General features: G+C 37.5%; 4 protein-coding genes across 6 annotated transcripts; 3 read left to right on the top strand and 1 right to left on the bottom strand.

The window, feature by feature from the left end:
* The first annotated feature begins 3,884 nt into the window (after positions 1–3,884).
* LOC127638992 (protein lifeguard 4-like) lies at positions 3,885–8,900 on the top strand. The gene is made up of 7 exons (XM_052120789.1): positions 3,885–4,085; positions 4,805–4,913; positions 5,003–5,108; positions 5,888–5,921; positions 6,024–6,141; positions 6,555–6,600; positions 6,916–8,900. The coding sequence occupies exons 1-7, from the start codon at positions 3,995–3,997 to the stop codon at positions 7,120–7,122; spliced, it is 711 nt and encodes a 236-aa protein (XP_051976749.1). The 5' UTR covers positions 3,885–3,994; the 3' UTR covers positions 7,123–8,900.
* Positions 8,901–18,666: 9,766 nt separating this feature from the next.
* Positions 18,667–35,691, bottom strand: LOC127639147 (wnt inhibitory factor 1-like). Its single transcript, XM_052121020.1, has 10 exons — positions 35,467–35,691; positions 35,174–35,313; positions 32,480–32,588; positions 31,442–31,582; positions 29,067–29,162; positions 24,626–24,721; positions 23,730–23,825; positions 21,365–21,460; positions 20,521–20,616; positions 18,667–20,123 (listed from the first exon to the last, which is right to left on the bottom strand). Exons 1-10 carry the CDS (start codon positions 35,606–35,608, stop codon positions 19,993–19,995), a joined length of 1,143 nt encoding a protein of 380 aa, XP_051976980.1. The 5' UTR covers positions 35,609–35,691; the 3' UTR covers positions 18,667–19,992.
* A 1,240-nt stretch (positions 35,692–36,931) lies between these two features.
* Positions 36,932–50,051, top strand: LOC127639273 (inner nuclear membrane protein Man1-like). The gene is made up of 13 exons (XM_052121196.1): positions 36,932–38,331; positions 41,022–41,062; positions 41,191–41,260; positions 43,788–43,864; positions 44,117–44,196; positions 44,364–44,509; positions 44,709–44,810; positions 44,934–45,036; positions 45,405–45,583; positions 47,299–47,380; positions 47,545–47,650; positions 47,807–47,885; positions 48,029–50,051. Exons 1-13 carry the CDS (start codon positions 36,945–36,947, stop codon positions 48,190–48,192), a joined length of 2,616 nt encoding a protein of 871 aa, XP_051977156.1. The 5' UTR covers positions 36,932–36,944; the 3' UTR covers positions 48,193–50,051.
* Positions 50,052–54,331: 4,280 nt separating this feature from the next.
* LOC127639006 (methionine-R-sulfoxide reductase B3, mitochondrial-like) lies at positions 54,332–72,287 on the top strand. Of its 3 annotated transcripts, none has more exons than XM_052120806.1 (7): positions 54,355–54,475; positions 60,096–60,249; positions 63,052–63,160; positions 64,020–64,097; positions 66,013–66,041; positions 70,924–71,021; positions 71,154–72,286. In XM_052120806.1, exons 2-7 carry the CDS (start codon positions 60,174–60,176, stop codon positions 71,325–71,327), a joined length of 564 nt encoding a protein of 187 aa, XP_051976766.1. In that variant the 5' UTR covers positions 54,355–54,475; positions 60,096–60,173; the 3' UTR covers positions 71,328–72,286. The 3 variants fall into 3 exon arrangements, with proteins under 3 accessions (XP_051976765.1, XP_051976766.1, XP_051976764.1); XM_052120804.1 differs by lacking the exon at positions 60,096–60,249 and adding an exon at positions 58,712–58,868 and having other exon boundaries at positions 54,363–54,475; positions 71,154–72,287; XM_052120805.1 differs by lacking the exon at positions 60,096–60,249 and having other exon boundaries at positions 54,332–54,475.
* Positions 72,288–102,660: the final 30,373 nt, after the last annotated feature.

The following is a 102,660-nucleotide window of genomic DNA, read 5'->3' as shown; positions in this document are numbered from 1 at the left end:
ATCCAAACATTATGTGGGTTGAAGTTGTCCTGCTGGAAAAATGCAGGGACGTCCCTGGAAAAGACGGTGCTGGATGGCAGTTTACTGTAGATATCACCTGAATGCTGCTCTGTGCTCTAAGCAGCAATGCCGTTCTATATTATTAATATAGACACCACGTGCAGCGAATTGTAACCCTTTTAGCAATGACTTCATTCAGAATATAACACGGTCTTAGGTGCCTTATTGCTTTAATTAAATGGTTGCAAGTAGTGATACAATATTTATCAAGAGTCATTTCATTAAGTAAATAAAAAAGCATATCAATATATAGTCCCTGACATGAGTACTGCGCAGTTATACAGTAGTGTGCATGAACAGGTGTTTCATCATGGCTCTATTGTGCATTTCAGCATGAAATTAATGCAGTTTTGTCCAATCAGCATCCAGGGCTGGAACTATTCAATTAATACAAATAAAAAAATACAAATAAGGAAATAATAGGCCATGAAGGCGTCGACAATGCGTCAATGCATACTAGATTATCTAAGTCACTGATTCCCTAAAAATGCCTCTCAAAATTTTATATTTCTAGGCAGAATAAACATCAGTAATAATGAGGCATTTGTCTTGTTATTGTTTTGTTTACCTCCTGCATCCCCCTGGGTGACTGATATGAAAAGAAGCAGAAGAGTTCCCAGGATTGCCATGGTAAAGCTGAAGATGAATACACAGGCAAGTTTATATGCCTGCGCTGACATAAGCCTACTGCAAAGTGTTACAGATTATCAGAGTAGAAAGTTACAGATTATGCGGCAGTGCCACCTGGTGATTGAGGTTATTGCCTTCAAAATGTCAGTGCCACACGAAGGTGGTTCAATACTTGATTGTTCAAATATAACAATATTTAAAAAAATCAGTGTTAAAAAAAAACAATCTGGTTACAATGATGAGTTAATATAGGACAAAACACACAGTCCACTGAAGTAAAAGTTTAGCCAGATGCAGGTCCCATGAAGTCTGCACACGAAGCAAATATTTTGTGCACATATTCTAAAACCGAGAAACGTTTGTACAATATCAAGGATGGGCAATCAAATAAATTAAGCCTTATATTATGATAAATTGTACCACTGTTATGCCCAGGGCCATAACCAACACAGGCAATGAGGGTGAAACACATTCAACAACAAAAAATGACTATAGGTTAATTGTTGCATTCAAGCGTATAACCAAACATGTCTACAGCCACATCCCTGAGGCTGGCACCACAAAGCCTTTAATGAAATGCTATGTGAACTCCATAAAGAGCCGTTCCCCTCAAGCTCCTGGGGGAGAGCAAGGTTTAGCAGTGCATTTTGTTAAGAATGCCCAAGAAAGATTGTGTGCACCTTATGCAGGAGCGTTGGCAGAATCCAAGACCCACAGGCATGTCATTACTAGAACATTTGCCCCAAGGTTGGGTTAAGCTAATAGGTAAATCCCGCACAAATAAAGACAACAATCATTTCTTTGTGGATAATACTGTAAGTAAAACGAAAGGAAAGTACTTCTGACCACGGCTGGGGTTATAAAACAAGTGGAATATAAAAAAAATAAAATTGCCTGAAAAGTAACATGTGATGGTTAAGTATGAGGTGGAGCTCTCCACAGGATGTTTAATGGACTTGTGTGAGCTGATTAGCACCACAAAGGAAGAAAGCAGGTGCACAACCCCCTTTGAGGCTGGAAAGCAGGATGACAGAAGAATAGATAGAGTGGATCTTCAATGGAAGCTCAATCTTGAGATTTAATTAAGAGTCTGTTTTATGTTTTGAATGAATGAATAACTTGAAGTGGGTCATGTGAAGAAGTACAACATTGTGCTGGAATTTGGAGGTCTGCAATTCATGTCTCTATTGCAGCCATTTACAAATGACGTTATGGTCCTCCAAACTCGTCCTCATGCCATCCCAGTTGTGTGTGACTTTATTTCTTCTGCTGAACACAAACAAACATTTTTAGAAGAAAGTTTCAGCTCTGTAGGTCTTCACAATGCATAAATGCGTACCTAAATATTGAGGCTCCAAAAAGCATATAAAGGCAGCATAAGACTCCAGTGGTGAAATCTATATATCTACATCTTCAGAAGATAAATAATAGGTGTGGGCGAGAAACTGATCAATTTTTAAGTCCTTTTATTACAATAAATTCTCCTCCCTGCCCAGTAGGTTGCATTATGCACAAAGCCAAATACAAACAAAGAAGAATGTGAACGTGAAAGGGGAGATTTACAGGAAAAAAGGACATAAATATGGATCTGTTTCTCATCCAAACTTATCATATCGATTCTGAAGACATGGATTGGAGTCTGGATTACTTTTATGCTGCCTTTATGTGCTTTTTGGAGCTTCAAATGTCACCATTCATTTGCATTGTGAGGACCTGCAGAGCTGAAATATTATTTTAGAAATCTTAATTTGTATTCTGCAGAAGAAAGAGTCGTATACATCTGAATCATAAAATATTTTTATTTTTATTAGGCCATGTAACAATCAGCAGTACCACGTTTGAGGTGCTTTCATTATGTTACCTGATCTCCCAATTTTCCTGACTGGCATAAGTCTCTACACTCATTTGTAGTGGCATTTAGTGTGTGCTAAATGTAAATCATATTATATGAAGTATGCAATATGCATCTAAATGCCGTGCATACTACATATGGAGTGCACATTAATTACAATTTGAAGGGAAGTCATACAGTATTAGAATTACATACTACACTCACTGAGCCCTTTATTAGGAACACCTGTACTTATTATTTATGCAATTATCTAATCAGCTAATCGTGTGGCGACAGTGCAATGCATAAAACCATACAGATATGGGTCAGAAGCTTCGGTTCATGTTCACATCAACCATCAGAATGGGGAGAAAAATTTGATCTCAGTGATTTCGACCGTGCCATGATTGTTGGTGCCAGATGATATGGTGCCAAAAACAAAAAACATCCAGTGAGTGGCAGTTCTGCAGATGGAAATGCCTGGTTGATGAGAGCAGTCAACAGAGAACTGGGTCAAACTGACAAAGTCTACTGTAGCTCAGATAACCACTCTGTACAATTATAGTGAGCAGAATAGCATATCAGAATGCACAACATGTTAAACCATGAGACAGATTGGCTACTACAACAGCAAAAGACTGTTGGTACTTTATTAGGACTATAGTGATCCTAATAAAGTGATCAATGTAATGTAGATTTGTAGTACATGTTATTTGGTCAGTACGTATATTACAATGCATATTACACAGTTCATCATTCAAAGCCTTGATTTGGATTTTAGGACTTTTTAGATTAAGGAACGGTGAAACTGGTTATATTTTGGACATGCCAAGATATCCACTCTATATTGCATGTCAAAATATAGCTGCATAAATGCAATTCAAAGGTTTGTGTTTCTCTTTGTTTCTCAGTTCTATTGCTTTTTAAGTATTATTTTATTTATTGAGTGTGTGATTGTGGATTTGGGTCCCACAATTTTGTTCCATTAAACTTACAAAGATTAAACAATTAAAGTTGCCAGTTTTTTTTTTAAAACAAAGCATAGTTAAATTAATAAAGCAAAATATTTCAAATAAATCAAAATAGCCTGCACATGGTTGGTTTTTACATTAGTAGCTATAAACCTGCAATTTCTAACATCCTGTTGACTAACATTTTTATCGTTACTTCCAATTAATTACCGTACTACTGAAGTAATTACAATTATATTCACTAACGTTAAAATATGTAGCCTACCCAAGGCCATAATGATATGAATTAAAGAGATCTTTTATATTTCTATGGTTTCTGCGGTAGTAACCTTGGAATTCATTGCATTTAACTATTCTCCACTAGGTGGCACTAAAACATCTTTAAGCTTCCAAGTGGTCATCACCAGAAGAAGAGGACAAGGAAAAGATTGCATAGCGTCAGAGATTCTGATCATATAATTTCGTTTTGTCAGTATACGACTCTCCTTTAAATCAGTCAAGCATGAATCAAGAGAAATATCCACGATCATCAATTGAGGATGATTTTAATTATGGCACGAATGTTGCAACGGCGAGCGTGCAAATCCGGATGGGTGAGTCGCTGTTTACGTGTATTTAAATAGCATTGGTGTCTACGTAATCAATAAAAGCATATCATTTTAATATATTAACATGGAATGAAAATTATTAACATTTGAGAAAATACCGTATTTGTAACTCGGCATAAAGAGTGTGATCTTAAATTCTTTCACTTATTATTTATGAATTTATTACACAGGCATATGGTGTAAATGGCAGCCAGTTGAATCAGTTGTCACGTGTCATTAAGCGCATTCAATTCTAGAAACGTCATAGCATCATTGTTTTTCTTACAAATTTCGCCTGTAGTTTAAAATCGAGGGTGGGGTATGATTGCTAGTCATTTTTATCATGTTTGGGAATGTAAATAAACCCTGTCAAACCTTCATTCAAAAAATAATCTTGCGATGTACCCATTATATATATATATATATATAATGGGTACATCGCAAGATTATTTTTATATAGTATATATATATATATATATATGTATGTATATGTGTATGTTTTATTTATTTGATTTAGTTAAATATTTCTCAATTCAATTTAATTAGGTCCTAGAATTTTATGAAATTGAAATGTGTACATCTTAATATAGGCAAAAAAGAAAATTTGAGTATGCTAAAGCATACTTGTTGCATCAATGCATACTTGTAGTACATAATGTACACATATATGTTGGTACATATTTGGTGGATTGAGGAGCTGACACTCAAGTCTTGTTTTTCCCTAGATTTCCTCCGCAAGGTGTACACCATCCTGTCCCTGCAGATTATCGTCACCACTGCTGTATCTGCTCTTTTCATGCTCTGTAACCCCATTAAAACCTTTGTGCATGAAAGGTAAGAGCAGACTACTCATGTTCATCTGCCCATTCATTGTGGAATATAATGTGAGCATATTAATGTTGTCCACTGTATTTATTTTTCAGTCCAATTCTGGTGCTTATATCTGCTATTGGGTCTCTTATCCTGCTCCTTGCATTGGCGGTGTACCGACACAAGCACCCTATCAATCTTTATTTGCTGTTTGGATTTGTGAGTGTGCCTTTAATAGGGTTGGAGATAACAGTTGCAATTACACTGTTGAATAGTCATGTTTATTACTTAAATTGTTTAAAGAGACTGGGACTATACGGAAATGGTCACCTTAAAGGAATAGTTCATTATTTGCTCTCATTCACGTCATTCCACATCAGTTTGCTGTTGTTGTTTTTTCTGAGGACCATAAAAAGAGAAATGTGTACTGCTTGCTCTTTTCCATACTATTACAATGGGTTGAGACTGGAGCTTTTGCACAAAAGCACCGTAAAATCCAACTGAAATTTAAGTCACTGGATATCTTGATTCACCCTAGCTCTCTTTGAGCATCCATGAGAGTTTGAGGAATTGTTCTTTTGAGTCGGATCTTGTCAATGAATCGGTTGATCTGGTTCACAATACTCAAGAATCAGATGTTGCCACTTCTCACTTACATTTTGGTTCGTTCTTTACACAAAGTTGTGAAATGGCTTTAGATTACTTGGAATATTGCATACAAGGTGTTTGGACTACTTATATGATGCGTTTGCATCCTTTTTTAAGCTTGAAAAATCAGTCCCCAGTCACAGTGATTGCATGGAAAAGAGTGACCAATGCATTATTCAAAATTTCTCTTTTTGTGTTCCATGTAAGAAAGAAAGTCTTATGGTGACTTACTCAAAAAGGTGAATAAATAATGACACATTTTTATGTTTGTAAGAACTGTTCCTCGAATTATTACTTATTACACTTAGAATGTATTCAATTATATTGTAACGTGTGTAATGTTGTTGCAGACACTGCTGGAGTCTCTGTCTGTAGCCACTGCAGGTAAGTCTATGCATTTTCTTGATTGATTAAAGAAGTCCAGTTTAGAATAGTAATGGACACATCCATAATGGATCACCTGATACCATATTTTTCGTCTTTCAGTGACATTCTATGAGTACGCCATTGTGCTCCAGGCCTTTGTGCTCACTTCTGCTGTGTTCCTGGGCCTCACTGCTTACACCTTCCAGTCCAAACGGGACTTCAGCAAACTCGGAGCCAGGTAATTCTCTCTCTGTGATCCGCTTAAGGCCTAGATCTGTCACATTCATCATGATAAGAGCAAGAATATTGTTTTAATCCATTTACTTTGAATCCGCGGAGAATGATGTTCTTGCAACTATGTGGCATAAACTCTCTCGAGAAACATTCATCTTACCAGTCATTAAAAAAAATTCAATGGGCTCCATGAGTGATAATGCTGATGCATGGTCCACTATTCAGCATGGGAGGAAAAAGTAATGTCTTTGTGAGGAATTGTGCAGAATTACTAGCAATCAAATGATTTGACTATTACTGAGGCTATTAGCCTACTTTCTAGACAGTTCTTGCTCAGCCCTTCATGTTCCTTTTTTAAATAATGCATACTCGTCTGCACATGCTGAAAAATTCTGTTTGACCCTCTTTATCTCGCAGTCTGTTTGCCGGCTTGTGGATCCTCATCATTGCAAGCTTTATGAGGGTGAGTAGATGATCTGAGGCCTGTCCATCATTTAAACATCCAATTAATTCGGAATTCAAGTTTTGTGTCTTTTAGTCCATGTATATTTATTTTAAAACCATCTATATGCTAGTGCACTTGTAAAAGTTGACACAATTAACCTTTAGTAGATACTTAACATTTCCTTTCTTGTATACAATAGAGTCTTGCTTTTCTGGTAAAAAAAAGGACCACAACTATTGATGTCTTATCTTGCCTTACATATATGTTTTCCTTTCAAATGCTCTCTAGAATGAAAATGTCCTTCCGCATGTAACTCTATAACTCTGTCCGTAGTTTTTCTTCTACAATGATACAATGGAGCTGGTTTTCGCTGGTGCTGGTGCCCTGCTTTTCTGTGGGTTTATTATTTTCGATACACACGTGCTGATGCACAAGCTGTCCCCAGAGGAACATGTCCTGGCATCCATCAATCTCTACCTGGACATAGTCAACCTGTTCCTGTACATTCTCCGCATCCTTGACTCCATGAAGAAGCACTGAATGGTTTGACGTTTTGAATTGTGGGTACTGTAATGCTAGGAGTGAAATTGAAACTACAAAACATTATTCTTTAATTTAACAGGCTCCATGTACGATATGAGAGTATATTTTGCCAAAATGCAAATGCTTGTTTTTAACTATTTAATTAAAAAATTTAAAATGAGAAAGATCCACGTTAAGTATTGCAGATCACTGCATTACATATTCTGCACCAGACAATGTAAAGTCTTGCAGAGTACACGCACTGGATGCCAAACATTAAAGTAATTTGTATTGTAGTTTTATTTTGTTTTATTTTTTGCAATGTGCACATGTGACCGTGTTAAAAAAATTGGAGTGTGTGCACCATTCCTCTATTTGGGCATATACAGTATTTGACTCCTCAGATTTATTTATTTTTTTGTTCCCCAGATACTGCTCCCACATTTTACCATAGCAGGAATTTACATTTAAATGACTATTTTAGTGTATTACAGATAGTTTCTCCCTTGTTTTAAAAACCATTGGCATAATGCTTTCAGCTCTCTTCAGATTGTTGAAGTGTACATTTGAATGTTATAACAAGTTATGATTGTACGAAATGCATTGATCTGTCAAAGTGTTGTGTTTATATTTACTGCAGTCTGTTTTGTTTTGTTGTAGTGTTTAAGTCTTGTTGTTATCCTTGGTGATTTGCTTTTCAGTTTAGTGCTACAGTAAATGAGTGATAATGGTTTGAAAATAAGTTGATATCAAGCCTCCACATTTTGTTTAATTTGGGTGTGTATATTCACGATTAATTTAAAGTAACTTATACCTTCTATAGGCTTCATTTTTAGGGATCGTGAGCAGACATACTAACTTACCAAAAATGCCTGAATTTACAAGAACATTCCATACAAATGACAATTAAACTATTACACAAATCAACACAAATTATATACATACATTTTACCTTTGGACAATATAAAAGCAAATTATTTTTATTTACAGGAATAATTGTTGTCTGTATCATGATTATCAAACAGCATGTAGTTGGTTTCAACATAAAACAACTATTTACCAGCCAAAACACCAGTCATCTCATTTAAATAAACTATGTGGAATCATTTTAAACACAATAACCAGGTTTTTGAGGGACCTATATATGCCTGTACCTTATTTATTAACAAACCCAAAGTGCCATATTTATCATAATAGAAATATTAATTCAAATCTATAATGAAGGGAAATATAATTGCAGTCCTTGGGCAAAATAGTGAATTATAAAAACTCAGCTGTTGATTTTTACCTCCTTTGATGTACTGAATGATCAATAAAAGATTTTAACCTGTATGTTTTGTCTTTATATTAACTCAAAACATGGCTATACTTTGATTATGGAATATAACGAATAATGTCCTAATGATGTGTAGGTTTATCTGGCTCTATAAAGTGCTTGTTTCCTGTTCTTGCATATAATACACAATAGAAAAATATCAAACAAAACTATCTTGATCACTTATAACATTTCAGAATTTAATATTTGCCCCAACTACCTCTGAGCACCTGATGCTTTTGCTGCCTGTCAAACGTGTCTGCATACTTTAAACCTTTTTCCTATTAATAGCAATTCGAGTTTTTAAGAAATTATCCGCATGCTGTTTGCTTGCCATGTCTGATCGTGGGTTGAAATTATATTTTCTCTTGTATGCCCACTTGACTGATTATCAGATGTTTTGCCTCCTTTGTGCTTCTTCCAAATTATTCTACGGACCACTATGTCAGTGGATAATAAACGTGTCAATTTCTGGTTTCAATGCTTTTTTTTTTTTATTTTGGAGTGAATATTGTGTAAAATATATCTTTAATGCATGTCGGCAATTTTGTGTACATTAATTGCATAATAATGTACAGTATATATTACCAATACAGCATAAATTGGCCACCCTGCTGTCTAGATATGATTATCAGCAAATGGCCAATGACACTAGTATATTCAGTAAATTACATGATTTGTGTAGATAACGACAGGATGCTGTGCTTCATCACTATACACCCCTTGTTGTCCAGTTGATGAAGCTGAGCTTGTATCACATCAAAAGTATTTAGCAAACACTTCACAGCAATAGATCACAATATCATCAGCATAAAAATGGATAGGAATTTGGAATATTTTCCCCCAAACAATTTATATATATAGAAAACAAAAGAGGACCCAGAACTGATCCTTGTGATACCCCTATACACACTCTAAAAGCATCAGAAAGTTTACCATCGACCTTAACAGCCTGGGTTCGGTCTGTAAGTTAGCTAGTAAACCAGCCTACTGCATTCTCAGAAAAGCCTGAATCACACAGACGCTGTATTAAATCGCAGTCCACTGTATCTGTAAACTTTAAAAGGTCAACTGTAAAAGCTTTAGATAAATCAATAAAAAGAGACAAACACTGTTGCTAATCACATAAAGGTTTAATAATGTCATTTGTGACCTTCATGGCAGCAGTAACTGCTACTGATTTTTTTTCGGAATCCTGACCGATACTCAGACAATACTGAATAATTGCATAAAAAATATTTTTCACTAACCAAAGATTCCAATACTTTGGCTAATACAGAGAGATTGGAAATGGGTCTGTAATTACTAAGGAGTGTTGAATCTCCTTTCAATAAGGGGATAACATAAGCAGCCTTCCAGGCCTTAGGAAGTACATGTTCGCAGCCAATGTTAGATTAAAATGTCAAAGGCTCTGCAATCAAATCAGCAGCTAATTTTGATAAGGCAGGTCTATCTGGACCAGCCGGTTTTTCTAAACAACAATCCAGATTAAATAAAATGTTAATTTAAACAATTTAAAATTTCAAGTAAGCCTACATCAGTGGTCCAGATCTGCTACAGAGCCTAAATTGACTTTGTGTGTGAATCATTAAGCATGTCTATGGGAGAATGAGAACTGAAGACTAGTGAGATGATTCAGAGTTTGTCCCAGTTTGTTTAAGAAGTCACATGATGAGCCATCCACACTACTGAATCTTCAAACAGGTCACTAGCCCCTCACCCATTCTGTTCTTAAAGACCCAGAGTGAGATGGTGAAATCCACTTAAAATTCCAAGGTGGCTGGTAGGTAGGTGGTTCTTGAAGGATGGGGGCACTCAGAAATTCTTGTGTGATGACAGCAAGGCTTTGATGTCAATGGTTTTTGTCTCTGGAGAAGTAGGCAGGGCTGTCTTGAGAGAATAGAGAAAGATCCTTCGCTCTGGAGACACTGATTCCCTTTACAGCTCAGACCAGAGCCGGATTATTCATAAGGGCACTTGGGCCAGTGCCCAGGGGCACCAACCATTCACAACCACTAGGGGGGCACCACATGACACAAGCTTTAAAAATATTTTTCGTAAATTGTTATATTATTAACTTGAAATTCTTGAAAGACCATACATAACTTGTTTATGAACACTAATTTAACAATAATAATAATAATAATAATAATAATAATAATAATAAATTATAAATAAATGAAGATTACATGACCACTATCACTCCCCTCCCCAATCTGTCACAGTTGAGTTGGTCCACAACAATTACGTGTAAATGTGTCATTTTTTAATGGCTACAGAAAATGAATCAAAATCCAAAATGGACAGACGGCAATTAAAAGATTAAAAATTAAAAGAAGATTAAAGAAAGAGAAGGGCGCTAGACGTTTAGCTACAATAAAAAATGTTCCAGGGATCGACAATGTTTTTGTTAGATCACTAGTTTTTTGGGAGAACACTGGAATTGCAGACACCAGCAGCGCTAAGTCTGACACCGCCGGCTCTGCTAGCGGGGGAGATGCAGCAGCTGCTAATGTTAGTCAGGGCGTCGGCGATGACCGGCAGGCGAATGAGGATATTCTCCTTGTCCTTGGGGGAGACAGGAGCGAGGAAGACTCGGGTGAGGAAGAGGACATTAATGAAGGTAAATATTAGGGGTGGGACGGTACATGTAAGTTATTCATATTGAACAGAAACGGTATGGGCGTCACGTCTCGGTGCACGAATTTACACGGAGAATACACGGTATAAAAATAAATAAAACTAAATAGCGATACATATCGCTCTATTTCGCATAATGAACAGTCTGATCAAGATTGCAATGCTGGAGTGTGTGTGTGTGTGTGTGTGTGTGTGTGTGTGTGTGTGTGTGTGTGTGTGTGTGTGTGTGTGTGTGTGTGTGTGTGTGTGAGCGTGTATTTATCACTTTGTGGGGACCAAATGTCCCCATAAGGATAGTAAAACCCGAAATGTTTGACCTTGTGGGGACATTTTGTCGGTCCCCATGAGGAAAACAGCTTATAAATCATACTAAATTATGTTTTTTGAAAATGTAAAAATGCAGAAAGTTTTCTGTGAGGGTTAGGTTTAGGGGTAGGGTTAGGTTTAGGTGATAGAATATAAAGTTTGTACAGTATAAAAACCATTATGTCTATGGAAAGTCCCCATAAAACATGGAAAACAAACTGTGTGTGTGTGTGTGTGTGTGTGTGTGTGTGTGTGTGTGTGTGTGTGTGTGTGTGTGTGTGTGTGTGTGTGTGCGCGCGATCGAACTGTGTGTGTGAGAGAGACACTGATCTATTATAGAATGTCATTATATAGATCAGTGGAGAGAGAGAGGCGCGGGCGCGATCGAACTGTGTGTGTGCCTGTGTGTGTGTGTGTGTGTGTGTGTGTGTGTGTGTGTGTGTGTGTGTGTGTGTGTGTGTGTGTGTGTGTTGTGTGCGCGCGCGCGATCGAACTGTGTGTGTGTGAGAGAGACACTGATCTATTATAGAATGTCATTATATAGATCAGTGGAGAGAGAGAGGCGCGGGCGCGATCGAACTGTGTGTGTGCCTGTGTGTGTGTGTGTGGTGTGAGAGATAGAGGGCCGTGGGCGCGATCAAACATAAAAACATACACCGTCATTTTGTTCATACAGGACATCATTCAAACTGCAAAGTGTTTACTTATATTCGTGTACACTCGCAATAAAACACAACAAAGTGCTTTTGTCACACTCTAAACTCTTGTCAAACTGTAACCTACAACTGTCACCCAACAAAACACACACACACACAAATCTGTTTATTTTTAAGTTACACATTCTACATTGATTAAAAATCAAATGTGTTTTAATGGTAGTATTAATAAATTGAGACATTTGAATATAGTGCTCACTGCTCATATGCCTACATGTATGTAGTTGGACAAGTTAGGAAATTACATTTGAGAAATCACCTTGATTATGTCTTGTCTGATTGGGGGGGGGGGCTTTTGAGGTATAGTGCTTGATAAGGCCCTGGCTCAGACTACACACAGTCGAATAGCCTGAGAGTTACAAGACAAGCCATTTGTGTAAATGCGATCATCTCACATGCATTTTTTGTTTCAAACTGGTTTTATAGAGGGTTTCAAAATGTTCTCATTTAATTACTGAAGTACTTATAAAGCTACAGTTTTTGGAGATCAGTCATTGTCTTCCTCTTTAAAGCTGACCAGTTGAATTCTACTAATTTTACCGTGGTAGCCATCCCATTTCTGGACACTTTCTCTCACTGAATAAATGAATAATGACTGACATAATTAGCGCATTGGTAAGCAAAAACCTTTATCTTATTTCTTTATAAAAAATTTGCATGATGCTGCATCACTGATGCTAGCTGTCAGTATAAATCCAAGACAAATGCCATTATGGCCAACACAACATAAAAAAGACTTGTTTTCCTAAGACCAATTCACAGTTTTTGCATGAATGTCAAGTCAAGTCATTTTTATTTGTATTGCGCCTTTCACAACACACATCGATCAATTTCGGTGAGGTTCATTGTGGTCCATCCTATGTCCAAGGTTCAGACAATGGCATATGAAGTATCTCATGTCTTATGGTTGGAGTTGGCATCAGTTCATCCTCTGAAGTCCATCGTAATAGACTGAAGTGATGTCTGGGTGGCACCGGCTGCATGTATTGTCCATTTTATTTTTTTCTGTAACTCTTCTTTTGCTTTCCTACTGTTTATTTATAGCATTTCACCATATTATAAATGGTGGCACAGCAGGTTTCCCTCTGATGTTACTTGGCGGGTTCAGTTTGATGGAGTGGGAGGTTTGGCTATCACTATAAAGGATTCAGAGGTGTTTTTGTTTAGCCTTTTTTTTTGATGTGTGCTGTTTGCTGTTTTGGTGTTAACAATAAAAGTCTTACCACCCACATATTTTAGACAAAATAAGAAAATATTGAAAGGGGACTTGATTTTATCCACTGGGAATTGATTGGATTGTGAAAAGATGTAGGTGTTTGAGGTGATGGCTTGAAAAACACAAGGGCTTGATGATGTCATTCGAAAACGAAAGTCATCGCATAGGTCGGAGAAAGTTATTACTTTTGGTATTTTTATGAAGATTAAGATGAATAACATTTTATTTATTTGGAATGATGTGCATTATTTAATCATCTAAAAAAAAAAAAAAGCCCACAAACCTGTATTAAGAAAACATGATCACGGGAAGTCGGCATGTTGTTTCCGAATATTCCAGAACCCAGTGGCGGTCTGTGAGGAAACGTTTTTGGGGAGGCAAATATATAAAACAATATTGGTTGATTAAACCAATACAAGATTACAAGAGGATTTATGCAGATTAACAGGTATGTATATTAAGCAACCGTATTTATGTTTAATTGTTGATTTTATGTTTATTTTTAATACAATATAGAGGAGGTTCTGCCTCTTTTGCCTCATCTGACAGACCGCCACTGCCGCTTTACAACTCGCTTTTGCTGCCCCTCTATGAACATTTCCCCCTGAGCTCACATGTGCCCTTTCAAAAACACTTCCCACTTTGGCAACTGGGGGCAGTGCTTAAATTTTCGATAAGTAAAGACCAACTTTTGCTCAAGAAAAGTCAACCTACTATTTCCTAATTTACTGTAAGTTCAAGCTGATGAAGATTTTTAAATCCAGAAAGCCAAGCTTCAATAAAGTCAGTCACCATTAAAGTGCACCTCGTCTCACTTTGAAAAATAAGGTACATGGCAGAATATTGTTAGTGTCCTGTATTTTTTTTATCTCTTTTCTATAAATCCAGTTCATTGAGCTTCTTTGCCTTTTCCCTGTTTTTTAAAACCCAGAACATTTGTGACAGAGCAATTTGTGTTTACCACCCATTAAACTTGCGCCCATCCCCTTTAACCACACTGCAGTGTTCTCGTTCTTCTCTACCTGTAAGCCTACTGTATTTTCCAGTGGGGTGATTATGTATGAGGAGCAGAGCAGATCTAAAGCTCTTGGCTCAGACAGCCCATTCTCCTGCTCACCCTTTGTTGTGCTGCTTTCATTGCTTCTCTTTTGCTGGGACAATGAAGAGAACCTTTCGCCACAGTGGGCATAATGTGCTTGTTGCTTTTGTTAGTTCTGTCTTTCTTCTTCGCACCACAGGGGAATTTTACTGGCTGGCACAGATACACTCACACTACCCCACTGAATGTCTTCTCCTGCCTCTGCCAGCCCAGGGCCCTCAAAATTTCCTTCATGCTTTGATTAGGCTATATGCATAGATGCATAGACTGTCATTTGGCAGTCAACTTCACTCATGTGAAGCTCTATGATATCTATTCCAGGTATGTCAATCACTCATTAAACTAGATTTTGATATATTCTGAAGAAAATGTGAGTGGTGATTACCTGTGAAAAAGTCACCGCTCTGTGCAGTTGGTACCGAGTTCTGATTTTACATGTTTACTTGTGGTTGCCAGGATGTTCTGGGTAGTTTCTAAGTTGTTACTAGGTGGTTGTTTTCTGGCCAAAGTCAAAAGAGGCCAGCTCCCAGTCTAAATTATATTCTGGTCCATAACTGTATATGGATCAGATCCCTCTATTGGTGTAAGCCTATAGGAGTTTTCCATTCATTTTATGGTCCTTCAGGTGCAAAACACAAGTCTGATTGCTTAGAAAAGTTGTAGCACAACACTCCTCAACAAACTGCAAGATTTGACTGATCATTCATGTCCATAGCCCAAACGGTGGAGGTGCAGTTACATGCAAAATTTTAATATTTATGGTTGGGTGTTTATTCACATCACAAGCCCTAATGATGAGCAGTAGTAACAGATGCTTTCCTTAGAAAACAACACTGAATATTTGTGGTTGGTATCATAGTATTTGCGAGGACAACATACTGTATGTTCCTTTTTATTTGCCCTCCATGAGGCCTTGCTTGCGCTCCAGCATGTTTATAGAGTGAATCGTTTAATGTGAAGATTCTCAGAAGAGCTATTATATTACCTGTAATTGAGCGACATTGCAATTTATTCTCAATACAGCAAATCCTTCTGATGTTCTCACTTCAGCACCCACAAGCAGATTTAAATGGAGCTTACCTGTTTCTACACAGACTGCACCTGCTTCATGCAAGTTACCAGATGTTGGAGGAAAACAAAACCTTCACGAAATGAAGTCTGTTGCCATGTTTTCAAAAATCAAAAGATTTTATTGGATAGGAACAAATCAAGAATTACAAGAGCCAGTTTTCATATGGATTGGGAGTATGCATTGGTCAACGTTGATATGGATAAAGCTTTAAGTCAGCATGAAAATTTTACTTCTGCAATGTCATTTTTCAAAGAAAAAGTGGATGGGATTTGATTGTATCCTCCAGGAATGGATTGGATTGTGAAAGGTTGTATATATACAGTATTCTATAACAGGTAGTTAGAGGTGTTGGCTTGAAAAATAAGGGCTCAGTCGGTGACATCATTATCATGGAAAACTTTTTCAGAGGTGGAGCAAGTTGTTGCATGTTGTATTTTGGTGAAGATTATCAAGACAGAACCTGCTTCATGCAAGTTACCAGATACCAGGATTCCACATAGTGTTTTTGTTATTGTTTTATTTCTCCCATGATAGGTGTCCAGACAGGGCAACTTTGTGTGGCTCCCATGGCCATGGGAGGGCGATCACAGTGGGATGTGTAATAAGCGCCCCACTGGGTGTTTATTTTCACCTCTCCTATCTGGCCACCACACCAGCTTCCTCTGGACTGGGATGGGAAGCACGGACAATTAAGCAGCACCCCCCATAGCCAAGCCAAGTTTAATTGGTGTAATGTGTGAATGATCCAGAGGCTTTCACATGGAAATCGAGACTCAGCTGAACCATCGTTCCTTTTTACTAGGCTGGATTGAGTCACACTTCGTTTTGAACTGTCAATGTTACACATTACATGTTATTAATATGAATTACTGTGAAATAACAATAATAATGTGCAAATCAGCTCCTCAAAATTATTACAGGGCAAGTACACTGCAAAAATCATTTTCTTCCTAACAAGATACTTGTACCTAAGAAATAAAATGACAAAAGAAATGAAGTCTTGTTATCAGGGAAGATAAAATTAAGTGTGATTTATGCTTGAAAGAAGACAATCATCATTTTATTTTTTCTTACCCATTGGCAAATAGTTTATTTCACTCAATACATTTTGTTCGATTTCTCTGAAAACAATATTAAAGGTCAATATGCATCTCAAGTAAATCTATATTGATTAAAGGATGTTTGTTTTTCAGATTATTTTGTATTATTATTATTATTGCAGCATAGGTATTTTCCAGATCTTATTTATGTAAATACACAGTAACATGAATACTAAACAATAAAGTTTTATGCTGACTCAAACTCAAACATGCTACTATCTTATCCTTTTTAACCCAACCTTGAAAACCAAAGGATAGCCATTTCCAAAGTTTGCTTTTTGAGAACATTGTTCAAATAAGGAATCAAAAGCAAGCCAGAATAGTGGTGATCCAACATCAGGCTTTATAGATTTGGTGACTAGATGTTAACATTCCAGTTGCATGACATGGTCTTTTACTGAAACCAGCATCTTACAATTTGTTACATTGATGGAGATGATTGAAATTAAACTAATGTCTGCCACAGCTTACAGAAGAGGAGGAGGGCGTGGCCGGGCCATGAGGACACACGCCCAGCCCTGAATTGTTCTAATCAGCCGGGAGGGGGATAAAAACAAGCCGGAGATGCCAGTTCGAGAGAGAGAGAGAGAGAGAGAGAGAGAGACATATGCGGCCGCTGTGTGTGTGTGTGTGTCTGTGTGTTTAAGTTGATTTATGTCATTAAAACTTTCGTTGTATTCTCAGCTGATTCCTGCCTCCTCCTTGTCCATCCTTACCCGTTACAGTGGTGCCGAAACCCGGGAAGGAGGAGGGATGCGCTGTTTTAGAGTCCTCGCTGCTGCTGTCCACCAGGGGAGGAGCTGTGGCCGTCCACCAGGGGACGGAGGAGTCGCTGCCAGCCGCCGGGTGTCGAAGGATCCACTGCCGTCCGCCAGGAGGGGAAGGAGCCGTTCCATCTGCCAGGGGTCGGAGGACTCGCTACAGTCCGCCAGGGGAGGAGGAGTGGCTGAGGACTAGGCAATGGCATGTCTGGGGACTGGTGAGCAAGTTGTTCTCTCACTATCCTCTCTCTCTCTCTCTCTCTCTCTCTACACCTCACACTTTCCCTCTCCCCTCTCCCTCTCTCTTCTCTCCCAGGGCTCCAGAGAATGCGGGGAAGACCTGCCGGCAGAAGGACGGCCAGAATGGCAACACCTCCCCTCCAAGAAGGGAGGGAAGGGGAGTATAAACACGCTGGAGGTTTCCTCTGCCTGAGTTGGGTGGTGGAGGAGTTTGACGAGGAGAAGGGTGTGGCCGGACCGTGAGGATGCACACCCGGTCCTGAATTGTTCTAATCTGCTGGGAGGGGGATAAAGACAAGCCGGAGGCACCAGTTCGAGAGAGAGAGAGAGAGAGAGAGAGAGAGAGAGAGAGACATGTGGCAGCTGTGTGTGAGTGTGTCTGTGCAGTTTAAGTTTATTTAAGTTGATTTATGTCATTAAAAGTTTTGTTGACTGCTCAGCCGGTTCCCGCCTTCTCCTCGCCCATCCTTTCTCGTTACACAGGGTTTACAAACGTTAACTAATGGCTTTCCATGACTGTTCCAATTGTTCTGGATATTGATCATTTTTTAAAGATTATTTTGTAGTGATTTCACTCACAAGGAGTAGTTTCCAACCAATGAAATATTTTAAAGGTGGGGATGACTCAAAACGTTCACTGTAGACATTTTCATGATTTTTCCATGTCTTTTTAAGATTTTATCAGGCATGGAATTCCCTGATATTTGCCAGGTTTTCCATGACCATTAGAACCCTGATCTTATAAGTTTGTAGTTTTGCCTTTTCATTAGTTTTTTCACTTCGTCATTTTTTGGTAGTGAATATGTATGCAGGCATATTGTTTTCTGGTGCAAAATATTGGTTTTCCACAAGAAACTTACTCTCTTGCCAACCTACTTCGAGTAAGACAAACCACAGTTTAGCCAACCCTGGATTCTACAGAAGCCACAAAAACGGCCTGTAAAACCTGGCATGCTCTATTTAAATTTGTAATCCTCCCTTAAATGTTCAGAACCCTGTGGAAAAAATGATGGAATTTCACCAGGCTAAAGAAAGATCACATTCTATAAGTACTTACTGATGTATATAGGCAGGGAGTCAAGTTGTGGTACTTTGCCAACAATATTTTTTATTATGGAAACTATTAAATGATTATACATTTTATTAAGTTTTAGTCCCATCCAACAAATAGTGGTTGTCTGGAGTTTGCTTTCATATTCAGTTTTTGAAAAGCCTTTAGCTTTCATAGATTGAAAACTTAATATGGACAAACTCAGTGAGGACACAATGGAACATTTTATTTGTATAACACATGGATAAAAAAATTATGATTTTGTTTGTGTGTGTGTGTCATGTGTATGATGTTACAAGCAGCTTATGTGCATTGTTATATCTACAGTATACAGTATATAATCTATATATATTTAAATTGTACAAAGCATGAACAGAATACATATTCAGGAAAGTTGTTATACAACTACTTGTTCCAGATATATCTCAAGTTACTAAATAATTGTGTTTTTACAATGTTAGTGACTATAGTATACACTGCATAATATTTATTTAATCAGTACTTTTCACTTGTTTTCCTATAAAAATATCAAAATATTTACCCCACTGACAAATTTATTTTTATTCTTTATGCTTAAAAGAATAAAAACTATTTGTCAACGTGATAAGAAAAATCTTTCAAGATATATACTCTCAAAACAATTATTATTATGTTTCATCTGTTTCCCTACAATGAAAGTGAATGGTGACTGAGGCTGTCATTCTGCTTAACATCTCCTTTTGTGTTCCACAGGGGGAAAAAAGTAAAAAAAGTAATTTTGGTTTGGAACAACATGAACAGAATTTTCATTTTTGGGTGAACTATTCTTTTAAGGATGCATACTTTTTTTTTTAGCTGGAAAAAAAGACAAAATGTCTGATTAAGGAAAACATTTTTGCTGAGTAGGAAATGACAACAGCATGTTTACAAAATAATCAGGTACATAAAATAAATCTTCAACACAAGCCAAACACAGCAATTACCATCCATAGCTGGATCCTCACACGAAAGTTCTTTTGCTGTAATGAAAAATTCACCCAGTGATTCACCCCCACATCTGAAGCTAAACCACAGGGCAACTCACAAACATCTCAGACGTTCACCACACTAGACAAACAACCCCGTGATTTACTCCCTACATAGCTGATGCAGGCCAGAAGCTCAATGAAGCACAACTGTGGGAGATATTATATCAAAGGAACTAGTATGGTAAAATAAGACACTGTGACTGTACTACAAAAACAAGTCTTGCTCTGAGAAAGCAGCAGTCCGGCTTGGGATGGTCCCGTTGGCACTGATGGGGATTGGAAGAGGAGGATAAAAGATCTGTTTCAAGAAAGGCGGTGTTGAAAGAGAGGGGATGGCCAGACACCATTGGTCAAAATGTGGAAGTTTAAACAGCATAGTTGGTGTCAGAGGGCTGACTGGATTCAGGGGCTTCCTTGGTGTCCTTTACTGCTGCAGGCTGTGACTTGTGCTTGGAACCTGAGACCCGCTGACTGTTGGAGGTTCCACCACGAAATCCTGGGGGAACAGTAGGGATTCAGAAGTGTGATACACAGTGCATGACAAGCGTTATAGTTGACAACTGATTCCTTATTGACAGTGAGGGCTGTCTGTTTTATTTTTATTAATCTTAGTTTGAATGGTGCAATTGTGGTATATTTAAAACATTTAAAAAACACTGAAAAAGTTCTTGGTCCTTGTCCGAAATCCGAAAGTGCAGATTATTGCTTTGATTGGCCTGTACTGATGATTGGCTGATTTATATGTGCATCTCAAATGAACACTTAATGCCACAGTTCTTTGAGTAGATGTAAACATTTCCCCTCACGCTTTATTATTACTCTTGCTCTAATCCATTTCCAGGTGACAATTAGCAAATGGGCTATGGGAAAGGGGTTCTGAGATCTTGTCTTACTCTTATTGCAATGACGTCCATGCCAACCGTCCCTGCACTGGCACCTGTTGGGCTCTACACAGGTCCCGTGTGCTCCACAGCTGGGCTCGCAGACAGCTGCACATGCACACATGTAAACACATACACATTCAGCCATACACAGAGACACGCTGTTTAGTCTTGGAATCTTATCATGTGCTGTAAAGCAAGCCTGGAGCCTCAGTGGAAATTTGAGGGCTCAATCAAGCACTGATAGTTCCTTTTTACAGTGTGTGTACTTTGCAAAAAGCAAAGTGGACAAAAGTGATGCTTATGGAACATACTGTATGCTTTTAATCATATTTGTCTACAGTTGTTTTGGCAAGTCTGGCGTATGTAGAGGGTGCCAAAAATGTATTTGGACCTTAAGCCGCACTAAAAAATGTCTGAATGTCATTGCAGTAGATAGAAAATTATCTGGAAACAAATTATGCAATTTTTTTTTCCGGAAACAAACTTCACCTTCCACTTTTGCTATGACTTTTAACCAGTTGGTCCCGAGGTAATTTAAAGTGGATGCTTGAAGTCTTTCCTTCAAGTTCACACAGTCCAAGTAGATTAACTGCAGGTGTAGTTTACCATATTACTGTAACTATGAATATGTTCCACAAAGAAAACATCCAAATACTTTCTGTCTTTATTTTGAACAATATATGTAGAAAAATCTTTTTGTGAGATGTTTTGATTAATATTTCCTTAAGAAGATGTCACTTGGTTTGGTATTTTGTTATGAAGATATTTCTTCATTTTTACTCTTGCTGAAGTGTCCACATACTGTATTTGGTGCCACTGTAACTATAGAGAGGAGAAACAGAGATAATCTCACCTTTGGAGCACAGATCACCATGGTAACCTTTACTGCACTTGCATTTGTTCCTCCCCATGCATTTGCCTCCATTTCTGCAAGACTGCCGACATTTACCTGCAGACGATGCAAAACATGCAAAACAGCCCACCAACTTAATATACTGCAAAAAGAGAATGCTCTTTCTTCTTTTAACCTTTATGCATGGACTGATAAATTGTAAATACCTGTAATGCATTATAAGGAGCCATTCACACAGGATGCGCTCTTGTGTTCAAAAACAGTGGAGCACAGTAGAATGGAATGGTGCCTCAAGACACAATCCTAAAAGTTTAACTTATTTTAACTACAGTGTTATTTGTTCCAGCAGCCAAAAGTGTCCGTCTAGCGCAAGTTTACATAAAAAGTAATGATAAAAAAATAAACTGTGCCCAACGGATCCAGGAATGCATTTTGTGTGAAATGTCCCAATGTCAGTTTGGATAAAGACGTCTGCCAAATGCATAAATGAAAATGTCTTAAGGGAATAATTCCTTTCCATTGGGCCTCATTCACGAAACATGAACAGTATGACTTGCTGTATTGTCTATAAAGTCATCCTTGGGGAAAAAATGTAAATATATATATATATATATTTTTTTTTGTTGTTGTTGTTGTTGTTAGTCAGCGCAAGAATAGATTTAAGGAAATTTTTACTATGAAATTTGATCTATTTGATGAATAATGCCCAATGATTCTACCTTGCATATGTGCGAATAATTTTCTCAAGTGAAGCATGTTTTGAATTGACTTCATTTGGAAGATTTAATATGTTTTAAAATGCATACATTTCGCTATATTTACGCCTTTCATCCACACTAGAACAGTGTTTTCTCCCACTGAAAACTGAGACTAAACACACTCCATAGCAACATTCTTTAGAAAATGAGAAAGTTAGGAATTAAAAAAAATAAATAAACAGAGGTTTGAAACAGATTAGTGTGGACAAGGTCTAAGTAAGACAAGTTGATAAGTACTTCTATTTTTTTCCCCCAATGGGTGTATGGAGCTTAAATGCAGGCAGAGGATATAAAAGCAGTCAAAGCTAACGGAAATCTAACGGCTTTGGAAAACAATGGCAGTGGTATGGGTGGGCTACAGATCCCGTTACCCCTGCATTTGTTATAAAGATCAAGTGAATTCACTGGGCTCTTTGTTCCTTGACAAATCAATGAAATCCATACCCATGAAATAGACAAAGAGGGGGACATCTAAATAACATGACCTTAATGGGACCCCGGAAGTTAATGTCACATCCGGTTTTGATAGTAATTATGAGTCTTCTTGTGAATTAGAGTGCAACAACTGGCTAAAGGCTGTTAATATGTTACTGAGATGTTACTTCAATGTTTTTCTGTTCTGTTTCTTTACAGATGGCATAAATTTGGGGTGGGACTGTCTGTTTGTCCGACCAATGTCAGATGAGGTGGAGTGCTCAGGAAACCTGTTTAAATCATTCTTGTGTCAAAATGCTTACCTTGAATGCACTGTAAGCCACTTTGTATAACAGCAGGTGCCATAATGCAATACAAGTTAATGCTGTGTATGAGAAAATATTTGGAAAAGAAGTAGACAGGCATATTTTATCTAATCTGAAACTTAACCTTCCGTTAAATTGTACAATGAAAGAAGAATAAGCCAGACAATAATTCCCTTTTTTAAAAAGAAACATGCACAATTAACCACCGCAGTGCTTTTGAGTTCATGTGAGCTTATGAGGTGGACATCAGTGATTATGGTAACACCTGCATTACATCCTGTTTGCTCATGTAGGTGCCGGCCCATTTAACACTGATGTGAGAACACGCTTCACTTTGGATGTTTGTTTGGAAAACTGCTCTGAGGCCAATTTGTGGCACTGAGCCTATTTCAACAAAAGAACAACTACCCAGCCTGTTGCTTTATAGAGATCGCCAGTTAATACTCTGTATTTACTACTTATTCAGTAGTTTTCTTCAGAAATGTTTTAAAGAGATTGCAGTCTATTCAGTTCTAGCCAATTCAATATTTTACAGCTGAGCATGACTGTATACAAGGGCTGTCGCTGGTGATGTAAAAGGTGGTAATGATTCTATGGGCCCAAATGTCCAGGGGGCCACACAACAAATTCTAAACTATATTTTTTAATTTGCAATGTACAGACAGGGGGCCCACGAATATAACAAATTTATAATCACTAAAGAAATGTCCATGACATTTTAAGATTTCATTAATTTCCATGACTTTTCCAAGTATTATTCCCCGATATTTGGAAGGTTTTCCAAGACTGTGGGAAACTTGTGGCTTGTTACTGGCAGATTTTGGAGTTGTTATTGCGGATATTGTCGCAACGTGACATTAAACTCACTCAGCTCACAGTGGCTGCCCTCAAAGCCAGCAGCACAAATGCATTTCCCAGGATGGAAACACGTTCCTCCGTTTAAACAGGTGGTGGTGCAGTTAGCTGTTAACACAACAGAGGCAAGAAATTGAATGCATCAAATATATAAAATATCGTGCTGGTTATATAAATAATACAGTAAGTAAATATTACAAGAAATAAGACATAATAGCATTGCACAACATGATTAATTTTTTTTCAGAGGAGCAAATTAAAATAATATCGTAGGTTCAATACAAGTTAAGCTCAAAAGTGAGCATTTGTGGCATAATGTTGAATACCAAAAAAATCTATTTTGACTCCTTTTTTTGTCCCTTCTTTTCTTTAAAAAAAAAAAAAGCAAAATTCGAAGTTACAGTGAGGCAGTTACAATGGAAGTGAATGGGGCCACATTTTGGAGGGTGTAATGGCAGAAATATGAAGCTTATAAAATTATAAAAGCACTTACATTAATTCTTCTGTTAAAACTTGTGTTATTTGAGCTGTGAAGTTGTTTGAATTGTCGTTTTTAAAGTAATTTTAGGGTTTGATGACATTGCATCGTCATGGCAACAAAGATGTAAAATTGGCTATAACTTTACACAGTAAAGGTTAGTAAGTGATTTTTATCACAATAAAATCATGTTTACAAGCATATTGTTTATGTCTTGAGGCTATACTTTTAACTTGTAAAAATTGGCCCCCATTCACATCCATTGTAAGTGCCTCACTCAAAAGGAAGGGCAAATCAAAATACATTTTTGTGGTAATAAATATTTTGCCACAAATGTTTGAGCTTAACTTGTATTGAACCCAGAATATTTCATTAATTCAGCAGTGATTTATGTGTTTAAGAACTGGGGCCTTGCGATACAAAAACCAACCTTTCTCACAGCTGGGTCCATGGTAGCCAGGAGGACATATACATACATCTGGACTCATACACAGACCACCATTCAGACATCTAGCGGAGCACAGCGCTAAAAGGTTGGAAAAATGCATTTCAGTCATCTTTACCTCTTATTTCTTTTCTTTCTGCAAGCATTTGATTTCATGTTATGCTATATCTAATTACCTTTGCATGCACTTTGATGTTTAGTAGCTCAGCTTAAATGATAAGCTGCAAATTATTACTAAAGATTCTGAAAACTAATATTTCACAACAACTTGGCACGATGGCAAGTTTCCAACACTTTTTAACCAATACATTTCCATGGCCTTTTCAGTCATTTGTGATTACTAGATAAGGATTTTAAAACTAATTTTAATTCATGCAAATTCAAAAAGGAATAATTTACACCAATTTAAATACCAGTTTATTGAAAAGAAACTAATTGATAATGATTCACTTGGTCTTGCAAGCAAGTTTTACATTACAAAAGAACAATAAATGAAATATTTTGCAGAGCATAAATAAAAAAACTGTAAATTCAATATTGAAATGTCCATGACTTTTTCATTACTTTTTAAATCAAATGCATTTTTAAACCCCCTGATATTTCAAAGTTTTCCATGACCATGAAAACTATATTAATGAAAGAAATGTACAAAACTTCAATGTAGTTCAACCTATACCTAGACTGGTGGGCAAACATTTGGAATGTTGTATAGGTTTTGCTGATTTGGAAGGAAATTGGTACTTTAATTCACCAAAGTGGCATTCAACTGATCACAAATATAATCATGACATTACTGATGTAAAAAACATCATCATCACTATTTGAAAAAAGTCATTTTTTATCAAATCTAGACAGCCGTCACTCCAACACCTTATCCTTGAGTAATCATGCTAAATTGCTAATTTGGTACTAGAAAATCTTTTGCCATTATATTAAACACAGCTGAAAGCTATTTAGTTCATTAAATTAAGCTTAACATTGTCTTTGTGTTTGTTTTTGATTTGCCACAGTATGCAATAGACTGGCATGTCTTAAGGTCAATATTAGGTAAAAATGGCAAAAAAGAAACAGCTTTCTCTAGAAACTCATCAGTCAATCATTAATTTGAGGTATGAAGGCTATACAATGTTCGACGTTGTCAAAAACTGAAGATTTCATACAAAGGTGTGCACTACAGTCTTCAAAGTCAAAGGACAACTGGCTCTAACAAGGACAGAAAGAGATGTGGAACTAAACAAGAGGATAAGAACATCAGAGTCTCTAGTTTGAGAAATAGATGCCTCACATGTCCTCCTCAGCTGACGGCTTCATTGAATTCTACCCGCTCAACACCAGTTTCATGTACAACAGTAAAGAGAAGACTCAGGGGTGCAGGACTTATGGGAAGATTTGCAAAGAAAAAGACACTTTTGCAACAGAAAAAGAAAAGATTAGCGTGGGCAAAGAAACAGACATTGGACAACAGATACTTGGAAAAGAGTGTTATGGATCTTAACTCCATTGAGCTTTTGTGGGATCAGCTACACTGTAAGGTGCGTAAGAAGTGCCCGACAAGACATCTATCACAAGTTCTACAGGAAGCGCGGGGTGAAATGTCATCTGAGTATCTGGACAAACTGACAGCTAGAATGCCAAAGATCTGCAAAACTGCCAATGCTGCAACACTGAAGTCAAATTATTATAGAAATGTTCACGTTATTAATGTCCTGACTATACATTTGTGATCAGCTGAATGTCACTTTGGTGAATAAAAGTACCAATTTCTTTCCATTAGAGCAAAATCTGTAAATTATTCCAAAGTTCTGCCAGCCAGTTTATACACTCACCTAAAGGATTATTAGGAACACCATACTAATACTGTGTTTGACCCCCTTTCGCCTTCAGAACTGCCTTACTTCTACGTGGCATTGATTCAACAAGGTGCTGAAAGCATTCTTTAGAAATGTTGGCCCATATTGATAGGATAGCATCTTGCAGTTGATGGAGATTTGTGGGATGCACATCCAGGGCACGAAGCTCCCGTTCCACCACATCCCAAAGATGCTCTATTGGGTTGAGATCTGGTGACTGTGGGGGCCATTTTAGTACAGTGAACTCATTGTCATGTTCAAGAAACCAATTTGAAATGATTCGAGCTTTGTGACATGGTGCATTATCCTGCTGGAAGTAGCCATCAGAGGATGGGTACATGGTGGCCATAAAGGGATGGACATGGTCAGAAACAATGCTCAGGTAGGCCGTGGCATTTAAACGATGCCCAATTGGCACTAAGGAAATTGGCAATAAGAAAACATCCCCCACACCATTACACCACCACCACCAGCCTGCACAGTGGTAACAAGGCATGATGGATCCATGTTCTCATTCTGTTTACGCCAAATTCTGACTCTACCATCTGAATGTCTCAACAGAAATCGAGACTCATCAGACCAGGCAACATTTTTCCAGTCTTCAACTGTCCAATTGTGGTGAGCTCTTGCAAATTGTAGCCTCTTTTTCCTATTTGTAGTGGAGATGAGTGGTACCCGGTGGGGTCTTCTGCTGTTGTAGCCCATCCGCCTCTTGTGCGTGTTGTGGCTTCACAAATGCTTTGCTGCATACCTCGGTTGTAACTAGTGGTTATTTCAGGCAAAGTTGCTCTTCTATCAGCTTGAATCAGTCGGCCCATTCTCCTCTGACCTCTAGCATCAACAAGGCATTTTCAGCCCACAGGACTGCCGCATACTGGATGTTTTTCCTTTTCACACCATTCTTTGTAAACCCTAGAAATGGTTGTGCGTGAAAATCCCAGTAACTGAGCAGATTGTGAAATACTCAGACCGCCCGTCTGGCACCAACAACCATGCCACGCTCAAAATTGCTTAAATCACCTTTCTTTCCCATTCTGACATTCAGTTTGGTGTTCAGGAGATTGTCTTGACCAGGACCACACCCCTAAATGCATTGAAGCAACTGCCATGTGAGTGGTTGATTAGATAATTGCATTAATGAGAAATTGAACAGGTGTTCCTAATAATCCTTTAGGTGAGTGTATATTTAAGTTCTACTTTTACCATAAAATAAAATTCATTTTTATGCTGTTGCTATTGTAGATGAAAGCACAGTTTGGGATTAAAGTTTTCTTGATATGCGAAGCACAAAATGTTGTGGTTTTGGCAGCAATGATGGCAAAAACATACCAGCCAAAAGCTGTGTAGGATAAAAGGTGTTTCGTGGAAGTGGTTTAAGTTCAAACACAGCAGAGCAACAATGAGGATATTGAAAACATTTTTAGCATCCAATGGAGGTCTTTTTTTGAAAACCACTCTTTAAAGTTGTAAATAGATGGAAAACACATGTTTGTGCCTCCCAACCTGCTGGGTAATTAATTTTTTTTTTTTTTCAGACAAGAAAACTTCCAGAATACAAACACTATTCCCTCTAAACTAGAACATAGCAGGCTTTACCACGCTTTGTAATTTGCACAAGGCATTTTGGGAAGTAATGACCTTAGGTTGGGTATAATCATCTTCATAATAAACTACATACACTCATTTGTTTCCAAAGGAAGCTTGTCTTTCAGAGAAACGTCTGTCATGCCTAACACACTTCCACTGAAAACCGCACTCTTTGTTTTTTAATGAATCTACTTGTAGTGGAGACTTTACTACAAGGTTCTACATGCTCACATCACTTGTTAATGGTTTTGCATTGTTGAGATCTTTTGAGATACTTTGGAAATGTATCAAGGGAGACCAAACTATCTGTAAAGTATATTCCAAATTCTGTAGGTTAGTACAAATTTTATACATGCAAATTAGTCACATTCACAATGCTATAAAGCCCCTAAACATTTTAAATAAATTGCACTGTCAGATGTTTAAAGGATCTTAACGCAGCTCCAAGGCATACAGAAAGTTTGCATGGGAACAGACAGAAATTAATTAAAGAGAGAAAGTATTCACAGATAACCTTGCCCCCGAAGCTTCGGTATAATTTAAGATTACAAGTGAATAACAACTTCAATTTACATTTACATTTACATTTATTCATTTGGCAGATGCTTTTATCCAAAGCGACTTACAAAAGAGGAAGAACATCAGCGAATCATCTTAGGGAGACAGTGGTACAAAAAGTGCCATATTACAAAGTTTCACTATCATCATATTTCTGTCTATACCAGGCACAAAACAATCATATTGCTTCAGACGACTTGGATTATAGCATACAAGTTGAATGGACTACATTTATGGTGCTTATATGGTGATTTTTTTTTGTAGCTTTCAGCCCCTGCTTAATATTTTTCAAAACTTTCAACTTTTGTTAACTGCAAGAATAACTGCAAACTGATTCAGAGCAACATGAGAATGGTAAATAATTACTGAATTTAAATTTTTGGATTAACTTTTTCCTTTTTTGTGTAGTGGTTATTTATAAATGTAGTTACCTTTCTCACAGTGCACGCCATAAAAACCATCCTGACACTCGCAGACTTGCCTCTCATTGCAGTAGCCTCCATTGCGACAACCACCAGGACACGTCGCTTCAGAGAGAGAGAGGGAAGAAAACAGATCGGACAAAGATGATGAGAACTCTTCATTTCTTTTTTCATCTTCACCAAACTTTCCAGAACTTCCTTCCTATACCACTTCAAGGACAAGTTGAAAAAATGCCAGTGAATTCAATAACAACATTTCCTTCAAAAGAACTTGCACCAGTAGATAAAAAAAGAGAAAAAATAAACTCAAAGGCATTGAGGTGAAACCACAATGTCAACAACTCAGTCAAACACAATACGGCTACATACAGCGTAGCAGATATGGAGTAACATGAGCGAGTGATTTTTCATTGTAATTCACATACTGTTTTTGAAAGACATGTAATTTTGTCTCATGCAAGGCTCATTCAGTGGAGGAAGTTCTCGGAGGAACTTTCAGAAATGATTGTCAATCTATATCAACAGTGGGACCAAGACAATTCACAGTTATTCACGGGGATACCCTGTAGTGACCTGTTCCGAATAGCAGCCCTCATTATAACAAAACAGACTTGTTATTAACTTGTCTATAAACTGAAAATATTGTCTGGGGTTGTATTGTCTAATATTGTCTTTTTTGACATGAACAAAGAAATATTACAGTTGGAATGAGCTTCCGACCTCCATACAATCTGCTGTATGAACTCAGCATTCAAGCGGCAGCTAAAAACACATCTGTTCCATGAGCAATTAAGCAATCCACACTAAATGAAATTACTATTTAACCATTAAAAATGCCTTGTATATCTCCTTCTTCTGCGCTAGCATCTTTAATACTCCAGCCACTATAAGAACTTGGCAGTGTGATGCTGCAGATATTGTTGACTTTTGTATGACAAATTGTTTGTAATGTTCCTCATTTGTAAATCGCTTTGGATAAAAGCATCTGCTAAATGACTAAGTGTAAATGTAGTAACACTGTGAACCTTACCCCTAACCCTAACAAAGCCCTAATAGAAGAACAGGGAGCCCTGCAACAGATGGCATGGCCCTCACAGAGCCCCCCTCTGAACATCGTGTCAGTCTTTAATTACTTTTTCTGTTTACTGAATTAAATCTATTTATGTCATAATTTTTTTAAGAAATCCTCACTTTGAAAGTTTTTCACAAGTGCCTAATACTTTTGCACGGTACTGTATACAACTTTATATTTTTAGAATGTTTTATTATATGTTGAAATGAACGTGAACAAAAATTAATAAATATTGTAAAAGTCTTTTTAAAAGTATTGTTTATTGTTAGTTCATGTTAATGCTAATGTATTAAACTAATTTTGACAAATGGAATGTTTAAAATTAGTAAACATCCGTCACCGATTCTTGAGTATTTTAAGGTGTAAGCAAATTTTGCAGTAATGACCATGTTACATTTATTTGTACAAAATTTGATTTTCTTACTTTCATTGAAGCACACAAGTTGCTCTTTGGAACATGCTTAAATCATGCTGGATAACATGAATCATGCCAGCTTGAGTGCATGCTGTTCTTAACATTTTTATGTTAATAATATAATTTGCATTGATGTTTTGGACTCTATTGTAGCAAGCACAACATTTTGTCCTACTTTTTTTAAAAACAGTCCCAAATTAGCCCATCTTAGAGGGTAAACTTGAATCTTCGTACCTATATTAGCTCCATCTTGTCATCATTTTATCCCGTGGGTAAATTTCAAGCAGCCAGACATGTTTTAAAAAACAACTTGTGATCACTAGTCATTAAACCTTCCTCCCTTTGGGGTGGCGTCACACAGATAGGCCATTTGATCTGTGAAGTCTACACGCCGAATGGAGAGGGGTGGTGAAGGGTGTGTAGCGGAATGCAACACCATGAGGTTAGTTTGTGAGAGAAGGGGTGTAGGGGGATCAGAGAAAAACATAACATGCTCATTCTAAAGGGCTGCAGCTGGCAGAATTCACATGACCTCATAAGCCAGCGATGGCTTTTGGCAGGGGCGGACTGGCCATTGGGAGAACCGGGATATGCTGAAGGGGGCCTTGATATGCATCTACCAACCCCCGCCACTGCCACTCCATGCTTAACAACATTTGGGCCAGTTTTAATTTCAAATCCAGGGCCGATTTCTCTTCCAAGTCCGCCCCTGGCTTTGGGGGTGAGGTTGAGAGTCACCCATACCATGGTCTATCATTCTCTCTCTCACACACGTTTTACCTACTCCGCATGGTTCAAAAGAGAGAGGGGGAAAAACATAATAATTTGTACTTCCCAATGAAACAACAATCACAAATGAAATCTCTTTAAGGTTGGACGTCAAAGATAGAAACTGACCTCTTTGGCAGGTCTTGAAGAAGATGGCGTTGTGTGGAGTCCTAAGTATGATGTTTCCACCAGCATCCATCACCAGGATGGTCACCTCAAATGCTGCGACACCATCCTGGTCACCCCGACATGGGAAGCTCACCTGGACCACTGAATATAGAAGACTGCTTTGGTAAAATTTCCTTGAGATAAGCAGCCCAGCTCTTATCTGTGTTAGACCAGATCTGTCTAGGGTTGCAATGACCCCAAAAATATGTGATTTTAAAGGAATAGTTCACACAAAAATGAAAATTCCCTGTATGACTTTCTTTCTTCCGTGGAACACAAAAGGAGAGAATGTTTTCCTAAGTAACCATTCATATTCATTACAACTTTTTTCCATACAAAAAAAGGTGAGTCATGACTGAGATTAAAATATTCTACACTCAAAAAAAAAAAAAAACTCTTTGGCTTCAATCATGGACATCAGTTTCACATGTTTAAAATTTGTTTTCTTGAATTAAAATTACCATGTAATCTCAACATAAATACTTCAAGCAATCTAACAGAATTGCATGCTAACATTAAAACATTAAAACATTAAACACTACAAGTCTCCCCCTTTACATTTATCTCACATTAAGACGCATTACACATCACAATTTTGTTCCACTATTGAGTGCCATGGGGGGAATAAGAAAACCCCTGCCCAGTATCAGTTAAACAAACTGTTGTTCAAAAACAAATAGATTATGCAAGCTATAACTCAATGTAACTATTTTAAGTTTACTTAGTAACATTTTTTTATTAATATGAACAAAGGAGGATTCAGTAAACAGACAACAGGGAAAGTTTTTTTTTTTCTCAAGAGTGCTTAACATCTCCCTTTGTGTTCCACGTAGGAAAGAAAGCCATATGGGTTAAGAACAACATGAGGGTGAGTGATAGATGATGACATTTTTTATTTTTATCTATAATTATGCATTACTTCTACAAAAGAACCATAGTGTTAAGGGGTGAAATTAAACCCATAACATTAGTGAATTAAATGTACAAATAAAAGCGCACCAGAGGCTTTGTGTGGCACTGAGCCTAAGAGAGGAATGTTGACAGTGGGGTCATCCATAATGTCCTTATCCATTGAACGCAAAGTCTGAAACTCATAGAAAAACTCTGCCTGAGGAAAAAAAGAGCAAATCAGTAAACTTCCACTACCATTCACTTTTATTAACTTTTTAAAATGTAAAAAGTTTGAAAAAATTAATTTGAGTGTAGACTCCCATGAGGTGGGATATTTGGGGCAATGACAGAAAGGAGAGGTTGCATGTGATTATGCAGCATATAGGATAGGAGCACATACATCTGTAAAGAGTAAAAGGTTTCCTGTTAGCCTTACATTTGCAAGGTGATCAGTTTCCTCTAAAAGAACTGCAGCTTCCTTTTCTAATGACCTCAGCCATTTGGGAATTACACACTTGTGAGGACAACCATGATGGCAAGGCCAAACACACAACAAAAAAACTGTCCGAAAAGGAGATGTAAGCCAGGGAGATGGCACTTTTTAACCTCCTTTTTTTTCTTTTTAGATTTCTGAGTGTAAAAGCAAGGCAGCGTTTGATGAAGGGAAAAGTACACAAGCTGTGTGGAGGGCTTAGCTAATCCTGCAGCTGAATGGTAATAACCAACACAGATAACTCTTGCCGCCAGCCTTTTATGCTGGAGACCTTTGTTCTAAAGCCTTGGCGGCTGTCTTTGAAGTGAGGACTAACAGGGCCCAGGACGGAGTGGGCCCTCTCTTTTTCCTCTGTATCCCTCCCCTTGCTCTTTTAATTTCTCTCTCTTGCTCCTCTTTCGTTTTGTCAACATGCCATTAATCGATTATGACCCCGGTGTACATAAATGCTCATAGATCGTTGCCCTGGTGTGCATAGATCATCTACAAGAAAAGATTCCTGTTCATTCCACACACACAAAAATATCTATATATATATACGTATATATATATGTTTTTTTAACATTATAAATGTACATTTAGATATTCATTAACAAGTATTGAATGTTGATTGTGAATTCAAGAGACTTTAATAGATTTATGGCCTCATTTACCTGCATTATCGTTCTGATTTCGATTAGCGGTGTAATATTTGTTAGCACTTTATTTTACACAGTAGAAGGGAAGTTTGCATGTTGGCACATCAGATTAGAACCAAAGACATAAGAACCCTTACATTACATGAACTGAACTAATGTTATCACAAAACATATTCAACTTTCATAATCAACACAATATATTCATATACATTTTTGTGAACTTATTTCTACATTTGATATGGCTTTTTTGGAACATGTTAGAGATGTAAAAAAACTTAATAATTTAATAATATAAAGAACTTTGACATTGCAACAACTTTTTACAAGTCAATCAGATATTCAAAAATATAATATAATATAATATAATATTTAAAGATATTAAGAAGGTGTGTGCCATGATTTTGTGAAAAGGGTAAATGGGAAAAACGGTTTGCCACTGTTTCTGCCAAAACCATAACGAATAATGAAGCGAATCAACAAGCAATAACAACGCAACAAAGTATCTCGTTTGGAAGGCTGCGTCCTCCGGAGGTCGCATATGTCTGCCGTCATCGAGGCAGTCAGTTAAATTTTTTATTTGTTTAAATTTTTTTTATTTTTTTATTATTGGGAATGCAAAAAAGGTTAACAATGTATAAATGTATGTGCATATACATAAAAGGCATTGACAATAGATAAAACAAATAAAAATAAGAAAAAGACCAAAATTACAAAATTCAACGAGACATGATGACGAATGCGGCCGACAAATGCGACCTGCGGAGGACGCAGCCTTCCAAACGAGCACAGCCAAAGTTCCAAATAGAACTTTCCCCTTTACAATAAAGCGCGGGTTCTGGCATGCGCTTATTTTCAGTGTACAGATGTTTAGCACATGCGTCAGGAAGCGCGTTCACGCGGTGGTCTCGAGCTGATCCGTGGTACGCAGCTTTACAACACCAAGCTGCAAAATACCACAAGAAATTAGAAATAACATTTGTCAAAAGAGAACAAACTGAACCGTGAGGGTTATTAGGTCAAGTTTTGACGCAAATTCGTTTTACACAATCAAAAGTCCGTTTTTTGATCAACTATCGGGCGACATTCGAGGAACATGTGCTGTTGCAGATCATTTGGAGTTGTTGAATAAATTCTAAATGTATTTTCCCGTATTTATTTCAACGTTATCTACCGGATTATGAAAAATGTTCACGATCATATATCGACCATGATAATCAAGATGTGATACCGATATTGGTTATTGTTACCCATTAAACACAGAAATTCCCCTTAACGTTAGTGTAGCCTATGGTGCAGTTGGGTTATTTTCTAACGTTCTAGAAACGTTATTTTTAGGGTTTAAGTGTTATATATTTATATGTTTATTTCATCAATTCATTATTTTTAATATTTTCATTTTTTTCCATAAACGTTGCAAAGAGATGATAGACAACAATGACTGACAGTGCTGTATCCTGCAGCATTTTTTTTTTAATTTTTAAGTTTCATTGAGACAGTGCAGTCTATCAGTATTTTAATTATTTTATTTTCATTAGAATGAGTTAATAACATGACATTATACAGGTAGTCAAAGCATTCATTGAAATATCCCTTGTTATCACCAGCAAATAGCAAGCAAGCTCTAGAACACAAAACTTGCATCTTGCAGAATTAAGTTGTACAGTAGCCTACCTGATCAGTGGCTTGCCAGGTGAAGTTCACGTGGTGGATATTGACAGGTATTGCTGGCATCCGCTGCTGTGCTTTCCTGAAGTCGTGTGTGAATGGGGCCATTTTCCCGTCTGAGACTATTATAATATCTTCCTCAAAACCTGTTGGATAAAACATTGAGCATTTACATTCCTCTCAAAGTTTCTAAAGAACTTTGATTGAAAATATTCTGAAATGTGATCGTTTAGAATGTGGCTCTAATAACGTTTCAGTGTCATTGATCCATTTGTGTATATGACACTAAATACTATTACCAATTAATATTCTTGCTTGATTGGCATCGATCCACATGTACATGTTTCCTTGCTCTGTGGTAGCTTCGATTATCAGACCCACTAAAAGTAAAATAATGCACGTTTTATGGTGCAATTGAACAGAAGGCGTCCTGAAAGCCATCCTTCGGTTTATCAGAGTAAAATGTCCGGCTAGCTGGGTCTCCTCTCTTGTTCAAATCCCGTGCACTAAATGTGTCTCAAGTGAGTCTGGAATTGACAGAATGATTCGTGCGGACTGGTCTGCGAGCTACTTGTACACAGCAGGATTTGCAGTTCCCATATCTCGCCACGAGGTGGCAGAATATAACAAAAAGGCGCCCTTTATTTATGATTTCAGATTCTATATTTTTAAATGTTAAAAATTAATAGCCTAATTGAATGCTTCCTTTCATCCGTTTGAATATATTTTTCTAAATAAATTGATTTTGATTGATATCCAAATGGTAAGACAACAATATAATTATTTGACTTAAGTGTAACATTTGTATTATCATTACATATTTGTTTAAAAATGATTTAATATGCACTCTCAATTATCATTCAGTGAAACTGATCATTAATTAACAAAAGCGAATGTCTAATACTATAAAGTGAACCTTGATTTACACATTTAGTTGGCAAAGTCTAAGACCATTTTTTAAAAATAAATAATAATTAATTAATTAATTTTCTGCTTAGCTGGTAATAAATAGTTGATTTTACACCGAAGGCTCCCTTTTTTTTATCATATTTATTTGCGTTTACTTATACATATAAAAATAAAGCATGAATGCAATTGTATAGAGGTTGAAAAATATAAAATATCAATGATAAAGTATCAAGGGTATAATATAAAATAAATACATTTGACATAAATGCAACTTTTGAGAAAAGACATAGAAGTTCATTTTTACTATTTCTACAAATATATAGTTCAGTTTTTGCATTTCTGAAATTTTTCAATTTCTTTCTTTTTTTAAATACATCTGAATTGATTGTTATATGATCTTTATGATTTTTTTGGTAAAATAATTACAAATATTAAACATTTTACAGCAAGATATGCATTAAACTTTAAGAAACACACAAACAAATAAATGAAAAGACAACAAGTGTCGGGGGGATGTAATAATTTATTAAACAAAATAAAGTTAAATAAGTTAATTTATAATTAAAATAAATACATGTAAAGCCTTGCTTCACTCAATAAAATCATAAAGTAGTTTTTTTTTTCTTCAGGTAAATTTGCATTTATGCATATGAAATTTGGTCAGAATTATAATAAGATTAGTTAAATAAACATCTTGAAGACTGAATACATTTATGTACATTACGCATGCAATGCCAATTTAGAATTTCTATACATAATAACTTGCTGGAGACGTTTCCCATTTCTTTGCTCTCAAGTTGGCCTTCTGTCCGCTTACTTGTACGTCACTTCCGCCGTTGCTCGCTGTGTGCGTTTTTTTCGTACAAAGATGGCGTCCGTGCAGTTAACGGATGAGGAGCTTTTCTCTGAATTAAAACGACTCGGATTCATCCCGGGCCCGGTGACGGAGAACACGCGGCCTGTGTACCTGAAGAAACTGAAAAAACTGCGGGAAGAGCAGCCACAGCAGCGGGGATCCAGGGGCGGGAAAGGGCGCAACAGCAGCGGTAGTATCAACAACAACAACGACGGCAGCAGCAAAAGTAACGCCGCGGCGCGAGCTCCGGGATCCAGCGCCAGGCCACCGGGCAGTGACGTCACGCGCCTGAGCGCCAGCCGGAGCGCCGGTGGTCGACCGACGCCAAGCGAAAAGCGCAGCGGCGCAGACAGAACAGGAAAGCTCGTGCTGGGCTTCAGCTCTGACGAGTCGGACGCGGAGGCGCCGCAGAAAAAAGCAGGCCTGAATCACAGCGGCGGCAGCAGGCGAGACCGAGGATACGCGTCGCAGACACCCAACAGGCCGGCGGAAACACCCGCTACTCGCAGGAGCGACCAACGGTTAATCAGTTATAACTCCCTCGGTTTATCCGTGGACAAGAAAGGCTTATCTAGGTCTCCATGGTGGGCAGACCGGGGTAAATCCAGCCTAGGGGCGGAGGAACGAGATCGCGGCGAAGACGAGGATTTGGAGGAAACGGAGAGAGACAGTCGGGCTGTAAACGGGAATAAGGCGTTTTATGGGTCGAATAGTAGCCAGTTAGTCCGGGATTACTCCGATACAGACGACGAGGAGGAGGAGGAAGAGGATCGAGACCGTCTTCGCGAGCGCCGCTTGACTTCCAGACACAGCCCGCCGAAACCAGCCTACTTATCCCCGTTCCGGAGCGTCTGGGGCTCGGAGAAGACAGCGCATGATACCCCAGACTTCAGTGGTCTAGACATGGTGGTGGAACGGAGGGAAGACGATGGCAAGGAACCAAGGGCGCTCAGTGGAGGCTTCCTGAGCCGCTATCAGCCTAAACGGCCCGGTTTGTTCACCGGTACCGACGGTGATGACAGTAATAAGAACCATCTCGACAACGGAGAGGGCGAGTCCGCTAGAAGCAGCACTCGGTTCAGTATCGGGCTTAGACCGCGGATCTCTTCCTACACCGGTCTGTCTGCCACTTACCGAGCGAACCACTCCAACCACACCGGTTTGAATCACTCATACAGCCATGCTTCATCCTTCCAGTCCAAACAGCACACCGAGACTGTGCCAGAGGACGAGCTCCTGCAGCAGTTTAAAAGAGAAGAGGGGGTGTCTGCCACCGGGGGCTTCAGCGCTCATTACCTGTCCATGATCCTCCTGACAGCCGCATGTCTGTTCTTCGTGGTGCTGGGCCTCATGTACCTGCGGATGCGGGGCTCCAGCACCTCAGAGGCTGATGCAGTCAGTAAGTATCTCTTGTAGAAGGTGTGCAGACACGCGCTCTTTTAAAACCTAGCGAGTTGCATACCTAAGCAACTTTTTTTGGGCATAATAATGGGCATCTCCCCTTACAGATAAGGGTTGTGCCTGTTCCATGGAGAAGTGAAGGTAACACCATGGTACGTTGACATATGTCATTGTACTGAATGATCAATATTCATTGAACATGAACATTAGGTCTCAGTCTCAATATATTTCCCCATTTGATTCTGTTCCAAATTATTTGTGTATTTTAGTTATAATGTAATTTTGTTTACAGATTAAATCAATTCTCTCTCAGCTAATGCTGTAAATTATATGGGGAACCTTCTAACTTTGATGCATTATGAAAATAGTCATTTAAAAGTACACTTGGTAATATTTTGCTCATTAGAAAAGACATGTCAATTTTAAACATATGTATATAATCACAAGCACTCATGTAAGCAACTTTATAAAAGTTGTATTTTACATGGAGAGGGTCCCCTCATAGGGGCTGCCATGTTGAGATCACATGACCAGCTGAATTCTACTAGATTAATATCAGTAACTGTCATGTTATTTTTTAGCATTTAAAACACCCTCTCATATAAGGCTACTTTGACATTTTTATACTGAATGAGCACTATTCATTTGAAATAATATTTCCATACTACTTAAAGATACCTCAAAAATGCCATGTTATTGCCATGGTACATCTCCAAAAAGCATGGTATTACTGTGGGATCACGCACAATAAACAAGTTTATACTATGCTACTTTTGGTTTTAATCACCATCGTATGGATACCCAAAATGTGTATTTATCTGTCTCTTAATCCAGTAGTCCATGAGTTCTCTTTGGAGTAAGTTTTCTTAGTACATGGTGAAGGTTGCAGACATAAAAAAACAGTGCAAATGACAGCCATCATGTTCATATTAAGGTACTTGTGCTGAGTTTTCAGTATCTAGTCAATGCAAACAAGACCATTGTTTATTTTATTGTGGCTGAGTGGTTGCGGTAGTCCTTACTTGTGTCAAAGCTACTTCCTTCATAAAATTGTGCACAGTGTTGTTCACAGTGTGGTTTTATCTCTAGTAAATGTGGTAAATGTTGCATAAAGTAAAAAAATATGACAATTCACACTAGGAAATGCCTTACAGCCCCTCATTTGTTTTGCAACTCCATTAGTTAGACAGGCCCAATCTGCATAGCCGTTATCATGCCAGACTATTTGCAAATTCTAGACAGGAAATGGACTGTACCACTGGTTCTTAATTGGATGCAGAGAGGTATTTTCATAAAAAATACAAGTGCACTTTGTGAAACGTAAGATGACTGAGGTAGTTGATTGAACCTTTTCTCTAAATGCTGCAACAAGAAGTCTGTGACAAGACAAAAACTGGCAGTCAGATTGCTCGGCACTCTGTCTCACCATTTTTGTGACTATATAAAGCCTTATTTCTCAGTTTTCAAGTTCTCAGCTGGGTGTTTTCTCACCAAAAGTGAGAACATGTGAGATTTTACTTAGCTACACTTCTAGATCCCTCATTAATACATCACTGCAGAAAAGCATCTTAATCTTTACATTTTCTGTATTGAGCTATTCCTGTAATTTGAAGATAACTGCGTCTGGTCCCGTAGTCTGTATATGTTTCATTGGGATGTTGAAATCACTTACAGTCATAATGTGATAGCCAACAATAATCTTTTCAAACATTTTCCCGAGACGAGAGAAAGTTGAATTTTGTTCTTGGATGTGTGTGCACTGCCACTCAGTTTAAATGGCTTGAGTACCATCAGAGTAAAGTGCTTTTGAGGCAGAGATGGCTCTTGAGAGGAAGCCGACTGATGAATTACTATGTATATTTGTGGCATGGCCAGTCTCTCAGGGAGGGAGCTTTGACTGGAGAGCTTGCTGCAGACATCTAGGTCACAGACAAGCTAAAGCAGCCTAATTGTTTGTCTCTTGGGGGACTCTGGAAGCTTGTGACCTACCAGAGTGACAGACTTTTCTATCCGGCTCAGTGCCCGACTCTCACACGGAGTGAGATTGTGAGATGCGTATCAATTCTTAAGTGTAAATTTGGTTCTATTTATGATATTAATCTTGTGGATATTCGATTGAATCAGGTGTATCTTTGATTAATCATGTGCATTTAAGATTACAGTTGTTTGACAGCTGTAGCACAGCCATCGAACCAGCAAATTGGCAAGGAAAACACATGCCAAATGTGTCTTTGCACATCTTTGGAACAACAAATTAAATCTGGTTCAGGCTTGGTCATGACACTTCAGTGCTGTTGTTTTATAGGAGTATATTGCTTCCTCGCTTTTCCGTTTTGAGGTTATTACATGACTTGCGACATCAGACAGCTTGCGTTTTATGTCCCAAAAAAATACAGCCTGTGATTGAGACACACAGGGCAGTCACTATGCTACATCTGGGCCTGGACCAGAGCGAGGAGAGAAATGCAATGTTCAGACAATGACTCGATTGAGACGCTGAAAAGCTCTCACACGCTGTCACTTTCTTAAGGGTATGACGATGAGCAGCCCTCTGTCATAGTCACTCCTTTTGTCTGCACCCAGCATGGTTAGGAAACTCCATACGACCATGATATTATAATGTTCTTAGTAGGTCTCTCCCTGTATCAGCCAGACTAAAACAGCTTTTTTTTATTTCTTTACTTTCAGTCAAGAAACACCCGTTCGGACCAGAGTTTGATGAAGCATATGTAAGTATCTGTCTGATCTGAGATTCACATTTATGTTTCCAATTAATTAAAGTTTAAATCAGACGGTAGAGCTGCTTGAGTCATCGAGCATACACTTACTTTATGTACTTTATGCATTGATTCAACAGGACATCAAAGATCGAGAACTCATTCTCAACCTTCTCCTGTCTCTACATGATCACCTGGCTAATGTTGCAGGTAAGTTAACAATTTAGGCATGTGCAAAATTACACATTTACAAAACTGTCTAGTGATCTGTGGTTTATTGGAAATAGAAGTCCACCATACACTGATCAGATGAGTCGCTTTGGGATATATGCATGTACACTTAGGCTATATAATAATTCAGCAAATGTTAGGCTAAATATTACATTTAAAATATTTTATTTTAGGTTAAATAATTGGCTAAATATCTGTAACCTGTCATTGCACAATTAACAGTCCTCATAAAAGCTGAAATGTATTAATAAGCCTATGCATAATAACAGGAACATCCTTTACAACAGGTAATTTCAAGTCTGACAGTAAAGGTCTTGAATTTGTTACAAAAGTGGTGCATTGACAGTTTTGTTAGTGCTTTTGTAGGGATGCATTAAGAGACTCCTCAAAGAGAGTTTCAGTGTGTTGATGCATAAGGATGACATGCTAAAATCCTCTCAAAGAAGTTTGCACATTCATACACTTTAAAGAAAAACATTTAAAATGTTCAATTTTCTAGTTTAACTTAGTCTAGTGTAGGGCTGCACAATATTGGAAAAAACTGACATTGCGATATTTAGTTTTTCTGCAATTGTATATTGCGATATGAAAAAATACAGGATGACTTCGCCAGATGACATGAATAGCTCTATTTGAGAAGAATTAATTATTCTAGATGATTGGGGTGATTTTGTAGGGAACTGCATCTTCATGGAAAAGAAACTGAAAATAACTTTTTGACTTATTTTGGGTAGATTATTTTATTATAATAATTAATACACTGTTTAATTCACCATGGTTCCATTGTATTCATGTAATACTCCTCTATCAATTCACCCTAAAGTCAATGATCTAACATGTTATGATATTAATAATGCATGTTGCTTACCCTAAAATAAAGGGGCTCATTTGTGAATGAAGTGTGGTGTCTAGAAGGGATTCGGGAGATTACATGAGGCTTTATCTCTGTACTGCAACCAGGTTAAAACAGAGCATTACACTAAGGAAGTTTCATTATCACAATAATTAATGTGAACAAAATAAGTAATTTAACATTTTATTAGATTACAAACCTTTTTTTTTATCTTTTTTAAGAAATGTAAACAATAAATATCTTTCAATTTAAACCCTTTGGGGAAGAAAGTGCAGCTATACACCAACCCTGAGTGGTTTACAAAAATTGGTACCATGTCTTTCACAAGGTGAAATGTTACTCAATCTGTGATTTATTTATTTATTAATTTTTTATTATTTTTTCTTCTTCTGCCGTTTGGAACCTTTCTCGTATGGTGTAAAACTGGCAAAGGCATCTGAAATAGTTTTTTGCTTTGGACGACATTTAGATCTGGCTTTGCACTCGACATACAAAGATTTGTGGCTCTAACTTAAATGATCAAACAAATTGGTCGTGTTTCCTCGTGTTGTGGCAACAATTACAAGACGATCTCGACAAAGTACCTGTTTTTGGCCAACATCATCCTGTCTGTAGACAAAATATTTCCATATAACTGACAATGCATTTAATTTTGCAACGAAATCCTCCATTTCTTTTGGCGCAAGCAGAGCCTGCACGTCAACAACGTGCAGCAATGAACGTTTTTATTTTTAAATTAGGCCCATAATAAACTCTGTGTATCTATGAACCCATAAATCGGAGTAAATTACGTAATATCAGACGGATATAATGCTACATTTCCTAATGGAAAAAATATATTGTAGACTATATGTTTGTCTTACTACATCGCACGTTCTGCGATGTGACTATTGCGGATGCGCACATCGTGATGTCGATGCTGAAAATATTGTGCAGCCCTAGTCTAGTGTGGAGATTTGACATATCCTTAATACACTCAAGGCTCTGGCACACTCACAGCAAAGAGCTTTCTTCATTCATTGCTTGGAGCCAAAAATAAGCTTGTGACAACTAAGTAATGACATACTGTTTGCGAACATTAAGACACTTGCCACGCTGCAGGGGGCTGTATGAGGATGGCTGAAGGTTGGATGAAATAAGGTGCTTTTTAAACTGCTCTGAGGATTCCCTTCATATAAAAAAAACACAGTTGTTTAAACCATTAACTGATAAGGCAGCTGCCTATGTTTTCCGATGCAGCCAAAGTTAATAGAAATCAGCCCTAAACAAACAAAAATGTAGCTCCATTCCTGGTGCCCTCCATATGTGTGTTGATTTTGTTGTTGTTGCTGCTGCTATTGAAATGCGCATGCAAATAACGTTACAATAAAAATGGTCAATACTAGACGATGTCACAACAGTGGTTACTTTGTGAGTGCGAATGCAACAGGGGAAAAGTCTTCTCAGGTGTCCCATTCCTCATAAGAGTTTTCATCTAGAAAATGATTAAGGGATAAGTATCAGGACATTAGATGGGAAAGGGCCTATTTTTACTTGCTAACCTCTGAATTAGCTTTGCTGTCATGTTGAGGGTAATCGTCATGTATGGTTTAGAATTGATACATTCAAAGCTCCCGTTTTTAATGTGTGCACTTTTTTTTTATGTCCATTCAGGAGAACATGATTGTAGGGACCATAACAATCCTTTAAACAGAAGTGTCTCCTTCAATGATGCCTCTGATTACCTCAAGGTTTGTTTTTCTTTTTTTTATCTTTTTTGAAGGGGTTGAAGCTCCATTTTTGTAAACATGAAATGACTGCCTTGCCTCATCCTTTCAAAGTGGCTTTTAAATTATTCACATGGGACAAAGTAGGTTCTTTCACTTCAATTAAACATGGACCCTTCGTCATGTTGAATTGCATAGGTTTTATGTTTAGGCGGTTGTTTAAGTTGCTGTGCCAGTTTGAGTGCACATTTTAATAACACTCCTTTCTTTTTCAAGCTCCAAAACAAAGATTATGAAAGCTGGATGGCAACATCTTTAGAATGGATTATGAAAACCAAAGACGTTTTTGGGATAAAGTATGTAATGCCTATTTGTAGACCTCATTTTATGCATGTGTGTAGAGGGAACACAGATTTCAAAATATAGTGTATTCCTGATTTACATGTAATGTTAATATCTTTTGTGTGTGTGTGTGTGTGTGTGTGTGTGGCTTTTGTTTTGGTGGTATACACTTTTTGTGTAGGTTCATTGGTGATGACCCTAAACAACCTGTAGAGGACGTATCAGAAATATTACGGATAGAGTCCATCCACCCCCGTATGTCCTTCTTCTGCCGCTTCAAACGGGCCTTCTTAATTGTGATCTTCAGAGTTCTCCTCATCCTTGCAGGTGCACATCATGGTTTTAAACAAGTAGAGCACAGACCTGAGATCAGTAACCATTTGGATGGTCAATTAAAAATTAATGTTGACAGGCCTGAGAAGGCAATTTCGTGTTAAGGCTACTATTTGTGTTAACAAGAACTTCTGAATATCTTGCCTTTACTAAAAGCAATATTTTTTCCCCCTGCAACTTTTTTTGTCTAAAGGCATTGGTGTAGTTTGGGGCTTGGTGTATTATATGAAATATAGATGGCGCAGAGAAGAAGAGGAAACAAGGCAGATGTATGACATGGTGGAGAGAATCATTGGTAAGGTCCTCCCATCACTTACAAACTGCATTTCACTTGCACTGTATTTTCAGCACAGAAATTTATCCATCTAGTGGTGAGACTACAGAGTATTTTAAATTCCTGTGTTTTGTGTTTTTCCAGATGTCATGAGGAGCCATAACGAGGCCTGTCAGGAGAATAAGGACCTACAGCCGTATCTGCCCATTCCTCATGTCCGTGACACTCTTGTCCAGCCTCAGGACAGGTATGCCTTTTGTGCAAATGATGGTGTGAATCGCTATTCTGAAATACATTTTTGAAAAATTGCAGCGCAAATTTAGAGATCAATTCTGACTCCATTTTGGTTTGAAAAATTAGGTTTTTCCAAGATTTTTCAAAAGCCTTAATTTTTGATTCACTCTAAAATACAGCATATTGCAAATATGTGTTCCATTTTCATTTCAAAATCCCAAACAAAAATGACAAATTAGAATTTTACATTAGAGGTTATTTTAATGTTTAAGTGATAGAACATAGAACTGTCCAAGTGTTCAGGTGACTCTTCCTCTAAATTGTTAATTAGTCATTACCAAACACAAAATGAGTCATGAATTATATGTGTGTGTCTTTCAGAAAGAAGATGAAAAAAGTGTGGGACAGAGCTGTCAAGTTCCTCTCAGCCAACGAGTCTCGCATCCGGACAGAAACACAGAGGATTGGAGGGGCAGACTCCACTGTGTGGAGGTGGCTTCAGCCCTCAATGTCACCTGATAAAATGTCCAGCATGCCCTCAAAAGTCTGGCAAGGCAAAGGTAATGCTTATTCATTGTATGTAACACCATATCTTAATGGATACTTGGGATGGGCAACTGGCGGCCCGCAGTGCTTTTGAATACAGCCTGTAGGACAAGACGAGATCGATTTTAGTTCATTGAAAAGGGATCATGTAAAGATCGCATTCAGGCTATTATGTTATTACAACCATTGGCCAGAAGAGGTCGCCTGTTCTTAGCAGACCTGCTGGCCTCTGTAGGATTCCAGCATGCACTTGTTCATCATTTATAAGGTAAATTGTGCAAAATTTTACCTCAGGTAATCTACGAGCTGGTGTGCACTAACGTTAATGTACGCACGTTAACGTTGTTTGCCTGGATACAAAATCTGTTGCATGTTCCTCATTCAGAATGTGGGCAATTACCACATACTTTTATTCACTTCATCATTTTGCAGTGAATTGGTAAACCAATCCATACAGATGAACAAATCAATAATCTTGTGTTTGTATCAAACTGTAATTTTTGCTTCCATTTCTCCCACTCTCCTGCACCTCACTGAACGCTTGTTCAGTTTTGTGTAAGCGCACAGAGAGAAAGTCAAGTAAGTTTGACGCATATTTACTGGACTTAAGATTCCACATGCGAATGGCATTGTACCTGGCTCTGTTAGCGAGCGATGTGATAAAACTATCACTCCTGTTTATAATCAGCAAAGCAAAGCTGTCAACATTGCAAGTGCGCAACGTCGAAGCAATCTAGTTTTCCCACCTTTCATATCGTTACACCCTCATATCATATTACAGCACCTTTGGCAAGAAAGGCAGACACAGCAAAAATGCTTTGTGTAAACTGCTACCAGAACTACTCAACCATGGAACTCAAAAGAAGATGTCAAGGAGAATGTATGAAAAAAAACTTGACAGTGAATGGTGACTGGAACTAACATTCTTCCTAACATCTCCATTTGTATTCTACAGAAGAGAGAAATTCATACAGGCTGGGGGGTGATTAATGACAGAAATTTCTGCCCTTTAACTACTTTAACAATCATTCTATCTGAATAAAATGAAAGGTAAGAATTGTGACTCCCCCCCACCCCCTTGAGATTTAGGTAAGATTGTTGTAAATGTTACCCCCAGAGCCCTTCAAATGCCCCCAGTAAACACACACACAGGACAACGCGGAAATGAATAGCCCATCTAGAATTATTCTTATGTCGTTTTATGCTATTTCTCCACGATGTGTGTAAGTATGGGTCCGGCGTTACGGGCTCGTAGATGCGCACACAACAGCACTGCTGCTGAAAAAAACCTGTATCCAGTATTGAAGATTATATTAGGATTTTGGTGATTATAATTTTTATTTTAACTATTATTTTGTTTTATGAGACACATTTTCTTGAACTTAAGTTTGAATTATATTGCTTGTCAATTGAACATGAATTTGTTCATTTGAACTGCATGATTTAGTTAATATGCAAGTTATAAAATAATAATTATGTTTATATTATTAAATAAAAATGTTAATTTAGGGAACAAAATCTATAAAAGTACATTGCATTTGTCGTGCATGGGTTACCCAGAATAATGAGGAAATTGTGTAAGGGGGTGAACGTGTGTGTATTTGTAATTATTTTGTAAAGGAGAAACAAATATTGACACTCACCACCTTCAAAGTTGCCCATCCCTGATCTATATGTTTAGAATTGCAGTTTGCACCTACAAGTACTTAAAGTAGCCTTTATTTCTCAGCATTTCCTTTGGACAGAAGAAATTCTCCACCAAATAGCTTAACGCCATGCTTGAAGATACGCAACATGTTTGACCCAGTAATGTAAGTTTCCCAAGAACGCTTGCATGTGAGATATGAATTGAAGTGTTATAGTTGTTATTGACATTACCTACCATACCTTGTTTAGAGACAAGCTTATGTAATCTTGTTTAAACAGACTGGCGACTACGTTTATTTACACTGCTTGGTACTCTTGTCTTGAACAGGGAAGTGGGGGAAAACTGGCACCTCGCCATTCAGGAAGCCATTTTGGAGAAGTGCAGTGATAACGATGGAATCGTTCACATAGCTGTCGACAAAAACTCAAGAGAGGTGGGCATCCTCTTAACTGATCCATTTGTATGGCGCACAGGCAATTTGCAATCTAGACATGCATTCCTAGATTTAAAAACACAGGTGTTGCATCTGGAAATATGGTTAACAACTGAGTTTTTAAATTATTTTCTATACATTTTTGTTATTGTCTAGGGCTGCGTTTATGTGAAGTGCCTTTCAGCAGAGCATTCTGGAAAAGCTTTCAAAGCGCTTCATGGCTCCTGGTTTGATGGTAAATGATTGTTGATTTTGTTGAACTTTACCCCATATTTCAACAAGACCAGAATAACAGTATGCACTTGCAGGATTTAATCAAAGTCACAACAATTGCATATTTCAGTAGGTAATCATCCAACCTGTCACACCTCTTCCTAGGTAAGCTGGTTACCGTGAAGTATCTGCGTTTGGATCGCTACCACCAGCGTTTCCCACAAGCCCTGGGCTGCAACACACCTCTGAAGCCCTCCAGCTCCAGCATGAACAGCATGTCACGCCTGAACCAGCGATCCAGCACGTCCAGCTCGCTTGGTTTGTCTTGAGGGACATGTTAACTGCCACCACCATCTTCTCTGCTCTCTCTTTTGCTGTATATGAAGCTCCTTTCTCCTGTGTTCTCCTTACCAGTGAGAAGTTAAGGAACTTTGACAGTTGGGCAACCTGATGATACCGATCAACTCCTGTCAGCTATATGCAAGCAATGGTGTTTAAACCTGTGAGCTGCTGTGTTTTTCTTAATTTCTTGTCCTTTTGTGTCAAGCAAAGCAAGGGAGATGGACACAATGGTGTGGACTTGGTCCTTAAAAACTTTGTTTAGGAGAGTTGGATACCACAATCCTCTTTCCTTCCCATAATGGGTGCAAGTGGACACAAATTTCTGTTTATTGTATTTTGTTTCTTTTTTTTCTTTTTTTTTTTAGGTATACCGTCTTCATGGATTTAACAAGGAAACAAAATGGCTTCCAACTCTATTCAGATTTAAATACATGAATGAGAGTGAACAAACAGTTGTCATTTTTGCCCTCCGCTTTTTTACACAACTAACTCCCCTCCTTTATTTTAAGGAGCTCTGTTGGGCTATACATAGCTGCATGTGCTGGTAAAAGTATGCCTATATTTAAGCTTTGAATTGTAACATATATTGTGGATGTTTATTTGTCTAAGGATGTTTTGGCAGATGTATTCCCTTTATTTTTTTTCTCTTTTTTTGCCGCCTCTTCCTTTTTTGTAGTTTTTAGTCAGAGAACGGCATGCACGCACTCCAGAAATGGGTGCTGTAAATATTTCATTGAATGGTGGTGGTTGGAATCATCTGTGTAAAATTCAAATCGTCATAAGCTCTCATTTGTTTCTTGCCAGCAGAGTAACTACACTGATGTTGCTGCATTCAGAGAGGTGTCATATGGAGTCATATTGGGGTCAACTTGGCTTTGCAAGAGAAATGAACAACAGTTCTGATCCCTTTCAATGCCATGTTTCTGAACACTAGTCTCAATTGTCACAGCCTGATTATATTAAAGTATAGAATTATTTACTGTTTTGTTTATATTTTGAATGTTATGCTTTCCCATTATAATTGGTGCAGATTGATATTAACATTTTTCCTCACCCATCTCCATTGGAAATTTTAATGCCACGCTGTTAATGTTTTTAATCTGTCCCTCACCTCTTCTAAAATTCCAAAGGAGACATTTTTGATAGAATTTGGTTGCAGATTTTCTTGTACACATTTGTGCTGCAGTTACAGCCTATTAACAAAGATCTGTTCTGATCCTAACTTGTATCGGGACACATTCATAAAGAGCATATCATGCTGCTTTAATGTCTGTTTACATATAACAGAAAGATTTGTCAGGTTTTGTTTAGATGCAGTTTGGGGTTGATATGAGGTAAATAAAATGTACTGGTTTATTAATGTTTATTCCTTGTGTAGTTTCATTTGCATAATCGGCATGAGTGTCTGCAAAATGTGTCATGGTAGCCAACGTTTCTTCAAAGATAATATTGTTACTGCAGTATTGTGACCACTGTAAAATCTTTGTATCATATGGAACTTCAAACAGTGTAAGAATTTTTTAGGATTTTTCATAGATGACTGGTGGCTAAAACCAAGTTACCACAGTTTTACTGTAAAAGCAATAACTATAGTAACTATTTAATTTTTCTGGAGACTGTGAGGACCATGGTGATTTTTAAGAGTACAGGATTAGTTGCGTGTTTGTCACCACCATATTCTTCTACATTACGAGACAGTAGACCTTTGCTTTAATCGTCAGTATGCTTTAGTTTTAAAAACTTGTTTATTTCAGTTCATTTAATAAACTAATGCTAATAAAATGAAATAAACTTCTAATAAACCAATAATTCTTTATATTTATTTTAGAAACTAATATTTAACATTTTCCACTGCAAATAAACTAATGTATTAATATGTATTATATATATTTTTGTTTATATGTTTAACAATTGATGCTAATAAAATGACAAACTTCTAATGAGCTAATATTTATTTATTCTAAACCAATGTTTAGTATATTATGCTAATAAAATAAAGATTTTATTTGATTTTCTAACTTTATGGAACAATATGTAATATTGACATCAAGCGTTTAAAATGGGTACTGCAGTCCAAATTCAAAATTTTGTAGAGTGTTGTCTCACCCCTCCTTCCCAGACGCCAAACTCACGCGGGTTGCCAGGTTGAGGACACGCAACAGGAACGAGCAAACTGACAATGGCAAGCGACGAGCCTTACAGTGTAACTGGATCAGCTAATACATGTTTGCAGTGATTTTATTTTTGCAAATTATGAACCAGATCATTTGGATTTTTTATAACTCTGTCAATGTTAGCTAGAGGTATTAATGTATGAAGGCATTTCAACCCCATTAATCCACGCACATTATTGACGCTGGCACGCGCAATTGATTAAAGCCACTTGTGGAAAAAGGAAGAACTTGCGTGCATTATTGCAACAGTAGTTCATTGCTGCATGAGGAAACTGGAATCTCATCTGCTGCTTTGCTCATTCAAACACTTTTATTTTTTTCAGTCGTGAGGTCTTTGCTCTTTTGATTGTAAACTAAAATGTCATCGGTTACTTACCCTTTTCTGGAAGTCTGTTTTTTTTTTTATTATTGTTTTTTCTTTCTTTTATGAACATCAAATGAAAGGCAGTCATACCTGAAAGATTTACAAACAAAGATTGAGATTACAATTCAATTTACACATCACATTCTCCACAACATACAAAAAAAGAAGAAAACAAGTAAAATAAACAAAAATAAAAATAAAGTAGGCGAGTAGGAGATTTTTACATTACAAAACCAATCCTTCAACAAAAAATACAAATATTTTGCTTTAGGACTTTTCATCCCACTCAATGTCTCTAAATACATTGCAAATTCCTCTTTAAATGCAAGTAATCAGGGATGAATTTTGAAAAAATTACATTTGTGTAATTTTGTACATTTTATCATTAATTAATAAACCTAATGTAACAATTTCCCACGAAATTATCAGTCCCGCAGGTATTTTTGTTGTTGCATCCAGCTAATTGAGAAAATCGTAATAAACTGAAGTGCTAGGGGTACTTCAGTTTATTACTTTTTTTTTAAGAGTAGTGTCATCAGCAAACTGACTGACAATAAATGTATTCCCTTCTAAATTAGCGCCAGATATGTTGCTCGATTCCGGAAGTCTGTTGTGATTGGATGCCTGTTATAAGAGGATTCATAACAAGCTCAATTTCACTTTTAGACATGGCTTCACCAACGGTCCCGCTGCATGCGAGTCACTGTTTGAGCAAGCAAAAGCAGCAGATGAGATTAGATCGAGTAGGAGACTTGGGGGAATTGTCTTGCGTGTGCTGCCACGCATGTCCTCACGTGTGAAATCTTGTTTTGCGTGCAGGAGATGTATGTCATGCAATGAACTACTGTGCGCAAGTGTCAATAACGCGCGCGAGTTCTTCCTTTTTCCTCGCGTTGCTTTAATCTATCGCGCGTGCGATCGTCAATAATGAGCGCGGATTAATGGCGTTGAAATGCCTTCATATTAATGGCTTCCATGGCTGCAGAGCGCTGTGTATGCCCGCTAACTTGTTTCAAATCTGGCAACCCTAATGGTAATGGCGGGATTACACAGGCCAAAACGCAAACATAAATTCTGGCCCGGAACGGACATTTCAAAGTAGAATATTCTGGCTGTAGCATTGTCTTCGTAAAAGACAGTATTTCAACTTAGTTTGTTTCTTAAATCTCTGATAACATATTATGATTATATGCTTTAGTACGTATTGCACCTTAAATTCAGTTTATATTGTATAAACTAAAATGTAACACTTTTGTTAATAAATCCACACAACTTTTAAAAACGCATGTTATTCCTTTTAGCTTACATTATAAACTAATATTTATCATTTTTTATTAATAAAAAGATGAACTGGGGCCTGGATAGCTCAGCAAGTAAAGACGCTGACTACCACATGTGGAGTCATGAGTTCGAATCCAGGGCGTGCTGAGTGACTCCAGTCAGGCTTCCTAAACAACCAATTGGCCTGGTTGCGAGGGTGGGTAGAGTCACGTTGGGGTAACCTCTTCATGGTCACTATAATGTGGTTTTCGCACTCGGTGGGGTGCGTGGTGAGTTGTGGTGGATGCCACAGGTAATAGCTGAAGCCTCCATGCCCTAGGTCTCCGCTGTAACGCACTCAACAAGCCACGTGATTAATGCATAGATTGACTTTCTCAGATGTGGAGGCAACTGAGATTCATCCTCTGCCACCTGGATTGAGGCGAGTCACTACACCACCACAAGGACTTAGAGTGTATTGGGCATGCCAAATTGGGGAGAAAAAAAATAAAAAGACCTCATGTACAATTTTTTTCCCAATATTACGTAAACTCAGCAAAAAAAGAAAAGTCCTTTTTCAGGACACTGTATTTTAAAGATAATTTTGTAAAAATCTAACTATCTTTACATATCTTTATTGTAAATGGTTTAAACAATGTTTTCCATGCATGTTTAATGAACTATAAACAATTAATGAACATGCATCTGTGGAACGGTTGTTAAGACACTAACAGCTTACAGACGGTAGGCAATTAAGGTCACATTTATAAAAACTTAGGACACTAAAGAGACCTTTCTACTGACTCTGAAAAACATCTAAAGAAAGATGCCCAGGGTCCCTGCTCATCTGGGTGACTGTGCCTTAGGCATGCTGTATGGAGGCATGAGGACTGCAGATGTGGCCAGGGCAATAAATTGCAATATCTGTACTGTGAGGCGCCTAAGACAGCGCGACAGGGAGACAAGAAGGACAACTGATCGTCCTCGGAATGTGTAACAACACTTGCACAGTATCAGTACATCCGAATATCACACGAGAAATCAGCCTGGGATATTACATAGCAATGCTCGGTTCTCCCAATGGCCAGTCCGCCCCTGATTGACCCCAAAGTGTGTCGGCCCACTGGGAAAATACCCAGTATGCAAGATTACTAGTTCAGCCCTGCCTTCAAGTCAGGTACAGGATGGCAACAACAACTGCCCGAGTTACACCAGCAACACACAATCCCTCCATCAGAACTCAGACTGTACGCAATAGGCTGAGAGAGGCTGGACTGAGGGCTTGTAGGCCTGTTGTGAGGCAGGTCCTTACCAGACAGGAGGAGGTGGAGGGTCCGTCATGGTGTGGGGCGGTGTGTCACAGCATCATCGGACTGAGCTTGCTGTCATTGCAGGCAATCTCAACGCTGTGCGTTACAGGGAGGACATCCTCTTCCATCAAGTGGTACCCTACCTGCAGGCTTATCCTGACATGACCCTCCAGCATGACAATACCCCCAGCCACAACTGCTCGTTTTGTGCATGATTCCCTGCAAGACAGGAATGTCAGTGTTCTGCCATGGCCAGCGAAGAGCCCGGATCTCAATCCCATTGAGCACGTCTGGGAAATGTTGGATCGAAAGGTGAGGACTATGGCTATTCCCCCCCAGAAATGTCCATGAACATGCAAGTGCCTTGGTGGAAGAGTGGGGTAACGTCTCACAGCAAGAACAGGCAAATCTGGTGCAGTGCATGAGGAGATGCATTGCAGTACTTTATGCAGCTGGTGGCCACACCAGATTCTGACTGTGAGATGGTGACTTCCGGCAACGTGACCATTAGCAACCGGATGTGGGCGTGTCCAGCGACGCTACAAAGTTGAGACATGTTTAACTTTATGCAAATTAAGAATGACTTTCGGGAGCGACAGCCAATACGAGAGAAGATGGTAGAGCTCATGTGATCCTAATATTTTAATAATAATATTAATTGTAAAGAAACAGTGCTGTTTTGGCTCTCCATACACACCACTAGCGAACTAACCGGCAGCCACTGGCGACATGCAGCGACAATGTAGCTGGCAGTGTGATCGCAGCTTTAGTTGTTGAATCTTTTTATGTTCATACAAATATTTTTAAGTTTGCTGCAAATAAAAGCAGTTGAAAGTGAGAGGACGTTTCTTTTTTTGCTGAGTTTATTCTAGTTTATTATCAATATTTAATAATAAAAATCAATATTTATAAATTTGATACAAAATTAACTGTCACCAAACTGCTTCGAGTTGTGTAACTGTGCGCGCAATTTACGCATTGCTCATATTAGGAGCGTGTCTGACCGACCGACCTGTGAGAGGAATTTCCCACAATGCACTTGTCATTACCTAAGAAGTACACAGACGTGGAGCTGTTTGACAAATGCGCTTCTTTCACAGCGGCCCCCGTTCAATCTCTGCCCTGCTGTTCTGCTCGGTCCTAACGCCATTCCTTCTGTCTGGTACGTTTAACTATTTAATATATGTTTTTATTATTATTATTAAGCACTTTCAAGCGACTTTACTGTAAGCTTGAGCAGCAGGTAATAGATACAGGTCTCTATGAACGCGTGTTAAACACGTAACAACACCACCACCGTTGGATTTCTATCATTTTGAAATTGACGCAGTTGCAATATGTGACCGTGTATCTGTGTTTATATGCGCTTGTTTCAGATGTTTATTCATGTAATGCTTGTGTTATGACAAAGTATTATGTAAATAGCCGCAGGGGAATGTTTTTGTAGTCATCTATCAGAGGCATATTGTATCAGTTACACTTGAAATACTCTGTGTCCTCACACACTTGTCGTCATAGCAGGGTGGCATTATTACGTAACGTTTTGTTTATGGAAACCGCAGGCATTAATATTTCACGTCATGTTTATTTAATGACCCTTTAACTTATTGACACCTGTCGAAATTAACTTCAACATACCCTGCCTATCAGAATGGCCAGTAATGTATACTGAATGGAGAAAAAAATAAATATATATATATATAATATTATTATTATTATTTTTTAACTGTTGTGGATTGTGTGTGTGTGTGTGTGTGTGTGTGTGTGAGAGAGAGTGTGTAATGATGTTTGCAGGGGTGTCTAGTGTTTATTCAGTTATTCGGTTACAAACTTATGGTCTCTGTCTACACCAGGTCATAGAAATGACCTATTCACACACGCTAAATGTTGTCCACTGTGTCAATAACAAAACATCTTATCATTTGTGGAAATGTGGGTGCTGAAAAACAATACGCATAGATCATATGCCATAATTTCCAAATGCTTGAGATATGTATGCTCCCCAATTGCAGTCACAATTGCTGTTCACAATGGCCCTTCAACTACCATCAAATCCAAATATTATAGGTTTCTCAAAATGTTGAAATATTAACTTATTTACTACGCTTTCAAAACATTTAGGCTTCATCAGACCCTTGTCACCAAATATAGTTGCACTTGCAACTCTATACTAAGTATCCAGCATGCTGTATTTATAAACTGCATTGATGTTTATAGAGAGCTTGGTATTTTCTGTGCATAGAGACTTCAAATAGATTTATGTCGTAGAACATATAACTAAAGATTAAGTCAGTTCAAATCATAGTGATCAGCAACTGGTTTTTTTTGTGATTTATTATGCAGTATAGACAACATTTCTGATGGGCTAAATAAGAGACTTGCTGCTTTAGCAGAACATGATACATCAATTAATAAATGCATTTTCTATCCAAACACAAGCATTAACACTGAAGATAAAAAGATTAGAGAATCATTCTTTCTGTAATGCTGAAGATGTAAACTTAAAGCTGTTGTTATATATATATATTACAGACCTGCTATTATCACACTCTGCAGTGCTGAAATTTAGCATACTCTATTTTTAGTCCTCTCTTGAAGTCTATGAGTGGTATTTTTAAAATATGGCCTAGCTTGTCTCAGTATCTGTGCGTGTGTTGAAATTACTCCTGCCATTAAGCCCGACCTAATTGAAGTGATTTAGTTTTGTTTCAAACATGGTTACTTTAAGGCTTTTACAGTGGAAGTGAATGAGGCCAGTCCATAACTTTCAAAAGTATGGGCACAGACACAAACATTATACATGTATATGGTAACCTCATTTTAGCATGATAAAATATGGGATTTACCAACGATATGCCATTTACCATATTGTTGGATTTAGGCTATCTGTGTTACATCATCATGAAAACAAAGTTGAAATGTTTGATGTAATTTTACACAAAAGATTAGTAAGTGATTTTACTCTGAAATCATATTAACACTTATGTTTATGTCTTGTGTCGGTACTTTTTAAACCGTGTGCATTTTAGCATTTATGGACTGACCCAATTCACTTTCGTTGTAAAGACCTTACTGTAATCAAAATGTTTTCTTTTTTTTTGTAGTAATCAATAGTATACCACAAATGCTGTCGGTTGATCTTACCTTGTATTGAACCTGTAATGTGCTAATGTAGGCTATTAATCCTGTCTTACAGTTAATAAAGGCCTCTAACAATTTTTCTTCATCTAAATCAGAGTACAGAATTGAACCCAGAACATTCCTTTAAAGGGATAGTTCACCCAAAAATGAAAATTCTCTCATCATTTACTCACCCTCCTGGCATCACAGATGTGTTTGACATTCGTTCTTCTGCAGATCTCAGAACGAGTTTTAGAAGAATATCTCATAAAATCTTAGCTCATAAATTCTCCTCCTTTCCCAGTAGGTGACGATATGCACAACAAATGCGAATCACATTTTATGTCAGTTAGGATCACTACTTTAAGAATGTGAAATGATAGAACAATAATAGAGAGAATTATTTATTTCAGCTTTTATTTCTTTTATCACATTCCCAGTGTGTCAGATGTTTACATACACTTTGTTAGTATTTGGTAGCATTGCCTTTAAATTGTTTAACTTCGGTCAGACAGAACTGGTGTAACGAGTAAGGTTTCTAGGCCTCCTTGCTTGCACATGCTTTTTCAGTTCTGCCCACACATTTTTAATCGGACTGAGGTCAGGGCTTTGTGATGGCCACTCCAATACCTTGACTTTGTTTTCCTTAAGCCATTTTGCCACAACTCTGGAGGTATGCTTGGGGTCGTTGTCCATTTAGAAGACTTATTTGCGACAAAGCTTTAACTTCCTGGCTGATGTCTTGAGATGTTGCTTCAATATGTCCACATAAATTTCCTTCCTTATGATGCCATCTATTTTGTGAAGTGTACCAGTCCCTGCTGCAGCAAAGCACCCCCACAACATGATGCTGCCACCCTCATGCTTCACAATAAGGATGGTTCTTCTGCTTGTAAGTGTCGCCCATTTTTTCCTCCAAACATCAATCATAATTATGGCCAAACAGTAACATTTTTGTTTCATCAGACCAAAGGACATTTCTCCAAAAAGTAAGACCTTTGTCCCCATGTGCGCTTGCAAACTGTTGTCTGGCTTTATGGCTGTTTGGAGCAGTGGCTTCTTCCTTGCTGAGCAGCCTTTCAGGTTATGTCGATACAGGACTCATTTTACTGTGGATGTAGATTCTTGTCTACCTGTTTCCTCCAGTATCTTCACAATGTCCTTTGCTGTTCTGGGACTGATTGCACTTTTCGCTAGGAGACAGAATGCATATCCTTCCCCAGGGTATGATGGGTGTGTGGTCCTATGGTGTTTATACTTGCATACTATTGTTTGTACAGATGAACGTGGTAACTTCAGGCATTTTGAAATTGCTCCCAAGGATGAACAAGACTTGTGGAGGCTGATTTCCTTTAATTTTACCAAGATATCAAGCAAAGAGGCACTGAGATTGAAGGTAGGCCTTAAAATAAATCCACGGGTACACCTCCTATTGATGCCAATTAGCCTATCAGAAGCTAATAGAGGCATTTTCTAGACTTTTCCAAGCTGCCTAAAGGCACAGTTAACTTGGTGTATGTAAACTTTTGACCCATTGGAATTATGATATATCATATATTATGAAACAATCAGTCTGTAAACAATTGTTGGAAAAATTACTCATGTCATGCATTAATAAGATGTCCTAAATGACTTGCCAAAACTAGTTTGCTAATATGAAATCTGTGAAGAGGTTACAAAATTAGTTTTAATAATTTCAACCTAAGTGTATGTATACTTCTGACTTCAGCTGTAAATATTTATCTGTTTCTCACCCACACCTATAATATTGCTTCTCCAGTGGTTAAATCTATGTCTTCAGTTGTATGGGTTACTTTTATGCTGAATTTATGTGATTTTGGAGCTGAGATATTATCCTAAATATGTATTGTGTGTTCAGTAGAACAAAGAAAGTCTCACATTACAACATTCTAAGTTGTATTTTTTTGTGTGTCTGTGTGCTTTTTTGCGGTAGATGGTGAAAACATCTCTTCCTATCACATGCATGACCACTAGATGGACCTCATTCCTTACAAACCATAGCTTCACCCTCTCACTCTGTTGCATTAAGTCTTTGACTGTTATTGCTCTTGTAGTTGAGCTATAAGTCTGCCTGACACACAGTAGCTATTTGAACATTCGTTGAACAGTTTTTAATGTATATTTCTCTAAGGCTTTTATCTTTATAGTTGATAATAGAGTGCTTGCAGAAGGATTAATTAGAACATCTTTAATCTGCTGTTAAATACCTGACTGCTGAGTGACACTGGCCCACACCTTCCCGCTCTCTTCCTCATAGCTCTATCCCACTGTGTGCTCAAGTTTGCCATAGGCCAGGATGGCTGTCCGTCTTCTCCGTTACATGGCACCGCTTGCATCCACAGCCCTGCTTCAATGCAGGCACTCCCCTAAGAACGCAGGGCCACTCCTAACTCTGACTCCGCCCACTGCTCTAGGTACTGTATTTTATCAGCTTGGGTTATGGGGCTGTGGTTCTGAATGTTCTTTAGGCAAATTAATTCTAATTAGACATAGATTGTTGTGCTGTGCATTGTTTCAGGGAATTGAACACCAAGACAGTTCATCCAGTGTTGAACAATTCCAGTAAGTCCTGGCTTTGGCAAAGTGTATTGGTATGAATTGGAGTGTAACTCGTCGTCCCAGTTTAGTTTTGTCTTTATGGCCCATAGATCAAGGATTGACGTTCTACAGCCAAAGAAACCGCTGATATGCTTTTTATTTGCATCATATCTATCTGCACTCTGCTATGCAAATTGTATTTGTGCTTCTTTTCTCTCCCATCATGGTCTAAATTCTTAAATTAATGATAAAGCTCATTACGATGCATGAGGTAAATCTTATAAAAAACATGGTCCGGTCACATTTCTCCTCAAATTTGAAATACATTTTTTTTTGATGCTGTTGTACCATTATTTTATCATCATTCTTAATAATAATAAAAATGAAGAAAAAAAAATATATAGGCTGTTTATTTTTTATTTATATATATATATATATTTAAATTTACACATAAATTAAAGTCAGTATAAGTACTTTACAGTTTAAATAATATAAGTTTTTTTCTTATTTTGTGCATTACATTAATTAGGATGGGGGGTGTTTAAGTGTCATGAATGTAATCTCGCAATGCAAAATACCTCAGTCGTCCCAAAAATATGCTTCACTTTTTTTAAACAAAATATGATTTCTTATTTTTATTACTTTTAATTTTAGGATGAAATGTTCTTGACAGGCTTCATGAGATTCACCCTTACATACATTTTTATTTAAAATTATATTGTTGTCAATGTCTTAAAGAAAAAGAACTTGAGGGTTGAACCTACAAGGTTATGCTGAGGTTATACCTTTTAATTGCTTATTAAACTTGTCAAATAATCAATCATCTGTATCATTAATCTCTTTATGAGTTTTGAAAATATCTCTGCCTGCAATGTCTCCATTTGAATTGGTGGGGGAGAGAGGGGTACTTTGTTTAAACACCATCTTTACAGATCCGGTTCACCTGTCTCTCTTTACACAGTGATATTAATCAGTCTTCCCCTGCATGAAAAGCGGTGGCCGTCTCGTGATTGGCCGCTCTAAGTGTCCATCTCTATGACTTACATCTGTGTTGTCTTCTCTCTCCTTCCTCTCCCTCCTATGTTTGTCTGTATTTTTTTTAGCTGGAGTGTTAGGAGGGTGTTTTAGCAGGTGACTTGGTCTCTCGCCGCTCTCTTCTTCCTGCAGCATCAGCGCCAGCTATGTCCGGATTCAATCTACTGCATCTGGTCACCCAAGGCCAACCTGTAAAACTCAAGGCCTGCGGGCTCCCCTCAGGTCACCTGGATGCTATGTGTGTGTTTGCAGTGTGCTCTGTGTTCTCCTCTTACACATGCTTTCCTACGTGTGGGCACACAAGCAAGAGTATTGGGCAAGGGGTGTGTGTGTTTGGTTTGATGGTCAGGTCACTTGTGGAGAAACTAAAGGCAGCCTATTGACCTTAACCTCTAGAACTAGATGGCTAATGTCTTTTTTTTTTTTTTTGCTTTTTGACTGGCCTAATATGGAAATAAAGGGCTTCTGTGCTGTGGTGATGTCTCAACATAAATGAAAGAATATTTTAGCCTGTGGAATCCTCATTTGTCCAAAGCTGTATGGAATCTGGCTGATATTCAACAGGTGAAAAGATAATACTTTTTAAACTAAACATTTTTTTCTAATTTACCATACACTACCTATCAAAAAATTTGGACACGCCTACTCATTCTATATTATTACATTTTGAACATAATAAATAATAGTAAAGTTATTGAGTTGTTTTTTTCTGCATTTGACGACCCCTTGCCCAGAAATGTCACATTTGCTTTGCTACTTTTTTCCGTATAGCTCTTCATTTGTTCATAGAATAACACTTAACTCACTGTTTTACCTTCTTTTAAGCCTGCATGCCCAGTCAAGCCTTAACATTTAATTAATTTCTACTGTTGCTTTTGTTTTTAAAGCATTTTCCATTTTAGGATATTAGGTACATAAGACATACATGCAACAACAAAGTAAATGTGTCTTTTGAGGGCAATTTGTTTTATCAATTTGTGAGCTATTAGTGATTGTAGAAAACCTTACATTTATACAGATAGATTCATAAAGATGAATCAAAGTAATATTGTAAAATTAAGAACTTTGTGTCAAAATGGTCAAACAAAACTAAATTTGAATTTCCTGAAGGAAACACCAGTGCCTGAAATCCAGCAAAATTTATCGGTTTATCTGTTTTAGTTTCCTAATGTGATTTGTTTTTCGGAAGTATGCAGTAATGGAAAGTGTTTTCGAAACTTTTCAGTGGAGGAAAACCGCATTCCAGTATGTATGAAAGGCGTAAACATAGCAAAATCAATGCATTTTCAAGTGAAAACATTATAATGTGGACATGGCCTTAGGGTGAGGAGATTAAGAAAAAACACTTGCCAGAATGTTTAAGGAATGTTAGTACAGTAATGCCTTTCAAGCACTGTAAAAGTATCTGTTTGCAATGAGCTTCTAACATTTATAGGTGAGAAGAACCATGAAAAATGCCTGAAAAATGATATTTTTGGTTTTAAGTGATGCAACCTAAAGGGGATATGCTAAAAAAAAATCTTGCCTCTAATTATGAAATAACTTACACTTGAGGTTATAGCAGAGGGATGTTGGAGGAATGTTTTGATTTGTAGAGTGACCTCTCAGTGCACCAAATCTAAATCATTCGCAGGGGGTGACACGGACCAAATTCCTGAATTTCTTCCTAAATGCCTCCTTAGAGGCTATTCTAGACAGAAATAAAACACTTTTTTCACCCCCCCCCCCCCCCTTTCCTTTCTCAAAGTATAAATAGGGTTCAAAACCATCCATGCACAAAAAAATAGGAATTCTCTCTCTCTCTCTCTCTCTCTCTGTCTCTCTCTCTGTTTCACTAATAAGATCCAGAAGATCCCTCTCACAGAGACCAGAGGAATATGGGAGAGTCCTGTAGAGAGGGGACCCCCTCCTCTGTGTACTCTCCTCCCCTCTTCTCTGTGTTTGTCAGAAGCAACTTTGTACTTGCTGGACAGAGAATGCCCATCAATGGAGCCCATTCAACAGAGAGACTTTAAATACCCCATTATTTCGTCCTCTCACATGGATTCAATCTTGTCGAGAGGAATTCTCCACATAGTCCAAGGAAAGTTAGACCCATTCTTACCAGAACACTTGCTGTAAAACTGCAAGTACATGAGCTGGAGCAACCCCACAAGTACACTGCAAAGTGTGAAAAACAATGATTATTAGCTTAGAGAAGGGAGGGAGAATGCACTCTTATGTTGGGAAATGGGTGTAATTTAAAATTGCATGTCCCAGTGACTAATGGTGTACAGATGTCTACATGCTTGTCTTCTTTTTAGCACCTTAGCAATGCCAAAATTGATATTTCTGACTAAACTGCTTGAAGTCTACATTTCATTGGATATTTGAGCAAGGATGTGACCACATTTCCCCCACAGCTGTGTCACTTGATGAAATTACCATTTTGATGTTTATTATGAATGGGATTCTAAATGCATTCTTATTACTTGTATTAAAATTATATAATCAGTTGGCTGGAAGTTGGGAAATGCAAGTTATCACTGTCAAAAAACATTTGCCTTGATCTGCCCTCAGTTTGACCTCTAGAGGTCAGCATGGTTGCAAAGCTAGGAAACAAGTGTACTAACCCCTGTAGCAGTAGAGATGGCCTTCTGCGCAACATCCAAATTGAGCACTCATCTAGAATGTCATAACTTAATATATATGTCACACAGGGAAAATCAAATTTTCCTCAGCGTAATACTTTGGCTGTAGCACATCACTGAATTGGAAGCGTATGAATTGCGAGCGTGTGTGTGTCACTGAAATGGAGATTTTCCCAAGCAAGAGTCAACTTATTAATTAAAGAGGACAGATGCTTGTCATTGTCCGAATCATTTACAACAAAAATGATCAAACTAAAGTGCTGACCCCTGCTTGGAAAGAGTCCCGTAGAAAATTACTAGACTAGAGTGATAATTGTTTCTTGTGGTTTGGCGCTTCAATGTTATTGTTATAAGGGACACTTACTTTTGTCCTACCTTAATTTCTGTCCTGTAGGAACATGCCGGAGCAAGAAGACATGGCCCAAAACGTTCCCAGTGGAGGAGCTGAGGAAGCGGTTGACCCCCATGCAGTACCTTGTTACTCAGGAGAAAGGTACAGAGAGGTGAGTTGCCCATCCTAACTCAAAACTACAACATTCACTACCAGTCAAAAGGTTGGACACACTTGATTGAATCTGTTTCTCATGATTTTAAAAACTTTAGATCTAAAAGGCTTATGCATTAATGCTTGTACACCAATATGAATTTTGTCTGCATATGTATTTCTATATGAAACTAAAATTAAATATATTTTTAAATGGATGAGTTGGATCAGAGTGTGAAGGAAAAGAAGCCAAGTATGGGAACTTCAATACTGTTTAAAAGCACCTCATGAAGTTGGTTGAGAAAATGGTGTACAGAGCTGTAATCTAGGCAAAGAAGGCTACTTTGAAGAAGCAAAATGCGAGATGAAAATATAGAACATAGTCAAAAAAAAAAAACAAGTAGGTGTGTCCAAACTTTCGACTGGTACTGTATAACACAGGAAATCTGGACAGATGAAATCAGGGACTTTACCCTTTGTCAATTTCAAGGGATGCACCTATACTGCAAAAGTCTGTTCTAGTGACTACCCAACACAGGACTGTTGCATAAACATCCTCTGCATAAATGCATGGCACTTTTTCATCTGAATGACCCGAGGCAATGAGATAAGGAGGAGGAGGAGGATGATGTTAGGAAAAATGAGCTTGTTTGCAGAGTGGAAGGGAAAACACTGACTCTTACCCTGTTTCCCTCCATCGCTCAGTGGTAACACACGTGGAGAAAGTATTTATTGGCCCATTGGCAGTAGGAATGTGAAAAATTCCCTTAGCCTGTCTGAGGAGAATAGAAGTGTATTTTGGGGCCTGAACTAACTGTATACCTTCCTGATCATTTTAATATATTACGTTTTGTTGTTGTTTTTGTTTTTATTGCTAGTGCTTTCACAGGAAAATATACAGATAACAAAGAGGAAGGAACGTACCACTGTGTTGTTTGCGGCACCCCACTTTTCACGTAAGTGTCCAGAGTGGCCCATCTTCAAATTTCCCACCTCATCTTTGTTATGGTTATTTAGAAAGTCACCTAAAAAAAAGTGAAGAGCTCTCTTTTAATAATGATTAGAATTCCAGTTTGTTTTGGTCATCTGTTCTTTGCAGTTAAATAGCATACTTCTGTTAGTAAGAGAGACATGCATAAAGGCTGTCTGATCCTTTTGCAGTTTTAACACTAAGACAACTAGTTTTTGCCAATATATCAGAGCATTCTCAGAACAGAAGGTACAGTAGCTCTGTATTTGTCCAGTCTAATTGGCACTACTTCTCACTAGGGCTGAAATGATTAGTTGACAATAAAAAAATTGTTGACCACATTTTTTGTTGTCGAATATTCATTTGATCTAATTTAATGTAACTTGAGATCACTTTAAACTCTAATGATGAGAGCAGCACTATAGCTCGCACCTGACTGAGGAGAGGATGAATTATACAGATCACAGTCCAGATGCACTCTAAACTTTCCAAACAGCTTCAGGTGATGTAGATCGCAAATTATGAGGGAATTATAATGCAAATATACAAAGTAAATACAGAAGCGCTGTCGTTGTAGAATAAGTGGAGCTGCCGCTCCGCTGAAGCAAAACTTGTGTGTCGAGTAATGTTTTCCTTTAAAGGAAACACCCCGCCGTTACATCTTAAATGCAGTTATATTTATTGTGTTACAGCTTTATTAAAGTTCAAATAATACGGAAGCAGATCATGTAAATAACTACAAACTCCGAAACTGGCATTTTTCTGTGCGGACAGCGCTTATTCTATGAGTTGTGCGAATGTCCTGATCTAAGGGGGAGAGATTGAAACTGCACCCGGCTGATGCACGCTCTGTCGCGGGGATGCTTGTCTCTCGAGTGTGCACACTTAATGCAGCTAGATTATAACATGATGGCTTATCCAAAGCGACTTACAAAAGAGGAAAACATAAGCAAATCATCTTAAGGAAACAGTGGTACGAAAAGTACCATAATACAAAGTTTCACTATCATCAGAATAGTATACATAACGGATTTAAGTGCAACAAGAATTGTAAATAATAATTTTTAAGTGACTGGTTAAGTGCTCTTGGAAAAGATGATAGAGAGTGAGTTAGCTTCATTGATTGAGTGGGAAGGTCATTCCACCAACGTGGTATGATGAAACTGAAAGTCCGGGAAAGTGTTTTGGTGCCACTTTGTTTTGGTATGACAAGGCGACGTTCCTTAGCCGCAGGCTTCTGGTGGGAACGTAGCTCTGTATAAATGTTTTTAGGTATGCTGGAGCAGAATATAAATTTTGCAGTGAATTTCTTTACTAAATTAAACTTAATAAAAAGTATTTTTTTTCCTTTAATTCAGTGAATGTCATGTAGATTTTTAAAAGATAATTTTTTCCTCTTAACTTGTTAGTAAGCATGTTTAATACAACATTTAAGTGGGGGCGCAAGCTGAATAATAGGTTAAGAGCTAATGATTAATCATTGCAATAATCGCTAAATAGCCGAATAATTGTTCTAATAATTGTTTGATTAATCGATTGTTAGTTGCAGCCCTACTTCTCACATGGCCCTGCAGTGGACTTGGTTAGATGTGTGTAGCCAGAAGTTAATTCTACCTGATGGGGTGTCTGAAGCGGGCCCAGACCAAGTCACCTTTTTCTCAGCTCACTGAAGAGCATCAAAGGCATCAGAATTTACAGTTAGTGTTGGCTCAGGTCTCAGTGATATTCCCAAAATAGACCAAGAATAACATAACATAATCTGTAATTGGAATGAATTCTGAGTTCGGAAAAGCTTTGTCATCCAAAAAAGCTATCCTTACATGTTTGTGCCTTCATTTGGAAATGTAATGTTTTCTTTTCTATTTTATATTGACTGTACACCGTTTTAAATGTTTTTATAGGTCTAATAAGAAGTTTGACTCTGGATCAGGTATGAATTCTCCCTCCCCTGTAACAACTGCAGTATATATGATTTTCTAATACTTAAGCTCTAGTCAGCATGAAATAAAAATGGACCCTAGTTACTTTCTTAACTCTTTCCCCGCCAGCGTTTTTAAAAAAAAGTTGCCAGCCACCGCCAGGTTTTTGATGATTTTCGCTAAACTTTAATGGCCCGCAGAATATTTTCTTCCATGAATATATGAAGATGCTATATATCACAATAAAGATCTGAGCCTCTGCTTTTAGGCAAAAAAAACCGATTTTATTTTATCTTCATTTGTTCTTTTTTATTACGACTTGAACAGAGGTAGGTTTTGTCAAAAACAACATTTCAGACAAAAAGCTGAGAAAAAGGCATGTTTATGTCTGATATTTTGAGCTTCTCAATACTCCACTTCTTCATGTTTGAGACGATCGCAGTCTGTTTCTTTGATCAAAGAGTTGCGTACTCTTTCAAAACATGCGCAGGGGTCTTCCTTACAGTATAACACCTAAAACACGGAAACCCGGAAAATTCCGTGTTTGGCGGGGAAAGAGTTAACATACTGTATATTCCTGGTCATTTCATGAACTATAAATGTGTTGTCATCGTAATCTTTCTTTAAAATGTACTTGCTCTACCTATGAAATTACCTTTTTTTAACATTTTGCTGATGTCACAGCCTCTTATATTTCATATTTTGTCATTGAAAATCTTGTTTCACATAGAAATGTCTCATTGTGGAAGTAAATGAGTTACGAACAGCATTTCATATTGTCTTTAATATTAGAGATACCAAAGTATTCATATATCATTTTACACATAAACCCAAAGGCTCAGCCAAAAATGGAAATTCTGCCATCATTCACTCACCCTTATGTTGGTCCATTTCCAAACCAGTATGACTAGGAGAAGGTAGACATAATGTCATCCTCGGTCACTATTCACTTCCCTTGCATCCTTTTTCCATACACTAAGTAAACGTTGACTGAGGCCTTGGAAAGAGATGCAAGGGAAGTGAATGGTGACTGATACTTACATTGCCTAACATTTCCTTTTGTGCGCCACAAAATAAATGAAGTAATTTGTGTTTGTAACACCATGAGAGTGTGTATTGTGCCAAATGATGACAAAATTATCAATTACTCTTATTCTTAAGATGCAAAACAGAATTTAAGCACAATTGTTTCTCAAAAAAAATAAAAAATAGGATAAAAGAAAAGAAAAAATGGATACTGAGTGCTCATTCCACTCTTCTCTTGTCCACCTCTCTTGTTCTCCAAAAAGGGAGTGTTTGAACTCATTAACCTCATTCATGGTTGATTGCAAGGCCAAATGTGTATCCAGTCAGCTGCCTAATGGGCTCTAGGTGTGGGACATGAAATCTCACATGCTCCTTAATATTTGAGTTACAGCACCTACATGAAACAACACACTGATTTAAGAAGCTTACAAAACATCCAGCCAGTTATTTTAATTAACGCTATCTGTTCCCGCAAGATTAATGACTTTGGATGTAAACATTCAAAATCCTTTGGAATTTTTTGACTCTTAATTTATCAAACACTGCCAATCCATCTTTCTTAGTAATTAGGGAATAACTCTGATGAATTTGTTCTTCTTACAGGGAAGAGGTATGTAGAGGTTTGTTTTTGTTTTGCAGAAAACTAATGCAAACTTTTGAAATGATGCAGTTTAAAATCTGTCCATTATGGTCTTGTTAATGGCTATGTTGCTTATTTTGACAGATTTTGATGCTCTAAAGTAACTTAAAGATGTATAGGTGTACTCAGTAAATTTCCCCTCATTAAAAGCTTGTTTCACCTAAAGAAGTGAATAGTAATTTAGAATTTATTATTTTAAATCATCCACACTTGCATGGAATTTGTGTAATGCTCCAGTCATATCAGTAGCTTATGGCAAGCTGATTTAACTTGTAATGCTCCCAGCGTTACTTGTTGTAATTACATTTGTACAAGTGATATTTAAATTAGAGAATTCTACAATATATTTTTACTAGTAAAAATTCCAATAGAGGGCTTTCTATTTGCATTATTACTAGTAAGAATGCGGTCGCAGAGCTCAACAATTGAATTACAGAGCTCTGCTATTGGATTTGTACTAGTATAAACTCCAGTTAAAGAGATCTTCAATTGATTTTTTTTACTAGTAAGAATTATAATTACAGAGCTCTCTAATTACATTATTACTAGTAAGAGTGCAATTGCAGGGCTCTACAATTATATTCCTACTAGTAAAACTCGTTTTCTTTAGATACAAAACAGAAGCGATTACACCCATTTCCGTTTCCAAATCCCACCTGAGGTACCCTACATTTCAAAATAAAGGCCATGTGTGGTTAAATATATACAAGCTTATATAGTGAGCATAATAATTGCATTCACATAGTGTCAGAATTACTGTAATATCAAGATGACGACATGTATATGCTTTGTTAGAGAAGGATAATATAAAATGTTCTATGTTAATTCACCTCTGTATACTCAAAAACATATTTAATAGCCAAGAAAACATATTTATTAGAAAAAGATGATTTAGTCTTTTATAAATAAAAGCTTATTTTAAAAGTAGTTTAAAGTTTTGTTTGTTTTCATCTTTTATTTGCATGTTGAGATCGCATTAAATTTTGGTTCACAGTTGTAATGGCAGCTTTCCTTTAAGTGCTGCCCCAACATAGCCCAAATGAAGTTTGCTGTTGCAATGGCTTGTTTCTCTTATGAGTTTAAAATGTTTTCTTTTTTAAGCTTGAAAAGACTCATCAGCTCAGACTTAATGAATGTTGAGTTGACGCAAAGTGTACACAATGCCATTATCATATATTGCACTTATGGTTTGTCGATTCATTACAGATCTGAGCTTCAAATCCCATACAGTACTTCTGAGTGTTACACATGCAGTTTTTTTTTTTGTTGGTATTTTGAATTGTTTTGCTCTCTGAACGACATAGATGTGTATGCATGAAATCTCCACAGAAAACAGCACAAAATGAGAAACATCTGGGGCCAATGTTGAAAAATCGGATTTTCGTTCAAGTCGACTGTTTTCTGTCTTCGCTGTTGGCATGGAAGCCAAACGTCCTGCATTGCATACAGGCAGTGCTGCAGCCTGGACTCATATAGACTCAATTTCCTGTTTTGTTAGAGTGCTGCTACACTGCTCCATTCACTGGGCTGCTCGCCCTGGCGATAAAACTCTATTAGATCAGCCCTGCAACGATCCGCCGGGATTCTCCTGGTCTGAGTCATAGGATTCCTATATTCCCCCTAGAGCTTCCTGTGTCTGATTGGAATTTCGTGGCTTTGTAGTTGTGGCCAAGCGTTAGGGAGGAGAGAGAGGGGGGCCGGTATAGAGGGCAGTGGGGGATGTTCAAGGGGAAAGTATAGAATGGGTGGGTGACTGATAGACAGTGTCTAACAGACTTCTGTTTTTTTAACACGTATAGTATCACAGCAGTGAGCCAGCTCCTGCTTCCTCAAGCCTGACCTGGTCTCATGGCGAAAGGTAAAATCATCTTGAGTTGTATGGTGATACTTATTTATCAAGAGAGAACATGCTGTTGGTTACTGAAATGACTTTGAATGCCAAATCTCCCACTGTGGGCCTTGAAAATCGACCTGTGGGATTCTCTGTTATTATTAAGAAAAATGTATCTTGATTAAAAGCCACAGTTTCAGGATTACTTATAGATGGCTATGTCTCTGCACATTAAGTTGAGATAGAAGAAATTATTTTAACTTAAAAATAAATAAATAAATACATTTTAAAATGTGTATCTTTCTGACAGACCTCAGAATAAGCAACACTCTTAAGTCACGCTTCATGACACATCAAGGTACTTATCTGTGTGCTCAGTATTGTTGTACAGAAATTTGGTAGGTCTGTTGTGAAAGCCCTAAAGAAATGTGTCTGCAGCATCTGTGTAGTAGTAAGTTCCCAAGGTTCCTCTTCTCCAGACGTTCCACCTTCTCAGAGAGTCTTGTGCAGGACCACCCATGAGCCACAACAGCCATTCTCTCCACTTGCAGTCCTGTTACTGGGCAGAAGCTTTCCAGATGAAAGAAATGTTATTCTGAGACAGCTCGTAACTCTGCTGATAACGCTGTCAATTGTTTGGTGAGGTTTGTTTCACTTCCTTACCTCATGAGACGATGGCCAGCCACAAAGTTGTGTAGATAAAAGATCGCTCTGTATCTGGATTTGCGAGAAACAAAATTCAGTTCAGTACAGTTGTGATGTGGATGTCTCATTTGGAGTCTAGCTACTTATTATTGAAAACTCATGAATTCTCTTGGCAAAGAAAATGTTACAATGCACAAACGTTTCTCAAAATCAACATGAAACCGTGTTCGCAACCCATTTTACATCTGTAATGAGACACATTTCTAAGTGAAATAGCATCTTCAACTAGAAAATAATTTGAAGTGGGACATATCTTGTAATATATGACCTAAATTATCATTTTATTTTGTCGACATTAAGCGGAAATTTCTTTGAGGACAACAGGAGCCAAACTTGACTACATTGTCTGATGCTCTTGTCATAAACATCTTCACAAACTGCTGCTTGATATTCAAGCAAAAATATTGCTGTTGCTTCACATTCTAGGCATATGCAGTATATTTTATAAAGGTTATTTCTTAGAATGTATTGTTGCTGAGAAATATAGAGAGGGAGGTGCCAAGAATTAGTGAGCGTGTATTCCATCCAGAATGAACTTCAGTTTCCTGGTAGACCAGGAAGAGTACCAAAACTAAAACTTGTAATGCAAGTGATGGAAATGCACATTATAATGAGTTTATAGGTTTGTAAGGTTCACCCGCATATTTGGTTGATGATTAACTTTACCCTCCATGTTTTATTAATTTTGCAGGATGGCCTTCCTTTTTTGATTTGATCAATAAGGACTCCATCACACAAACAGATGACTTTTCATATGGCATGCACAGAGTGGAGACAACCTGCAGTCAGGTACAAAATCTGGGGCAATCATCCTAAATGTGACCGTATGATAATATCCTAAATAATCCTGCAAACAATTTTTTCAATGGTTTTATAAGATTTAAAATCACCCACACTATTTTTCATGCCCTTTCTTTAAAGTGTGGTGCTCACCTGGGCCACCTCTTTGATGACGGACCCCTGCCAACAAGGAAGCGCTACTGTATAAACTCAGCCTCCCTCAATTTCCAATCAAAAAACGCTGCCTCTGAGGGGGTGGAGCCAACCGAAGGTGCTGGCCAATCACCATCTTCTAGTAAGAATGAAGATCTTTAATGGAACTTGAAATGGACCAATCAAGTTGCAGATGTCACACAGGCTACTCCAAAGTCACTCCTGAACTTCCAAATGCAAATATATTCTAAGCAACATTTGTCCAATTTATGGGAATGTGTGCATGGAATGCAATATCAGATAAGAATGGTCTAACATTTGCTCCTCAACTTTATTGCTTAATGGAGGGGGATAAAGGGATATTTCACCCAGAAATAAAAATTACTTTTTTTCACTGTGTATCATAAAAGCAGATGTTAGGCAGAATGATATCGCCGGTCTCTATTAACTTTCATTGAATGGAAAAAAGATGAAACCAAAGGGAATGGTGATTGGCACTAGCATACTGCCTAACATCTCCCTTTGTGTTCCATTGAAGCAAGTCATATGGGTTGAATAAATTATGAGTTTTTATTTTTGGGTAAACTATACCTGAAAAATAAAGTGATCTAGAAACCTGGTATTGCTCCCAAGAACTTTGATGTGCTATTCTGTTTTTGAACACTCAATGGTGGATGTCATAATGTTAATAATATAGACTAATATATTTTTTCTGCAAAAATATATTTTTAAAGCCCATTGATTGGAAACAAATTATATAGGTATACTTTCTCCGTGTGCCGTGTTGTTTTTGAAGTGACATGTGATACAGGGAGGCCATGAAGTCTTAGGAAAATGCTATGCAAGTGCTCCTGTGAGCAGTAAAATAAGCAACGAGTGGAGAACAAAGCATTCTTTGAAATAAAATGGAACAGATGACAAATGTTTAGTCTGAACATAAATGTAGCCTGACTTTTAAAGGTGCTTTTTTTTGGTCTCCCTGCTTGCAGTGCCTATTTTTATTCTGAGTTGAATATTTTCTTGGATATTGATTGACTTTGATTGATAGACTTGTATTGTTCATTATTCATATTGACCGGTGTGATTAAAGGGTTAATAAGAACCATTTGTTGTTGTGAGTTTTGTTTCGCACATATAAAGGACACATACTAAACATATTTAATTTGGTGTTACATTTTGTTCTACTATTTTACATATGCTATATACAAAACTATACTCCAAAGCTGTATTATGCACATATTAAAGGAATATTCCACCCAAAAATGAAAATTTTTCTCATCACTTACTCACCGTAATGCCATCCTAGATGTGTATGTCTTTTTTCCTGTGCAGAACACAAGCAAATATTTTTAGAAGAATATATCCACTATATAGATGCAATCAATACCAGACAAGAGGGAATCAAAAACTCAAATATAAAGACAGCATAAAAGTAATCCATTTGTACTATAAATTTTCACTTCCACGTTCTTCATTTGGTTTTTTTGCGATTTGCATTCTTCATGCATATCGCCACCTACAGGTTGAGATGGTGAAAGGTGTTGATTTATAGTAAAAAAAAAAAGGACTTCAATATTTCTGTTTCTCACTGACACCTAGCCAGGGCAGCATTAATGCTCAGGCTTACCGGGGCTTAAGTAGCGGCTTGCAGGGGGGCCCTAAACTCCCGGGGTTGGGTTGGGAGTCACGGTTCTCTCCCCTGTCGAAGTTCTCGGGAGGGCCCATATGTAAACACGGTCAGCGGGAGACGCTGATGTAAATCACCCAAAACTGATTGGATCGCTTCAGATGACATTGATTAAATCACTGGAGTCTTATGGATTAAATTAATGTTGCCTTTATTTGCTTTTTGGAGCTTCAAGGGTCTGGTCACCAATCACTTGCATTGTTTGGACCTAAAGATCAGAGATATTCTTCTAAAACTCTTAATTTTTTTGTTCTGCAGAAGAAAGTAAGTCATACATCTGGGATTGCAAGAGGGTCAGTAAATTAAAAGAGATTTTTCATTTTTGGATGAACTAATCCTTTGATTTCAAACTTGTTGAGCTTTACAAAGCATTACAAAATCACTATTTCACAATTGCTTGAGTCCCAACAGACCAAAAGACTGTAATTTTGTAGCAGCACATTGCTTCATAGGGGAACATTATTCACAGGTTGCCATTGTAAGGGAAAATATCCAGACACCCTGGAAGTCCTCGTGGGGTTGACTGGGCAGTAGTGCACTTCGCAAACTGCTGGATGTGCTCCGAGCTTGGAGAGGTGACGTCATTCTCGCCATCCTCTCTGGAGTGCTGTTGTTTAGAGAACATAGTGGTTGGTCTTACTCTGAGAATGTGGGAAAAAATCGTCAAACGGGCCTGTCGCTGAGAGCGTTTACGTTTCAAATGCAATAAAGAATATTTACAAGTCAGGTGTGTTTAGACTGAGGGAATGCTGGTGAGGGGGGCTTTCGACGGAGGATGGAGTATTTGGAGGGGACAGGCAGCTGGAGTGTCTCAAATCAGCTTTCAACCCCATATTATCTCCCACCTGGAAGACAAACAATTTTGTCATTTATAGAGCAAAAATGAACAAGAGGGACACGCTTTGTGGATATCAACTACTAGGTAGTGTGTCTACACAAAATGTTGGGGCTTATTAAAAATACTGGGCGAACAGGATTCTTTCAGTTTGCATAAAATTTAAAACTGATGTTTTTGTTATGCTAAGGTGTTCATTTGGTAGTATCAGTGGCGGATTTAGGCATGGGCGACAAAATTAGGCTTTGCATTTGGAATTCCAAAACATTCCAAAGTGGAAGTGAGTCACTTCATGTCTCTCTCGAATGTAGGGCGATGTAGGTAAATCTTGTCCATCAGCCTGTCTGCACCTTCAGAGTCATGTCTTATCCAAGCTGGTCTCATAGAATCATGTTATACTTAAATTTTTTGCTTATTCATTTTTACTTGCCAAGTTTTATGTATTTCTGCAGCTTCCTGGTGAAATAAACTGTAAAGCAGTTCAATGGAAAGGAGGAGGCAAGAACCGGCTTGACAATATAAATAATAGTTTAATGGTAAACTGAACCAAAAAGACACAAACATAAACACACGACGGTCAGCTGCCCGAAAATTTTCTCTCTCTGTCGTACCACCGTCCGCAGTTGGCCTTTATCCCTCTCGGAGGCTTGATTAGCCTGATAAGGGACAGGGTGTGTAGAATCAGGACCCGGCCCCGCCCTCCGCCCTGTCACATAAACACTAGATTACTTTTTAGAATTCGCACACAAATCACGAGTAAAATGGCAGATTATCAGTAAATAAATGCTTACTTTGACCTGTTATTCACACAATGCTATCTTTAGACATCAAAAAACTTTTGATGTAGCCCATGACATATTTTATGGCTAATTTATACTTACTGGGTGACCAGGCTTCGCTTAGTTTGCCTACAAATGATGACGAAATGCAGTGTTGTTTTTGTTCCCATTGTGTTCGTTTGGCGATATTTCTCCTGTTCGTGCACATCTCTGAAATTCTTGACCTAGGAGAACTCGGCTTGTCGAAGAGTGTGGCTGATTGGTTAAAGTGCAGGCCATGACAAATGAGCGGAGAGAGATTGGAGTTTTTATAAAATCTCAAATGACTTGTCGCCAAAAGTGGAAGGGGCTCAGTGACAAGTTTAAGAAAGCAAAGAAGCGATGCAGCGCTAAAATCGCCAATCCACAGAGAGAAAGACCTGCATTATTGTCATTACTTCCATGACTGGAACCGTATGTTAAACACAGTTATGTCCCCCTCAACATACTAATTTTAAAACAAAGCCACGCGTAGTATAAACACTGGCTTCATTCACCTAATTCCAAGTTTACACTACACGATTTTCAGAAGGCAATTAATGAATTATCAAAGATGCTATCTGAGAGAAGCTCCGACAAGTCGCCGATGTCAGTGAGATATCTAGCGTGTTAAATATCTGGTCCTGTCTGCGATTCCAAATCGTGCAATGTGAAATAAGTGAGGTTTTCTTGATCTAAAACTGCATAGAGTATTAATCTTAGAAACCTCCAACCTCCATCTTTTTGGGAGAATATTTAACTCACTTTTAGAGCAATACAGTGGACATTTTGCATTGAAACTACCGTGATACATGTAATGGACCACGTAATATCATTCTCCAAAAATGTTGCCAGAGTCACGTAATTGTCATGAGATCAGGCTAGTCTAATCCACATTGTGAAACCTTTGTCCACCTCACTTCCTGACACAAAAATTGGCCAACGAATTGTTACCAAAAGCCATTAACAATATACTTTGTCCCACTGGCCCTATTGGTCTACTCTTTGAAAGCATTAAACCAAAAAAAGGAACCAATAGTTGCTGCCATAACACCCAAAGTCTGAACACAGTCTAGATTGTATAGATTCACAGTTTCTTTAGGTATGTATGTGTAGAAGCCCGCTTTTTCCCCCTACTTCGTGGCCTGCCATTAACTGTAGCTCTGTGCAGACTTTGAAGGATTACAGGGGCTTTTCACAGAACTGCCTTTGTGTTCAACTGAAAATGCTTGCTTAAGACCACAGCTTTGTTACAGGCATGGGAAACCATGAATTTAAACAAGATTTATGAATTATCAGTGTTAGTCTTCTGCTCACTTCCTTCCCTCAATCTGTAGAGGACTTAAAAACTAATTAGTTAATAAATCAGGCTCCTTGCTCAGTCACACACTCATGACGTGTATCTCTCATGTCTCTTTGAGATTCAAAGAGTATGGAACATTTGAAAACCAAAATAAATTTATGGTAACTCATGAAGGGATCTTGGAAAGCAAAACAGGAACCTACCCCAATGCCTGTGCAATCTCCTGGTCTGTTCAAAGAAATCTCTATGTCTAGGCAAAGTCAGCATGTGCTAAGTTCCCCTTCATCAAATTATGTGGCTGATTATTAGAGTAAATATTATGGCACCTCCAGCATCAGTTTGTTACACCTTGTTAATACACCATTTCCTTACCTTGTCTGTAGTTGGATGCAACTCAAGCACCAAAAGTGAATTAAGATGAGACATTGATGCTTGCTTTGGAACTTCTCCTTTGGAATCAATAATAATATATTTATGTATTTGCCGTATGACCAGGACTAGAGGATTTTCTTTGTACATAATGTTGCAATAGAAGAGCATCATGAACTTACTACAGGTTCAGTTCCAGTGGATCAACTTTGGGTTTGCTCAAGGGTACAATGTTGATTGCTCCTGGCCTACTCCTTGTGTCAACAGCAACCTTCCAGTTACCTACCACTACACCACCCTACTGCCATTATAGTTTTCATCCATCTAATCTGTTAGTTCCTTCTTGATATTGATATGTATCTACTGGACCAACTAATCATGAACTCCTATCCTAGTTACCATGGTGTCCTAAAGCCACAAACCCTTTCTTGACCCATATGATCAAGCAAGAAATGGACATGTTCCTTCCAAAAATGTAAACACCCCCATTCTGAAATGAATCCCATTCTACCGACTTACTGACAAATGATATCCCACTTCAGAGATTATTGCATCAAGACATGATTGCATTTCCCTCTTGCTCTGTTGACAGCTTGTTGGGGAAGCAACCTTTAAGACACGAGTTCTGGTCTTGTGGCAACCAGGAAGTAATAGTGTTCACATAAAAAATTATGAGCATGATTCGGAGGTTGCATTTTTACTCAAAATAACGTTTTTACTCTACTGATGGTTAGGTTTAGGGTTTGGGTTTGGGGTCTGGATTAATGAAACGTGCATTTCCGTTTACTATTACATCAGTTACAACTGAAGCAGAATACAGCTTGCTTTTTGCGCCACTCTGTGGACATTTTACCCAGAAACGGGAATTCAAACGTGTCCTTGTTCAACAACACTTCCAGCTTTGGACAATGGGGGTAGTGATTCAAATTTCGGTAAGCACAGACCGATTTCAGTAGCAAAATAGTTGACCAACTGTTGCCGTGTTCACAGTGTGATCAGTCTCTCTTGACCATCCGGAAAGCGTTGTTCCATCCCAGGCTCTAACAAACTTGTTAAAGACAGCATCACCCTTTACCTCCATTTGCTTCAATGTCATAATCTGGCCCATTGCAGAAATCAAGAAAGGGAGGATGAAACTACATTGAAAGTAAAAAATAAATTAAGTACAATTTGTGGAATAGCGCTGATCTTGCCAGCTCTATCAGGCATTCATCTGATGGATGTGTTGTGACTCCTCTCCTGGAGAAAAGTCAATGATCTCATTGCAGCTCTGTTAACTTCTGCCAAGTATTTACTTTTCTCAATGAGCAGTGTGGGGGCAGAGGGACAGAGTCTGCCTGTGGCCTCGCTCCAAATGATGCAATTTGACAGAAACCACATGAAGGGCTCAGGGTATGCAGTACAGCCAGAGTCCTGGAGCATAATGGCAACACGCATTGCTGCGCAGAACTGGGGCCCTCCTGTACCAAGCGTGCCTTTCGCCTGATTGGTTCCAAATGTGTCTGAGCTCGGCTACCTTACCAGAGGAAGTTACAATCAAAAATTATTCATTCGTCCAGAAAAAAAAAGAGCTAAGAAGTCTTGTCTTCTATGATTCTGTGGCTTGTGTCATGTCAAAGAAAGTACAGAAATAGAGACTATTTCCATGGAGCCAAAAAACATTCAAGATACAAATAAGCTCTCTTTCGATCCAAACTCAAATTTAGACCACTGATTTCATTCATCAGCCATTTTGCATATCCTTCACAATGTAAAGGAATAGTTAACTCAAAAATTAAAATTCTGTCATCATATACTGACACTCATGATGTTCCAAACTTCTATGACTTTCTTTCTTCCGTGGAACACAAAAGGGAATATTTTAAAGGATGTTCTGTTTGCTGATTTCAATACAAAAGCAGTTGATAATGTATCACTTAAAACCAATGTGATGTTTTTGAAGTCTTGGTGCATTTCATATGTGCTCTGTGTACAGGAGTTGATCAACGATTTTATTTGTGATAGTATGCTTTCAGAAGACTCGGAATATGACGCACAAGTCTCATGGACTGATTTTATGACACTTTTGGTTATTTCTGCGCAATTAGCGTCACCTTATGGAATAGATAAAAGAAACATTGTTGTTAAACAGAATTCCAAATACATCCTCTGTCTGCCAATGGTGGAAAAAACAAAGATTGTCCCTCCCTAAAGTCATGGCACTGGTTAAGCTGACATTTGTGTCAAGCTGGATGTATCACTCAAAACATTTTCCACAGTGTTTACACTGGGTTCTGAAGAAAATGTCATATGGGACTGGAACCTCATGAGGGTGAGTAAAGGATGACAGAATTTTCGATTTTGGGTGAACTATTCCTTTAATCCCAGTTATGGGGTAATGAATGTGGAGTGTGGGAATGAAGAATTCAAGTGCACTTATCTCTTGAGCTTGGAAAAATTAATTTCTTGCCCTGTTTGTTTTGAATCTACCATGTTGTTTTGACTGCCTAAGTTCGCATCTTGCGCACATCCAGCTTCTGTGGACTGTGGATGACCCCAAAGCTGTCCTAGGGGCTGAAGTGGAGCTTCTCTACTAGAGCTTAAATAAGTACAGAAGCATTCATTTTATGAACAAGCAAGATTGAGTCCACTGTTGTGAAATGCACCTGCATTAAAGAAATAGTTCACTGAAAAAAATCGTATTCATTATTTGCTCATCATCGTGTCATTCCAAACTGGGATGTCCCGGTACCATTTTTTTGAGAACTACTATTTTTGGTACTTGCCAATACTGAGTCCTATACCTGTTAGTTTTTTATTGTTTTTTCTAAACTCCATATCAACAGTTTATTTCAAATTTATCATCAAAATGGTGTTGAATTAATTAATTAATTAATTAATTAAAAATTTCATCAAATGAAAATATATAACTAAATTTTCAACATAATATTGTATTATAATTTTTTATCAAATTAAGAGTTTAAACCTCACAGCACAATCCAAAATACAACATTGGAGTTACATTTTGTCAAATAAAGTGCTGTATAACAGAACATCACAGATGTTGGACACTGCTTAAGTATAATACAATTACTACTTACTTATTATTTGTAGTAATAGTAGTAGTAGTAGTAGTAGTATTACAGTGAATATTACATAACGTTACGGGGGTCATATATTTCTGTCATACTATTTTCCTATAAATGTACCTTTAATTTTGACAGAGCTTTTATTTTGAAGTGTTTGTTTTGTTTTGACCAAGGACCAGTCTGTATGTGCTTCGCACTACAAAGTGAATTTATGCTATGTTCACTATCTTCTGCTACAAACAACGTGCAATGCTCATGACTGTTTTTTTTCCCTGTATGAGCCAAGGAGGAGCTTTAAAATGTATGAGCAGCTCACGTCAGCACACTATCTCCACACATTCACAAGCGCTCATATTTCAATTACATGCAAACTATATATTTATTTAATTAAATCGCAGCTTTTACAGTTATATAGACTCACTAGGACATTACATGATTTTAATTTGTGGGCTAAATGTTATATACATGTTATGTATATATATATACATATACATACTGATCGGGATATATATATATATATCCCGATCAGTATGCATGTTTGCTTATATTTAATGTAAACCCATAATTGAGGCTATACTGTTTTACAGGAGCAGATATATTGATGGGTAAATACAAAAACATTGCATCAAAAAGGTTCTTTATAGCACTTTTGATGTTCATACAGCACTTTCAAAGAATGGTTCTTTATTGAACCTTGAACCAAGCCGAAGAATCCTTATCTGGTTCTGTTTAGAACAATTTTTCTTAAGAGTGTAGGGTATCCTGGGATCTGTGTGTTTGTAAACACTTCAAAGTATCTATGATATTCTTGTACTTGGATCAGGTTCCCACTCCAATGTAATTCAACCCGTTGTATCCTGTTAAAGTCAGATAACATCTAAAAGTAATAGCACACCTTTCCCCAACAAGCCGAAGTTTCATTCATATTCATATTTAAGGTATAATTTATTTCAGTAGCACAAAAAATGCAGATTTTTGCAACAAATAAATACCTAGGGGATAGGGGTTTGTTTGCATATCCATATGTATGAACAACAGTAATAGTAATGCTTGCTAAGGTTTAGAGTTAGGATAGGGTAAGGATTAGGGTTTTGATTGAAAAAACATGATGCATCCGTGATGATTAAAGCATTTATTTAGCAATTTCATGGATGCAATTCAAAATGCAAAAAAATAATGATTATTGCACTAATCACTGTCTTTTCATCTCAATCAACTAGGGATTTTGCTGAAGTGCACTGAAATCAATACGGCACAATCAGTTTTCATCTTGTCTTTTTGCCTGATTATTTTCCCTCAACGAGACAGTCAGATTCTTTCTATGGGAAATGGCAAATTAAGTTGTTCAGATGAAGGCATGGATTTACATTTTCTATTCAGAGTTTAAATCAAAGAGCAGTTGTTCTGTGCTGTCCAATTCTCCAGAAGATTTTCCACATTTCTGTAAGGGGAAATTCCCATGGCTTTCTCCACAGTTTGGCTAAGTTGTTCCAGAACAGGGCCATTTTATTCTCAGGTATGCAAATCAAGACTGCTTTGTAACCATTCTATATTTAACTCTGGGCTCAAAGATATTGCCTTTCCTCCCATGGGTTATGGGAGAAAGGGGGCCAGATAAGCACCTTAATCTAGTCTTTTCCTCCAGATGCAAGCCCTGCACTGGTTGAAAGTACAAAGGCACAAATGCCCTCTGTCAGTTTTACTGTGTCAATTTTTGAATGTTTTCTTATAAAAACGAATTCTCGATCAATGGTGCAGACTGAAATACTCGGCAACGGGTACTAACAAGAGGCCCAGGTTGCAATTTCTCTCCACCTCCTGCCCAGCATAATTGATCCCAGAACCTTCAGATACTATTCCCAACTTCCTTTCACACACACACACACACACACACACACACACACACACACACACACACACACACACACACACACACACACACACACACACACACACACACACACACACACACACACACACACACACAGACACACACACACACACACATACACACACACACACACGCACAGCTATCATTATGACTCTCCATAGACATAATTATTTTTGTACTGTACAAACTATAGATTCTATACACTAACCCTAAACCTAACCTTCACAAAAATGTTTCCGCATTTTTACGTTTTCAATAAAACATCGTTTAGTATGTTTTTTTTTAAGCGATTTAAATTATGGGGACATAATTTAAATTATGTGGTTTACCTCATACACCACATTTATAGCATAATACCCTTGTAATTACCAGTTTGTAACAAAAAAAAAGGCCTCGTAAACCACTCAAACCTGCCCACAAACACATCTGACTATTAATGAATCAGTAGGAACGTGAAGAGTTAACATGTTCCATACATCCTCTTCTTAAAGAATAAATTTCAGCACATTTCCTTGTGTCAATTTGGTTCCACTCTGTTCCTTCCCCTGCTCCCCTGCAACAAAAAAGGCACCCACTGGTTGTTAACCCAGTCTGCTGTTGTGAACAAAGCCCTATGTTCCCAAACATGTGAGTCATAATTAACCTGGCTGACATTCTCTTACACTCCATAACCGAGCTCTGTTTCAATGCTTTGAGGAATACTTGACCAAAAATTAGAATTCTGTCATTATTTAGGCACCCTCATATCATTCGAAACATGTTTTACTTAGTTTTCTTCTGTGGAATACAAAAGGTAATATTTTTAATATTTAATTATTAATATTTAATAATCATTTCCTGGCCAATCTTTTTCATTTAATAAAAATGAATAAGGGCTTGGGTTATCAAGCTCAAAAAGCACTATAAATGTATGTTTTTTGGGCTATATGTGAACTAGATCATTTTAATAATTGGAAGTGTAGATTTAAAATAACAATTCGCTCACGATCACTAGTTCATTCATGAATGTTGATGAATGTGCAAAGGAGATATTTTAGTGAATAATGGAGGCCCAATTATTGATACTGATGATATACAGTATATATATATATATATATATATATATATATATATATATATATATATATATATATATAGTCCTCGAAAGTGTAAGAAGTTTAGGAAGTCACTGGTTATAAAAATTATAATTTTTATGCATATTTCTCTTTTTGGAGTGCAAACACTGTTTGCAAAATAAATGTTGCAAAATGGCAATACAGGTTACGATAAGACATTTCACTATTTAAAACTAATGAGGACTATTGAAATTGATGATATTTTAGCGGGTATAATCAAAATAATATTTTTTTAAAATCTGTATGGTTCTATACCTTTAAAGAATGAGCTGTGGCACTTTACGCCAGTTCATTTACATATGTACATTCAGGGCTGTTTCTAGACATATGCAAACTAGGCGGTCGCCTGGGGCTCCAACGCTGTGAGTCAACCATTCACGAGACAGATTTGAAAGAATTTATTGACAGTTATAGTCAAAAACCAAAAAGGGTGGGACTAAACAACCCTAAACACAATCAAAGAACCCTTTAAGCACAGCAAGGTTCTTCAAGAAGATATGGTTCTTAATAGCACTATTAAGGTCAGTAAAGAACCTTTCAAAAACCATCTTTTTTAAGAGTGTAGTAACCACATAACAACTTACCAAACACTGTAGCAATGCTCTGGCAAAAATCCAAAACATCCTTTTATTCTTGCAACAACTTCTACACAGGCTATTGGTTCTTTAAACTAAAAGGCAAGACTGACAGTATATGAGCTATATTTATCCCATTTACTTTCCAACCAGAATCTCCTTATTTTATTGTATCTGGCATCACTGATGCCACAATTTGAAAATATCAAGAAAAATCGATTGTGTGACTGATAATCGTGGGTTACAGTTGCGTCATGCAGTTGCTAAGTAGCACTAAGTAAACACTTATCAGCTCAAAAAAAATAATCTTCATTCACACTTTTACTCACTCTCCCCTTTTCCCCCCTCGAAAGCAAGTAAATAACCTCTGGCTCTCTGGACGGCGGGAAGCATTGAGGGAACGCCAAAATTTAAGGATGTCACCGTCGCTCAGTTGCTTCCACTTAGTCTTCCAGACTTTCCCCTGGCTTCTTTTCAAAACAAATCTTGGAGCGGGCCCACAGAAAGTGCATTCTTTCAGGGTCCCTGTGAGCAGTGCTCACGCGCTTCGCCGCTGCCAAAGGTCGCCCAGACAGACGCACTGAGACGGAATTTATTTACACAATCCACATCAGGAAGTCTGAATATTTATACATACAGTACTAGATACATACTGTGCATACAAACGTATGTGTATTTGCATACAGTCTTGGGTTTATGTTTTAAGAGAAACCAAGGGAATTACAAGCACTTAGCTTGAAGGCAGGCTTGAGTGGGTTTTGGTTTGTTTTGGTTTTTGTTGCACTGTTGCTTGATGAAAGTGATAAATAAAGAAACACAAAATGTAGCTCCCAAAATGACTAGAATGTATTCTAACCACAAAAGTACAAGTGACTCATGCCTGTGAAGTGAGATTAAATTGTACTAATTTTGGGGGCAACAGTGTGCCACATTTGTGTGCTTTTTGCACAGTTCACACAATTCACATTTGGAAGTATGACATATTGAAATTCAAATGAGAAATGCTTTTCCAAAAGACTAAACCTTGGGTTGACTTGGTAAACTTGGTCACACCTAACAGGCTTTTCCGATGGCTTATGCCACCCAAGCAAATGAGTAAAACTAACTTTACTCTAATCTGCTGTTCTCCTGTTGGTCTTGGCAGGTGTTTTTATTGTAACCCAGTGTTGTTTTACTTCTTCTACTTAGGCTAATAGTGAATGAGCTATTTGCAAATTCTTGAGGTTGTCTATTTAAGTAGTGAGATTAGGCAGCTGTTAGCATTTGTTCCAATCAACAAAACCAATGTAAACCTTTGCTTTTTTCTCTCTCCACAGGATCAATATGTAAACATCATCCGGCAGATGAAAGAATTTAATTGAGTGATTAAATTACATGCCAAATTTTACACTCTGAAACTCATGGTTTCAAGTGGTTCTATTCTTCAAAAGAAATGTTTGTTTTTGGTAGCACAAAAAGGTACATAAGAGGAAATTTTATTGTTCACAGGTTGTTCGTTCATAGCTCAGGAGACTTTATGCTGCCTTCGTGTGCTATTCAGAATTAACCTACTTCCTTATGAAGTCATAATTACGAGAATGTCACATTCAAGTGCGTTGTTGTCTGAAAGAAAAGGAAACATGGAGAACTTCCAAGAAGTTCCTCCTTGCATAATTCTTGGGTAACTCTTATTTGACAAAGTATACATATTAGTCAGCTTGCCTTGGTTAAATATATGCTATTTTCGGTTAAAAAATTACAAATTTGCATGAAATGGTGAGATACGCAAATGATCGAAACGACAAACAATAACAAGGTACAGTATCTACAGTATATCTACTTTCCCACTCACCATCCTCCAGTGCCACATTCAAATCCTTTTCCCATAACCCCTTGAGAGATGATAAAGCTCTGTCGCCAAGACTCGGAATCAGCAAAGAATAGTACACCGATGCTTTGTGACCCTTCCCAGAAGCAGCAACCAACACACTAAGGGTGTCTGCCGCTTTAGGGGGCTGTATACTACTTCCAAAGACAGTACATATAAATGGCGCAACTGTAAATATCTGAAGAATTGTGACCTCGGAATCCCAAATTGGTGTATAATATTATCAAAAGATATCAATACTCAGTTTTTGTACATGTCTCCAAGTGTAGCAACACCCCTCTTAATCCACTCCGTCCAGCAAAAGGGGGACTTATCGATGCATAATTTAGGGTTCAACCATATACTTGAGGCAACATTCAGATAAATATCCGAACTGAACATGCAGGAATCCTTTAACCACACTGATTGCAAGTGCGGAATGATGGGATGAGATTTTATCTTTCTGGACAATTTGATAGAAAGACTTTGTTATGGTGAAATAGGGGCAAGGGCCACTTGTTCAATGCAAAACCAGGGAGGGAGCAACCAATGTGCCAAATATCTGAGACCAAAAGCATAATAGTAAAATAATTTCTTGGGTAGATCTAACCCACCATCAACTCGCCTGTGCAACTTATTAAAATGCATCCGTGGACATTTACCATTCCAAATAAAGGATTTGGCTATACTATCAAATTGTTTAAAATAAATGAGGGGAACTTCAGAAGTGAGTAGTTGAATTTTGAAATACAATACATTTTTATAACATTAACCTTCCCAATTATAGACAAATGTAAAGAAGCCCACCTGTCCACATCAACTGTTTTTATTAAAGGGTCAAAATGAACTCTAAATAAACCACTCAAACTTGATAGAAATAAAATGCCCAAATACTTAATACCCTGCTTGTGTCACTTGAAAGTGCCCGGCTGAAAAGCTGTTACAGGGCAATACGCTGTCAGTGCCAAAGCTTCTGATTTAGATCAATTACCTCTGTATCCTGAGAACTTAGAAAGGTAATTAATAATTCTGTGGAGGCAAGGCATAGATCCTCAACAACCCCAGGAAAATCATCCTCCTTGCTTATCACGGCTGCTAATGGTTCCAGGGCAAGGCAGAACAACCTGCTGGGTGCCCCTATCCAGAGTAAAATAATATGAAATTAATAAATTAGTTTGTACCACCACTACCAGGTTTCCATAAAGTAACTTAAGCCATCCAATAAAAGTATTCCCGAACCAGTTCCAAAATCTTAAGGAGATAATCCCATTCTGCCATATCAAACTTCTTTTCGGCATTCAAGTGAGATGGCAGAGACTGGAGTCTGATCCTTTGGCACTGACCACATGATATTGATGAAATGCCTAATTTTTATCAGAAGAGCTACAGCCATGAATAAACCCCACCTGATCTGTATGTATAAGAGATGTCATAACATTAGCCACATTTTTGATAATATTTTAACATCTAGCTGGATCAGGGAAATTGGACGGTAACATTTACACTAGCTTGGATCTTTGTCCTTAAGAATCAGACTGATCCGGGCTTGTATCATGGTTGGCCGAAGCTTACCATTCTTTAATGATTCAGTGAAAACTTCTAGCAAAAGTGGAGCCAGTTCTAAGTTTCTAATACCCTCATCAGTAGACGAAGACGCGGAACTGTGAAGATCAAGATAGAATTCTTTAAAGGCTATATTAATATCAGTGGCGTAGTTAAATATATCACCACCAGCAGATTTCACTGAGGGAATGGTAGAAAAAGACTCTCTCTGTTTTACATTTCTAGCTAGTAATTTCCCTGCCTTATCCCCCGACTCAAAGTATGACTGTCTTGCCCTTAATAGCCAAAACGCCATCTTCAATGACAAAATAGTATCATATCTATATTTCAATCAGGTCAATTTCCTGAGGCAATTAGAAAACATTCGGCTGCCTCTGAATTTTTTATATTCTCTTCCAATTCCATGAGTAATTGCGCTTTGGATTTTTTGGTGAATGAGGCATACTATATGATCCAGACACCAAGAACTGCCTTAAGTGCTTCCCAAGTCCCACTCACAGAGGATACTGAGGACCAGTTTGTCTCCATATAAACATTGATTTCAATCTTTACCATTTGTTGGAATTCAGGATTTTGCAAAAAGGATACATTAAAGAATCAACGTTATGATTTCCTGTTCTCCATGAGTGGCAGCACCTCTAAACACACCAGTGCATGATCTGAGACTAAAATGTTTCCAATTGAACAATCAGCAACAGATGCAATGAGGGACTTATATATATATATATATATAATCTATTCTAGAGTAAATCTTATGGACTGATGAAAAAAATATATAGTCCCTCCCAGGTGGGTTCAAAAGTCTCCAAAGTTCTGTAAGACCAAGATTTTTTACACATCCCGTGAAGTGTCAATGTTGCTCTAGGGGGCTTGCACACTTTTGCTTCACTACAATCAAGGACTGAGTCCATCAAAAGATTAAAGTCTCCTCCCAATAATATATCATGAAGGGTGCCAGCGGCTTGCAACATCCCTTCAAGATCTATAAAAAAGCCCTGATCATCAACGTTAGGTGCATAAATATTGGCCAAAATAAGTCTAATAAATCTAATTTGTTTGAGACATTTGAATTGTAGATATTTACTTATCAGTGTAATGACTCCCCTTTATATGCCCACCCCATATCTTACCACATTTTTTATTTTCCTGCGGAGGAAGGTGTTTCTTGAAGAAACATTTTAGCATATTTCTTATGCTTAAGAAGAGATATAACCTTCCTTCTTTTTATGGGGTGTCCCAACCCATTCACATTGCATGTGGAGAGAGACAATCCACTCATATTAACATTTTACATTTTGATATATAAGAAACAAAACAAGATTATAAAGATCACATTCCAACATTAATGCAACAATCAAAACCCGAACATCCCTAGAACAAAAAAAAAACAGAAAAAGGAAAAATTTTCACGTTAACCCCGTGCATGACAGCACCAACTGGCATCCATCCCTCCAAACTCAAACAGTCCATGCATGCCTACGAAAACCCCTGCGACAGCCTTGCCGTCGGATTGCTCAAATCTGTTGTTTCTATAAAGATTTTGTGAGACAGAACTACACAACAAAAGATAATCTATAAAACAAACTCCAGCCAACAGGTGGAATAAGCATAAAGAGCATGTAGATTAATCCATCAAACTATCCTGAAAATTTGTTACTCTACAAAATAAACTCCAGCCGATAGGCGGAACAGCACAAAAAAAGCATGCCGATTCCTCAAACAGTCAAGTGTATGTTCAGTAGCCGGTCCACTCAGCTGCATCTTGATTACAACAAGATTATTTATTCGCTCCATTTACTTTGCAAGAAATACTCCACAAAAAAAAACTCCAGCCAATAGCCAGAATAAGCGCAAAGAGCATGTAGATTCATCCTTAAAACTGTCCTGAAGGTATGTTACTCTACAAAATAATCTCCAACACAAAAAGAGCGTTCAGACTCCCCAAAAAGATCTCTGAATGAAAACTACAATATCAAAGCATCAGTCCACCACCATGTGAATGTTCAGAGAGCCGGTCCACTCGGCTGTAACATGAGTACAACAAGATGACTTACTCCAATGACTTTGCAAGAAATACTCCATGAAATAAACTCCAGCCAATAGGCGGAATAAGCACAAAGAGTGTGTAGATTCATCCATCAACCTGTCCTGAAAGCGTGTTACTCTACAAAATAAACTCCAGCCAATAGGCGGAAACAGCACAAAAAGAGCACACAGATTCATCATACAGTCAAGCAAATGTTCAGTGAGCCTGCCCATTCGGGTCATTCCACTGATTTTATGAAAAGTGTGGGCATGTGAATGTTTATGGCTATCCCTAGCATCTATTCTCAATTTGGCCGGGAATATCAGTGCAAAAGCGACTTTCCTTTGATATAAAACTTTCTTACATTCCTTGAACCGATCACGTTTCTTGTTGAATTTGTAAAGTCTGGGATCAAGAAAATGCTGTGGTTCTTCTAAGAAAGCCCTCCTTTAATCTTTGTTTCGTGTAACACAAGATCTTTATCAGATGGTCTCAGAAATGTGGCCAGAATGGATCGGGGCCTGTCTCCAACTGTAAATCACTGAGAAGGAACCCTGTGAGCTCGCTCGATTTCCAGCTTATGACCTGCTATGTCGAGCAGATTCAGAAAGAGCCTATCCAGGAATTTCACCATATCCTGTCCCTCTAGTCCCTCAGGAACTCAGATACAGATGTTATTCTGCCGGCTATGGTTTTCCATGTCCTCCAACTTTTCCCAGACACGCTCCAAATCCACATTGGATGCTAATGGTTTAGCAGATAATTCCTTCTCCGATGACTCCAGGTAATTGATTCATTTCTCAACATCCCCCACTCTTGTAACCACATCATTGAACTTTGTCTCCATGGCAGTGATCGACCGACGTATCACAGCAAGATCCTCCAAATCAGCAACGACCTTCGTCAGCATTGCCAACATGTTCAGCATCTCTCGCCAGATTTCCCGCACCTCCCTGTTTAAGTCGACTCCTTGGCTAGGAGTAAAATCCTGATGTAGCCTGTGAGTTGAAAAAATCAACAAAGGATACAAAAATATATTTCATTTTGTTTTTTATTCTGACGGCTGTCTTTATTGTTTTTAAAATAAATAAATAAATGAAATAAAAAACTGTGCCTTTGTGTTTATTTGAACTAATAATAAGGTAGAGGCTTATGTCAAAAGAAAATACAAACAAGGCATTAGCTTACCCACAGACTTCAGCAAACATCATCTAATGACATACTCACAAAATTTACAGCATTTTATACATTTAAGTACTTGCTAAAATCAGGATTTTATGCATTTTTTAAACAGGCTTTAAGGACATGTATTGCAGTTTAATACAATAGAATTCTCATTAAACATGTTTTCACATATAACACATATTACACATATTTGGAAAACACTCTTGGCTATAAATCATAATGAGATATGATTAATACTAAATGTATATACCCAGTCTTGCATGCATGCAAAACGTGGTCAAACTCCACACATGCAATCCATATGCATCCTTCAAAAATGATCCATAACAAACACTCACTTTCAACATATAACTTTTCTGAACACACATTTAATGCATTTAATGCAATTGAACAACATTTTGTGTAGAATTTTGATATTTACCCAAATAATTCTCTACCGATGAACAAAACAGGGAGCTCTCTCGCACAATGTTTGTTTTCACATCTCTAATCAGCACACACCTTTAACACAGCAGGCGTGGCAAAACTTTTAAAGGGGTCATGTCCAATTTATGACCAGAGTTTAATTACATGAAATTTCTCCACTTGGCTACACTGAGAAGGAGATTTATTCCAGGGAATATTCAAATCAAGTTAAGCTCAATCGACAGCATTTGTGGCATAATGTTGATTACTACAAAAACAAAATCCTAACATTTAATCGTCCCTATTTAAAAAAAAAAAAAGAAACTATTTTTTACAGTTACAGTGAGGCACTTACAATGGAAGTGAATGGAGCCATTTAAAAGGGTTAAAAGGCAAAAATGTGAAGCTTATAATTTTATAAAAGCACTTACATAAATTTTTCTGTTAAGACTCGTGTATTATTTTAGCTGTAAAGTTGGATCAATATTTTAACAGTCGTTTTAGGGTTTGTTGACATTACATCGTCATGACAATGCAGTCGTAAAATTGTTTATAACTTTACACAGAAAAGGTAAGTAAGTGATTTTTATCACATTTAAATAATGTTAATATGCACAATTGTTTACATCTTGTGACAATACTTTTGAAAAACTGAGTATTTTAATGTTTACAGACTGACCCCATTCACTTCCATTGCGAGTACATCATTGTAACCCAGATTTTTATTTATTTATTTATATATATATATATATATATATATATATATATATATATATATATATATATATATATATAAGAAAAGGAGGGGCAATTAAAGATTAATTTTACAAATATTTAGTATTTTTAGAAAATCACTCTTTCTGATAAAGCCAACAAGCACCTCATTGGCATGAGACCTTGATTGGTTCAATAATTCTCCCTTAACTGTATCACTTCCAATCGATAAATCCCATAATTTGATTGGTCCAAACCCTTCGTCTCCAACTTTAATCTATGTGTGAACAAAGTAGTGCAAAAAACATAGTTGGAGCATCCAGGTTGTGGATGAAAATGTAAGTTGGTTTTGTTTATTTTTTTAAAAATATAATTAAAATGCATATTTAAATGCTGTTTATATTTGTGATATGATTAATTAATCATGTGAAAGGTATTTGAGATGGATTGAAGAGTTCGTAATGTGCATGATTTCTAGGGGTAGTTCACCCCTGTATCAAATCTGTATATCTTTCTTTCTTCCATGGAGTGTAAAAGGATATGTTAGGCAGAACATAATGTACTGACTGCCTCAGTCACCATTCACTTTTAGTGCATCTTGTTCCATACCATAAAAGTGAATGGTGACTGAGACTGTAAGTCCATAACTTTCTGTCATTATGTTCCACTGAAAAACTCATACATGTTTGGAACATCATGAGGTGATATTAACATCTTTAGATGAACTACCCTTAACGCGTTTATGTATGCATATTTAATTAGCATCAGTGTTTAATGCAAAATACGCATATTTCCATTATTAAGCATGAAGAGCATGGACATTTCCTTGGTAAGCACAAATAACTTCATGCCTTCAAGCATTCACCTTTCTTCATGCAAGGAAGACAAATAACAGAATTTGTAAAGATACATATAGAAGGTGTTGAGAGACTTGTCTGGAATGGTTCTGGGAACCAGACCAAACAACCACTAATGGATCTTACTTGAAATCTCTGTGTCTTTAAGGGGCTGAGAGAGACATTAGCCATCATCAACAAAGTGGAAAAAAACAGAAGTTGCTGACTGTCGTGACCCGTGTTTAAAATGGATATTGGTGTAGTACCGGTACACAAATTGACAGCTTTGACCTTTGCTGACCCCTCCCTCTGTTATTTTCAATCATCTCACATTCCACTCATCCAAACATAGGTCACGGAGACTGACGCTTGACACAGGTGTTCAAGCAAACTACAGGTGGAGCACGGGTTTCCGAAAGGTATGTAGTATTTGCTAAAGTGTCAAAGGCTTTATGTGTATGTTCTTATCTGAGATGTCTAAGTTTTGTCTAAGTCAATGACCCACAAAACCCATATTTCCATAGAGAGCACCGAGCACAAACAGAAGAGTTCTTAATGGAAAACATAAGCAAAATATACACGTGTGAAAAAAATTCAGCACTTTGTTCACTAAGATTTAACATTAGAATGAATGTAAAAGAGAGTGTACTGTATATTTTAGGTGTTTAAACTGTTCACCATTTTAAATTATTGCACCATTTTTTATCAGCTTTGTAGCTTTTTTGCATTTACTTTAATAGACCTTAAATGAAAAATAAAAATTAAAGTACAAATATACATTTGTCTCTCAATTAACGTGAGATCATAAAACCTGCATGCACAGTACTGTGCAAGAGTTTCAGTCACTTGTGAAAAATACTGCACAGTGAGGATGTCTTCAAAATAGAAACAGTTTTCATTGATCAGTTTCTTTATACAAAGTCCAATAAAGATTACAATTTGGTGACATCAATATTTGGTGACAACCTTTGCCCTCAAAATGGCACCAATTATTATAACTGCATGTAGTTTTTTCTTTGTTGTTGGCAGATAGGATGTTCCAAGCTTCTTGGAAAACTTGCAACCGTTCCTCTATATATTTAGGCCATCTCAGTTGATTCTGTCTCTTCTTGAATCCTGATGTTCACAATGATGTTGAGATCTGGGCTCTGTGGGGGGCATATATTCTGTTGTAGGACTCCTTGTTCAAAGTGATTGTTGAAATCTAAAATAAAAATGTCCTACTGATACACTAAAAGCAGAATATATAATATAACCGTTTTAAGACAAATGTTTTTGTGAAAAATCGAATGTGCCTTAGACTTTTGCACAGTACTGTATATAATACTAGAATGAAAGTATTTAAAAAATATATATTTTTGTAGATAAATGAATGCATGTTCCATGTAAAACTACAGTCTGACTATAAAACATTGTGTTGCCTCTTTGCCTTGGTCTCAACTTTTGTCTTGAATGTTTCTCCTAAATTAGAAAAAGAGACAATTGTTGACATATGGTATGAAGAGTATATACAGTATAGAGCTATAAAATGAGTGAAGATGTCTTTTTAAAGGAATATTACAGGTCCAATACATATTAAGATCAATCAAAAGCAATTTATTTTAGCATAATGTTGATTGAAAAATTTATTTAGATTTAACCTCCTTTTTTATTTAACAAAAAACAATTAATTTACAATGGAATTGAATGGGGACAAATTCCAAAGTATAACCACAAGAAAATTGCTTACTGATCTTTTCTGTGTAAAGTTATTTCCAATTTTACAACTTTTTTGCCATTGACGACATAAACCCTGTAATCCCAGTAAGCGATGATTTAAACAACTTAACAGCTCAAATAAATGTATCATTTTCAACAAAAGAATTAATGTAAGTGCTGTAAAATAATAAGCTTCACACATCTGCCATTGTAAGTGACTCATTGTAACCTCTATTTGTTTAAGAAAAGGACAAATCTAATTTGTATTTTTTTTGGTGCTCAACATTATGCTACAAATGCTGTTACTTGAGCTTAGAATATTTATTTTAGTACTTAAGAAATTGATTTCAAATAAAAGTCAGATTTTGCAGGATTCTGTATCTTGGCAAATATGAGCACAATTTTAGTTAGACATTGTTAAGATGATAATCCTCTGATACTAAAGGAGACGTGAAATTAATGTGATCTTTTCCTCAGAATAAATATCAAAGAATCAGGAGATTTAATCATAAGTCTCAATTTCTTTACATTTAATCTCATTGCTCTCTAAGAGATACGATTGTGGTTAAAGAGATATCATCTCTTGTTTCTGCTTGAAATGTGTAAACTATTCAAATATTACAAAAATAATAATATGCAGATTTGTTTTCATGAACCATTAGCTTGTTCAATATACATTAACATTTAAAGTTGAGTTGCTGATGCCTCTTGCAGCCAGACGCAGGTCTGTATAGTGTGAAGGCAGCTAAGGTTCAGTGGCAGACTCACTTGATGTTTTTTGGGAGGTCAGGAATGTGCAGTGGACCGTTCACTCTCATTTGAAGACTTCCTGTCTCAGAGGCCAATGTTCCATAAATTTGTCAATGAGAGCAAGTTAATCGAAGAACAGAGCAGAATTTACTAGTGCTACACTGATACCGTGTGTTGTGTGTGTGTGACCACGTGCATTTAAGAGACATGGGACAAGAGAGCGTGTATGCATGTTTGTATTTGTGTATGTGTGTGTGTGCGATGGGGATATCGTGCCTCTGAAAATATTTCCTTGGTTGGAAAAACATTTGCTTTTGAGGAAAAACTCACAAAGTTGAGGTTTGCTGCGCCCTGTTTCGCTGAGTTCAGCCAATAGAAGAACAGAGATTTTGTTGTGCCCAAAACTCGGTCTATTCATAAACTTTACATGTGTCTCCACTTGGCAAGACCTCCTATAGAACATAGTTTGGATTGCTGTCACCATATGACGGAAGAGCGTGTGGAGAAAAGGAATTTATTTTACAACAACTGTGTGGAAGTAAAATAAACACTTGTACACAGAAATGTACTCACTGATTTACAACCATCGATTACGGTCACACTGAACTCTTTCAGGTTCAGATTGTTCACATTAGAAATTCAAAATAAATATTTCATATCTAAAGTTTGGAATTCTTGTTTTAGAAAAAAATGTAGTACTTCAAGGGATAGATCAGCCATAAATAAACTCTTGAAGTATGACACACTCACATGGACTATTTTTACATTGGACATTTTTTGGGTCCTTTTTTTTAGATTTAAAGTGAGTCACTATCAACTGCCATTGTACTGAAACCATCAAAATGTACATCCTGTAAAATTCCTCAAAATAAACTAATTCAGGCTTGGAACGACACAGCCATTGGCATCGGACCGGGGTTAATAGTGAACTTGAGTAACAGGGGCCCTCATGAATCAAACTGTCAAAGGAAACATCTATCACGACTCGCACATCTTCAAACATCTTTTACCTCCGTGAAACATTTACCATCAGGTGTTTATCTACAGCATGATGCCAAAAGGTTTTTCCCAATGACATGAGATACATGTGGAATATTCCACACAATAAGCTACCCAAAGAATATGTGAGGAACAAAATCATGATGATGTAGCTAATTTATTTCAGAAAGGCGCAGTTTCACTTTACTGACACAATGAATAACCGGGGGGAAACGGGGAAAAATGGCTAAATAATGTCATAGAAACAAAAATATTTTTTATTAAAAATAGGCAAAAAGTAGTTTCATGGCTATTAAGAAGAAATACTTGTTTTTGGTACATATTTTTATAATCAATAAATTATAATAAATATTACAATTTGTATCGTTAATTTAATGCCAAGTTAAGACTTGTAATGTAAAGGCAGTAATGTCTCAGGATAGACTGAATAACCTTGCTTTTATTTCAGAGATCTAATGGTGACTTTACCAACAAGAAAACTCAAAAATGTATACATGTATAATTTATTTTGTTTTATAATTTATAGGCAGTTTTATGTACTTTATGAATTGCTTGATTCAAAGTATATTTTTTTGTTTGAAAATATAAAGTTGTGAATTACTGACAATTAACCAGTGTTGTATTGTTTCTTTAAAAAGAAACACCTTTGACCAGCCCCAACCAGTAGGTGGTGATATCCATGAAGAACGACAATCGCCAAAAAAAAAAAAAGGAACAAAGTGAAAGTGGAGATTTAAATATTGATGTATTAAATGTAAAATATTATTAAATATTAAATATCTGTTTCTCACTCACACCTATTATAATCTCTTATAAAGACATGGATTTAGCCACTAAAGTCGTATGGATTACTTTTATGCTGCTTTTATATGCTTTTTGGAGCTTCAAAGTTTTGGTCACCATTCACTTGCATTGTGAGGACCTACAGAGCTGAAAAAAATTCTTGAAAAACTTTCAAGCAAAAGAAAGAAAGTCATCCACATCTGGGATGGCATGAGGGTGAGTATATGAAGGGAGAATTTTCATTTTGGGGTGAACTATTCCTTTAACAATTTGATAACAATGTAATATCTAAAAAGTTTGTAATATTTACACCATGACAGAAATCGTGTTTGTTATTTCCCATTTTCAGCTGCTACAAAAACATCTAAATGTGAGTTTGAACAAGTCCCAGACACAGAGCAGTAACTGCTGTATAATGTCTCGGCACAATCCATCTGCAATGAGGTGCACTGAAAGATAAAGAGTCGGGACAGATTTACCAGGGCTAGAGGTTTTCAATGGAATGTGCTCATTTGGCGTCCTCTGAACATTTGCGATTGAGTGAATGGGGAGTGTTTGTTGTCAACTTCTCTCCTTTATACCGGCAGATGGAGCCTTTGGTCTGCCAGCTGTCATCTTCTCTGCACACATTTAGAGCTGGCACTGAGTGGGATCAGACAGGTCAGGTAGTGACTTAATTCAGGTGGCAACTCTGATGCTCCTTATGAAAGTAGTTTGTTTTACTCATTTTGTGGTTAGACAGGAGGATAAAAACAGCTGACAAACCAGCTGGTTGATTGAAACAGTTTTTTGAGAAATTAGATAAAAATGCATTCACTCAGTAATAATTCACTGGTTGGCCTACATTACTATTATAATTTATGTCCAGCAATAAATAGCTTGACTCTCCATGATTAATGTAGACAATTTGTTATAAGTCCATGCAATACTGCTTTATACTGTGAGAACAAGGAAGGTGGAAGAAAAAAACGTGCACAAGATTTTTGCAGTTCACCCCAGCCAGGGAGGTACATCCATTGTGTTTTGTACACTTTGACCCTAACAAGGTGTGGAGGAAAATCTCTTGCCCTGCAGCTCTCTGACAGCCCTAATATCAAAGGTCAGTTGGTTGTTCTACTCTCAGTTTCCTGAATGCCACCTTCACAGGAAGTTAACATGGTGAGTTTTCCAGCACTGGAAGCTCTTAAAAACAGTGGGTCTGCCGAGCTCAGCGTACACCTAGAATAAATTATATTGTCACAGTTTTTGAAAACGCTGATCATTATTTGTGAAAAAATTAAGTGGTATGGCCAGTGTTGCAAAGCAGTTGTTAATGTTAATATTTATATGAAGGTTTATTTTTCTTTTGCTGATGTAAAATGCAAACATTTTAGAGTTGTTAATTAAGCACTTTCATACAAACCAAGCGTGATAGAGTGGGTAGCAAGAGTTTGCCAACTTATTTTTCAGCAGAAGAAAGAAACTATCCCTTTAATGTTGACAGCCCTAACAGATGCGAGGTATAAGTTCAAAATATGAACTAATAGATTGGTGGAACATGACGGACATATAGCAGGTCACCTGTACCTGGGGGTTAGTCCTGGCTCCTTCAGCTGCTCAAGAGACCCTTTAAGAGTCCCATGGCAAGTCTATTGTATCCAGTGTTTGAGCACAACTCAACCACTTATGGAATGGAGGTGGTCCGGGTCAGGCCCTCGGGGTCCTGGGAACAGTAGCAGTGTGTTGGGCTCGATTCCACCTGGTGCTTTAATTAGTACAATATCAATAGGGTAAAATTGTAAGGGTGTAAGGGGCCATTAATTTAGGGTGTATTCTTGCATCAATCTCCATGTGCTGCCTAGCAAGACATCTTTAACTGTTTTTTTCAGCATCTCACACCTTAAACACAATTTTTTAAAGATGCTGTTATAAGTTAACCTTTTATTGTAAACTCTTTTTTTTCATGTCCCCAATAGCAAAAGTAAAAAATACAATACATTTGTTTTTGTTTTTTTAATTGTTAGTTGGAATTATGGGATGATAATTATATATTAAAATTGTCAAAAAAGATTGTGTTTAAAAAAAGTGTAATATTTAATATCTAATTGTTTCTCTATTTGATTTGATTATATTTATATATTTGGAACCTGGAAAGCCAGGTTCATCATCCCCTAAATTCTCATAAAACATGATTTGCATTGCTCCATTGTGGTACAGAATTAAAATAATAATAATAATAATAAAAAGTTAACTTTTTAAAAGCACATCATAAGACACCTGCGCTTGTTGCAGCTGTGATTAACACATCCTGTGTGAACAGCCCCTAATGGCTCCTACACACTACATGACTTTCAAAGACGTCGGATTGTGGAAGTGTTCATATTACACAACTGTCTGTCTTGTCATGGAAGTTGTAGCAGTTTCTGTAATTGCATTACAAAACATTTCACTATTGACGAATCCCCGACGACTCTGCCTGGACTCCAAATTACGTTTCACAACAGAGTACATGCGAGAAGTGATACGAAATACGCAAACAAATGCATGATCATATGTTATGCATTTCAGAATATATTGGTTACAGTATGAAAAAGTACCTTCTACTGAATTATCTACCTATTTGCTTACTTGACTGTCCAAGAGAATTGGCAATTTCTCTCCAACTCTTCTCTTTCTCCACCCGGTTGTGGTACAGTTCAGATGGCACTGGTGCTCCTAACAATGTTCCACTAATTTTTCCTCCATCTCTTCGGTCCAATGAGACTTTCTTGATACCGCAGCCATGCTAGTTGATGTTCTGTTGCAGGTACATCAGGACTCCTCCCACTGAAACTTCCCGTGCCCCGTTTCTTGCTCTCTTATTGGCTGTAGGTCAACGCTGCAGTCAAAACACATTTCACATTGCAGGATTTGGAATCGCAGACGGGTCCAGATATTTAACATGCTAGATATCTCATGAACATCGGCGATGCGTCGGCGCTTCTCTCAGATCGCATCTTTGCCAATGATTTCAAGCTTTTGTCGGCAATCTCCACAAAACTGTTAGCAAGAGAATATCGGGCCTTGAATTGTGTAGCGTAAACTCGGCATAAGTTAACAGTGCATGCATGATGACTATGATAGGTTAAGAAGTGATACCTAATTAAACATCAGTGTGGTCAAAAGTGGGATGTGGTAGATTAATGACAAAATATTCACACTAGTTCAAAACAGGACATCTAAACCAACCCGCTCTGTTGAGTGTTTAAGAAAGGCTCTTTTGAGCTGGAGCCCATTAACATGGAAACATGCAAGTGTTCTCCTGGATCAGCATCGTTTATTGACCTTGTGACACCACATTGTACTTTCCTCTTGAAGTGCTTCCCAAACTAGTGCAGGAGCTCACTGAGGTCCATTTCCATCGCCTTTTCCATGCTGCTACATTAGGGACACAAGAGCCTGGAGACTATGAATAGACCAGCAGACCCTGCTGTTCACAAGGAACTCAGGTTCAGTGAGGTGGGAGTTTTGTGTGAGCGTGCACACATTGCCTCCCTGTGTCTCCAAGGTGGCCTGGGAGCTGGCCAAACGTCCATATCACTTCAGAAGGGAGGTAATGGGAGAGGCAGCTCTGCCTGATAATTTGTCTTTATGTCCCAACGTCACCTTTAACCCATCAACAGGGTGACTGACCCTAGATAATGCATTCCTAAGTGACCAAACAGGCAGTTTGACTGTGTGGTTATGCGCCTGCTCGCTTCTCAAACATTCGTACATGGCTGATCATCTGGATCTAGTTTATTTTTTCTGCTTACTGTATTTATTTTATTTTCAATGGCGTCATACAACAACCAACCTATGAACTGTGAAAATCGTTTTTTGAGAGAGCCAGTAATAGCAAATATAAGATTAGCCTCTTATTGCTACTTCACAAGTTTTGATAAGCAGACCCATGAATGTTGAAATTTTAATTTAGTCCCCCAACCCATACCACTACTTATGCAGCTTTAAGACTGATGGAAAGAGGAAAATGCTTTAAGAGTTTGTCTGATGTGAAGCTGTAGGCCCCTGGCAGCCGGCTTTCATAAATGTAATGCATATGTGGTTGCTGCTTTGAGGCTGTCTGGGGGTGAAATGGTTAAAATTGTCATCGGGTGGCAAAGGGTCTGTGGTTGGTCTCAAATCTTTTTAGCGTGCCGTGGTGGACGAGTTCTCCCACAACTTGCCCAGAGCATTCCCCTCCACTGTCCGAGGGAGAGAAAAAAAGGGAATCGGTGTCCAACCCAAAGAATGTCTTTTGAAATGCATATGCTCCTACTTTTTACACCCTGTGAGCATTTTTTTTCCCTTCACATTTTGGCTGCATTCTTGTGATTTTACTGCTGCAAGCACTACTTTTACTAGTAAAAAAAACCCCATTAAATATAGTAAAAATTATCCAATGTAAAATACAAACATGTGCCTTTTAAAAAGCTAAAGTTTGACTTAATTACATTTCGTGTTGCCTATATGCATGCATGTGTGGATACAGTATAAATACTAAAACTGTATATAAAAAATTATATACAGTTTATGGGCCTATAATTATTCACTAATGCTTTGGCAATGGAAAGATTTTTACCAGTCTTGAATCTTGGAAAGGTACAGCGAAGTGCATCTTGCACAATCATGTGTATACATTCAAGTCATAAGTCTCATGCTCTAACAAAAGTTTGAAGTTGGCCGTAATCGATCTTGGTAGAACTTTGGGCAGTAATTTGCGGCTGGGGCTATTGATCGTATTCGTTTCATTTGCTGGCGGTCCTGACGCCGCTCTGTCTGCAGGGGAGTGGTCTGAAATTCCTCCTATCCACCTTCTTTGGGGGTCTGAGAGCTGTTTTTTATGAATGAACTGAATACCAATGACAAATTAACCACTCTCTTTAACAAAAAAAGCTCTTCTTCTGCAGCACAGTCTACAAACATGTTCAAAATCTAATAAATGGGGCCATATATATACCGTATGTGTGTGTGTGTGTGTGTGTGTGTGTGTGTATGTATATATGTATGTATATATATATATATATATATATATATATATATATATGTAGTAGTATTTAAAAATATGTATTGTATGGATGTACAAGTATGCCTTTTTATTTATAAATTGGTGAAAATCCACATGGAACATATATTTGTTTTGCAAATATTGCCTTAGGCCTATATCATAATTTTGTTTGGACCTGTATACTGAGGAAGATTAGGCAGTAAAACATAATGTAAAGTACAACAAAAATAAAAAATAAAATAAAAGATTCTCTATATAAGAGTATCCATTAGAACATATTACATAACACAAAGCAATTATGCTTTATACAATAATTATATAATTGTTATATATGCATTTTATCTATAAAACTTAAGGTTACAATAAGGTTGTACTTGTTAACATTAGTTAACTATATTGGTTAACATCAACTGTCAATGAACAATACTTTTACAGCACTTATCAATCTTGGTTAATGTTAATTTCAACACATACACTATGACCATATAAAGTTAAAAGCTATAGGTTAACATTATGCATTATGAATTAACAATGAGCAATAGGCTATATTTAAATTAATATTAACCAAGAATAATTAATACAGTAAAAAATGACTTAATTGTTGTTCATACTTAATGCTTTAACTAATGTTAAGTAAAATCTTAGTGTAAAGTGATATATGTGTGTGTGTGTGTGTGTGTGTGTGTGTGTGTGTGTGTGTGTGTGTGTGTGTGTGTGTGTGTGTGTGTGTGTGTGTGTGTGGCGTTTGGAGTTCAGTATCTTCAAGCTCTTGGTTATAAAGCCCATCTCTGACACTGAGTTGGAGAGAGTAAGGGAGGACTTTTCCATTCTCCCCCCGTTTGTCGAGCAGGCTCGGTCAGATCGTGGGAAAGGCCCTCCACGTAAAGCAGTTTATTCTTTGTCACTGTTGTTCTTGTGTAATTGATCTCACTCCACGTCGATGGGCGGAAAACTTCAAAGACACGTGGCGGTTGGAGGTCGGGCTGCTTGTGCTCACGGCCTTGAGGGACAAAAAACAGCAGCTTCATTTTTCTGTTACAACACACACTTTTAGAGGCATACAAACTCTAATGCACATGTGCGTAGTTGGTAACAAGTCATGCTTGCGAGGGACTTGAACCACATGCATTTGGTTTGAATTGAAAGTTCTGGCTTTAAAAAATGGTCTAAAATGCGTCAATTAATTTCACAAGAAATTATATTTAAGCAATGGTTTATGAAAAGTCATGCTATATTGTGAATGTAGTCATAGCTGAACCCCTTCATAAAATGGCACAGCCTCGAGTGCCTTATTGCTTATCTGTATATATAAAATGGTTACTTCATAATGCAAATATTAAGGACACAAATGTTTATTCAAATGTTTCTTTGTTTAAGAAAAATCATTAATTGTCACACTTGACAGTAAACAATAACAAGCATAATGGTCATTCATGGGTGCTGCACTATAAAATCTTGAATTAAGCCAAAGATTGTTTATCCTAAGATGAACCACTTGTATTAAAATAAGTTGGAGAAATTGGAGCGCCCAATATGGCGGATGTAGAAAATGAAGAAAATGAATGGCTCACAGGTAAAAGAGCCAATCACCTTTTAGATACAGACATTGCCTGTCAGTCAACTCGAGAACACATGCGCATTAGCTGGACCAGCCTGAAAAATTGTGTTTTGTTTAGAGTGATCTGAGCTAAAGAACCACAATATGTGATACCATTATTGCAAAAATATATATATTTTTTTATTTTAGATTGACTAGTGAAAAAGTGCAGAGTATAATTTAAAAACAGACCAGCGAATAAAAGTTTCAGCCCATAGCTTTAGTCAGTGCTTCAGGATACATGCCTTTGATACATTTTTGTCTCTACGAACCTGAAATTATACAAGTCTTGTTTGAGCGCAACAATACCTTCTACTGATACAATTACTGTCAAGATTTTTCTGCTGATTTGAAATATGTTCTTTGATCATCATCTTGACCAACCAGTGGAGATTATGTTATTTCCCCATTCAAGTAGATAGGAGCTGTACTTCTATGCCCCTGGAGT

Source organism: Xyrauchen texanus, chromosome 47, assembly GCF_025860055.1.
Source record: "Xyrauchen texanus isolate HMW12.3.18 chromosome 47, RBS_HiC_50CHRs, whole genome shotgun sequence".
Taxonomy (NCBI): domain Eukaryota; kingdom Metazoa; phylum Chordata; class Actinopteri; order Cypriniformes; family Catostomidae; genus Xyrauchen; species Xyrauchen texanus.
The sequence above is the reverse complement of the archived record's forward strand: the minus strand, read 5'-3'. Positions and strand labels throughout refer to the sequence as shown.

Excerpts from the sequence above, each read along its gene's own strand:
- LOC127638992 (XM_052120789.1), top strand. The coding sequence starts at position 3,995 with ATGAATCAAGAGAAATATCCACGATCATCAATTGAGGATGATTTTAAT. Across the intron at positions 5,109-5,887 it reads TTTATTTGCTGTTTGGATTT|ACACTGCTGGAGTCTCTGTC; the intron begins GTGAGTGTGCCT and ends ATGTTGTTGCAG. Across the intron at positions 6,601-6,915 it reads TCATTGCAAGCTTTATGAGG|TTTTTCTTCTACAATGATAC; the intron begins GTGAGTAGATGA and ends CTCTGTCCGTAG.
- LOC127639147 (XM_052121020.1), bottom strand. The coding sequence starts at position 35,608 with ATGGCTTTCAGGACGCCTTCTGTTCAATTGCACCATAAAACGTGCATT. Across the intron at positions 23,826-24,625 it reads TGGACCCAGCTGTGAGAAAG|CTAACTGCACCACCACCTGT; the intron begins GTTGGTTTTTGT and ends TTGTGTTAACAG. Across the intron at positions 20,124-20,520 it reads TGGACGTCATTGCAATAAGA|GATTTCGTGGTGGAACCTCC; the intron begins GTAAGACAAGAT and ends CTGTTCCCCCAG.
- LOC127639273 (XM_052121196.1), top strand. The coding sequence starts at position 36,945 with ATGGCGTCCGTGCAGTTAACGGATGAGGAGCTTTTCTCTGAATTAAAA. Across the intron at positions 41,063-41,190 it reads CAGAGTTTGATGAAGCATAT|GACATCAAAGATCGAGAACT; the intron begins GTAAGTATCTGT and ends TTGATTCAACAG. Across the intron at positions 41,261-43,787 it reads TCACCTGGCTAATGTTGCAG|GAGAACATGATTGTAGGGAC; the intron begins GTAAGTTAACAA and ends ATGTCCATTCAG.
- LOC127639006 (XM_052120804.1), top strand. The coding sequence starts at position 58,751 with ATGGCTGTCCGTCTTCTCCGTTACATGGCACCGCTTGCATCCACAGCC. Across the intron at positions 63,161-64,019 it reads CAGGAGAAAGGTACAGAGAG|TGCTTTCACAGGAAAATATA; the intron begins GTGAGTTGCCCA and ends TTTTATTGCTAG. Across the intron at positions 71,022-71,153 it reads TGGAGACAACCTGCAGTCAG|TGTGGTGCTCACCTGGGCCA; the intron begins GTACAAAATCTG and ends CTTTCTTTAAAG.